The sequence below is a fragment of the Podarcis raffonei genome, chromosome 5 (assembly GCF_027172205.1).
Source record: "Podarcis raffonei isolate rPodRaf1 chromosome 5, rPodRaf1.pri, whole genome shotgun sequence".
Lineage (NCBI taxonomy): Eukaryota > Metazoa > Chordata > Lepidosauria > Squamata > Lacertidae > Podarcis > Podarcis raffonei.
Window position 1 is genome coordinate 91,287,036 of NC_070606.1, and position 122,965 is coordinate 91,410,000.

General features: G+C 43.9%; 2 protein-coding genes across 7 annotated transcripts in view; one reads left to right on the forward strand and one right to left on the reverse strand.

Annotated features, from left to right (window-relative positions):
- Positions 1–864: 864 nt before the first annotated feature.
- USP13 (ubiquitin specific peptidase 13) lies at positions 865–67,487 on the forward strand. Of its 4 annotated transcripts, none has more exons than XM_053390607.1 (21): positions 865–1,128; positions 12,927–13,052; positions 19,163–19,223; positions 35,035–35,156; positions 36,264–36,406; positions 37,558–37,742; positions 43,727–43,821; positions 45,149–45,336; positions 46,728–46,799; positions 47,550–47,643; positions 53,982–54,107; positions 56,186–56,339; positions 57,495–57,669; positions 58,061–58,149; positions 58,385–58,561; positions 59,238–59,264; positions 61,608–61,751; positions 62,641–62,807; positions 64,114–64,276; positions 66,230–66,314; positions 66,933–67,487. In XM_053390607.1, the coding sequence occupies exons 1-21, from the start codon at positions 1,015–1,017 to the stop codon at positions 67,024–67,026; spliced, it is 2,601 nt and encodes an 866-aa protein (XP_053246582.1). In that variant the 5' UTR covers positions 865–1,014; the 3' UTR covers positions 67,027–67,487. The 4 variants fall into 4 exon arrangements, with proteins under 4 accessions (XP_053246582.1, XP_053246583.1, XP_053246585.1 ...); XM_053390610.1 differs by having other exon boundaries at positions 866–1,128; positions 58,385–58,507; XM_053390608.1 differs by lacking the exon at positions 59,238–59,264.
- Positions 67,488–77,510: 10,023 nt separating this feature from the next.
- The window catches only part of PEX5L (peroxisomal biogenesis factor 5 like), a 187,437-nt gene continuing 141,982 nt past the window's right edge, over positions 77,511–122,965 (reverse strand). For 2 of the 3 annotated variants that reach the window (XM_053390619.1, XM_053390618.1), the window contains 11 exons: positions 120,299–120,508; positions 117,753–117,879; positions 115,659–115,767; positions 101,632–101,727; positions 91,522–91,638; positions 90,580–90,723; positions 88,092–88,162; positions 85,804–86,001; positions 84,389–84,554; positions 83,823–83,980; positions 77,511–82,690 (listed from right to left, as the gene is read on the reverse strand). In XM_053390619.1, the coding sequence (XP_053246594.1) occupies positions 82,486–82,690; positions 83,823–83,980; positions 84,389–84,554; positions 85,804–86,001; positions 88,092–88,162; positions 90,580–90,723; positions 91,522–91,638; positions 101,632–101,727; positions 115,659–115,767; positions 117,753–117,879; positions 120,299–120,508 (1,601 nt within the window). In that variant the 3' untranslated portion in view covers positions 77,511–82,485. The remainder of the gene's footprint in view (positions 82,691–83,822; positions 83,981–84,388; positions 84,555–85,803; positions 86,002–88,091; positions 88,163–90,579; positions 90,724–91,521; positions 91,639–101,631; positions 101,728–115,658; positions 115,768–117,752; positions 117,880–120,298; positions 120,509–122,965) is intronic. The other variant, XM_053390620.1, reaches the window with a different exon arrangement.

Consider the following 122,965-nt stretch of genomic DNA (forward strand, 5'->3'; position numbering starts at 1 on the left):
AATAATATTAGAAACACTGTAAAAAAGGGAACAAGGGAATAGGTTTATTTAAAATAAAAGGCAATGTTAAATTTAGAATTGCGGATAGAAGATTAGAAAACGGAAGATTCACGGATGAGCTGAAGGAAGTAAAAAATATGTAATTGTGACAATATTGAAATGCATGTTTAAATCTTATATTGGAAATTGAATAAAAATAATTTAAAAAACAAAACAAAATAGACAGCAAAGACCACCTAAGTCATAGCAATCTGATCCAATGCCCAAAAGTCACGATGGCTTTAAAACAAACAGCTTGTATCAAATAAAGCCACATTCAACAATCCATAGTCAACAACGAAATAAATTAAACATCAGCAAGCGATAATGAAACAGTTTACATTGATCAGTTACAATAAAATTACTAAACTATAGTCAGTAAAAATGACCGCAAGTCACAGCACATAACATACCACACAACATACAAAGCCATGGAAAAGGATCCAACTGAGAAACAAGGACGCACAACTTGCAAAACTATTATTTAAAAAAAATATATCCCTGAACTCCTCTCTTCCCAGCTGCTTCCGCTGTTCCCAAAGTCTGGGAAGGGCTCCTTGGGCAGGTGGAAACAGCCATTGCCTGATGGGCAGCAGAAAGTCTCCTTAACACCGCCCCCCCATGCCCTGGGTTGAGGTTGAAGAAGGAGGAGGAAAAGGGCGCCTCGGGGCATGTGCAGAGCTCCGGGCAGCGGGATTCCCTGGGCGTGGCCGCAGCTGGTTCCGCCGAGAGAGATCCCCCCGGGGCGGGGCGGCCCTCTTCCCCCCGCCGCTGCCATTGGGTTAAAAATAGCGGCTCGGCGCGGCTCTCCTCCCCTCCGGGAGGGCGGGCGGGCAGGCCGGCCTGGGCTGCGCTCCTTCTCCGCCTCCTCCTCCTGCTCCTCCGCGGGGCTCGGCCGGCTGCGCTCCTCTCTGCTGACCCAGCGGCGGGAGCCTGGAGCCGGGCGCGCTCTCGGGGAGCGGCCGGCAGGCGCAGATGGCGGCGGGGGACGTGGGCGAGCTGCTGGTGCCCTACATGCCCACGATCCGGGTGCCCAAGGCCGGCGACCGCGTCTACAAGACCGAGTGCTCCTTCTCCTACGACTCGCCCGTAAGTGAGGCTCCTCGCCCGGCGAGAAGGGCGTCCCTCCTGCTCTTCCTCCTCGCTTGCGCCCCCCAAGTCCCCACACTATTATTATTACTATTATTATTATTTATTATCTTCCCCACCCAAAGCTCTCCACCAGTCCGCCCTCCCCACTTCTCGCAGGCTCCTCCGCCGCTCTCTTCTTCCTTCCCCCCTCCCCACTTTTCATAGGGTCCTCGGACCCACAGAGTACTGGCATCCCTCCTCGGCCCCCCCCCAGCGCTGTTTAACCCTCAATCCCGTTCTTAGGGTACCCCCTTGGCTCCCGGTAGCCCCAGAGAAGATGCCCCCATTGCCTCTCCTACGTCCCTATATTCTACTTAGTAGGGCCCCCTCCCGTCACCCCATATCCCGTCTGTTTCCACTTAGGGTGCTTCTCCCCTTACCCCATATCCCTCTCTTCTACTTAGTAGTGTGCCCCCCATATCCCTCTCTTGTTCTACTTAGTAGGGTGCATAGGAGCCAACTCCTAAGGGCTGAGGTCCCTTTGCCTCCCCCAATAAAATATTTGAAGGTACCCCACCCCAGCTGATGGGCATTGCCATTCAAATGGTGTGGGGGGTGATTGATTATGTGGGGCAGGTCTTGCCTGCCCCCCCAATATTTTATTCAAGTTGGCACCCCCGGTTCTGCTTAGTAGGGTGCCTGCCCCCCCCCCAATATCCCTCTGGTCTTCCCCCATTCCTCACATCCTTCTGTTAGCAGGTCAGGTCTTCTATTTTGTAGGGTTCCTCTCCCCATCAGGGCCTGTATTCCCAAGGAGCTCTGTGTTGCCTTCTGCCCCACCCCATAGGGCCATAGGTTTTCCCCCTTGACAATTAGTTCCCCATGTTTGGGTCTGTCGTTGCTGTAGACCCTCAAGCTCTTTTTCTTTGGTTCCTTTGTATCTTCTCATGATGCTCCTAGGCCTGTTGCCCCAATGCCTAATGCTCCACTGTTACTATCTTGGTCTTTCCCATGTGGGTCCAGAGGCGGATTTAGCAGTGGCTATGCGGGTGGCGCTGTGGGTTAAACCACAGAGCCTAGGACTTGCCGATCAGAAGGTCGGTGGTTCGAATCCCCGCGACAGGGTGAGCTCCCGTTGCTCGGTCCCTTCTCCTGCCAACCTAGCAGTTCAAAAGCACGTCAGAGTGCAAGTAGATAAATAGGTATCGCTCTAGCGAGAAGGTAAATGGCGTTTCTGTGCGCTGCTCTGGTTCGCCAGAAGCGGCTTAGTCATGCTGGCCACATGACCCGGAAGCTGCACGCCGGCTCTCTTGGCCAATAAAGCGAGATGAGCGCCGCAACCCCAGAGTCGTCCACGACTGGACCTAATGGTCAGGGGTCCCTTTACCTTTACCTTTACTTCAGCCTGGCACCCCCTCAGTATCTGGGTCAATGGGTTACTCCCTTCATGCCTTTGTACTCTTCCTCAACCTCTCATGGTCCCCATTGCCCCTTAACAAACCACCCTTTTTTCATAGCTCCCACCTTGAAACTTGAGAGTTTGCAAACTGTGTCTCTCAGCATCTACCTGGATTCATGGAGTGTCCTCTGTTATATTCAGGTTGCCGGTCTCTCACTTCCGAATTCCACCTGTTTCCCCAGCTGCACCTCCAAGTTCCAGTGCCTAGGCTAGTTGAATAGTGTCCCCCCCATACATTCCATAATTGGTACCAGTTGCAATGTCTCCCCCACCTATGGCAACTTAAATAATTCCTGCCTGTGGCTACTTAACCCAGAATGCACCACTCTTTTGCTGCCAGTCTGTGCCCTCCTCCTTGACTACATAATATCCTCCCCAATCCCCAATCCACTGTGCTCCATACCTGCAAGCCTACCCCTTTAATTCACCCTTAGGGAGCTCTCTCTTAATATTCTCCCCCAAACTGGAAAAATATTTTAGGTTTGAGAACAAAATAGAACCTCCATCTTCAGTGGCAGCCAGATACTGAAAACCAGATGCTGGGGTTCAACTCTGTGTTAATATTGTTGTTACATTCATTGCCTGCTTTTCACCTGTAGGTCCCAGGGAAGGTTGTAACTTAGAATTAAAAATAGTTAAAACAGATCACAGGAATAGGGTGGATTGCCTCTTGTCTACTTCACACACTTGTAATGGCTCATTGTAACACTTGCTTTGTGTGCAGAAGGTCCCTGGCACCTCCGGAGCTGGATAGGAAAGAACCATGTCTGAACGCTTGCTGCCAGTCAGTGCAGACAGCAAAGGTTTAGATGGAAGGCAGCTTCTGTGCAGGAAATAGCCTAAAAATCCACAATTGGGTTGTTTCATGTGATGACTGAACATGTGTATGTTTTGCTGTGTTATGTTTTAGGATGCACACATGCACGATTGCTTTCTGTGTTGGATATGTTGCAATGTTTGAAAGAGTTCCAGGTAGCCCTTCTCCTTGGAAGACAGAAATTCGCTCCTGTTTCCCAGTGATAAATCTGCTTTCATGCTGCCTGGAGTGCAGTGTTTGTATGTCTACATTTAGGAGCTGCTGGATTTAGCAACATAGAAGTGTTTGTATTTTGGGAGTGGGGGTGGGGTGGGGGTGGGATGCAGCAACTGTGCAACTGCCAACTGGGATTTCCTGAAGCCCCCCCCCCCCCCATTTCAGTGCATTGCAAAGTACAAGTGGCTTGGGATAGTGAGGGCTGCAGGTGTAAATTCTCCTTTTAAAATTAGCTTGAACCAGACTTGCTTTTCCAGTGCAGCTGAAACTAAAGACAACGAAGTGGACATTGAGTAGGTTTACTTCTCCAGGAAAAAGTTTTCCAAAGTTCTTGGGTCTCCAAGTTTGGCGTTCTTATTTTACTTTGCGATCCTGATTTACAGCTAGTCTGTCACAGCTGAACAGAGGGCACGTTGCTGGCTGGTTTCATATGAACCTCGTGTTCTTCCTCCCTCAGGGATTTTGAAATAATTGATTAGACACAGATACTTTTTCATCCTCTGGGGTCTCTTGCTAGCCTTCTGGCCGGCCTTCTGTAACTTGGCAGAGCCTTCTGTACAGTGCTTACTTGCACACTTTTATGGAGAGTGGCACAATTCACAGGCCCAAGATAATTCTAATTAATAAACACACAGATAGGCACACAGTGCTTATGTTCCTTTTAATTAATCTGTGATTATGTTTAATCACTCCCCTGGTTCCTAATTTGCTTATGAGTGTGTGTGTGTGCGTGCCTGTCTTAGTGTGGCAAACAGCAGTTTGCAGGGGTGATATAGCTCTGGGAAAGTCTTGAACCAGCTGCACCCCTGCTTCAGCCCAGTTTGGAACGACGTATTGTTAGCTGCTTTTAAATGAAAATTAAAATGCCTAGAAATTCGGCAACAGATTATGTATTAGAAGCTACATAAATACTTTGGAGTTGGGTGAAATACCTTCTTTACTATTTGTTATTGTTCTGGATTGCATGTGCAGAATTCTGGTTAAAGGGTGTCCGCACTGAGTGATCACAAGTTCAGGGTTCTAATTTACCTGTCCGCAGATATTTGCCCAGCCCTTTCTGTGGGGGTTTGATTGTCCTTATTCAGCACATCCTTACAGGTCTTGAGCTTACTGTGTCCCACGGCCTGTCTGCATTGCAGCAGCAGACAACAGTAGGCCCAGCATAATCTGAAAGTGTTCTGTTGGCATCTAAGTTGGGCAACACCTGTCACAAGATTTCAGTGGCTCCGACAAGCACTGAACGGCGTATATGCAAAGTCTCTTAAGGTAAAATGGCTATTGCCTCAACCACAGCTTACAAGCACTTTTCATATGGAAAAAGTTTGTGGTCCAGTCCTCCAGGACTGCACCACTTCAGACTACAGGAGGAGAAAAGCAGCTCATTTTTAATGCCTCTCCATGTAATGTAATGTCAGCTATGATTGTTGTAGTTTTTCTTGTCTGATACATCTGAATACGCTCTAATACAGACGGTTTAAAAATAGACAGTTACTTTCTTATCTTGCAATGCATGCTTATTCCTGCCCTACTCTTCCTAAACTGCGTTGGTGGCAGGGCTGTCTTAAGCATATGCGGCGCCGGGGTGCAAAGATCTGCCCGGCGCCCCGCCCAGGTTGCCCAGTCCCAGGCGCGCAGGAGGGCAGAGTCGGCTGCCCACCTCAGTGCCTCACTGGCTCGGTTGCCACTGAACTTGCAGCGTAGAGCCGCCCGCAGCGGAAGAGCCTGCCACGGTGCTCTGACCGACGGTTGGGCTCTTCCCCGGACTCAACTCTCGGGCCCTGGACTCTTGGCCTGGCGCCCCTGAGAGCTTGGTGCCCAGGTGCCCCACCCCCCTAGCGCCTATGGGTAAGACGGCCCTGGTTGGTGGTTTGTGAATATTGGAGGGAAGGGGACAGTGAAATGAAAACGGAGGAACTGTGGTCTCCCAAGCATTGGGGATAGAAGGCAGGTTTTGTCCATTCTTCCTTTGCAGCTTGGTGTGTTACTTCCTCCTCATTAGAAGCGATTTTTCACAATTCACTTAATGGGAATAGGGAAAAGGGTTCATTCAGGGACATCACTAGTGTGGATTTAGGCCCATTCCTTGCAATTTGTGGCACCAGCTATTAAGAATTGAGGCTGGTTCAATATATATGACCCCAGGATCTTGATGATCAGTCAAACTAGAGTGCAGCAAAGTTGGGAACTGGACAGGCTCCTTAGCCAATTCCCCCCCGCCCCAATGCCCTATCTGTGCTTGTGGGCTCCAGCAGGCATGCTGCTGCTGGTGATCTGAGCATTTTAACTTCCTACAATGCCCCTGGCTGAGTGTTGGCCCCAAGGCAGCCTCACTAAACATATTTGCTGGTTTGCTGGCTTCTCAGCAACTGCCCGAGGGCACCTCATGCTGACTTAGGCTCCGATTGGGCAAGGAAATTATACACACTCTCACACACCTGAATGAACACATGTGGATACCCATAATTCCATGTGAATTTTGAATGTTCCCCAAAATAGACACATTATTTCCCTACTTCACTGGTTCAAAATTGTCACTTCGCTGGTATCTCTCTGAGTTCATTTTGGACTGTCTGTGCTCACTTGTGCATGTTGTCAATCTCCAGATTTCGTACATTATAATTTAATGGTTTGCACACAGTGGGTTTGTTTGTTTTTCTTGGATTAAAAAATAAGGTGCCAGTACGAGACTCATCCGACTTTTTTAGGTGTTTGATCGCCCTCTTTTTTCTATTTTGTTTTGTGACATTTTGATCAAGAATCTATATGGGATTCAAAAGTGACTCAGCTGCCTGGTGCTTATCATCTCTCAGTGGAAGGCAGGTTCTTTTTATAACCCACACACTTCAGATCTCAAGTGTCGCCCAGCAGCTCTCTGAGCAGAGACTCACACTGATTAGGAAAGGCCAAAGAAAATTCCAAAACAATGTCAAGATTTGCATACTTAAGGTAGACCAGCTGGAGGAAATGCTCAGGCTACCACTTTGCTAAGGCAACTTCCTCTGGCCCGTTTCCATTCTCTTAAATGGGACAAAAATGTGTCGTAGTCCAGTCCATTTTGACAGGCTATGGATTGGGGCTATATTTATACATAAGGAAAATGTATGCCCTTACGATGGATGGCAGGTGTGGATGGAGAGGCAGCGGCGCTGTGATTTTAGTATTCGCTGTGCATGACATGCACTACACAGTGACTGTCAGATCCCTTGGGGCAGAGGCTGGCACTGTGCGTTGGTGTTCTGTGTAGGTTTTGCTTTAACGGCACGCTAGTCCCATTAGGTGGACAGGAAACAGCTTAAATTTTTTAACACCAGCAAGTGAATAGCCAGTAGTAAAGTTATGCGCTTGGGGACATCCTTTGAGATAAAACCTTGCCTGATTCCAAGGTGACCTTAAGAAAGCTGGAGGGGCCAGACAGATGGAGATGTCAGTCGCTAACCAGGCATCCAGAGATCTCCACATGGTCGCACTTGAACCCGCGCCGGTCGCAAAAGGCACCTGGGTAATTTCTAACACTGCATGTAAGCCCATATTTTAGGTATGCTATATTGTATTAATCCTATTTATAATAATTATTTGTGGGGATCAATATCTGCAGGGCTGAAATACTTTGTGATTGCAATCTTGTAATGGGAAGACCAGGCGACGTACGGAAGCCAGAGTTCCAAGTGTGGCCGGACCTTCTACCAGCCTTCTTGAGGGCTGTTACTTTTAGATGTGATGCCATTTTGAGCTTTTGGAGGAACAGATTGCTTAGGACTCGGGGAATGGGCTTTAGCTCAGCGGTAGAGCACCTGCTTTTCATGCAAAAGCTCCCAGTTTCAACCCCCAGCATCATAATAATAGTAACAACAACAATTTTATTTATACCCCGCCCATCTGGTTGGGTTTCCCCAGCCACTTTGGGCGGCTCCCAGCAGAATAGTAAAAACACAATAAAACATCAAACATTAAAAACTTCCCTAAACAGGGCTGCCTTCAGATGTCTTCTAAAGGTTGTATAGTTATCTCCTTGACATCTGATGGGGGTGGGATAGGGCGGGCACCACCACCAAGAAGGCCCTCTGCCTGGTTCCCTGTAGCTTCACTTCTCACAATGAGGGAACCATCTGAAGGGGGTTGGAGACACTCCTTCAGGTATACTGGGCCAAGGCCGTTTAGGGCTTTGAAGGTCAGCAGTTTGATTTGTGCTCGGAAACGTACTGGAAGCATCTCCAGGTTAGGGCTGGGAACCAGTACAGTGGTACTTTGGAAGTTGAACGGAATCCGTTCTGGAAGTCCATTCGACTTCCAAAACGTTCAGAAACCAAAGCACGGCTTCCAATTGCCTGCAGGAAGCTCCTGCAGCCAATTGGAAGTTGCAGAAGCCACATCAGACATTCGGGTTCCCAAAAACATTCGCAAGCCGGAACACTCACTTCCAGGTTTGCGGCGTCCAGGAACAAAAATGTTCAACTCGCAAGGCGTTCGGGATCCAAGGTGCGACTGTATAGAGAATATGGTTTGACTTGGTATAATGTGGCTTCCTATGTTAATTTCACATGGATCTAAGTCACATGTCCTTCCTTTTCCAATGTTGCACATGCAGTCCATTTTATGCACTTTGACTCTTTTGTCCTCAAACTTTTTTTTCGGAATCCTGGAAAGGCTCATTTGCCTGACAAATCTATAGAACTTGGACTTGATGCAGTTTGGCTCTCTGTACCTTCTACAGATTTTGCTCATACGTTTTTTGCAAATTCAAGGAAGTGTCTTTTTTATAGCCCTGTCAGAAAATTATAGCCCTGAAGCAAATTCCAGTTGCTTCAGCTGTCTGATCTTCTTTAATTTTGCAACCATATTTTAATAGCAGCAATTGCACTGTAGTTTCTGACTGATTTCTCTGGCCATGGTGTTTCCTCAAAGATTAGATGTTCTATCTTAGAGCCGTACCAATGATTACCTAGGCATCAAACCGATGAACCTTAAAATGTTGGCTCCTGTTGGGTTTTGGCTGGCTTGAATGAGCGGTGTGTTGCTTTCATGCAAGATTCACTAAGATGCTTGCATGACTTGGCTACCCCAGCAAGCCTTTGATACATAGCTGTCAACTTACAGATTTGAAAATAAGGGACCAGCAGCCTTGAAAATAAGGGACCAGCAGCCAAAATAAGGGACCTGCAGCCTCACCTGTTCCAGGCACTCCAGTCTTCCTGTCCTCCTGCAGTCTGATCAAACTCATGCAGGTAGCTTCGAGAACACTGTCCAACCAACTTTGTAACTAGAGGTTCAACTGAATAGAATCTGAATCACATGCACCACAAGGCCTATGCAGCCTCAACTTAAGATGGCTCCCCGGCATGGCTTTGCACTGCAAAGTTTGCAGCAGCACGTGCAACAAAATGGCGTACAGCATTCAAAAAACCTCTCAGCTTGCATTAACTAGCCACACACAAGGCATGCAAGCTCCACCCCCCAGTCATTCTTAGACTTCTTATTGGGTGAGCAACACAGCCAAACAACACAGTTGGAGCCTCCCTCCTCCCTGGCCGGCAGGGAGGGAGGGAGAGGAGCTGCTTCCTTTGAAATTTAAGGGACATCATTTAAGGGACATTTAAGGGACATCCATCAATAAGGGACAGCAGCGGGACATGGCGCTGGAATAAGGGACTGTCCCTTCAAATAAGGGACACTTGACAGCTATGCTTTGATAGTAGGATTGGACCCATCCATGCGACCCATTGGTTTTTGATGGAAGAAAATTGACTATTATGTAATGCCATAGAGGCACTTAATGTGCATGAATGTGTCAAACAGTCTGACAAATAGTCCTCAGGGGGGAAAACCACCCATATAAAACCTTTTACTAGCCTGGCCTTCATATTGTTATACCCATCCCATTTCCCTGAATGGTAAGGAGACCTGGTACCTGGCTTTGGTTTCCCTTGGAAGGTGAGATCCCTATATAGCTATAAATTTTCCACAGTATTTGAGTTTATTTTCAAAAATAAAAGTTGAGCAAAAACGGGAGAGCACAGCGCAACATTCTTACTTGCAGCAAATCCACTGTCCTACATAATATTGCATCTCTGTTCCTTTATATGTATATTTTTTATTAATTTCAGCATACCAATTATTATACATTCCACAGAACTTCACATCTTATACAATCTTTTTGGATTTCCATCAGCACCTCTGATGATCCACCATTTTTATCAGTTCTTCTGCATTTCTTAAATTCCTATTGCCTTTAATTATCTTAACTCACAATCCACCTCTTTAACCATTTTTTGCAATAATTCAAATAATTTACCTTCTTGCAATTTCTTGCAAACCTACAAACGTAATTTGGTCATCACAATTACTTTTCAAATAGTCCGTAAATTTACACCAGTCTTCTGTGAATCTGTGGTCCCGCAGGTTTCAAATTCTTCCGGTTAGTTTATCCAATTCTGCATAGTCCATCAATTTCATCCTCCATTCTTCTTTTGTCGGTAATTCTTCTTGCTTCCATTTTTGTGCCAAGAATATTCTTGCTGCCGTCATTGCATATAAAAACAACTTACAATACTTTCTGTTTATATCATCTCCTACAATGCCAAGTAAAAATGCTTCTGGTTTCTTAATAAATGTATATTTCAACATTTTTTTCATCGCATTATATATCATCTCCCAAAAGTTTCACCTTTTTACATTCCCACCAAATATGATAAAAATGTTTCCTCTTTTTCTTTGCATTTCCAACATTTATTGAGATGTTCTTCAATGGGTCTTTAGTTGGAAACACAAAGCTGTGTACATGGTTCAATTACGGGAAGGCAAATCAAAGCCACCACCCTGGTGAGAATAACACAAGCAGGCAAAAGGAGACCTGTTCTACACGCTTCACCAGTCCGAAAAGCTGCATGATACAAAACAGCCCTCCAATTACAATGTGTGGTAAACCATAAAAATTAGAAAATATCAGTCTCATACTATACCTTACCCAATCATACAAAATGGTTTGCTCAGGATAAAGAAGGTATTCACAGGCACAGCTGGTGTTCAGATTCATAACAAGCAGTTAAATACAGTACAGGTGTATAGAATTAATTATCACATGATTACATGGTTAAAGCTGCAGCATCACTTTTCTGTTACAACCAAACAACAGTATACAGTACATATTAACTCATACATAGCATCCCAGATCAAATTCAGTATTCAAACCCTTTGAATATAAGGTTCCCGTTCAGTCAATTTATTAGCTTGAAAAGAAATTCTTCTCTTGAATCCGATTTTTAAAAAATTTAAAATTTTAAAAATGTTGCATCTCTTTCCTCCTCATTAAGAGATAGAGGCTATCCACAGACTATAATTCAAACAGCCCTAAAATAATTTCCAGACAGGGTTTGTTGGTATCGAAACCCAAGAATGAACAGAACAGGATTTTCAGTTCTATAGAGTATAATTAGAGTATAATCCTCCTCTATTGAAAGAGTTATTAAACAACATTGGCATATCATCTCCCACATTCCAGGTTGTGAAAATTTACCAATTTTAGGCAAAAGGCAGACTAGATAATTTAGGGACATTCTTACCTGATATTTTTTGGAATATCATAGTGAGGATCCTCATATGGACTACTGCAGTGTGCTCTGTGTGGAGCTACCTTTGAAGGTGACCCGTATTGTCCACTCGTATTGTCCTTTTGTAAGGTTCCATGTGCTGAGTATATAATTTAATAGGATATCTTGCTCTGTAAATGTAAGGTTGTTCCGTAAAGTTCTGTTGATAGTTTCAGTTAAAGTAAAGGTAAAGGGACCCCTGACCATTAGGTCCAGTCGTGACCGATTCTGGTGTTGCGGCGATCATCTCGCTTTATTGGCCGAGGGAGCCGGCTTTTGTCCGCGTACAGCTTCCGGGTCATGTGGCCAGCATGACTAAGCCGCTTCTGGCAAACCAGAGCAGAGCATAGAAATACCGTTTACCTTCCTGCCGGAGTGGTACCTACTTATCTACTTGCACCTGACGTGCTTTCGAACTGCTAGGTTGGCAGGAGCTGGGACTGAGCAATGGGAGCTCACCCTGTCACGGGGATTCGAACCGCTGACCTTCTGATCGGCAAGTCCTAGGCTCTGTTGTTTAACCCACAGCGCCACCCGCTTTCAGTTACGTTCTGCCAAAAATCTTTCAATATAGGACAATGAAAAAACCCCATACGTTTTAGAGAAGCATTATCCCTATTGCATCTCCAACAGTTAGATACCTCATTCTTAACACTAGAACTCGAGGACCTCCAATGAAGCTGAATATTGGGAGAATTAGAACAGGCAAAGGAATGTACTTTTTCATGCGACACATGGTTAATCTATGGAACTCAATCCCACAAGATGCAATGATGGCCACCAACTTAGATGACTTTAAAAGAGCACAGGGCAAATTCACGGAGGATGAGGCTACCAATGACCATGAGCCATGACAACTGTGTTCTTCCTCCAACGCCGCTTGCTGGAAACTGCATAATAATAATAATAATTTATTTTTTATACCTTGCCCATCTGGCTGAGTCTCCCCAGCCGCTCTGGGCGGCTCCCAATCAAGTGTTAAAAACAGTACAGCATTAAATATTAAAAACTTCCCTGAACAGGGCTGCCTTCAGATGTCTTTTAAAGATAGGATAGCTGCTTATTTCCTGCACATCTGAAGGGAGGGCGTTCCACAGGGTGGGCGCCACTGCTGAGAAGGCCCTCTGCCTGGTTCCCTGTAACCTCACTTCTCGCAATGAGAGAACCGCCAGAAGGCCCTCGGCGCTGGATCTCAGTGTCCGGGCTGAACGATGGGGGTGGAGACGCTCCTTCAGGTGTACAGAACCGAGGCCATTTAGGGCTTTAAAGGTCAGCACCAACACTTTGAATTGTGCTCGGAAACGTACTGGGAGCCAATGCAGATCTCTCAGGACCGGTGTTATGTGGTCCCGGCTGCCACTCCCAGTCACCAGTCTAGCTGCCGCATTCTGGATTAATTGCATTTCTGGGTCACCTTCAAAGGTAGCCCCACGTAGAGCACATTGCAGTCGTCCAAGCAGGAGATAACTAGAGCATGCACCACTCTGGTGAGACAGTCCGCGGGCAGGTAGGGTCTCAGCCTGCATACCAGGTGGAGCTGGTACAGAAGGGGAGAGTGCTGTTATGCTCTGGTCGTACATGCATGTTTCCTATAGGCCTCTGGTGGGCCACTGTGAAAACACTTCTTTGGACTAGGCAGGCCTTTGGTCTAATCCAGCAGGGGCTCCTGCCTTCATGCTGAAGGATTCGATCAGATTTCTTTCACAACGTAACCGCTCTTGCTCTCTCTTCTCCTCTTCAGGATTCTGAAGGAGGCCTCTACGTGTGCATGAACACCTTCCTGGGATTCGGAAGAGAACATGTGGAAAGGCACTACCGGAAGACGGGTCAGTGTGTGTACATGCATTTGAAGCGGCACATGAAAGAGGTAGGTGCTGTTGGGGCCACGCATCTGAAGGCTCCGTCGAAAGCCATTTCCTTCTGTTTGAGAATTAAAACAGCCAGCCTGAAAATAATAATTGAAGATTGGTATTAGGATTTGTGCTTTGTAGTTCAGGCAGGCATATTTGGGAACTCCCAGCAGTAGACAGTACCTTGTGTAAGCAATGTGCGTACGCAATTGCTTTGCTGGGAAGCTTTTGGCAGCTTTTGCATAATGGCCCAATGGGCGCTGGTTGTTGAGAACCCTCCTGGGTCAGAAAAGAAGTCTATCTTAGTGCTACATTCTGTTTTTCCCAACCAGATCTTTGCAGGAAGTCCCACAAGCAGAACACGAGGGCTATAGTCTCCACCCTCTCAGTGGCAGTGCCTGTTTTATGTATAAACTAAACAAGCTATAGCTTAGGGCCCCACTCTCTTGGCCCCCCCCCAAAAAAATTTAAAGGACAAAAAACTTGATGTACATTTCCAAAATATAAGATAAGTTCAACAATTACTTTGATAACATACGTATTTTGTTATGTGCAAATGGTTTTAGATACCTATTAGGTCCATAAATTACCATATACAGTGGAACCTCGGGTTGCAAACATGATCCGTGCGGGAGGCATGTTCACAACCCACAGCGCCGCGTCTGCGCATGCTTGGGTCGCGATTCGGCGCTTCTCCGCATGCACAAAGCACGATTTAGTGCTTCTGCGCAGGTGCGAGCGCCGAAACCCAGAAGTAACCCATTCTGGTACTTCTGGGTTCAGCGTGGTGCGTAACCCAAAAACACGTAACCTGAAGCGTCTGTAACCCGAGGTACCACTGTAGCAAGTATTCAACACAAAAAGCAGTGACAATTTGTTGTTGACAAAGGACAGCTGGATATATAAAGGGCCCCATTACCTTCAGTAGCTTAGGGCCTCATCAAACCTAAATCCGGCCCTGGTGGTGATGCTGGTATCTAAAACTGGTTGCTGGGAGTCGTATTCTAATAACATATGGAGGGCTACAGGTTCCCCATCCCCGCTTTAAGTTGTGAGGTTGAATGCCCCTGATAATGTAAAGGACTACGTGGGGTGGTTATGGGGAAGGCTATGCTAAGTTCACTGTGGCATATTTATCATTAGTAGTTCAGCTGATGTGGCAAATCGCCCTTGCAAAGCGCCGTTGAGAACCTTTTCGGGTTGCCATGAAGTGTTCTACTTGTCCTCTCATCTGCTCCCCGTGGCTGAGTTGTAATTGCCCCTGCACATCCTTACCCCTTACAACTGCTGCCTACCAATCATAAAAATTGCTTCTGTTGTTACAGCAACACTGTTTTGAGTCCACTTCCATGTTTTTTTTTAAAAAAAATGGACTGGTGACTTTTAGTTGAAAAGACCAAGTACAGTGGTACCTTGGGTTAAGTACTTAATTCGTTCTGGAGGTCCGTACTTTACCTGAAACTGTTCTTAACCTGAAGCACCACTTTAGCTAATGGGGCCTCCTGCTGCCGCCGCGCCGCTGGAGCCCGATTTCTGTTCTTATCCTGAAGCAAAGTTCTTAACCTGAAGCACTATTTCTAGGTTAGCGGAGTGTGTAACCTGAAGCGTATGTAACCCGAGGTACCACTGTATCACTTTAACAGCAGGAGGAAGAGAATACAGTGGTACCTCTGGATGTGAACGGGATCCATTCCGGAGCCCTGTTTGCATCCTGAGCAGAGCGTAACCTGTGTCTGCGCGTCTGTGTGCGCGCGGGTCACGATTCGCCGCTTCCCCGCATGCGCGTGACATCATTTTGAGCGTCTGCGCATGCGCGAGTGGCGAAACCCGGAAGTAACGGAGCACGTTACTTCCGGGTTGCCGCGGAGCGCAACCTGAAAATACTTAAACTGAAGGTACTTCAACCCGAGGTATGACTGTATATCTAAATGCAGCTGCCATAGCACTGTGCTTGGTCTCCTCTGGAGAAACAGTTTGCTGCCCTGCTTCTTCCAGAAACAGTGCACTCTGAGGGTAGCAGCTATAGCACTGTATTTTTATTTTTATTTTTAACATGGAGCAGTGCTGTGGGTGCTGCCGACCCTAATTTTTAAAAGGCTTGTTCTGGTATGCATGGGGAGGCGGGGAAGTAGTTTGGAAGGAAAATCGCAGTAACGCTGGTGCAGAGGGTTGGGCAACAACCGGTCTCGTGGATAAATATTTACGGTGCTGCTTTAGTGTTTGGCACTGACCTCCCAGGGAAATCTTTCCAGCAGGTTGAAGGTATGCACTGAAGACATGTACCAGTAAGTTTGGCTTCAAAGACTGTTTACATGTCAACAAGACATGTAACCTCTTCAGCCCTCCCTGGTAATGGAGGCTAACATAGCCGCTGTCCCAGCAATGATAGGTCAAAGTTGGTTACCCTGTTCTGATTGCCCGTGTATTCTTCTGCTGCCCAGTTGACCATGTAAACACAGCTGTTTGCACTCTGTACCAGGGAGGTTCCACCTCTGCACCTCCCCACTAACCCCTCACAATAAATACGACAATATATGGATTTATTGGAGGTATCCAAGTTGTGTTTATAAATGCCCCCCTCTTCAAATATGCTTACTCTTGGTTTCACGAGGCATGGTTGCAGTCTGCCCAAACAGGCCTTGAAATGAAGATACAGTGGTGCCTCGCAAGACGAAATTAATCTGTTCCGCGAGTCTCTTCATCTTGCGGTTTTTTCGTCTTGCGAAGCACGGCTATTAGCGGCTATTAGCGGCTTAGCGGTTATTAACGGCTTAGCGGCTTAGCGGCTATTAACGGCTTAGCGGCTTTAAGAAAAAGGAAACAAACTCGCAAGAACTCGCAAGACGTTTCGTCTTGCGAAGCAAGCCCATAGGGAAATTCGTCTTGCGGAACGACTCAAAAAACGGAAAACCCTTTCGTCTTGTGCGTTTTTCGTCTTGCGAGGCATTTGTCTTGCGAGGTACCACTGTATCTGTGTGGAATAACAGGTGTATTTTTTAAATTTGCAGACTGTTTTGTGATTAGACCTTCACCCGCTTGAATTGACTTTAAAAATACCTGAATCGGCTGTCAACTTTGCTCTGTAGGATGGCTCCGTTGGTAGAGGAAGAGACTCTTAATCTCAGGGTTGTGGGTTTGAGTTCCACGTTGGCAATTTAGGCATCAAAAGTGGGTTGGACTAGATGACCCTTGTGGTCCCATTCCAACTCTACAATTCTTTCTTAGGGGAATGAGGCTATCCATCTCTCTGCCTCGCTAAACTGATGCTGGGATTTCAGTTTTCCTTACGATGAGTTTTTTTAAATTGAGATGTTGCATATACGCCTGGCCTTCCAGATATTGATCTCTGCGGCCTTTTGCCCTGCGCTCTTTGACTTGTTCTCTGGACCCAGCATATCGCCTTTTGTATGAAGAACACCTGCTTATGTGTTCGGTTATCCTTTGGTGATGACACCTACTGAACCTGCATCAGTCTTTGAGAGCTGTCTCACACTTTACAGATAATGATGCATTCCTAGCTCTGTTCTGCAATCTTCGAAGAGGAACCACCTTTAAGCGAAGGGGCAGAAAACAATTGCCTGGGAGTGGAGACTGATAGAGACTTTTGAGCAAGTTTCCAACTTGTTTGTTTACATGCATCCTAGACTATGTATCCATAGTCACTTCGACTATGGGAGAGGGAAAAACGTGGTTGGTGCAGGAGCCCCTGCTCACCTATTCAGGGTGAAAGTGTGTGGACTTGAAGTGAGAAGGGCTGTCTGTGGCTTGGGGATCGGTGTTAGAGCACCCACTTTGCACCCAAAAAGCCTCAGTTTAATCACATGAGATGGAGACGCACCTAACTGTGTTCATCTTAAGTCCACATGCATTTAACCAAACATATGAATTTCTGCTTGCTTGCGACGTGTCCAGCAGCTCTCATTTGTTTTACATGTTCAAGAGGAAAACTGAAAGTTGAAGGAGAGTCAGCGATAGATGAGGGCCCTACCCATTTTATCCTGGGATAAATAGCAAGGATGTTATCTCTAGGAATAAGGTAAAGGGTAAAGGGACCCCTGACCATTAGGTCCAGTCACGGACAACTCTGGGGTTGCTTTACTGGCCGAGGGAGCCAGCGTACAGCTTCTGGGTCATGTGGCCAGCATGACTAAGCCGCTTCTTGCGAACCAGAGCAGCGCACAAAAATGCCATTTACCTTCCCACCAGAGCGGTACCTATTTATCTACCTGCACTTTGATGTGCTTTCGAACTGTTAGGTTGAGAGGAGCAGGGACCAAGTAACGGGAGCTCACCCCGTCCCGGGGATTCGAACCGCCAACCTTCTGATTGGCAAGTCCTAGGCTCTGTGGTTTAACCCACAGCGTCACCCGCGTCTCTATCTCTAGGAATAGTGTTCCATTAAAAACACACACAAAAACCTAATGATCTGGAAATTACACACTGAAGGTGTGCGTAAGAATTCACTGCTTCAAGTAGCTGTCTCAGGATAGCAACAGAAGTTCAGTGCAGAGCCTCCATTTTTCTGGATATGTTTTTGCACTTTGACAGAATTTTCTCTCCTCTCTTTCGTTCTCCCCCCCCCCTTTTTTTAACAATGAGTAGTGTGATAGCTGACAGACGTAGCAATGGAGCGGTTGGAGAAGCAGCACATATGATTTGGTTGTTATAAGAACTGGGAACATCTTCATTGCTAAGCATGATAGACTTTGGGTTTTGGGGTCGAGGGTTATTTAATTTGCTTCCTATTTATTTTTGGGATGGCCCTCTTTCGAAAACCTGCCAGTTGCCATAAAGTCCATCGAAAAATTGGTTTAGACTCCAATACTTTTGAGCTTTTGGAAGGATTTAATTGAAAATGCTTGCATTTTGGGTAACAGAGAATGAGATGCAATACTCGACCCAATAGATCGAGGGTTTGGCACCCAAGTCTTATGCATCTAGGGATGTGACGTTGGCCATACCAATACTACAAATATATATCTGTTTCCTACGAGTGTGTCTGTCTTGGCTTCCCCCAAATCATCCCATTGCCTTCAGTTCAGTGAGAGTGTTCTGTGTTCTGTGTTACGGACCCAGACCCTCCCTATTTTCCAGGGACAGTCCTGGATTTGCAGAAGCCCTCCTGGTTTCTGATTTGACCCTGGAATGACCCGCTTTTCCTTAGGATACCCCTGTTTTAATTGGAGAAATGTCGGAGGGTATGGCGTTATGTGACCTCCATGTCAATGAGATAAGTAACTATGCAACCTTTTTAGAAGACATTTGAAGACAGCCTTGTATAGGGAGGTTTCTTAATGTTTAATGTTTCATTGTATTTTTATATATGTTGGAAGCCGCTCAGAGTGGCTGGGGCAACTCAGTCCGGTGGGCAGGGTATTATTCTTATTCTTATTATTATTATTATTATTATTGAATAGGATGTGCCTATTGGAGGGCATGCAGACCCTTAGTTCCCCTAGAACAGCAGTTCTCAACCTGTGGGTCCCCAGATGTTGTTGGACTACAACTCCCATCAGCCCTGAGCTCTGGCCTTGCTAGCTAGGGGTGATGGGAGTTGTAGTTCAACAACATCTGGGGACCCACAGGTTGAGAAAGGCTGCCCTAGAAGTACAATTACCATGATTTCATGGTGAAAGGGAATTGCTGTTAACTCAGGTTAATGTGCTGTGTGGCTTCCTCAGAATGAATCTTGGAGGCAGAGCTTTGATCAACAACTCAAGGTGCTAATTGTCGACTAGGGTACTTGAAGGCAAAGGAGAAAAGAGCTCAGGTACCCTTTAAACAGGTGCATAGGAGGAAGAGTGTTAGCAGGTGTTCCTTGACAGGCAAGGATAAGAGGAATTGCAGCTGCTGAAATCTCCTCTTCTTAACTATCTGTTAAAGCCTGATAGAAAATAAATACCCTTGGCTGCACTGTCAGCTATGATTGATGATGATTAACACTTTACATTTCCCTTTACAACAACTTTGCAAAGTGGGAAAGGATTCACTGCCATGCAGATTTTGCACTAGACTGATTTGATTCCAGTTTCCTATTTTATTTTTCTTGTAGTGACATGAGTTAGACTTTTAACCTTTCTTCTTCTTTTTCTCTCCATCTCCTTTCTCTCTCTCTCTCTCTTTCCAGAAAGTAACAGGGGCATCTGGTGGAGCTTTACCAAAAAGGAGAAACACCAAGCTATTTTTAGGTATTGTAAAGAGCCATTTTCAAACCTTGTTCTGACTAACTAACACAGGTGCATGTTTGAGGTGGGTTTTTTTGTTTTTGTTTTGAGTTCCAGTGGCTTTGGGTATTGAAGTTTCTTTTTCACGGATCAAACATACATTATTCTGATGATAAGGGGGCATTTTTAAAATCACTTTTTAAAAAAAAGTTCTCGTTATAAACTTGCGACCCATGGAGGCTGCTTTGAAAAAAACCAATCTTTTCATTGCTGTTTCTTCTGCTTTCTTTCTGCACCCATCTGTGTCCTAATAACCCGTTGCATGTGTTAATAAATTAAACCTTGAAAAGAAATTGAACGGTGGAGACAGTGTTAGGCCCCAAGGTCAGGGAAGAAGTTTGAAATTGAATTCCTGACTCCAGAGTTGCCCTTGCTTGTTTGGCCACAAGGCTTTTGTTCTCTCATATGACGGACCGAGATAGCGAGTTCATTTGTTTCCAGTAAAAAGGCTTGCTTTTTTTGGTTAGAAATCTATTGCCGCTTGCTTGGGGTGGAAGTCTGAATCTGATTTGTGTGTGCATTCGTTTGGCTAAAATCAATGGGACTTAGGCACGTGTAAGTGTGCACATTTGTATATATGTGAATGTGTCCGCATATCAGTTCATGTGATATATATGTGAGACTTGCGACTCTTTTTTTCTGTCTGAACTCCTCAGCCTTTTAAGAAGTACACATCTGAAGGGATGAGGGGGACCGGTGAAGAAACAAGTTAGTTGGGGGTCCCTCTCACATTGAGACTGTGTTTAGGCAAAGGTACTTTAGAAGCCAAAAGACTGGGAGCCAGCTGTAGACTTTAATTTGAAATTGAGTCATTTTTGTTTGGTTTACAGGTCTTAGGTGCTTTAAAATACAACTTGACCGGTTCAGTAAACACGCATAGTGCAGGGAGGAAGGTAGGGGGTCTGTTAATGAAAAAGACGAGCCCTATCCTTTGACGCCACCTCAATTTTAGCCAAATTGTCTCTCCTCCAGGCGCATAGGTTTGTAAAACCTAGCAATGATTCAGGGAAAGGTGGCACCAGCTACGTACCGTATTTTTCGCTCTATAAGATGCACCAGACCACAAGACGCACCTAGTTTTTGGAGGAGGAAAACAAGAAAAAAAATATTCTGAATCTCAGAAGCCAGAACAGCAAGAGGGATCGCTATGCAGTGAAAGCAGCAATCCCTCTTGCTATTCTGGCTTCTGGGATAGCTGCGCAGCCTGCATTCGCTCCATAAGACGCACACACATTTCCCCTTACTTTTTAGAAGGGAAAAAGTGAGTCTTATAGAGCAAAAAATACGGTAGTTTTAAGCATGGGTTACAAAAATCAAATAGTTCAGTGTTCATGGTTTTGCTGCTGCTGCTGCTTCTATGTGGCTAATGTTATCCCCTTTCCTGAACCAGTAAGTCATATTTGCATTTTGGTGTTGTGAAACTGATCCCAAGTGGTTGATCCAAAACAAGCTCTGTGATGTGTATTGTGATAAATATTAAGGGGAGCGTTTGTGTGCGTTTTGTGTGCGTTTTGAGTAAGACCTTGCTCTCTGTTTTCATTTATTTACTGCTTTTTCAGTCTTACAAGAAAAAGCCTCAAGGCGGCTTTCAAATGAACTAGAATGAAACAGCCAGATTTTATTTTATTTAATCATGATTTACAAAAACGAAAATAATGAATAAATATAACTGGGTTCAAATAAGCCCCCTCCCCCCTTCCAATGCCCCTTGGTCCCAGAATGAAGCCTCCCCTGTTATTAGGATTCAGGTTTTGGTTGAGAAGGGGGCTGTGGTTGCCTAGCAACTGCTGCTCAGCTCACTGCTTCCCTAGAGCTGTCAAAATGGCTGACTGAGGCTGAATGCGGCCTGGCGGTCAGCGGCATGGTCAAGGACAGGCTAGCAGCTTCTGGGAATGCCTGGCAAGCTGTCAGTTTGGCACAGCCTTTAGGGTTACCATTAGGGACAAATTCCTTATTAGTCCTATGGGTAAACTGGCTTTAACTCAACGAATTTGTCCTTCTCCCAACTGTTGTTCATGAAGCTCTCTCCTCATTCTCTTATTCGCATTTTCTTTAAATAGATGGTTCCAAATGGCTTGACTTCTTTTGTTGTTGTTGATGACGGCGACTCTGTTTTAGTGTAGAGAAGGTGACTCATTAGGACCACAATGTACTACTGGCGCTGCTTTATTGTTTCTGACCAGTTGGACGTCTTCTCCTTTCCAGTTTTTTTTTGTGTGTGTGTGCAAGTTCCACAGAGAAAAATAACAGAGGCACAAGTAGCTGTTCGGATTTCTGTGTTGTCCGTATTGGAGGGGTTAACCCCCCACCCAAAAAAACCCTTTTCCCCTGGCTTAATCTGAACAATAGCTTAGTACCTCATCTGAGAAACTTAGATATATGGAATGTGACTCTTATCACAACTGCACAGTAGCCTGAACCATCCTCTGTCCTGCCTTTTTGATGCTACCTCCTTTCATATTTCCCCCCCCAGCATTCAGAGTAGTTTTATTTTTTTTTTTGGAAAATCAGGATTGAGGATCAGGGAAAAGAAACCCTGCAAGCCAAATTAATGCAGCTGAAACTTTATAAAATGATTTCTCTGCTCCCACACCACCACCATTTATTATTGGGGAAAATCTATTCTTTTCCAGTTCATCAACTAGCCCAATTGTGAGTACAGATGAGATTCCCGCTGCACCAACAGGAGCATCACAATTCTGCAACCCACATTTTTACGTCTAAGTGATGTCTAATTGACAGAAATGGGATAGCCTCTGTTATATAGGGGTTTTTTGTGGTGTGTGTGAACATTCAACCTGCTACCCAACTCATTTAGCGCTTAAGCCCATAAATAGAGATGCTACTCTCTGAAACAGGGAAGAGTGCTGAATATTGGTGATTTAAAGTACCCCTGAGTAAATAGCATGGCATGGGGTGGAGGGGGAGAGGATGCTTTACTTGTGTCAAAAATGCAGTGGTTTTTAGGGGTGCTTGAAATCCACCCCCAACTTGGAAAAAGCAGTAGATTAATCTAAGAAGGGCAGGCAGACTGGTAGTCTACCATTGCAGTTGGTAAAGATGACACCTAGGAAAGTGGTCTTGCCTTGTTTATCATTTTATGTATCCCTGATGACGTATCAAAATGATGTGTGAACAGAGCCCCAGGTTGACTGCAGGTTATTGCAAGGAGGTTTCTGGTTAAGTGAATGTATAAGATGTTGAAGGTTGTTGTTGTTGTTGTTTAGTCGTGTCCGACTCTTCGTGACCCCATGGACCAGAGCACACCAGGCACTCCTGTCTTCCACTGCCTCCCGCAGTTTGGTCAAACTCATGTTGGTAGCTTTGAGAACACTGTCCAACCATCTTGTCCTCTGTCGTCCCCTTCTCCTTGTGCCCTCCATCTTTCCCAACATCAGGGTCTTTTCCAGGGAGTCTTCTCTTCTCATGAGGTGGCCAAAGTATTGGAGCCTCAGCTTCACGATCTGTCCTTCCAGTGAGCACTCAGGGCTGATTTCCTTCAGAATGGAGAGGTTTGATCATCTTGCAGTCCATGGAACTCTCAAGAGTCTCCTCCAGCACCATAATTCAAAAGCATCAATTCTTCGGCGATCAGCCTTCTTTACGGTCCAGCTCTCACTTCCATACATCACTAATGTTGAAGGTACTGATGAGCAATTGAGTTATCCAGTCTGACAGGGGCTGTGTAATAAAATTTGATTGAATAAAAATATGTAACGGTTTAAGTGACCTGCTTTTTATTAAATGGGGGAGCTGTGGCAGAGAGGCAGTAGCAATTTTGAACTTCTGAATCCCCACCTAGTGAGCTGTATCATTATCTTGAAGATTTTTCCTACAGCTGGTTAATGGTTTGCTCACATGCGCAAGCGACAACACTTTATATCCCTATTTCAAATGTGAGTCTAACCTGGAATTGAAAAAGTGTTGTCTTATATATGTGCATCTTCAATTTGCCTGAACCATTTCCAACATGAACAAATAAGCCAGTTGGGGGCTAGTTATTTCACTTGGCTGGGATAGATGCTTATGACCAGTGGTTCCCCCCCCTAAGAAAATGTTTAGGGGTATGCATACCCCTGGGTCCCCCCAGAAAGAAAGCATTGCTTATGACTGTTTTGCAGGCTTGGAAGAGTTCCCAACGTTCACTGCAAAAATAGCAATGAGGAAGAGAAAATAAAACTAATCACAACGTGTGAGTAAAACAGAAAAGAATTGACTAGCACAGAAAGCAGTATGCGATTAGATTCAGCCTTACTTAATCCCGCATCAAAAGGTTCCCGCAGATGCAGCCTGCCAATCCGGTTTGAACATTTGTTGCATTCTCACTTGTAATGCTCTTTGAGGTAGAAACCTATTAAGGACGTTAAATTCCCTCCAATCCCTTCTGTATTAGAAGCATCCTTAATTGATCGCCTTATGCAAATTTGCAAGCAAGCAATCGCAAAGACAGAGCGGAAAAGAAGGTGAGGGTTCTTTTTCAAATATTCCATATGCGGTGGCTCCCATTTCTTGCCTACAGCCTGTATTTGTGGAGAGGGCTTCAGTCATGGTACACCACCACATACGGTGTTCCTCAGGCATTTGCAGTGCTGGTCTAAAAATTGAAACCTCTGCATCATGGTGCGTGATCCTAGCTGTCTATCCAGGGGCTGGGAGCTAATATGTGCAGGCATTTTCTATGGCTGACATTGTAGTGTGAGTTAATCTCAGCCAAGCCTTAACTTGGCCATAGATTCATTGCAAAGCCTCATTTCCCTATCTGTGAAATGGAAAGAGTGATGCCGTGTCTCACTTTTAGGGTTGCTTTCAGCGTGAATGAAGTAAAACCTATCTGAATTGCTGCGCTGTTGGAAAGATGCAATAGTCAGTTGTTGGTTGGGACACTTTATTTGGCTTGGGATTCCCGCCTCCACCCTCCCTGTTTCTATTTCATTTCGAGTCTTTAAAGGTGCATGCTGTTGCACGCATGCCACAATGCTGTGAGTGTCTCGCCATAAAATTAGGCTTCAGGGCCCTGGCTAAAGTGACCCATTCCAAAGTTAACAGCATAGCAGATTCTGGTAAGATGCATAATAAACCCTAAATTGCCCTGCAAGCTTGTTTTTCCAAGCAGGCAGATAATGGTTCCCAGAGTGCATACCGTATTTTTCGCTCTATAACACGCACCAGACCATAACACGCACGTAGTTTTTAGAGGAGGAAAACAAGAAAAAAAATATTCTAAACGAAATAGTGGATATATGATTTTTGTGGTTCATGCTGTGGCCACACACATGTCATCTGACAGTGAGTTTGGAGTAGCCCAATGCAAAAATCCTGAGGATCCATGTGGATCCATGCTTTGTAACCATGGAGGAGGGAAGGAAGGGGAACCATGGATCCTCTGCTCACGACTGTAGCAGATCCCCCCCGCCACCCGCAGGCATTCGCTCCATAACACGCACAGACATTTCCCCTTACTTTCTAGGAGGAAAAAAGTGAGTGTTATGGTGCAAAAAATACGGTATATTATTCATGGTCAGTTTTTATAAGCTTGATTTGCTGCAAATAGAACTTTCTTCCCCTGAATTCTGACCAAGCAGGCAGATTCCATTTTCTCAAACACCCGTTTTGCTGATTAGCAGTGGTGTTAACAATAATTCACAGTGGTACTCATCGTGATGCCTCCACCCGCCCCGATGCTGTTGAACTTCCACCACCCCAGTCAGTATGTCAAGTGATTGGGGCAATATGAGTTTGACATATATTTAATGTTTCGTTTTATCAGTATCCTTTAATGAATGTTGCATTTTCCTTGTAAACTGCTTAGAGGCTCTACTACAATCAAGCAGTACTGTATATAAGTTTTGCTAAATAAAATAAATCAAGACGTTGCTTTGTGTAAACCACTTTGAGGCTTTTGGGAATTAAGTGGTATATGAATTTTGCTAAATTAAAAAAAAAATCCAAGAACATCTGGATGACACCATGTTGGCTACCCAATAATAATTCTTTCAATAATCCTGTATGGCAGACCAGAATTGTCTTTGATTTGGCATCCACCTTCATGGTGATCTCTTATCAGTTTTCTCTGTCAGATGAAGACCCTCCTTTATCAAATGACCCTTCCCACATGTTCCTATATAGAGGCATACAGTTGGTATACCAAGGCTGTTGGATGTTTGTATGTTTCTAAATGGACTATTTGTTGCTGCTGCTTTTAGTTAAATTGTGGATATTTAGGTTGAACTTTTGAGAGGCAGTCAGATATAGTGGTCAGAGTGTTGGACTGGGAAGGTCTGGGTTCAAGTCCCCAGTGAGTCCCAAGGCTCAGTATGTGGCAGTGGGCCAGTGACTATCTCTGGGGGCTAACCTACTTTACAGCATTATTATGGGGACATGAACGTTGGGCGGGAAGAGAACCATTGAGTTCATTGGAGGAGAAGCAAGACAAACCATATTTACTTGAATGTAATTTGCAACTTATTTGGCCAAATTCCGTCGCGAACATTAGCATAGGCATTAGATTGGATGGCACCAGCAAATACTTTTTTGGTTTCAAGGTTTTGAAAATGGAGGTGCGCATTAGGTTTGATGGCACATTAGATTCATGTAAATATGGTATATGTAAAAGGTAAAGGGACCCCTGACCATTAGGTCCAGTCGTGACCAACTCTGGGGTTGCGGCGCTCATCTCGCTTTATTGGCCGAGGGAGCCAGCGTACAGCTTCCGGGTCATGTGGCCAGCATGACTAAGCCGCTTCTGGCGAACCAGAACATCGCACGGAAACACCGTTTAGCTTCCCGCCGGAGTGGTACCTATTTATCTACTTGCACTTTGACGTGCTTTCGAACTTTTAGGTTGGCAGGAGCAGGGACCGAGCAACGGGAGCTCATCCCGTCGCGGGGATTCGAACCACCGACCTTCCGATTGGCAAGCCCTAGGCTCTGTGGTTTAACCCACAGCGCCACCCGCATCCCCACCGTGTTGATGGTGCATTAGATTTGTGTAAATATGGTATATGTAATAATGAGCAAATGAACACGGAATGGGGTTCTCCCTGCCTCCTAGCTTTCTCATTCAGTCAAGGGTGCAGCAGCTCATACTCTCTGGGATGGGATGAAATACAGGGGTAAAAGGGAAGTCCGCAGTTGTGCGCGATCCTCTTCTTATCTCCCTTCCTTGAGTGCAGTGGGCATCCTCTTTGGGAGCCCAGCTCGGGTTCCGATTTATACTGCTATTAATAGCACATTCAGTTGGTAACATCTAAATCTGATCTGGGCATGTCTAGTCAAGCAGCCCCCATTTTCTTTCCCCTTCCAGCGTGTTAGCTTACGGCTCCCTTGTCTGCCTGCAGCTGGGCTTCAGCTGCTGCTTTCAGTCAGCCGGTGGCCAAGCGTTTGTCATCGTCCGTCACTAGAGTGACGTGTTCGTTGAACTTGGCCAGATGGCATCTGAAGGAAATTTACCCTACTGACTGCTTGCCCAAAAATAACAGCTTCTCGACCTGTCTTCTCTCCCTCTGTGCTCACCCGCCTTCCGCGCAGGCTTACACCATCGCTTATTTTGTTTTGCCTGCTCTCGCCTATTCTTTTTAAAGTGCGGTTTTGGTGACCTTTGGTTGTGACTCTTCTGATGACGGCACTGTTTTAAAGCTGAGGTTCTGATTCACTGAGCTTCCAGCCCCGTAGAAGGGAATTGCAGCGTACTCTCTGCTTTAGCTTTTTCAAACATTTTAATAAGTTTATCTGGCAGCAGCTGGAGTCTTCACTAAAGGGGAATAACGGAGACCCTCTCAGTGCTACCCAAACACCTTGAAGTGCTCATCAGTTCTGGAAGAGAGTTCTTTATCAAGATGGCTTCTGTGTCATAGAAGGACAGCAACATCCAGTGAATTGTTCAGTTTTCTGTTCCAGCATTTTGAAAGAAAGATACCCATTTCATAGAATTGTAGAGTTGGAAGAGACCATGTGGGTTATCTAGTCCAACCCCTTGCAATGCAGAAATCTTTTGCCCAACATGGGGCTCGAACCCATGACCTTGAGATTAAGAGTCTCATGTTCTACCAACTCCACACACATTTTAAGGGATGGTGAACTTAAATTTATTTCAGGTCTCTTCTATCTATCCCTTCATAAACTAGAAAATATTGCAGGGCTCAGCAGGGAATTTCCAGAGAGCAGAATCCTGTAAACATTAATTAGATTAAGGTTAATTATATTACGCCCTTACAGTGGTACTTCGGGTTAAGTACTTAATTCGTTCTGGAGGTCCATTCTTAACCTGAAACTGTCTTTAATCCAGGACTCAGACTTATCACAAGTTAAAAATTACAGGCCTATTTCTCTACTTAACGTAGATTATAAAATATTCGCAGGGATTTTAGCGAATAGATTGAAAAAAATACTGCAAGAAATTATCCATAAAGATCAAGCGGGTTTTCTTCCAGGCAGGCAGTTGAAAGATAATATAAGGAATGTAATAAATATTTTGGAATATCTGTCTGCCAGGAATGAAAAACAAGCTATGTTAATGTTCGTTGACGCAGAAAAGGCCTTCGATAATATCGCTTGGGACTTTATGTTGAAAAACTTAGAGTTTATGGATGCGGGAATTGAGTTCTGTAATGGGATAAAGGCAATTTATACAGAGCAGAAAGCAAAGTTAATCATAAATAATGTAACCACAGAAGATATAAAAATAACAAAAGGTACTAGACAGGGATGTCCACTCTCTCCACTACTATTTATAATGGTCCTGGAGGTTTTCCTGAGTTCAATAAGACAAAATAAATTAATAAAAGGGATAACAGTTGGTCAGAATGAATACAAAGTCAAGGCCTTTGCAGATGATCTGGTCATTACAACTGAAGAACCATTAGAAAGCGTGAAAGAGGTTTTGAATGAGATTGAGAAGTTTGGCAATTTGGCAGGGTTTAGACTAAATAAGAAGAAAACAAAAATAATTACAAAAAATATGGATCAAAGTATGATAGAAATAATGCAACAAAGTACAGAGATAGAGGTGACAAAAAAGGTTAAATATTTAGGAATTTGGCTAACCCCTAAAAATATTGATTTGTATCAGAACAACTATATACCTGTCTGGAATGGAATAAGGAAAGATCTTGACGTGTGGAGGAGAATGAAATTATCTTTTTGGGGAAGAATTTCCACGATAAAGATGAGTGTTCTCCCGAAGATGTTGTTTTTGTTCCAAACTATCCCCATATTAAAGGGGGTAACAATCTTTAGTGAGTGGCAAAGAGTGCTTTCAAGATATATCTGGCAGGGCAAGAAGCCGAGAATTAAATATAAGTTGTTAACGGATGCAAAGGAGAGAGGCGGCTTTGCCCTGCCGGATCTGAAATTGTATTACGAAGCAGCAGGTCTTTGCTGGTTGAGAGAATGGATAAAATTAGAGAACAGTCAGCTATTAGATTTAGAAGGTTTTGACAACAGATTCGGGTGGCACGCGTACTTATGGTGTGAAAAGAGGAAAATTCATAAAGGTTTTGGGAATCATATATTTAGGGGTTCATTATTGGAAATATGGGACAGGTACAAAAATCTGTTAGAGCCAAAAGTTCCACATTGGTTGTCACCACTAGAGGTAATGACTGTAAAGAAAATAAATATGAGAGGTAATTGGATTACATATGGTGAATTGATAATTAAGGAAGGAGGAAAATGGAAATTAAGGCCATATGAACAAGTTAAAGAACATGTTTATGATTGGTTGCACTATTTTCAAGTTAATGAGATGTTTAAAAAAGATGTCAAAGAAAGGGGCTATGCAGAAAAAGATTCAAGGTTTCAAATAGAGGTGATAAATAATGAGTGCAAAATTTTATCGAAAATGTATAAAACTTTGTTAGAATGGAATTTGAAAGATGAAGAAGTCAAATCAGTGATGATACAATGGGCCAGGGATTTTGGGTACAATATACAGTTTGAAGATTGGGAAAAACTGTGGAATCAGAGCTTAAAATTTACCGCATGTACAGTACTAAAAGAAAATGTAATGAAAATGTTTTACAGATGGTACATCACTCCGGTAAAACTTGCAAAAATGTATAAGACGTGCAATAAGTGTTGGAAGTGCAAAGAAAAAGAAGGCACGTTCTATCACATGTGGTGGGAATGTAGGAAAGTGAAGGGTTTTTGGGAGATGATTTACAACGAAATGAAAAAGATGTTAAAATATACATTTGTTAAAAAACCAGAGACCTTCCTTTTAGGAATTACAGGAAATGAAATAAGAAGGAAAGACTGTAAACTTTTTCAATATGCGGTTACAGCAGCAAGAACCCTACTGGCCCAGAAATGGAAACAAGAAGAAATTCCGACGTTAGAAGAATGGAGACTGAAGTTGACAGACTATTCAGAATTGGACAGATTAACTGGAAAAATTAGATACTTTAAAGACCAAAAATTTATCGAGGACTGGGGGAAATTTGTTGAATATCTGAAAAGAATATGTGATGTGCAAACAACGCTGGCGGGGTTTCAAGAAGCACTGTAAAAGTTGAGATATATTGTTAAAAAGCAATAGAGGTGGGAGGGAAGATTAATGGCAATATAAATAGAGAAATGCGTATCTGAGATGTAAATACGGATGATTATCAGAGAAGTTGAAGGAAGTCAAAAAAGGAATCAAATATATGGAAATTTGTACAATTTGTATTATTGTTTTGTAAAATGAATAAAAATATATTAAAAAAAAAAACTGTCTTTAATCTGAAGCACCACTTTAGCTAATGGGGCCTCCTGCTGCCGCTGCACCACTGGAGCACGATTTCTGTTCTCATCCTGAAGCAAAGTTCTTAACCCGAGGTACTATTTCTGGGTTAGCGGAGTCTGTAACCTGAAGCGTATGTAACCTGAAGCATATGTAACCCGAGGTACCACTGTACTTGAGCAAGGAAAACTTGAGTACCTGATTTTCACACTTTAAGTGCAGAAACAGGGGCAGGAAATCTCAGGCCATGACTCTCAAATGTGGCCGCACTGTCTGGCCCTTGGACTCTCTGCAAGTCCATCAAAACTAGCCTACTCCACAAAGGTAATGTTTACATTTGTTGCTCCACCTCTGACTCTGCCCACCACTGGCATGTGGCCCTCAGCAGATTGCCTAGCAGGAAATGTGGCCCTCAGGCTGAAGAAGGTTCCACACCTCTGTGCTAAAAGGTTGCTTTGAGAAGCTCTACCTTATACTAAAGGAAAAAGAGATGGATCACGCAGCCATCTCTGATGTGTAAAAGGGACCCTTGTATCATCCTCTGCACAAATATCAGATATCTTGCAAAATATATGAAAATCAAAGAGGCCCATCATAACATTCATGCTGAATGTGCAGAGTGTCTTTTTCCTCACTACACACAGTTTGGGAAAGATCTTGGAGATCAGGTTCTGGCTAGGGCGTTTTTGAATTACCAGCATCCTTGTTTGCAGGAGTGAGCATGGTGGTGTTAGGTTGTTGTTGTTGTTGTTTAGTCGTTTAGTCGTGTCTGACTCTTCGTGACCCCCTGGACCAGAGCACGCCAGGCACTCCTGCCTTCCACTGCCTCCCGCAGTTTGGTCAAACTCATGCTGGTAGCTTCGAGAACACTATCCAACCATCTCGTCCTCTCTCGTCCCGTTCTCCTTGTGCCCTCCATCTTTCCCAACATCAGGGTCTTTTCCAGGGAGTCTTCTCTTCTCATGAGGTGGCCAAAGTATTGGAGCCTCAGCTTCACGATCTGTCCTACCAATACTAAAATATAGGTTTCAGATTACTAGTCACCTGCGTGGCTGCGCACCAGGAATTTTTCTAGTACTGAAATATTGTAGAATTTTAAAAGCACTTTTGTCAATTCCAAATACGTGGCCTGCTTCCTGAAACTTGATACAGCTTTTCCTCAATGAACGTCTTATTTCCCTAGCACCTTTAGCACGATGAAACTATATTGTAGAAGTTTCATGTTGCCTTCTAAAAGAACCCTGTGAAAGAGATCATTAAGCTCATTGCTCAAACTCATCCGGTCCAGGAAATAGTTGCTTGCATTGAAGAAATACTTGAACCCAGGAGTTCTATATGCAGCACTTGTTTCCATTGGACTTTTTGACTCATAAATTGTCAGAAGGGACAACGCTGTAGCATTTATAAAATAACTGAAATGCTGCTTGAGACTTGAAGACCAAGATCCTAATTTCCCATAATTGCTGGGTAATTCAAGGGATTAGTTAGTTGACTGAAATAATAGAACCTTTCAACTCCAGGTCACTGCTTCACTTCCTGATGGGGGTCATTCTTGCCAGCAAAGTAATTAACATCCAGTTATTGGAAAGTATTCTGACTTTAAGTAGGTGAAATTCCCATGCTTCCATTTGGAATGGACCCACATTTTATAATGGGTGCATTATGCCAATGATGAATTGTCCTCAGTAGTTAATGAAGTGAAGAAATAAAAATATTGGCCATTGTGATTGAAAAGAGCTTGCCGCAGAGAGCAAGCTCATCCTTTCCCTTCTTTTAGGTCAAACAATGTGTGGAAGGCAAGGAAAAGGGTCTGCAGTCTCAAAGTTTTTTGTTCGTCTGCATAAATTGGCCGCTTACAGCTCATTCCACACTTTAAATCTGAGATTGTTCATGAAGGGGTGTGCATGTAATTCAGGTGTCTGAATTTTTGGCAGCTTATTTGGAATTGTGTGTGAATTAGAGGGTCAGACTAGATGACTCAGTTTGCGTTGTAAAGGACGCCCCCCCCCGATATTATACAACATAATACTATTATTTCCTCCATGGCAGAATTGTTTTCTGTTTAGTCTCACCAGGGCTTAGCCCCAGAAACTCTCTTCGCAATGGCAGGAGTGAGACTGAGAGTACCTCTGAGCAAGTACAGATTTCGTTATTTCTTTGTCTTTTGTCTCACCCACAGCCCCAAATCACAGCCTGAATCAACACCTAGGATTAGGATGCAGGCTGTGCCTTTCAGTCTAGACACCGAAGCTCAATATCTCCCTCTAAAAGAATGAAAGTTTACTACCCGCCTTTTCTCCACCGCTTCTTCCCCAATCTTATACTGTATACAACATTAAAGTCTCACATCAAATATAACTGATCTGTAAAAACGACTTCATGATCTGAAAACTGAGACAATGTATGAAACCCAAGTAAATCATTAATAAAAACTTTTTTTTAAAAAAGTATCCCTTACTTGTGTATACTTTCTGCTTTGCATGTAAGTGTTGAATTGTGGGAGATATTTGTTCTATTAGGTATAGTGTTTCATCATTACCTTTTGGCTAAAATAAATATGATTAGTTTTAGCAATTGGGAGAAGATTCTGTAATTGCATTCCCCAATAATTGATTGAGCATCCTTTCATACAAGTGAGCTAGTGACTTCCTCTCTGATTTTCCACTTGTGTATGGGAATGGGCTGTTGGTGAACTAAACAATCTAAATCTATGGTCTTTTAAGCCGTGGGTTTTTAAAATTGGTTTTTGATTGTTACTGTGTTATGTACTTTGTGTTTTTACATTGTGAACCGCTCCGTGAGCCTCAGATGAAGGACTGTATTGAAATCCAGTCAATGAGTGTGAACTGGGAGAGAGCCAAAGTTATTACTCTGGTTGCATCTGGTTGGAGTTGTTGCAGCCTTTGTGATCTTGGAAGAAGCCTAAGACTGATTCCTGGTACAGCCATGGCACGACCCCTGTCTGTATTGGTGACCCTGGGGGGGGGGGAGAGTTCCTAGTTGATGTGCATCAACAGAGCTCCCCCTACTGGTGGTTAACCCTTCTGAGACTTCCTGTAGGTGGTCAGGGGTCAAATATAGTCGGTTTGGTTCCAGTGCCTAACCCAATACCACTCACATTCTGTAAACAATAAAGTTGTGGCCTTTTTTAGCCCATTAACCTAAAATACTTGAGTCAAGTGTCTTTATTCCAACTAAGGGGGAGGGTTCAGGGCCTTGCCACGCAGCGGATGTTTCCAAAGGTGCCTATACAGTGGTACCTCGTGTTACGTACTTAATCCATTCCGGAGGCCCATTTGTAACCCGAAACCGCTCGTAACAAGAGGCGCACTTGCACTAATGGCGCCTCCTGCTGCTGCCGTGCCGCCGGAGCGCGACTTCTACTTGCATCCCGGGACAAAGGTTGCAAGAAGGAGCGGAGCGCATAACCCGCAGCATTCATAAGGGGGATGGTACGTAACACGTGGTACCACTGTATGTAGGAGAGCCTGGGGGGCGGGTATAGGAAAGGGGTGGCTGGCAGAGTGGGCAAAGGAGAAAACTGACCTTGAGCGTCTGCGTGGTTCATATTGAACTGGTATTGGGGAAACCTAATCTGAATGTACTGTTTTTGCAGCACATTTACTAGCAGAGTGAATGGAGCGATGGATGACTGTAGTCTGGGGATTGACAAGATATATTGGAGTGTTTGGTGTGTATTGGCAGGAAGAGCGACATTGGATGAGCTTGTGAGTATTGTCTGATTTGTGCTTTTGCCGTAGGGAAATTAGTAGTATTTAAGAGGGATTCTGGATATGATGTGATTGTGTGGGTGTGGCTGAGCGCTGCATGTTGTGAGTCAGGCCTTGGCAAGAGGGGAGGGATCCCTGGTTCTTAAGATATTTTGCAATGTGGTGCCATGTTTTTTTTCTTTTTGTGGATTCTAAATTTTGTTTGGTATTGTAGTTCATCAGTCTCAGTATTTATAGATAGGGATACAGTGGTACCTCAGGTTAAGTACTTAATTCGTTCCAGAGGTCTGTTCTTAACCTGAAACTGTTCTTAACCTGAAGCACCACTTTAGCTAATGGGATCTCCTGCTGCTGCCGCACTGCCGGAGCCCTATTTCTGTTCTTAACCTGAAGCACTATTTCTGGGTTAGCGGAGTGTGTAACCTGAAGCATATGTAACCTGAAGCGTATGTAACCCAAGGTACCACTGTATTGTATTGTTGTAACCAGCTTACTTGTTAACATTTGTTTATATAAAATATATAAACATTTGTTTATATATTTGTTTATATATACATCAGTGTACAGGGGGCTGTACACAGTCAGAATAAGAATTCTACCCTAAAGGGCATACAGTCGAAAACAGCCAATATAAACAATACAGTAAAAAATCAATAGTTTAAAATGTCCAGTTCACAAACCATTGCACCAGCTATACTAAAACAGCCACCCACAACTGGAACCAGAAGTCTTCACTGTTTAAGGCCAACAGGGATTGCTTGGCTGATGGATGAAACTTGGTTTGCATCTCTGGGCAATGGCTCCCATAAGTACATACCTGAGGAGTGGGAGAAATGAACATAAGCTCAGAAAATATGCTGAAGTCTTCCAGGTGTTTCTCTCTCAGTCCAGTCCTCTCCTCCAGCAAGCCAAGAGGCTGCCTTGGTATTAAGTGTTGTAGATATACATCCCCATATATATTCATGAAATGAATAAATAAAATTTCACAGTTTGGGTACATGTGGGTGGTAGAGAACCACATACATAGCCTTGACCTCCTAGGAAGAAAGGTTGGAATGTACTGAATAAACAAACTGTCATTAAAAAAAACCTGGCATTTTCCTCAAGAGGCTTAATTAAAGAGAGGGTGAAAATATTGCCTGAGAGTACATGGTTTATTGAATTAACATTTGAACTTTTGTTGTACTGCTAATTGATTTAAAAGTGTTAACTTGAGTAACTAGGTGCCTGGGAATTTCCCAGGCAAAGCCTGGTGTAGGTCTGGTATCTTTACCTGTTATCATTTTAATGCTCTGAGTTTTCTCTCTCTTTCTCTCCCTCTCAGACCTAGAATCCAATGGTGATTTAAACAACGATGATTATGAATTTGAGGATGAAGCTAAACTTGTCATATTTCCAGACCACTTTGAAATTCCTTTACCCAACATAGAAGAGTTGCCAGCTTTGGTAAGTGTGGGTAACAGACAAAGAATGGGATTTAAACTGATTTAATCTTTCACTCTTAAAGGATCGTGGGTGCCAAGCCTGGGAAAGACCTATTTGTGGGACCTTGGAGAACTGCTAGACTAGGCCACGCTGAGCTTAAGTAGGTTTTTAAGGCAGATCCTTATATTTTGGTAGAGCAGTGGAATACAATGGCCGAGAGTGTATGTGTTGCATGGCTGAGTCCTTTACTAAGATCTTGACTCAGCCTTGAATTCACTTGATGGCCTTGGGCAATATGTTGTCTTTTAGTCTTAACTCCACTCCTCTGCAATATAGGGATACTTTTGACCTGCCTTGCAGGGCTCTTGTGAGGACTATGGAAACAGTTTGATCATTCTAAAGTGCTATATGAAAGCTAATTGCTTATCATTACTGGTGTACTTGGTTGCAAACACTGGTTATCTCCCACTTGGACTACTGCAATGCGCTCTACGTGGGGCTACCTTTGAAGGTGACCCGGAAACTACAACTAATCCAGAACGCGTCAGCCAGACTGGTGACTGGGAGCGGCCGCCGAGACCATATAACACCGGTCTTGAAAGACCTACATTGGCTCCCAGTATGTTTCCGAGCACAATTCAAAGTGTTGGTGCTGACCTTGAAAGCCCTAAATGGCCTCGGTCCAGTATATCTGAAGGAGCATCTCCACCCCCATCGCTCTACCCGGACACTGAGGTCCAGCACCGAGGGCCTTCTGGCGGTTCCCTCCCTGCGAGAAGCCAAGTTACAGGGAACCAGGCAGAGGGCCTTCTCGGTAGTGGCACCCGCCCTGTGGAACGCCCTCCCACCAGATGTCAAAGAGAACAACAACTACCAGACTTTTAGAAGACATCTGAAGGCAGCCATGTTTGATGTATTACAGTATTTTAATATTTTTTTGGAAGCCGCCCAGAGTTGCTGGGGAAGCCCAGCCAGATGGGTGGGGTATAAATTATTATTATTATTATTATTATTATTATTATTATTATTATTATTATTATTATTATTACATAGGGATAGTTTTGTCTTTTGGTTTTGGTTTTTTACATTGCCTTTTATGTTCACTTTGACTTTGCCCCCTACCTCTAGGTTACGATAGCTTGCGACGCAGTCCTCAGTTCGAAATCTCCTTATAGGAAGCAAGACCCAGATTCGTGGGAAGAGGAGCTGCAAGTGTCCAAACATGCCAACACTCTTGTACAGATGGACAATGGAGTCAGGATTCCTCCCAGGTGAGACTGTTGCACTTTGTTACCTGAGAACTGCCCTGTGGAACAGATCCCAGAACCCACCTAATCCAGCTTCTGCATCCCATGTTAACCAATTGGATGCCTTTGGGGATGGGTGGTTAGGATAGGTGCCTGATTAAAGAACAAGACCAGAAAACCACACTTGCCAAGAATAATGTGATACAGAGAGAAATAGCTAAGGAGCTCTCGGGTAAGATCTTCCATAAGGGTCCCACCCCCACCCCATAGCACATAGATATGTAGCACAACACTTTTATAGAAACCATCTTATCTGTCACTCCTCTCATTTTCTGTCTGCAGCAGCCATTAAGTTCCCTGTTGGCAGCTATTTACGTTTTCTTCATACCCATTAACACTGCATTAATCCATTATCTGCCTCACGCAAAGGACATTAAAGTTAATTAAATGATTCTAAAGTGCTCTGCAGTACGTTATATGGTTTTATAACATTTAATATACAATGTTTTAAACCGTTGGCAGGTCTTTCTGCTTTATTTGACACGTTTGTATTGAGTGTTCTGTATTGAATACTCAGTATAGGAGGACAATTTGCTCACATTAATCCCTTTTTACCCAGTCCTCCCTGTTCCTTCCTTTCCATCTTTTTGTTCCCCCACTACCGAAATGTTGGTTGTAAGTTTTCCAAGAGCTTAATGTCTCTTGCGTTTCTTTTCTTATGTTGGTCTGTATACATACAGTATATATATATACATATTGATAGCACCATGGACCAGATTCAACTAACAGATCCTCCTAGTAGACTTCTCCTTGCACAACAGAGCTCCCCTGCATGTCCCCCAATTGGCTCTGGGCAGCTCAGGAGTGAACATAAGAAGGAGACGCTTGTTTCCTCAGGCAAGCAGAAACGCTTATGTTAAGAAAACATTTGTAACAGAGCAATACTGAATTTCTTCCTACATACAGTTATCGTTAATGAAGAACAGCAGTTTTTGAGGATTGGTGATGTGGGGCTACTCAGATGGCAGCAGATTGTTGTTGTCCCATTGGCAGTTGACAAGGAGAACCCTATGGTTAATCCAGTGTGGGAATCTTGGCCACTTGCTGGTTTTGGAGGTAGACCCAGGTTTCCCCAGTACTGCCAATCTAACCCCTGAATGTTTCTTGCTTTCCAGTGGCTGGAAATGCTCAAAATGTGACCTGCGGGAGAATCTTTGGCTGAATCTCACAGATGGGTCAGTACTGTGCGGAAAGTGGTTCTTTTACGGCAGTGGAGGAAATGGACATGCGCTGGAACATTATAAGGAGATGGGTTATCCCTTAGCAGTGAAGCTTGGAACAATTACTCCTGATGGTGCAGGTTAGTCAGTAGGAAAATAAGTACCTTTTATCAGGTAGCCCACATCATCACTGTCTCTTGGTTTTATCACAGACATGTAGTATAGAAGAGGGCAAGAAAATGAGGAAGTAAGCAGGGGTTTTACAGAAACTGAATTCGGGACAAGGTTCAACATTCTGCACTCTCACTGAACTGGGATATGCACAAGTGTCCTGGATGATATCTTTTCTACATCTGACTGTTCTCAACAAAGGCAGGCCATGTTGTGCAACTCAAAGGATTCTCATTCCTGCCCATGCACACAGTTTTGCTGCAAAGCTAGCCAAAGCGGGGAAACGCATCCTTTCAGCATTGCCACAGCAAAACAGATTTGGTGCTTGGCTTGAGTGTGCCACATCCGAGGAGGAGGCTGCACGTTTAGAACAAAGGGATTTGCAGACCCCCTTCAGCATAGCCATGTTTTTGCTCCCAGGGGCTCTGTGGCTCAGCTGGCGGCTCTCTACAGCTCTCCTTCCACCCCCAAACTCTTACCGTAGAATTAATGCAGCGTCAGGAAGCACATAAATCATTGGAACTTCTGGCTGTGACTGAAAAGGGCAGAGTGGCCTCTTGTCATTGTTAATGGTTGTGCACTGAGGGCATAGGGACAAAATTTATTAGGGGAAGGGATGCTAATGAGGCTTATGTGCCCATCATGATGCACGATTGACATACTGCTCTGGAGGGCTTCCATCTGGCCAGGGGTGGGGTGGGGATCAAAGGCTCTGGTCTTGAGTCACCTGCATAATATTTTGGCCAAAGCAGGCTATTAAGAGGACCGACATATTGCAGTGGGAATTTGCGTAACAGTACAGATTTCAGTTGGTTAATAATAGAACAGAGCCATAGCAGAGAATTAAACATGCACGTAGTCTTTTAAGTATCCTAGGTTACCTTTAAAATCTTTATCATTCATCCTTGCAAACAATTCTTTTAGCAGGGAGGGGAGGAGGGACAATAGTTCTCTGTGTACTCTTCGCTCCCTTCGTCCCCCCCCGAAAAACACAATAGGCCAGACAACGTGTTTTATTCCTGCTTACAGTAAACAAGAGCAGTTTACTAATCCTTAATATTTTCTTTTTGTCTAATTTGTGATCAGTTAGATACCAGAGGGTCCTAAATACAAAAGGAAATATGAAACAAAATTCAGGTTTTAAAGTGTACTGATCTTTTGATTTCAGCGGAGAACTGTAAGCTTCAGTTGCATCCCATTCTTATAACTGCTAAAAAGAATTAGTGTAGTTTGCATTTCCAGGGTTCCTGGAGTGCAAACTCAAATGAAAAAAGAAGAAATTTTAAAGATATCCAGAGGTGTTGCTTTGTAATCTGTTTCTGCGAAAACAACAAAGAATCTTGTAAGACTTTAAAAGACTGACAAATTATGTTATGTCGTAAGCTTTTGTGGCTTGGAGCCTTCTTCATCAGAAATATGAAATGTAATCCTCAGTTGGCATGGATGTAATGTAAAAGTTGGAGTAAAATGGCAATGAAAGGCAAACAAAGATTTGTATCCAAGTGACCTTAGATGAATATCAGCACTTCAAAAGTTGACCTCAGCTGGCCTCTGGAGTGGCTTATTTGCATGGACTTAAGGTTTCAAATGTTATTGTTTTGTCCCTGTTTTGTTTTATCTCCAGTCAGACATCCATATGGATGTTTTTTCCAGCTGAAGTGAAATGCTTCAAATATTGTTACAGATGTAACCCAAGGTTCATTTAGGTGGCTCTGATGAAGGTGACTCTGATAAAGCACACAAACTTTTTCCAGGTGCCGCACAGCATTGTGACTTAACTGGAAAAGCACGAGAACACTGAGCTCTTGTTTACAGAGGGGAACAATAATATGTACCTGGAAACAGAGACTCCTTTGGCATGCAATGGCAGCAGAAGGGCACCATGCCTATCCATAAATGCCAGCAGGGTCACCCTTGGCAGACACTAGCGGAGAGAATGCTGGACTTTCTCAGCTGGACATCGCAGCGCTTATCGAGAGGAACACTGCTCCTGTTTTTGCCTTGCAGGATTTAGGAGGCCAGAAATTATATGGCTGGATGATGCTCACGGTTTTAGCTCTGATAAAACCTTAGTATGCTGCTTTTGAACCCAAACTAGGATTACAAGGTGATTTAGCAGCAGTAGCAGATCTGAAATTCCAGCTAATTTTAAGTTTCTCCTTTCACTGTTCCTATGGAGAAAGAGGTCATTTGTATTATCGTTTTTCAAATAAAGAGGGTGGAAATTAGGGGTGGCCTATCCCGTTTCAATGCCTGAGGCATAATGGGAAGTTCTTCACCTTTCTGCCCCAGCCAAAGCCTCATTTACCAAGATCACATGCCTATGGCCTCTGGGTTCATTCTGCAGAAATTCTGGTTCTGGCTTCTGGTGAACTCTTGCAACAGCCCCACGAGATCACGAAAATGCCTCATACAACCTTCTCAATATCTTGGGTAAACAAGGCACTCTGTCTCTCTTACCAGTGTCTCGGGAAGGGTGCACGAGGCTCTGCACAACCTCATGGAGCTCTTGCAGGGCTCTTGTGAGATCTTCCTGGAGCCTGGAAGCCACCGCATCCACTTCTCTGGCGATGGTATGTGCCTATGGAGGTGCTCCTTGGATTCTACCACCTGAGGCGGCTATCTCAGACTGCCTCATGACCCTGGTGGAAATCCTTTGAACTACATACCCTCATTAGCAATATCAGCATTAGCAGATGGCAATATATTCCTTAGCAGATGGGAAGCTATGAGATGACTTGCCCCAAAGGCACACGGTATGCTTTGAATGCAGGTCTTTCAGATTCAAGTGCAGCGCTTTAATCTCCCAGTTCGCAGTCCTGTTCATCCTTCTGTTTTGCCGCACGTACACTGAACATTAAATCCGCTACAGTTAAAACCCAGATGAACAGGTTCCATACTGTGCTGTAAGTGAAGAGGAGACATCGACAGGTTGCCAAAGGCCAGAGATGCCTGCCTGATTCAAGGAATAGAGTAGCCCAGCAACCTCCTGCAGGGGATGGTTAAACAAATATAAACAAACAGACATAGGAGTCCTTAATGGGTCTGCCTCATGGAGAAAAACATCTTTGCCAGCCTGTTTAGACGCCACAGCTTGGATCCTAAGTTGCTCCTCCATCCATGCAATTGGGGGTTTGGGAGCAATTGCTCCCAACTCCTACCCCCTGCAGCCCACGACACCATATGCCACACCATTCCCAAGGCTCCTGCAACCCCAGGACCAGATTTTTGTGGGGTGTGTTCGCGTGTGCACATTGAGGGGGCTGCAGAGGAAAAATAGAGGCAGGAGAGGCTTGTTCCATGAACTCTGTTGCATTAAATGGAAGGAAAGTTTGGATCCACACCTGTGATACTATGTGTAGTAAGCCCATGCTTTGAGATTGGGGGAGCACACAAGGAGTTACTTACAGGGACGAGGAGAGCAATTGAGGATTTGTGGGGAGGGCACATCTGGCATGTGCTGATGCCTGTTGCAACTGTCTTGAACTTGCTGGTAAAGCGAGGCTTCCTAGAATCATAGAATTATATAGTTGGAAGAGACCCAAAGGGCCATCTTGTCTCCTGCAACGCACCTTTTTACTAGCTTCTTGGGCCGCTAGTGCCAGCAAGGGAAATGTTGTCTGCTTTCAACTAGCAGGCTATGCAAGAACCTGGGCGGTGGGGAGTGGGTCTGCCTTCTTATTTTGTACATAACAGCCCACACAGCTGCCCTCTCAGTGGCTACTAATTCTGCTGACTACATACTACCTCCAGTATTAGAGGCAGTATGGTGTTGGTGATCATCACTGCATCTTCTGATAGCAGATTTCATAGCTGAAGTGCAGTCCCAGGTTCTTCTGCCCCAGGGCAACTACACCCTTGTGCAAATTAATTGAAACAAACAATGTAGTTTATTGTACAAAACTCACATATACATGTACAAAACTCACACATACATACATTAGTAACGGATATGACCTCTGCTGTTTTTAAGCAGCATTTGAACACTGGTTGACATGGAGTCTACTAGTTTCGAACAGTCACTGTTGATTTTCGGATCCCTGTACCACACTTGAATCAGCGCCTGAATGAGCTTCTCTATAGTCGTACAGTCTACAGCACGGAGGCAACTATTGCATATAGCCCACAAATTCTCAATGGGATTTACATCCGGGGAATTCCCTGGCCAATCAAGTACCTGTATTGGCTGCTCTGTCATGAATTTCTTGTGTGACGGGGCGGGGTGTGAGTGACTAGGTCCTGCTGCAATATCCCAGTGCCATCAGGGTACCTCTTTTCCAGCTCTGGAATAACTCCCTTTTGTAGAACCTCAATATGTTGTGGCCAGAGCATCATTCCTTCTGTTGGCTGCAGGCTTCCAACACCATAATGATCAACTGACTTTTTGTGTTTGTTTTGAGTACAGGATTACGAGTAAGATAGAAAACATGCTTTGTTTCAATTAATTTGCACAAGGGTGTAGCATTTGGAGCAGAGTGTTCTTCCTGGCAGGTGGGGCAGGAAAGTTCTCAGCAGCTGCTCTTTCTCTTGCTGATGAAGGAACCAGGCAGTCCTTCCCTTGCTGTGTTATGTTCCTCTTGAAAGGCAGGGCTTGACCTGTGCTGCACCCTGGCTTTTAGCTAACAGTTTTTTAGGCAGAGGAGCTACTTGCAGCCTGGTGGGGAGGCGGGGGCTCTTCATTTGCAGGTAGGCAGCCACTCTGATCGGGAACAAGAGAGAGCACCTGTGTGCCAATTGCCAGTTGCCTTGATTTGATTTCGTGGAGAAAAGCAATCCCACAATCCCTGTCTCTCTTAATTTCTGGAGGGGAGGATCCCTCTGGGTTTAGTGGAGCAGGGTTCATAACCCTTCCCCCTTCTCCAGGCAAGAGACGACCTCTGAGTGGCCTTTTTGTTCTCTGGCCAGTGGATAGAGCCAAACTGAGCTTATACTAAACCACTGGTTCATGCAGCCCCGCATTTTCTACTCTTGACTGGCAGTAGCTCTCTAATTTCAAGGCAGAGAAAGTCTGCCCTCTGATACCTTAAAGCAGGCATGTCCAAAGTCCGTCTAATCCGGACCCCTATGGCAGTTTCCATATTTTTTCGCTCTATAAGACGCACATTTTCCCCTCCAAAAATTAAGGGGAAATGTGTGTGCTTCTTATGGAGTGAATGCAGGGTCCTTGGCTTCAGCAATAGCAATGCGAAGCCTCCGAAGCGCAGTGGGAGCACTCCCGCTGCGCTCCGGAGGCTTCGGGTTCCTTTCGCTGAAGGGTAGGTGCCCCTTCAGCTAAGGCGCAGTGCCCCTTCAGCTAAGTGGGAGGAGAAATGGAAGGGGCTCCTTCTCTCCTGCTGCTTTGCTGAAGGGGCGCTGCACAGAGAGGGGGATAATTTTTTTTCTTGTTCTCCCCCTCTAAAACAAGGTGCGTCCTATGGTCGGGTATGTCCTACAGCTCTAAAAAAGGTCAACAACTATGGTCGGCCCTCACGTCATCAAATCTGGCCCTCTTTGAAAAAAGTTTGGGCACCCCTGCCTTAAAAGAACTGGAGATTCCAGGGATTGAACCCGAGAACTACTGTGTGGAAAGCATTCATTCTGCTCCTTGGCTGTGACTTTCTTTCTAACACCTGAAAGCTCACTGCTGCAAGGACAGAGCCAGTTGCCTTGTTCTGCGCCTCTCAAATTGCCCTGGGCAATGTGGGATGAAGCCACAGAACAGTGGCGCACCAAGCTGCTGCAGCAATGTCTGAAGGGCACCTTAGAATAGGGATCTCTTGGTTGCCAATGGAACCATTATAATGTGGAGAACTTGGTAGCGAACAGAATGTCCAGAATTTGCTTAATAGTTGAGCTGGCATGTGTGCAGCAAAATTACTATCGCTTGGTGGTAAAGCTTCAAGAATATGCTGTTGTTAAATAACGCTGATGGGTAACACTCAGTGAGCAGTCCTTTTTCTTCTTTTCTCTGCAGATGTCTATTCCTTTGATGAAGAGGAGGCGGTTTTGGACCCACACATAGCCAAACACTTAGCACATTTTGGCATTGATATGCTCCAAATGCATGTAGTAAGCGGCTTTCCTTTTATTCAGAATCTGTATCTTCAGCAGTCATGGAAAATAGCAGGGAAAATCAGTGCCTCAATTGGAAAAGCACAGTTTCCATTATTGCGGGAGATCCTTCTTTCTTTTAAAATATATAATCTGCTTTTCAGTTTATGTTCTCCTGCTAAAAGGCATCTGATAACATAATAAAATGACACCAGGCTCTTTCTTTCTTTCTTTCTTTCTTTCTTTCTTTCTTTCTTTATTAAAGATTTTCTTGTTTTACAGAAGTAAGTGTAATGCCTCGTATTTTTTCCATGTAACATTTTTACAAATTCTGAGTTCGGTAAGGCTCTAAGCATGTAGAGTGGGAAGTGAGAAAGGAGTGGGGAACCTTTCTCAGCCCAGGGACCACATTACCTTCTGGGGAATCTTTTGGGGGCTGCTTGCAAGTGGTTGGAACAATGATTGTAAACTTAGGATCAGATACAGAGGCCTGGAATGCTGCGTTTGGCGTGAGGTTCCCCAACCCTGATGTACAATATATGTGTATTTGGAAACCAAGGCTACGCTTGCCCTCCTGCCCAGGATTGAACCGTACAGTCACATTTTGCAAAGTTTAAAAAGGTAAAGGGACCCCTGACCATTAGGTCCGGTCGTGACCAACTCTGGGGTTGTGGCGCTTATCTCGCTTTATTGGCCGAGGGAGCCAGCGTACAGCTTCCAGGTCATGTGGCCAGCATGACTAAGCTGCTTCTGGCGAACCAGAGCAGTGCACGGAAACACCGTTCACCTTCCCGCCGGAGTGGTACCTATTTATCTACTTGCACTTTGACGTGCTTTCGAACTGCTAGGTTGGCAGGAGCAGGGACCGAGCAATGGGAGCTAACCCCGTCGCGGGGATTTGAACCATCAACCTTCTGATCGGCAAGTCCTAGGCTCTGTGGTTTAACCCACAGCACCACCCGCCTCCCTAAGTTTAGGTCTCTGCAAATCGGACTCTCCATTTTTTTTTTTTTTTTACCACATGTTGCATGTGAAGCTCCACAGAAAAACGAGGGAGCTTTTTATGGCTATAGCAGTGGATCTTTCTGTGTTGCGGCTATAAAAGTGGGAGTAAGTTGTGATTGCAGTTGCTTAGATAATTCAGCAGGTGGAGACATGATTGCATTTGTATCTCAGCAAGCAGAAAGCAAACTATTTTATTGCTTAGTGTTTCATTTGGGAACGTTCTCAGAACAAGGTGTTTTTTTCATTTTTCTATTTAAATACACCTGCTTTATAAGTTCATAACATACGCTTTTGAAAACTGCTGCTGCTTAAAAGCTTTTTTTTTTTTTTTTGCATTCAGACGGAGAATGGCTCAAGAGATAACAACATCAAACCCAGAGTATCTGAATGGGAAGTGATCCAAGAGTCTGGCATGAAGCTAAAGCCAATGTATGGTCCAGGATACACAGGCATGAAAAACCTGGGCAACAGCTGCTATGTCAACACTGTCCTACAAGCCATTTTCAGCATCCCTGAATTTCAGAGAGCGTAAGTCGTTCTAGGGAAGTTTTGCGGCAACCAGATTAGAACCTCTTATGTTCCTCATTGCACTACTAAGGCTCGCTACAGTACACAATGGCAAACTCCAGGTCTGCCCCAATGCTTATCCCCAACAGGGAGCTGTGGTTAATTGGGACTTCCTGGGAAGTATACCTATCCATTGGTGAATGTAGTTGTTGCATTCTCACTTTACATATTTTGTTAGATGTGAAGTGGGTCTAATAGATACATGTCCAACCCATGTTTTATTTTTTCCATCTCTCTTTTTTTGAAAGCACTCCTAAGCTTGCTGGATTTTATAGGGATCCTTCATCCTCTACTCCAAGCCCTGCAGCAACCATCTGTTTATTGAGTGCATATATAAATACTTTCAAGCACAGTGGTGTGAATCCCCTGAGAGTCCCATGGCCAGAGGGGATAGCTCTTCATTAGAATCCCTTCCCCCTGTCAACTCCACACTCTTGCCTGGCAATAGGGTCTGCATAGCCATCCTAGGAACTAATCTACTCCATTCTTCAGCCAGATGGAGATGGGGAGACAGAGGAAGCTCAACTGCTGTTTTGCTCCCAGAAGGAACCGTATTGCTTGTGGAGTTCTAGCAGGTGTCTCAAAATTCAAACCTCCAAAATTTGAGGATAAGCATTCATTTATTTATACACCACTCTTCTACAGTTGTACTTAAGAGTGGCTTTGCAGCAATAAGGATAAAAACAGAGCACCAAAACTATAAATATACAAATTGGACAGATTGTTAGACCATATGAGTGGTATTCAATTCTTCCCCTTTTCTGATGAAACGGGAGGGAAGGAACGTCCCTCTGCAGCCCCCTCTGCCCCCAAAATCTGTTCCTGAAGGACCCCCAGTCCTCCAGAGCAGATTTTGAGGAAGTGCATGGGAAGGAGGAACAGGTGAACATTTCCTTCTTCTCGCATTCTGCTGCTGGATGCCTTCTGTCAGCAGTGTGGAAGCATTGGATACCACCCAATGCAACCAGTTCAAAGAAAAAAACCAACAGTAGTGAGAGACTAAGAATGTTAGCAATTAAAATCCACCAGAAGTAGAATTAAAAGATGCTATATGTCAAAAGCCCATTGAATCAGGTGCCTTCAGTTTCTGACAGAATAGAGATGGAGGTGGTGTCTGACTGATGGATTTTGACTTGGGGACCTCAGCACTGTTATAGAAAAGACCTGGCCTCTCATTCTTGTCACAGTGGGTATATTGAGATGGCAACAAGAGCAAGACCTCTGAAGTAGATTTTAAGGCCTAGGCAAGACTATATGGGAGCAAATGGTCTCCTCAGCAAATTATGTCAATGGAAAACAATCTGCTGTATTTGAATGTTCTCTTCTCCCCCCCTGCAATTCTCTCTGGATAGGTACGTGGGAAACCTTCCAAGAATATTTGACTACTCTCCTCTAGACCCAACACAAGATTTCAACACGCAAATGTAAGTGGCAGGTTTTATATTAAGCAGCAGATTTCTCTGAATGGTTGAATCTCCCACATTGTTTGTTGCTTTAATAACCTTTATGAGGTACCCAGACAAACACCGTTCTGGACATGGGGGGAAATGTACTAATTGCCTTTTGGCATTCTTATTAAATGACAGATTTCCTTTTGAACTTGGTTAGTGGCACGGCTTGCAGCGGCAATTATTCACAGTAGCTTTATCTTATAGGATGTAATTGATTATAAAGCTGACTTTAGCTGTTTCCATTCTGTGGAGAGTGCCAAGCATTTGTTGATTTTGTTTGTTCAGTATTTATATTGCTGCTTTACAATTTTCATTTAATTTATTTTTGGAATCACCTGTGACATTTGAGAAATGATTGTGCTTGATTGACTTTGATCTGATCGCTGTATTTGATTTGACCTGGACTTTCGCCAGAGTAGTCCTGTTGTTTGTAATAAGCATAGCTATGTGGTATGAAGAGTATTTTCTCCCGCATATCTAACACTACAATATTTTGTATGACTTGCTGCTTTTTGAAATGGGGATGCCAAGAGGGAAGAAGCTTAGTTGGATCATAGTAAGGATGTGTGTCCAGGGTGTGTGTTAACAGATGGGCCACATTTAGCCTTACTTTCACCCTCCTGCTGTTTTCTCCCTACTCTGAGCCTGGTGGGAAACATTTTGTGTGCTTTCTCTCTCCTTCCCTACTCCCACCCCACCCCTGCCCCCCTTCCTCTACTACAGGGCTAAATTGGGACATGGCCTCCTTTCAGGCCAATACTCTAAACCACCAACGAAATCTGAGCTCATTGAACAGGTGATGAAAGAAGAACACAAGGTATTTACCTAGCATGCACAGCTTGATAACTAGGTAGAAGATGTCAGGAGTTCAGCCTACACTCAAGTTGGACCCTGGCAGAGACACATGCATGATTGGCATGTTCCCTCCCTCCTGGACGATCGTTCAGGAGCTTCATAAGCTTTCTTCAGCCCAAACATCACAGCGACTGATGCCAACCGACACCAGCACACTTAGGGATCCGTAGAGTATGCGCAGTTGTGTAACAGACCTCAGCAACTCAGCATTTTGGCTAATCTACTTTACATATAAACACACACGGAGCACTGCAACATGGCTCCCTCTCTCTCTAGCATCTGACAGCAAAGAGAAAAAGAACAAAGGACAATAGTCCCACTTCACGGAACACAGCAACACAAACATCCTGTCTTCGTCATTTCCCACTGTGTGGAGTCAAAACATGCACCGTCATGTGAAAGATAAAAATCCCGTGACTGCAATCATGGAGCAGGAATTCTAACAGAAGAGGCATCCAGGCAACAGCGTAGCTAGCTGCTTGGGTGCCCAGGGCAAGCTGCCCACTGGGCGGGCCGAACCGGGGCAGGGCGTGCTGTGTGGAGCCTCACCACCACCTCACCTACAGCTGTAGGGAGGCTGAGCCTGGGGGAGACGGGCAGACGCAAGCCCCATGCTGCTGTTATGGGCAGTGCAGAGCCTGCAGACACCCAAGCCACCCAAGAGTCATGCGTGGCTAGGGCGCCTGCAGGCCCTGCGGTAAGTGCCGCCCCCCACGGTGTGCCACCCCCCACCTAGCTATGCCTCTGTCGACAGATCTGGTCTGTGCCCTGCATCAGCTGAGCATGGCTCCCCAGAACACGTTCTTAGACATAATCTATAATGCATTGGCAGTGCCGTAGCAAATCTGCTGTGGTTCCTTGCCAAGGTGACTCAGTGTGGAATGAAGCCCTGAAGCCTGATAACTGCTGGTGGCAGAAAAACCCCAAAAGCAGCCCAGAGTCCTAGCCAGAGTAAATGCATATAGAAACATGACAAACCTGAATATTTTTAAGAACTGCAGCACAGATTTGACTTTAGCACCTCTGAGCGGTTGAGGACAGCCTTCTATTTATCTTTCCTTTACTGAGGCAGTATTGTTCCATTCTGGAAGCAGTGCTCGGAGCTAGTATGTTTGGCCCACTGGGGGATTAAAAAAAATGATATATTTATGGATGCCTGCCGTATAATCTTTGCTTTTATTAGGACACTGTCTGACATAGTTCAGCTTGTGTCTAGTTAGCGTTTTGTGTCGCTGTCAATCTTTTGTTACCCTAAAACTTGGAAACTCACAATGTCCCCACCCTGCCTCTCCCTCTCTAAGGTGGGGTGTTTGGAAAGGAAAGGTCACCATGTAATGGATACAGGAGATGCAGTAGCTGGAGAGGAATTTTTGTTCCTGGAAGAACTACTCAGAGTAAACGCAGTGGTGTATTTATAGCAGGGTTGCAAGTTCAACCAGAAGAGTAATTATTTGTTTGAAATCATTTTAAAACTGCAACACTTTTTTTTAAAAAAAGCTTAAAACTTTGAACTGAGTGATTACTCAAAGCTAATTTTAGTCAGCTAAGGCAAATTCTAATGGGTTAGGGCCAATAGTTAAAGATATTCACCTTCTGCCTTTGGGAGGCTGTTTTGGTTCTGGTATGTTCCTGCTTAAATAAGGGATTAAATATAAAATGTTAAAGATGGCATAACCCCCATCTTTTTTTAAAGGACTCTTCTCCTGGACCTATTATTATTATTATTATTATTATTATTATTATTATTATTAAAAATACATCTTTCCTTAAATTGGGTTCTTAGTGGTAACCCATCCAAGTTGCTAATTAGGGCTATATTTGTTTAGCAGCAAGATAGTCCCAAAGATGGCATTTCCTTTCTAAATGATAGTGGCAGCTTTTCTTTATTAAAGTCTAAGCTATTGCACCTCTCAGGATCTATAGAAAGGCAGCTGTATGGAAGCTTTGCTAAAACAAAAAATTGTTTAAACGTGGTTGGTTTATTGATTAGCTAACAATTCTTTAATAGCAGTCCTCAGTTTATAGAGTCCCTAAAGAAGATGGGGAGAATTGGAGCTTATTCACATGACTACCTGGGCGCAAATTAGTTCTAGGGAGAGCCTATGCATTTTAGCTCCTGGTCTGTGATGAGGTGGCTGCGTTGCCTCTGCCAACATATGAAATGTTTTGATGTACCGCTGCAGATCTTGCTTCTCGGTTGTTTTTAGTGGTGTTCCAAAATCCGAACCCCATGCATAGTAGAACATGTGCACGACTGGCTCAAGCCAGGATGGGAGCCAGTAGCGGTGAGCTTTCTCAGTGGGTTTTCTTTTACTAGTCTTCATCCACCCCCAATTATTTCCTTCTGGCAAGAGCAGAATTCTTGTTTTCCTCACCCCTGCAGCCAATGGCTGAGGCCAGGGGAATGGGAGAAACCACAGCTGCCCTGTCTTTCAGCACTAGAGAGAAGTTCTGGGCATCCATTCCTCTTTGCTTCCCACTTTTGTATCCTGTCTATCCTCTGGATAGTAACTCTGGAGTAACATACATGGAATTCCGTTTTACCTTCACAACAATTGTGTTGTTGAATTTAGGCCAAGAGCGGGGTTTTGTGGCAGAGTAAAACCACTCTTGCCACTCCTGTGTTGAATCAGCATCATGTTTACAGTAGCCTTTTCCCAAGGGTCATGCTGTTTGGTGGAGTTGTTGCGTCGATGAAGAGGCGCAGATTGCAGCTATAACAAAGGTGGCATTTTTTCATCTCCGCCAAGCTAAGCAATTGGCTCCTTACCTCTCTCGCCCTGACCTAGCCACTGTGATCCACGCGACGGTCACCTCCAGACTGGATTATTGTAACTCGCTCTACGTGGGGCTGCCCTTGAGGCTGACCCAGAAACTCCAGCGGGTGCAGACTGCCGCGGCGAGACTCCTTACAGGGTCCTCGCTGCGAGATCACATTCACCCGGTGCTGTACCAGCTGCACTGGCTCCCAGTGGAGTACAGGATCAGGTTCAAAGTGCTGGTTTTAACCTTTAAAGCCCTATACGGCCTAGGACCCTCGTACCTACGGGACCACGTCTCCTGGTATGTCCCATGGAGGACCTTATGGTCTTCAAACAAAAACATCTTGGAGGTCCCGGGCCACAGGGAGCTTAGGTTGGCCTCAACCAGAGCCAGGGCTTTTTCGGCTGTGGCTCCGATCTGGTGGAACACTCTGTCACAAGAGACTAGGGCGCTGCGGGACTTGACATCTTTCTGCAGGGCCTGCAAGACAGAGCTGTTCCACCAGGCCTTTGGCCAGGGCACAGTCTAACCCCCTCCTTTGGTAATCCTCACAGAACTCTAGCCCAATGGTTGCCATTAATTTGCTTTGAACTGATTTTAGAATGAAATGATTTTAGAATGCTGTATTATTTTACTGTTGTTAGCCGCTCTGAGCCTGGCTTCGGCTGGGGAGGGCGGGATATAAATAAAATATTATTATTATTATTATTATTATTATTATTATTATTATTATTATTAATTATTGATGAGGAAAGTGTTGAGCCTCTGTGTGATCGGTGGAGTAAATGGTGCATTGACTTGGACATGGGCGGAGGACTGGGTGAGAGGCATCAGCAGAGCCTCCTAACCAGTGTGGGCTGGGGTGCCCAAACTCAGTGCAGCCAAAGAATTTTCTGCCTATAAAACCTACAGAAACAAAACAAGATAGATGCAAATCCCATTGCTGGTGTTTTTCAAAGCTTCACCATCCAATTCTCTGTGTTGCAATTGAAGGATGGTTTCCTTGCTCTCCATGTTACTGCCCCCTTCTGCCCCAATCTCTCGAGCTACCGGTACAAAATCACGACTTTCATATTATATGTCTGACTGTCTCAGTGGAACTACCTGTTTGCCTGCCCCCCCCCCGCCCCATGAAAAACGTAAGTTCAAAACCTATTTAGCAAAGGAGCACATTTCAGCTTTAGTTCATATTAATGCACTGCCATCATGAGAGGCAATGCAGTCGAAACAGAAGTGTCATAGCAATGATTAATTTTACATTTTCTTCCTCATACTCTTATTTCTCACAGGCAATGCCAAGTTTAGTGTAAAAATGGTTCATCAGATTTATTCAGATATATCTACCTAGTTTTTCACACTGATACTTTGGCACATTACATGGTGCCTGTTAACACACGTCATAGAGAGCTGCTGTATATTTTAATTTCTTGCATCTTTGGAATCCATCCATCGTTGGACGACGTCATTGGGCGCCTCCTGCCCAAAGCGTTCATGTGAGAGATTGATATGACCCAGCTTATTTTTAGCTAAACGGTTTTGCAACTGTTGATGGGGAAAGCGTTGCCAGAATTTTCTCTCTTGTTTGCTCTCAGAGAGTGTGTGTGTGTGTGTGTGTGTGCGCTCTCTCTCTCTCTCTCTCTCTCTCTCTCTCTCTCTCTCCCTCTCTCCCCCCCGCCACAAACAAACATACATACATACACTTTAAAATCTGCCTGTGCACTGCAGCAGATTAGCTTGGCAAGAGAAGGAAACTCCATGTTGTTGTTTAGTCGTTTAGTCGTGTCCGACTCTTCGTGACCCCATGGACCAGAGCACGCCAGGCACTTCTGTCCTCCACTGCCTCCCGCAGTTTGATCAAACTCATGCTGGTAGCTTCAAGAACACCATCCAACCATCTCATCCTCTGTCGTCCCCTTCCCCTCGTGCCCTCCATCTTTCCCAACATCAGGGTCTTTTCCAGGGAGTCTTCTCTTCTCATGAGGTGGCCAAAGTATTGGAGCCTCAGCTTCACGATCTGTCCTTCCAGTGAGCACTCAGGGCTGATTTCCTTCAGAATGGAGAGGTTTGATCTTCTTGCAGTCCATGGGACTCTCAAGAGTCTCCTCCAGCACCATAATTACCAAACGCTTTACCAAAGTAAATAATAAACAGGAGATTTGGGGGAGGGTGGTATAAGGAGGGGAGTGTTCAAGGGTATTACACCTCTCATAAACCGCAGCCAGCATCTTCCATGTCTTTCAATACCAAGAGCAAGAGCAAACATGGCAGAAGAGCAATAGCCTTCATGCCCTAACCAGATGGACCCTTGATCTGATCTGCCAGAGTTCTTCACGTGTTCTTATCCGTCTCTCATGCAACCAAAACTACAGGCTTCACAAGAGGGGGTGGCTATTAAATCAGTTTCGGCCCATACTGTGAATGCGTCCAACATTGCATTGCCCAGGTTCCCAGTTCGCCTGGCCCAACAGTCCCTGCATCTGCATTCCTCCTGCCCCTTACCCATGTGCTTTCCGGAATACAAGGGCTACAGCTCCCACCATCTCCAATCACTGACCATGCTGGCTTACCTAAAACCCTTGAATCTTGATATGTCCCTCTTTCAACAAGCCTTCTGAAATCTTTATCCTGGCTGTTGCCTTGCTTTATGTTTTGGATTGATTTTTATGTACGTGCCATTCCAATTTTTATATTTATAATCATTTTTTAAACGTGTTTTTAAATGTATTTGCGATATGTGTTTATATTTTCAATGGCTTTGAGATGCCTCATGGGAAGCGATTCAGAAATGAAATGAAATAGATAAATAATGCTGCCCTCCTTGCATTGCGTGAAGGCAGCATTGACCTTTGCCTGGCAGGTTTAGTTTTTTAAATATTATATTATTTTTTCTAAAGCTTTCTGACACAGAACTAAGCAGCGTACTAGGTAGCTGGAGTTTTGTTCTGACTTTCCTTCTGTCTGCAGGGCAGTGGAGGGCATATGCGTATTGCCCAAAATAGCTTTCAGAATTCCCAGTATCTCCCTTCACCTCCTTGAAATCATTCTGTAGATGTGGGGAAATGTAAAGACAATCCCTGTAAGGTGTGTGGGTGCAGGCTGGTCCCTGTCCACTTAGTAGATGGGCAGGAGGAGTGTTACCTAAAACAACCATAACTAAACTAAAAAAAATAATCCTGCTATATTTCAAATTATGTGATGTCATTATGTACATTTGGAGTCACAAATGCATGACATTTCGTCTTTTTCTGGGGTTCTGGGGGTGCCTGAAGACTTGCTGCCACCTCCCACCTCACATAGAACATGCATACATTATCAAGCAGTGTTGTGAATTGCACCAGTTCATCCCCAGACTTCCCATGTGTACCTTTGGGCAAATAATTAAATCTGTCCTCTCCCAATGGGAATAGCTCTTTGGGTAACTGATACTGAGAAAGATGGGAAGGAGGATCGTAACAGTGGTACAGAGCGCCGTTTTTGTCACATGCAACAAAGCATTAATTACAAAGCGTCATGGCATATTTTATTCTGTTTTTTTAGCCTCAGCACAATGGCATCTCTCCTCGCATGTTCAAAGCTTTTGTAAGCAAAGGGCACCCTGAATTCTCCTCCAATCGGCAGCAAGATGCACAGGAGTTTCTCCTGCACCTTATACATCTCATAGAGGTGAGCAAGGGTTAGCCACTACTTGTCTTGTCTTTGCTTGTATCAGACAAAAATGGTATGTTAGTCTTGTACAGTATAGTAAGGTAAAGGGTAAAGGGACCCCTGACCATTAGGTCCAGTCGTGACCGACTCTGAGGTTGCGGCGCTCATCTTATTTTATTGGCCGAGGGAGCCGGCGTACAGCTTCCACGTCATGTGGCCTGCATGACTAAGGTGCTTCTGGTGAACCTGAGCAGCGCATGGAAACGCCGTTAAGCTTCCCACCGGAGCAGTACTTATTAATCTACTTGCACTTTGACGTGCTTTCGAACTGCTAGGTTGGCAGGAGCAGGGACCGAGCAACGGGAGCTCACCCCGTCGCGGGGATTCGAACCACCGACCTTCTGATCGGCAAGTCCTAGGCTCTCTGTGGTTTAACCCACAGCGCCACCCACTTCCTACTGTACAGTATAGTAGTTTTGGTGTAAAATGATTGATTGATTGGTGTGGTGTGGTACCAGAGGTGTACATGGCACCTTTGTAGATTTACGTTAGCAAAATAAGATGCGTCCTTGCCCCAAGGAGCTTACACTGGAAATCTGGCTGCTGCTGCTGCTGCTGTTAGATTTAATACACAGACTTCACCACCAGGTCCCAGGGTGAGCCACAGCAGTAGGGAAGACAATGGAGGAAAGGGAGATGATTCTTTGATTTTTACAAAATAATAATAATAATAATTAATTGCTGGGTTAGCAACTGATTCAGCGAAATCGGGACATTTCCTTTCAGATAAATCAATTGAGTGAATGGACGTGTAGTGCCTTATCATATTTTATCTTGAGGAGTTCCATGAAATAAATTAACAAAAATCAATTCATGAGTCTCTTAAGTATTGACATGGGAGATAAGTACTTATTGAAAGCTTTTTTTCTTGGACACTGACGACAAGGCCGCAGAAACTTTCACAGTTGTGCGCATAGAACATTGTAGTGCAGAAATAAAAGATTATTTCCCACCACCCAGTTGTGTCGGTACTACTTGATTGCAAAGTAGGGGTTGTAGTCAATGCGAGTCCTACTCAGAGTAGGCAAAGGCAAAGGGACCTCTGACCATTAGGTGCAGTCGTGACCGACTCTGGGGTTGTGGCGCTCATCTTGCTTTATTGGCCGAAGGAGCCGGCGTACAGCTTCTGGGTCATGTGGCCAGCATGACTAAGCCGCTTCTGGCAAACCAGAGCAGCGCACGGAAACGCGTTTACCTTCCCGCCAGAACGGTACCTATTCATCTACCTGCACTTTGTGCTTTCGAACTGTTAGGTTGGCAGGAGCAGGGACTGAGCAATGGGAGCTCACCCCGTCTTGGGGATTCGAACCGCCACCTTCTGATCGGCAAGTCCTAAGCTCTGTGGTTTAACTCACAGTGCCACCCGCGTCCCCTACTCAGAGTAGACCTGTTAAAATTAATGATCAGGATTAACTTGTGATGCTGAACTAGTTGGGCCATTGGCCTTGATCCAGCAGGCTCTTCTTATCATTTCTTCCTTTTGGAGTGTGAGAAATTTAAATTTCTGCCTGTCTTGTACTCTGTGTGATGCTTTTGAGACATAAAACATCCCCTAAAATGTAATCGGTATCAGTCATGACAATTGCAAGTTTTCAATATGGCTGTTGAAATTTCATGCTGAAGAGGTAGTATGTCAGTTTGGACTCTTAATGTCTTAGTGCTTCGAGTGTTAAAACTAAACTACTCTTCTTATGTTACTATGAGAGTATGGGAACAGCTTCAGTGTGGCTCCTTCCTAATATCAGCAACACTTCTGAATACCAGTTGCTTGAAACCACAGGAGGGGCGAGTGCTCTTGTGCTCATGTTCTGCTCCCTAGATTCCCACAGACATCTGGTTGGCCACTGTGAGAACAAGATGCTGGACTAGATAGGCCTTTGCCTTGATTCAGCAGGCTCTCCTTAGCTTCTTGTCAGCATCACCCCAGCTGAGAAACTAGGACAGCAAGGAGATGTACTTTGGATCTTCGCATGTGGCCTGGTTATTCTTGCGCTGTCATGATTGTCCAAGAGGTCTGACCTGTTTTCTCCCTTCAGAGGAACCCCATTGGTTCAGAAAACCCGACTGATGTCTTCCGGTTCTTGGTGGAGGAACGTACACAGTGCTGCCAGTCCAGGAAAGTCCGATATACCGAGAGGGTGGACTATCTCATGCAGTTGCCTGTAGCAATGGAAGCTGCAGTGAACAAAGGTTAGGCGGGAATTAGGCTACTTTGCATGTGTTGGTTTTTGCATCCTTCAGAAGAAACTTCTGGGTTCTGCTCAGTTTATTCATGCATCCATGTTATTTCAGCATCACAATAGCTTGCATGTGTGAATGAGCCATTACAGATTTAACCACCCTGTTTCCCCCGAAAATAAGACAGTGTCTTATATCAGTTTTTGCTCCCAAAGATGCGCTAGGCCTTATTTTCGGGGGATGCCTTAAATTATAGTGAGAGGAAAAACTGGAAGTAGGTCTTATTTTCGGGGGATGTCTTACTTTTGGGGAAACAGGGTAGATTTAACTACGCAAACAAAACTTTCCCTTTCTCCTGCCACTACCTCAGATTGTGTGTGTGTGTGTGAGTCTGAGGGGGGGGGGAGAGAAACCAGTTCATGCATCCAGCCTCTAGTCAAGTGATGTACACACATACATGTGTGATACAATCCTTAGTTTTACTGTAATGCAAAATACCTGAAATGCTGTCCTTTAAAATATCCTGAACCTCTGAGACCAGATGGATTAAGTGGAATACTTCATGATGATCAGTGGAAATTTGCACTTTGAGGGAACCTCTTCTGTGTTAGCTGAGATGGAATCCCAGAGTGTTAGAGGATTATTTTCAGGCATGGCACTAGTCAGGCCTGTTGGGCAACACTGCTGACCTGTTCAAAGTGACAGTTGAGTGCACCCAACGTTCCCCTTTGTTCTGTATATTGCATCATGGGGGAATGGTGACACAGGAAACATCCTTGTCTTGAGTCAGACTATTGGTCTATCCAGCTCAGAATTGTCCACGCTGACTGACCTCTGGGAAAAGGTCATAGCCCATCTCTAGCTTCTTCAGGTAAGGCTGGGAAAGACACCTACCTGGAACCAAGAGGGTTACTGCCCATCTGTGTAGACAAAACTGATTTTGTGTGGACTTGGTATGAGGCAGCTTACTATGTCTTCCTAACCAACTTCAACCTGAACTGTAAATCCTAGATATCAAAATAACAAACCATGCTTATAGTTAGTGAGGGGAGAAACTTGAGGGAGACTGCATGTGAGAATGCAGTATTTATTATCTGAGTGACTCACATAAGGCTGTCCATTCTCCACACACAATGGCCCTCTGTTGTTGCTTGTGTTCCTGGTTAGATGAATTGATTGCTTACGAATTGAAGAGGAGAGAAGCTGAAACTGCAAGGAGGCCCCTGCCGGAGCTTGTACGTGCCAAAATCCCTTTTAGTGCCTGTTTGCAGGCCTTTTCAGAACCAGATAATGTAGAAGACTTCTGGAGCAGTGCCCTTCAAGCCAAGTCTGCTGGAGTTAAGTGAGTGCAGTTTGTCCTATACATGGGTATGCATGTTAAGAGAGTGAGATGTCCTTAAGAAGCTTCAATCGCAGCCTCCTGAATGGCTTGGGGAATACAAATACAAACAGGATTAAGTTCAGGAACCTTTGTATCTGTGTTTGTGGGGACTGGCTTTTCCTTGCTTCCCATTGCCTCCAAATCCCCACTCCCAGCTACATAAGATGATTCCTCCTGGATCAGACCAGATTCCAGATTGCTTTTGAACAAATTAAAAAGTCACTGGTCCCAATACAGATCTTTCAGTCTCCTTCTATTCTTCCAGCATGAATCTGTTTTTGAGTGCAGCACTCTTTTGGTTTTGCATTCCCATGTTGCAGCTTCATTCACATGAAATTGCTTTTGTTTCCAGAACCTCTCGCTTTGCTTCATTTCCCGAGTACCTGGTAGTACAGATAAAGAAGTTCACTTTTGGCTTGGATTGGATACCTAAGAAGCTTGGTATGTGCTCTGAATATTCTGTTCTATATTCAGTTGTCCTGGGTTCTCCTGTAAGGTTTCCTGGGATTCCCTGAGAGCACAGAAACCATTGTTATGGAGAATCAGTCCCTACCTTTTTTTTGGTTTAGGACTAAAGCACTGGGTTTGGGGAGCTGAGTATGGGAGCGTGCTTTAATGTTCCTGTAACGTATTTGCTGTGCATCTATAGGCTTTTTTTGCCCTGCTGTGTTTGCAGATGTTTCCATAGACATGCCAGATCTTCTGGACATCAGTCACCTCCGTGCCACAGGCCTCCAACCAGGAGAGGAGGAGCTCCCAGATATCTCTCCGCCCATTATCATTCCTGATGACCCCAAAGGTACTGCCTGCTACCACGAGGATCTCTACTCCCCCACCATTCTCCACCACAACTGTTAGTTGAACTTCTTTTCTGTTCCTTTGTCACTTTTGCTCCCTACCTGTTCACATGGGACTTCTTCTGGGACGACAAACTCCAACATCTCCATGGCACATCCTTTGTACCGCAGCCATTGGGCGCTGGGCTTATGGGTGTGAGAGAAGTAGCCAGTTATAGAATTGAGGCCTGTTTCCTGGTTTAGTAAGTGGGATTCCATTCCTTGACAAAATTTTGCATGTTGTGCAGGCAGGAATTGAGACTGAGCTCTGAAGACCCAACCTGGAAGTAATATGAGGAGCAATCAATGGAGAATGGGGAGCCCAGGATCAAGGAAGCCTACTCAAGCATAGGCATTGGGGTAGTTCTGGTGGGCCACAAAGTACCTAGAAGATTGGGGACCTGATTTAGAGGAGATGCATAGATGTGGTCAGCCTGCAGGTGTGTGCACACACCTATGCAAAGAAGCAGGGGAAGGTGAGCTGAGCATAATTGGTTAGGCCAATGGCACAGATCCCCATGACCAGATCTGAAGCCCTAGTTCTATGGAAACAAGCACATCTAATGTCCCAACAAGGCCTTGACTCTATAGCAGTGATGGGATCTAGTGTTTGCACCCAACGCAGAACTGGCCAGCTTCCTCTCTCTCGCCATCCCAGTGCACACTCCCTCACTTTGCCTTCTTCACTTTCAGATGGCATGACGAACCATTTCATGGAGCGTATGTATTTCATTTCATTATGTTGGCTTTATTATTTTTTTAACGGCTGTTTTAGTGAACTTATTCGCTGCTGTACAGGGGCTCTTTGTCTGTAGAGAGATGCATGGAAGCTCTTCTCTTTGGGCTTTTAATTGTGCCATTGCTTTGAATGTCTTCCAACCTATTCTTAATGTTTGCTTGATTGTTTGGTGGAAGACGTGAAAAGTACCAGGGAAACATCAGAGACTGCTCTCCTGTGTTGGAATCTTCTTCATCTTTACTCCCTCACAATTGGTTCAAGGCTTGGGAATGCTAATTTTCTTTGGCATAATTCTTTGCTCCCACATTGGACGGAGCATCAGATTTATGTATTGCCATTGGAATAGCCTTGTTGGATCGAACCCATGAAACAGTCTTTTGCTTCCAACAGTAGCCAGCCAAATACTTCTGGAAAGCCTACAAATAGGGCATGATGACAACAGCTCTCCCTCGTTGTTTGTTTTGGCTTCCTAGTATTCAGAGGGTACTGGAGATTCCATTTGGCCATTGAGAGACATATTTTCTTTTTCTGCAAACGAACATCTTCTGACCCCAGGGCCCAGTTTGTCAGATGGGAATAAAGAGGGGCAGATTTAGCTTTTCAACAAATCCCCATTGAATTGAATCAAATCACCTTGGAATGTGCCTGAATATGGTGGTGGGAGAATTGCATAATTGATTGTTAAATTTTTTTTGGTTGATTTTTGGTATTTTATATAGGCTGCCCAATAACATTATTCAAGCAGTGATTCAAAACATAAATATTGCAGGTTTTTTTTTAAAGTCCTGAGAATTTTTTAAAAAACTTTACATCGTGTGAAAATAACCACAAGGAACATTCAAGGTGAGCCTCTCTGGGGAGGGGCACACCACAACCAGGACGCCCAATGCCAACATAACCCAGCAAGTAGAAATATAAAACATTAAACCTAACACTGATGGGTTGTGAAAAGCATTGTGGGACTGAGGAAGTGGGCAGGGTCAACGGGGGAGAGGCCCACAGGTGAGATGGGAAGGTTCTCTGGACTAGAGGTCCCCCGCTCTGCATTACATTGAAGACTTCCAGCCTTAGCTGTCTAGTAGACAGAGCATTGCTGTTGCACCTGGAATATTGGGGCTGTTTGCTTGACAGTTAATGGCTCACTTGAAGCTAATAGTATGGTCTTCATTCTGTATTCCCTATGCCAATTTGCTCAAGTGGCTGGCTTTTAGTGCTAAGGGCCAGAGTGTCCTAAGAAATGTCTGCTTCCAGCTGTGCAATAGATTATGGTTCCAAGACTATTGAAAGTTGCCCTCACTTTGCATTCTGCCTTACACACATACACCCCACAATGGAATTGCGGATTCCTGTGGACAATGAACCATAACACTGGCAATCCTGTCTGAGCTTAAATTGACTGAAGCTATTGCCTTCAGCTTACCCTTTTGCCAAACCTTAGTTGCAAATCTGTTGCTGAGGCTCCAGTAATGTATGTGAGTAAACCTTAAAATTTGGAGTAGCTGTGGTACAGAATAACCTGGGAAGCTAGCGTTGCTATCCCTCTGAAATGTTCCTTTGTCTCAGCATAGGGAATAGCAAACGCCTCAACTGATCTTTGTAGGCTCTCATAACCATTTATGTGCTTGCATCTCAGTAGTGCGTGTCCATATTTCTCCGAGTGATTTATGCTGTGTTATTCTTTAGAGCGAAACTGAGCCTGTGTAAATGCAAGATCATTGTAGAAAGTTGCCCAGATGTTCAGTTGTCTGCTGGTCTTAGCAAGTATAAAATTGAATGTGACATCCTATGCACACTAATGTGTGCACGTTCCATGCACACTAATTCTAGGGTTGTGTGTTCTGGACAAGATTTTTTTTTAAAAGCTTGAACGTTACAATTTGAATAAATTAACACAAGAGCAGATCTGCTAAGCATGCAAAGTGTGTGAGAATTAAAAGGCATTTTCAGCATTTGGAAACCTCAAAAACAGGACCGGGCTCAGAAATGGAAAAAAGATGAGTGATTAATATTAGAGGTGAGAGTAAGGATGGTGGCAGCGATGGGAAGGGATATAGAGCTGTAAAGTTAACCGTCTTTCTCTTTTTACTGGATAGTTGGAGTTTCCAACAGATGCTGCCTCAACCTTTTTATTACAATTATGAGGGCCAGAAAGGTTTTGAAAAGGGCAGCAAATGGCAGGTTCCCAATTCTATGAAAACTGCACATTTTGTGCCACAGTTGAAACACAAAGCCCTGTCCATTGATGGTGTAGGATGGTGTTTTGCTTCGCTCTTGTTTTGTTTGACAGCTTCTCACATTGGGAATGTCCTCTCTCTCTCTTTCAGCTCCAGATATTGATGAATCCTCAGTGATGCAGCTAGCTGAGATGGGTTTTCCACTGGAAGCATGCCGTAAAGCTGTCTACTATACAGGCAACATGGGTGCTGAGGTGGCTTTCAACTGGATCATTGCCCACATGGAAGAACCAGGTCTGTAATCTGATTGGGTGCGCATATGTCTGCAATAGACATCGCCATGCCCGCTAAGACAGTTCTGTGCTCTCTATGCTTCCTTTTAATTGGCTAGCACTGCAATTCTTATTGCATGATATACACGATTTAGTACAACGAAAACAAAATGTGTACACTTGTAAATTCTCTAATATATTTGAAATCAAATGAACACACATCTGTCAATCTTTGAAAGTCTGTAGAAGTATAATAAGTCTATAGTTGAAACAAAGTAATAGATGCTATCCTGCGGTAAAACTTTTTTAGGCGTTCATGGTGCCGAAGTAGTAAGTGAATAACAACGGAGGACAGTGATCCCGGATAATCTGACTGTTTCGCTGGAATCTTCAGCACAACTGCGAAAGAATTCAAATATGAAACAATGACCTGTGTATATGAAAACTATATAAACTTCACACAGAATTGCAGTGCTATCTAGTATACTGGTCTTCGTGTTTGTATTCACTGATATTGTTTGTTGTGTTAAGTGTGCAACACAGGGGTTTGTTGTTTTGTATTCCTTTAAATTGGAAGCAATCCACAGACAGCTTCACCAGCTTCCTTCACTGTTCCATCCTAGATTAGCCTATCATTGCAGAATCATGGGTGTGGGGTGGACTTTGCGGGTATCTAGTCATTTGCTTCCTGCCTTGCAAATACATCTGTGTGAACATAAGTGGAGACCTGTTTGATCAGACCCAAACATCAAAGTTTCTGCTTCCTCCCCATGGAGCCCACAAGCAAGGCATAAAAGGAACAACCCTCTCTTGTTGTTGCTGTCCGGTGACTGGAACTCAGCTCCTCCTGGTTTAAGAATAGGCACTCAATTTGTTTGCATAGATTTGAATATTTGCCGCTTATGTTCCAGATTTTGCAGAGCCCTTAGCCATCCCTGGTTACGGAGGAGCCACTTTTCCTGGGGCAGGTGGAGCAGCAGTTGTTGGGCTGGATAACCAGCCCCCAGAAGAAATGGTTGCCATTATTACCTCTATGGGCTTTCAGCGGAATATAGCTTTCCATGCGCTACGGGCAACAGTGAGTCGTCCGGCAAATTATTTGGGGTCTATTTTTAGCACAGATGCAAACGTCCTCCACTTCCTCATCAAATATGACTTTCAAAAGCTGGTATGGTAAATTAATGTCATTATCCAAAGCAGAACAGGCCCTTTTGCTGCCATTAGCAGTGGCAGCAGGACATTTGACAAAGGAAGACCTTGCACTCCTTTTCCTTTGGGGAATTAAGTTTATGCGGCATCCTGTTCATAGGTACTGGTCAGGGGGAAATCTTGGCTGCAAAATCTTCTTTGCCAATAGCTTATTGAGGGTTGGGAAGCAGCTTTAGGAAGACAGGCTTGAGGCTTTTAAAGAGAATGCAGCTCTTTGACCAATACTCAGAACTTCTCTGTTTGAGGTGCCTATTTATTGTTTCAATAGCACAGCCTTCCTCAACTTGGTACCCTGTCATTCTTTGTTGCAACGGATGCTTGCCTGTCTTTCAGAGATGCTCATCTTGTGGCGACTCCTCACTGAGGAGCCCCAGTCTCTGGGTTCCCTGGAACTCATGCTAAAAGTTAGTACACTAGCCAGCAGGTTGATGCAAAAGGCATTCTCACCTGGTGAGGATGGGAAAGAGCTGGAGTGGAAAATTCAGAAATGTGCAGTTTGAGTAACAGTGAACTGAATAAGAGGCTTATAGAATCGTAAGGACAAAGTTCTTTGGGCCTGAGATTGATGGGCATGAGCTGACATAATTAGATGAATGACATGGATAAAGTAGGCTGTAGCTTGCAAAAGCTGATGCTGAATTAAGTTAGCTTGCATTTTTTATTACTGCTGCAGCAGCAGCCTGAAGGCTCCATTCATTTGTTGCCCTTCCTGGCATCATAATATTTGTAACACTTGCTCTTCCCATCGGTTAAGATTGTCCAGCTAGGGGAGGGTATCCTTAGTTTGGTACCAGACCAACACAATCTGTCCAGACTATGTGGGTGGAAGTTAAACATGACATAGGAGCAAATACGGGATTATGGCAACCACATTGCACAGCCTAATACAGCTGCTCTGCTGAACTGAAGGAGACTCTGTTGAGGTTGTCACTGTCCATGGTGCTTAAATCAAACTCTGTGAGCTTCAGACACGTAAAGAAGAAGAAGCCTCTCTGCTGCAGTGGGAATATTTCCATTTGCAGCAGGTTTTGTGCCTCCACCTTTTCTTTGTGTTTCCCATACAAAGGGAACAATGCAGCAACAGGTTTTTTATTTTTGGGAAAAGGCACCCAAACCACAATGGTTGTACAGATGCTGATGGCTGTTGGCTATTTTATCTTCCTATTGGTTGGCAGAATAATAACCTGGAGCATGCATTAGACTGGATCTTCAGTCACCCAGAGCCAGAGGAGGAGAACGAAACGACTTCTGAAACCATGGACCTAGAGAACCATGTGAATGCCAACATCCTTGCAGAATCTGATCCAGAAGGACCCAGGATCAAAGATGGCTCTGGGCGTAAGTTTCCCATAGACACTTTGCTTTGGTTGTTCATATCTCATTCCTCTTTCCCAAATGTATTTGCTGCGGCTATCAATCGTTTCTCCACTATCAATGTAAATGGTGATATACAACCATGTACAAAATGCACAATTATCAGTCAGTCTTAAAATGACAAATACCAAAATCAATTCACTGAAACTGCCAACACATGTTCATGGCTAAAGATCAACAGTAGCAGTATTAAAACCCCAAACCCTCTCAAGATACCCTGAAATGCCTGTCAGAACAGCTAAGTTTTGTCCAACCTCGTAAAGGTCAGCAAGGAAGGATAGGTTCATTTGTCTATTTTATTCGACAAGTGGGGTTATTTTGTGCTGCCTGAGTAAGACCAAAAAAAAATGCAGAAAAGTCATATTTAGTCTTTTTTAAGAATTCTAATTATGGCAAACTAAAAACCCTAAATCAGCAAGTTGGCTTTTGATTTCTACAGACCTCTTCCTGATGCAAAAAGGGAAAGAAAAAGGGAAAGAAACATTTTCATAAGCACACCTGCAAATGTACAATATTCGTTGTAACGATGCCCTCATTAAGGAGCCAGGATTCACTGCAGGCCCCCTGTTGAATGTATGCTTGATGGCAAACCTGGGCTTATTACTGTGTAATGTGCGAAACAACTCTTTGGTGTGCAGCAGTCCTCAGGTTTAGCCCCGGGCAACTCTCATTAAAGTGACTCTGGTGGCAAGGCTGCCTTTGTTTTAAGATCCCATAGCCCTAGTTAGACTAGATAGTGCAAGCTGTGTGGACTATTGATTTGAAGCAGCTTTTGATACAGGTGCCCAGAGGGGGCAGACATTTCTCTGTGCTGCTTGGACACATTTAGACTCACGTTTTCTCCTCTTTTTTATATCTGCCTGTAACAAAAGATAATCTGCTTCGTTTTTTACCTTGATGGTCACAGTGATCCTTGCAGGGGGGAAAATCTAAAACCAGCCACAGGGTGGAGCTGTTAGACAGCAGTTGAAGAGTACTGAGCAGAAAGAAGTACCGTATTTTTCGCTCTATAACACGCACCCGACCATAACACGCACGTAGTTTTTAGAGGAGGAAAGTCCGTAGGCATGCCACCCATAGGCATTTCCTCCATAACACGCACAGACATTTCCCCTTACTTTCTAGGAGGAAAAAAGTGAGTGTTATGGTGCAAAAAATACAGTAGACCACAGTCACCTTAGAAAGCCTGGAAGTAGCAAATAGTTCTTGGCTCTTTTTCTCACAAGGTTTTTGCGTGGCCATGTGAATAATCAGAATATAAAAGTGCATTTTGGGGCATCATTATAATCATTTGGTTGGAGCGCAGTGGTGATAACGCCAATGTTGCAGGTTCTATCAGTTTAAAATATATTCAGAAAAACAAGCAATAAAATATAATATCAAACATTTGAACAATTTCTCATTAATTCAAAATACTATTAATCCCAGCAGACATCTATAATCCAGGGAAGGTTAAGTGTGGCTGAGATTGTGATATGGCTCCTCTTTGCGCACGACAAAGTATCAAAACATATGGTAGATAATCTCATATAACAGTTGCTACGCCAGCTCCATTACATTACAGTTTGTTTCTCTGCACAAGCATGGGGTGTAGAGGGGACAGAGAGACCATGCCCAGTTTTTACTTCCGGGTGTGTGTTTACATTAAGAGAAGAACATGAGAGACTATCTACATGCATGTTCCGTGCTATTTTCTAGATGTCTGTTTCACTTAAAAATGGATTTCTTGGGTGGGGGGGAAACAGACAAGCATAGTATGTCCCCCTGAATCCCCTGAGGGAGGGGAAGGTTCAAAATATGATGAGTGAACGAATGGATAACTAACATGATGCTTGCAAGATGCGACTGCTGGACTTGGCTTATTAAGGACATCTCTTCACATCCCTGCTTCTCATATTTGGTATTTTCCTTGCACAGGATATGAACTTTTTGGGTTCATCAGTCACATGGGAACATCTACAATGAGTGGCCATTATGTTTGTCATCTCAAAAAGGAGGGAAGGTGAGTAGGTGGAACTGTTAGATAATATAAAATTAGTAAAACTACCAGGTTTGAACAAAGCTCAAAGGGAGCTTGGCACTTTGGTCCTAACCACTTTGTCGTGGAAGCAAACTCCACTGAAAGGACTGGAGCTACCTGATCTCTTTCTCCTCCTTTCCACCTGCCTCAATCCAATCATGCTCTTGTCTCCTAAGCTCTACTATTCCCCCTCACATTCTGTCCTTTCTGGCAAGATTCACCTGCCTTTATGTTGGGCCCATGCTTATTGCTTCTGTCCAAATTCTGACATGGACTCCAATCTGAACGTGGCTTTAATCCTGCCCATGAAATACAGCATGTGCCAGCAGATCCCTGGATGCAGTCTGCAACCCCCAGTTTACAGCAGAAAAAGAATCCTAAGATTTTCAGCAAATGATATTAAAAAGACCAAGAGGTATCCAGGTTGGGCAGTAAATTCCTTTGCTCTTTGAGAACTCTCCAGGCTAATAATCCAGACAAAAGGATGCTGGGTAAGGGTAGGATTCTGACCTATGTGGAGCCCCCCAGGATTGGGCATTAAGCCTGATTTCTCAATACACTCATTGCCTTTTTCTTTTTCCTCCCATCTCTTTGTTTCAGGTGGGTGATCTACAATGACCTCAAAGTCTGTGCCTCTGAGCGACCACCCAGGGAGTTGGGGTATATTTACTTTTACCGCAGGATACCAAGTTAGGCCTTAGTAAACGCCCCTTGGCCTTAAGAAGCCATAAGCCTTTTTATTCTGCCAAAAAGTCGTTTCAAACAAGCAAAGCCTTTGGACTGCCAAAAGGAGCAAAAAGGAAAACATTTGGGTACTATTTATAGCTTAAAATCAGGATCAGTCATTTGATGCCTTCTTAACACTGTAGTGGAGGAATTTCTGTTGGGTCACAGCGCGTTCTAGGATTTTGAAAAAAAAAATGTATACACTTTGTGGCGACCTCAAGGCTGTTCTGATCACTAGCCGAGATTGCAGCAAGCAACTGGAGAACACGAGACTGCTCTCAAACTCTGAAACACCCACCTTCTTGCCTCGCAAGTCAGTTTCGACCCTCAACAACTGTTATGGAATCAGTGATGGTAGCCAAGCCACTGCCTTTGACTGGAGAGTTTACCACCACCCTGAAGGGAATGTTTAGTGGAAGATCTGTTTTTCCTCCTCGGTTATTCATGCTTTTGCATATACTGTAAAGGGAATCCACTCCATGGGTCCCCATGACAAGTATTCCCATTGTTCTTCTTAATGTTTACAGGGGCTCACCTTGTGACTAGCTCTTGCCCCACCTTCTTCCCCTGCCCCGGCAACCAAAGGAACTAGAGTTGCTAGGGCGACAGGATGGGGGAGAGTCACATGGTGAGGACATGCAAATGTTTGTGGATCGGTTGGGAATCCTTTACCACAGAAGAAGACCTCATCAGGGTCGTAAAATGTACTGGACCCGAAGTCATTCTGCTTTGATTTCCCTTCCACTTTTATGCTGCTCTAGTATTCCCCACAAAATATTTTAAAGATAGGGACCCTTTATGGAGAAGCTAAAATATATAACTTTCCCTGGCAATGACGCTCCCTAGAGGAACCGTGTCTAGCAAATATGCAGACAGCCCTTTTCCTCTGGCATAGCTTGTTTAATTATTTAAAATTTCTTCCCATGAAATAGCCTGCTGATGGATTGATTTTTTTCCCCATTTAAAAACCATCATATTGACTTGTCAGCAGTTTGCAATGGAGCCAAGTATCCCTTTCTAAAAAACCTCCCCACTGCCTCCAATGTCTTCTTTTCAGTTTCACACTATTTTCACTGTGCTATTTTATGGCTTTACAAGTGTAAAAGGGGTGTGTGTGTATTTTTGTTTGTTTGTTTGTTTCAATTCATTGTGTGAACTCATGGGCCTGGTAAGTTCTTTTTTATTACTTTTTTGCCTTTGTTGAACTACTGGGTTGTTAGGGAATTTGCAATGGCAAATAAAGTGGTGCCTACTGATTTAGGTCAAGCAAATGCAGCTGTCACCATAGAAAACAGCAGACAAACCTGTATCAAGTATAAATCTTCAGTAAATGACATACTACTTGCGCAGAAGTTCAGGAGACATTACAGTGTGTGTGTGTGTGTGTGTGTGTGTGTGTGTTTGTGTGTGCATGTGTATACATGCACATACACAGAGTTTCTTTATGGAAAGATCGGTGTTGCTGCTATTTATGCTTGGAGCCAGCATCATTTGAGGCACTAGTGATGCAGCTTAAGACCTTGTAGCTCAGCTTAGATTCTACAAATCAACAGCCACAAAAGGCAGAAAGAGGCTTTCGAGCCCAGCAACACTGCGAGTGGTGAATCCAAAGCCTATATCTTGGGGTCTATTCTACCACCACCACTTTACAGCACTGCTACAGGCATGTTAGAATGCTGATCTGTCTCGCAACCTAGTCCCAGGCTACCTTCAATTACAGCTTCTCAAGTCACTATGAATGTACCACAAAATTTGCTGGCTGATCTGCTGTTATTTGCTGTTACCTTAGAATGTGTCACTGGGGGAATATTTGTCTAATTCTGATGATTTCTGCAGAGTCTGGATTTGTCACGATGTGCTTATTTAAACAAGGTCTCCTGTGCCTGCGAAAATTCAGCAAAGTGGTCTTTCCTCCACCTTGTGGACGTATAAGGGCTAGTTCAAAGCAGGCGAGATCTGCTATGCCAGCATCCTGTATCTAAGTGTAAATAATGGGAACTCTCAGTGTGTTCCTTCTTGAATCTGGGAGCCAATCAGATTTCCCAGAAGCAAACTTGTTAACCTATCTGCCTGTATAGAGACTCTGCTCTAAAATAGCTCTCTCTCTCTCTCTGTGAATATTTATATATGAGAGTGAGAGATGAATGCATGCAAAGCACAGTATCCAAACCCAAAGAACAACAGCCGAGAACATGGGTAGTCAAACTAAGGCCCAGGGGCCGGATGCGGCCCAATCGCCTTCTCAATGCGGCCCGCAGACGGTCTGGGAATCAGTGTGTTTTTACATGAGTAGAATGTGTCCTTTTATTTAAAATTCATCTCTGGGTTATTTGTAGGGCATAGGAATTCATTCATTTCCCCCCCTTCAAAATATAGTCCACCCCCCCCCCACAATGTCTGAGGGACAGTGGACCGGCTCCCTGCTGAAAAAGTTTGCTGACCCCTGGCCAAGAAGCTCAGGCATTGGTGCTTAAGGTATTATCTGGCTCTTTACTATCAAACATTTGCTCCCTGCTTCTCCTTTTGGAATGTTCTTTAGCACAAAGCTCCACACACATTTGTGTGCATATGCACGAGACAATTTAAAAAAGCAGGGTAGAAAAACTTGACAGAACATCATTCAATGGTAGTTGAGATATGGGGGTGGGGTTTGAGGGGGGAGCTGCATTTTCCTCCAACTTCTCAACTTCTCCCTCACACAGGCTATGTTTGGGGTCAGTAAATAGGCTTGTATATCTTGGTGGAATTTGAATCTTGGATGCAGATAAACTCTGGATGCAACCTACCAGGTCTTCCTCATGAGCCCTGTTGAAATGAAATGGGATCAAAAGCACAGATGATTATTATTAAATTTGTGTACCACCCTTCATTCGAAGATCACAGGGCGGTTCACAGCTTAAATTCATTTAACAGAGCTTGCAGAGAGAGGATTTTGGTGGATGGTTCCATCATTTTACATCCGGGCCTGTGCACATAAAGGTTGTGGGCCAACCCAATTTAGCTTCTTGCTGTGTAATTACTAAAGTGGGGAGTGCCGACAATGAAATAGCTACATGCATGACTCTGGAGGATGAAGGCAAGACTTTGGTTGTAAAAGCACCTCCTCCTCAGTCCATTGGCATTTGAGCTAGGATGAAAGGGCAGTTCGTTCAGCATGGCAAGTACATGGTTATTAGTGATGGACAGCTGAGGGCACTTCCCTTAAATCTGGGATTAAAGCCTAAAGACTCCCAGCTAAATATAAACAATGGGGCTTTTTTTCACCCTCTGGGAAATTTAGAGAATTTGGCTGTGGGATCTGTTTTGGGTCAACACCAACGCTATACTCTTTTGTACCACTTTAACATTCATGACACCCCACCCAAAAAAAGCTGGAAGCTGTTGTGTGTTGGCAACTGTGTCTCTGCAAAAGGACTCAAAACAACTCTCAGCACCCTTAACAAACGACAGAAGAAGTCATGAAGAAGCTGTGACTGTTGTTGTTGTTTAGTCATTTGGTCGTGTCCAACTCTTCGTGACCCCCTGGACCAGAGCATGCCAGGCACTTCTGTCTTCCACTGCCTCCCGCAGTTTGGTCAAACTCATGCTGGTAGCTTCGAGAACACTATCCAACCATCTTGTCCTCTGTTGTCCCCTTCTCCTTGTGCCCTCCATCTTTCCCAACATCAGGGTCTTTTCCAGGGAGTCTTCTCTTCTCATGAGGTGGCCAAAGTACTGGAGCCTCAGCTTCAGGATCTGTCCTTCCAGTGAGCACTCAGGGCTGATTCCCTTCAGAATGGAGAGGTTTGATCTTCTTGCAGTCCATGGGACTCTCAAGAGTCTCCTCCAGCACCATAATTCAAAAGCATCAATTCTTTGGCGATCAGCCTTCTTTATGGTCCAGCTCTCACTTCCATACATCACTACTGGGAAAACCATAGCTTGCTGTGACTGTTAAAGTGGTATAAATGGGGGGCATTAAATATATGGTTTGGATGTCACCTTAGTTGTCTTCTCTGCTAAATGGGGTCTCTAGCAGCTCTTCCTCCTGTGTGCAGTTGGCAAGCACAGCATTTTTTTCACTACTCCATCGCATCATTGATTTTATCCCTTCCCCAAAAAGGTGCAATCTGCTGGGATGTTTCCCTGCAAGAGCAGCATTGAAATGAATGCGAGCAGCAGAAGAATACCCTTTGTGTATGAAAAAGCCCCACTGGATCCTGTACAGAGCCATACAATAGGAATAAGGACCTCTTTGCTTCCACTTTCTATTAAGTTTGATAAAAAGACTGCTTCACATTTCAAATTCTTCTGCAAAGTTAGTTGTTGTCTTTTAAGAGAAAGAGGATAATTTACTAGGATTAGAATTCGGTTGACTTTTGTTGTAGATTTGTAAACCGAGGAAGAAACCCCAAAGTATTATTTTCCATTTTTTTCACCATGGTCAACCTGACGGCTGATGTCCACATTTTGAACACCAATTTGGCAACACTCAGGTGACAAAGAATCAAAACTTAATCTTTATTGGACACGGGAGCTGGTCTCTTCCCTCCAATTTGTTCCTTGTCAATGTTAATCATATGCAATCTAGGAGAGTTGCTCTTCCTTGCCAACAAACAGTATGGTGCTAATAAATGAGACCTGTGTACCAAATGTTACACTGGAATAAGCCATTGTTAATGGGGTTAAATGTCTCCTTGATTAGCATCATCCTGTTTGTTGGCAAATAAGAGCCAGTTTGTTGAAATGATCCAGCAAGTGCACACATGTATGAAAATTACATCCCCATGAGTTATCTTTTCTGGAGGGCAATCCTGCGAGTGGAACCTTTCATTCCTGTTGCACATCAGGGACTCTCCTTTAAAAAATATTCCATGGATAACTTGCTTCATGGTAACTTTCCCGCATTTAATGCACTGACAAGATTAGTGTTCATGCCCCGAGTGCCTAATGTCAGCTGCGTTAAAATCCCATGCTGGTAAACGCTGCTCAGATTGTGTCCGTCCCACAAATTACAGTGCTGGCTTAGCGTGACGTGTGAACCACTACTTGTAGTTTTTTCTCTTTCCAGTCATGGGAGGAAACCAAGGTTTGTTCTTGCCACCCTGTTGAGGTTTATATGGAGGAAATCAAGCCATCAACACTGGGCTGGTTTGCAAATAATGCTAAGCCAACACTAGTCTGTTTGCAAAGGGAGACGCAGGGCAGGCAGTATTTGAGCAGCGTGTACCAGCATGCTGTTGGTTCACAGTAAACCATGGTTTGTTTGCAACTATGGCTTACTATTATGTGTATGGGGCCCAAGTGACCCCATGGGAAAAGTTGCATCTGGTGCAGGATGAGTGCTATTGCAGGTACCACTTCATGGCAGCAGCACCTGTGAGTGCGGTGTTTGGCCCACAAGTGCCGCGGCACATTCTTCAATCATTGCAGTTGTAACTATGGATATGGCGTATTTAAAAGTATCTGAATCTGCCATTGTGTTGCAGATCGGTAAGGCAAACTGTATCTTAAAATGTATCTCCAGTTTATATCCTTTGTTTTCCATCCTTGTGGCAGTTTTGCTAGGTCCCACCCTCCTGATTTCTGAGGCATTGAACGACTATGCAAATTTATGGTGGAAATGGCTGTGCCTTTTAATTTTAATCTCTTACACACTCCTTCCCTTTTCTGCTTCTCATATTGGATCAGATTACTGTACGAATCCTGCCTCACCATTTGAGGTTAACTACTGTATCCTGGAAATGTTTGCAATTTGGATGAGTTTTGCACTGTTCCGAATAGTCGGCGTGAAATGCTAATCATCGTTTGAAGAGAATCTGTCTGCCACAAGAAGGGATGTGAATGAGATGGTTGCAACTGTTTTAAATTAAAAAAACAAAAAAACAATTTTGCATGTGTTGGTTTATGTTGTCTCTTCCACACAGAAACACACTTTTTTTGTGCTCACTATTTCCAGATGATTTGACAGGGTTGCTTGCGTCTTCCATCAAATCCTGGATGCATTTGGGGAATGGATGAACAAAAGCGCAGCTCAACTCTGGTTCTTAACTATTAACACAACAAAACAACTTTATGTATGGAGGAGGAAATAGCTTTCACCCTGGCAGAAATAAATCCTTCTAAATCTCCAGGCAACAAATAACTTGAAGCCACAGACAAAGTTTATTTTAGAACATATTTAAAAATTGCACGATTTTATAAATACAGGAAAATAAATACAATTTAATAAGTGGAAAAAGAATCAAAGGAAGGCATGCTTCCATTACCGTACAAAAATACATTTACTGTGGTGCTCTGCAAATTTTTTATCTTACCAGCCTTATAAATAAAACACACTAAATATCCATACAGTTCCAAGTTAAAAGCATAGGTTACATTAAAGAGCAGAGCACAGAAACGTCACTTTGAAGCTTCTTTAAACTATAGAACTGTTGTTTCTTTAACTATTATATGCGGCTAGTAATGCACTAAGTATTTAGAGGCAGAAATGTTTTGTTATTTGCAGGCTAACCTTAAACCACATAGATGTTTTCCTCAGACTGGATTTCTCTTGGAAGTGAATGTAAACATTCAACCATTTATTTAGTTTCCAGTGGCATCTTTCATATTTTAAGGCTCCGCATCCTGCAAAGACGTTCTCATGTTTGCCTTTATCTCCAGGAATTTTGAACCTAATAGAGTTTGCGAAAGTCAGTATCATATTCTGACCGTACTTCAAACTTATTATAATTTGGAACATAGATGTTTTCAGCAAAAGCTCTTGACCTGCCATCATTGTATGGAGAATCCACAAGTAGAAGGCCCCAGGTCCTTTCTCTATAGTCTGTTTTCATGCCCCCACTTCTAAAGTATTTATAAACCCCCATAAATCTGGGGTTTCTTCAAGCCTTTTGCTACCACCTCCTTCATGATACCATTTTGGTCACATAAGGATCCAGACTTAGAAAATGGGTTTGCTTTTAGGATATAGGTTTGCATGAGAAATAAGATCCTTTGGTAAATGACCCCTCAAAAAAATTAATTAAAATATTTTTTTTTGGTAAATCTTTGCAGGATTGATGCCTCCACAAAATAAATTACCCGCCAAGATGCAAATGAGCTGCAGACTCGTAAGCTATTATTGACTGTACTTGAGCTTTAAAATTAAAAAAAAGACCCAGACTTATTTCAGGATACTGAAAATTCGAAACGTATCGTGTAGCAGAGGCAGCACAATATTCTGTTCAAAACTATATATGCTCTTAGTTGCATCTATTTAACCTTACACCTGATATATAAAAAATATATATTTATAAACATTTCCCCTAAATTTACAGTTGATAAATAGTACAGATATTTTTTTAAAAGCTGCGAACGTAAAATGCAATCTTCAGCCCACTCATGATGCACAGAGAGGAAATTATGCAAACGGAGGGAGAGGAAGCATAGTAAGGCCAAGGTCTTCAAATACAACCGAGCCATGGATTTGTGTCAGCAGAGCTAGGAGCTGGCCTTTAGTACGTGTTTTTCTCCTATGGCAGAGAAAGACTGGAAGGAGAGTATGAATAGGAAGAGCACTGTGACCTCAATTCTCACCTCTGCAGCGTGCGCACACAAATTCTAGTTTCAATGTCTTTGGCAGTCATTCACCCACCTCTATAACAGATATACATATACTGTGCAGACATATCTTTTCTTCTAAGCCTTAATGGCAGCCCAGGGATGTGGTTCTGGGTGGGTGGGGGTGGGGAGCAGGGACAGGAAGGGTGCAGTTAACCCTTCCTTCCCCAGCTGCTGCCCCCGGGAATCCCATCCCTGTGTTGCAAACATGTCTACACCACCATCTCGAGCTGTGTTAACTGTCATGGTTCCCTCTCACATACACCCCTCAAAAATAGCCAGTGAGAATAAAGGCTTTATTACTATTTTAAAAATTGCAAACCCTAGACTTCCCGATCAGAAGGTCGGTAATTCAAATCCCTGCGATGGGGTGAGCTCCCGTTGTTCGGTCTCTGCTCCTGCCAACCTAGCAGTTTGAAAGCACGTCAAAGTGCAAGTAGATAAATAGGTACTGCTCCGGTGGTAAACAGCGGTAAACAGCATTTCTGTGTGCTGCTCTGGTTCACCAGAAGCGGCTTAGTCATGCTGGCCACATGACCCGGAAGCTGTACGCCGGCTCCCTCGGTCAATAAAGAGAGATGAGCGCCGCAATCCCAGAGTCGGCCACGACTGGACCTAATGGTCAGGGGTCCCTTTACCTTACAGCCCACTGAAGAAAACTATGACAGTTTATGGTGGGCAAGCCAACCTTGCTCTCCTGTTCTTGTTGACTTGCTGACTTGATGGATGTGGGAATCCTGATGCTCTGCTGCATTCTGGGAGATCCTCTGACCTAGAGGCCCTGCTCCTTCCTCTGCCTCTACTCAGAGGTAGTCTTAAAGCACATAAGTGGGTTTGTGTTCCCTCAGTCCCACTACGTGGTATGACTCACATGGTAACTCTATGCAGTCTGTGCAATAGAATAGTATGGTATGTTTTTCTACATTTGGAAGTGCAGCTGCCGTTCTACTGACATGTTAGGCAAGAACAGTGACCATGTTTTGAGCCGAGGGGAAAAAGCTGTAGAAGGAGGCAAGCAAAGAGTGCAAGACCTTTGCAGAGAATTAGGCCAAGGGTTTGTGTTTTTCTGTCCTAGCCTGTCGCTAGTAGTTTGGTATCCCCACCTCAGCTACTGCTTTCTGCCCTAGCATGGGAAGAATATATATCTCCAGGTAACTGTGCCCCAATATCCCCATCGTAACAACCCCATATCTTTTGCAGGCTCCTTGATTCCTGTGGTGGTTAATGGAATGCCCTCCTTTGCTAGCAGTGACTGCATCCCACTTTTGACTCCTTTCATCCTGGCTCAGTGCTCCTTCTGGACTCGGCGCTTTAAAGCCTGTCATCTTAGTCTCTCCTCCAATTTGTGAGCCATGCAGAATAGCAGCAAATCTGTAAGCAATGGACCACAGCTGGTTCCGAGGCATGATGGTGCCTATGGTGGAGGAGTCCTAAATGGGACTCATTCCCCTCCCCCCAGTCTGGTAGCAAAACTTGCAATACCTGGCCATCGCCACCCTGGCAGGCCCCTCCATTTGGCCTGTGGGGCTGTTTTTGCCAAGCTGTGCCCATCTGCCCTGTACCTGATGCTGTATCTGACTTCAGGCATGGGGCAGGTAAGGATGTGGCAAAGCAGGGTCTGCCGGCGCCTTTGTAAGTGCTGACAATCGGCAGATTGCCAGCCCTTGCAGTGTCCCTTTGCAGGCAGGGTTTGGATTCAAACCCCACCTGCAAAAGGAGAGGGGAGATGTCCATTTGCAGGCTAGTGTGAATCCTCAGAGGAGCGCAGAAGTAAGGAGCTGGCTCACCAATGGCTACCCTGGCTAATGACAGGGTCAAGGAGTGTTTCTTGCCATCCATGCGCCTCTTATAATTCCAAAGTAACATAACACTGTCCCCTCATTTTAAGACTATATAGCTAACCTGATGTATCTTTCAAACCCAGTTACCTAAGGGAAGGGAACCGCAGCTTGGTGTGTTGATTTTGCTATCTTAATGATGTAGTCATGCACAGCATAAACTTACGTTTAAAAGATTTGTTGCTTTTTGACATGCGTAGTGCGCATTTTAGGTTGGTGTTAAATACAGCTCGCATGCACTACTTTGCTACCTGAGACTATGTAATTCCTTAAAATATATATATATATTTACAAACTTGCACTGCTATTAGAAAACCCCCTTAAATATATATATATATCAAGAGAGGGATATATATATATATATATATATATATATATATACTAACTCAAAGAACAATATTTATATGTAGATATAGTTTCTCAACTAGCCATAAAAACAATGTCTTGAATGAGAAAGAAGAAAACAAAAGTTTAGGGAAGTGGTTTTTTAACATTGTGATCTATCGATCGATCTATCTATCATCTATCTATCTATCTATCTATCTATCTATCTATCTATCTATCTCAAACTGCAGGAAGAGAAGGCTTTGTTGAAACAGGGAGGCTCCTTTTTAAAACTGCTCTGCTAGAATAAATTTGAAGCTGCAGATACTATGGGTGGTATTCAGCTATGTTTTACTCAAGAGTAAACCCAATGAAATTAATGACCATGACTAAAGCTGTAGTCACACCACACAATTAAAGCTGTATGATACCTTTCTGAACAGTCATGGCTTCCCCAAAGAATTCTGGGAGCTGTAGTTTGTTAAGAGAGCTGGAAGTTGCTAGGAGACTCTCATAGAGCTACAGCCTACAGAGTGATTTAACAATCAATCACTCTTCATAGGGGATTCTGGGAATTGTAGTTCTGGAAGGGGAATAGGGGTATCCAACAACTCTCAGCAACCTTAACCAAATACAGCTCCCAGAATTCGTTGGGAGAAGCCATGACTGTTTAAAGTGGCATTGTAGTGCTTTAAAGGCATGGTGTGACCTTAGCTGAATACCACCCTCTGATTTGCAAGAGTTGATCTACATGTGGCACTTGACACAGGGCTGCTGCCAAAAATGGTATCCCTGTGTTCAATTCTCTCTCCCCCCCTTTCCATGTTGATTTTCTCTTCCTGCTTCCATAAAGTTTAGTCAGATGTGCCCATGCTCTCGCTCCGCCTTGTCGCTCCACATCACTGGCAGGAAAACGACATAATACATTTGACTAAAAGAAAGGAGAAGATGTGTTGACACAGGGATGTCACTTTGGGCAGCAATCCTGCATTGTCCACTGCAAGTAGCTCTACCATGGAGACACAGCTTATAATGTCAAGTGTCAATGAGTTCCAAAGCTTGCACTAAAAGTGAACCTGAAAGATGGAGGCAGGGGACAATGTGTGCACTTTTTCTCCTTTAAGCAGCTGCTTATTTCCTAGGATGCAGCACACCGGGGTGTGTGTGTGTGAGGAGGAAACCCGTCTTCATCCTGTCCTCCGCAAGAGCAGGAACAGAGCAGCAAAATGACACTGGCCACATCCACACTATGGATTTAAAGCGCTATGATGCTGCTTTACACAGTCATGGCTTTCCCCCAAAGAATCCTGGGAGCTTCAGTTTGCAAAGGGTGCTGAGAGGTGCTAGGAGACCTCTGTTCACCTCACAGCACTACAATTCTCAGATTGGTTTAGCAGTTAATCACAGGGAACTCTGAGAGAACTGTAACTCTGTGCAAGGAATAGGGGGTCTCCTAAAAAAAAAACTCTCAGCCCCCTTAAGAAACCACAGTGCCCAGAATCCTTTGGGAGAAGCTGTGATTTGTGGTATCCTAGTGCTTTAAAGGTATGGTGTTAATGGGACCACAGTGAAGTACACAGGAGAGGACAGAAATCAGCGGGGCAGCAGAAGCAGTTGCTTTAAGGCTACTACTGGAAGGAGCAAAGTCTTGGTTTCCTTCAACAGACAGTAGATCCCTTCTATGGACGAAATACACATGATGCTAAATTACACTCTTTTGTAGCATGCATCCTTTAGAAACCACTGGTCAGTAACTGCCCTGTGCTTTAATCAGCATGTTGGTGTGTAGATGCAAAAGTTAGGCTTGCACCATAATCCTGTAAGAAAAAGAATAAGAATAAATAATCCACTTTCCCACCCTAGGCTGCTATTCATTCAGAAGCCCCCATCAGCAATGATATGAGCTGCCCACCCTGTTGGCTTGGGGGTTGAGGGGAGCTATTTTCTTCAGAACCACAAGGAGGCAGGGAAGGTTAACCGTCTCTCGGTACTGTTGAAAACCACCACCACCACCAGTTCTGGTTGACTATACAGTTTGTTTGTTTTTAAAAAGTAGATGCCACTTGTGTGTCGTCTGACCCAAACTGTTGTCCATTTCAAAGGTGCTGGAGGAAATTCCTACCAGATTGTGCTCCTTGGCTCCCAGCTCTACTCAGATCTGCCCTGTCCAACAGGCTACACAGCAACAAACTATTCTGAATGGTTTCCAGTGTTGCTAATGAACTGTTGCATCTGGACATTGTGAGCAATGAGACAGCAAAGGTGTTTGTTCGTAAGCCATAAAAATAAATGGCCGTTTTCACCAGATACGCACTAGTAGCATCGCTGCATGCAGAGAAAGAATGGCAAGATGGATTGGGGCATTTACATCCAAGGTTTTATTGCTATCTGTGTAAAGATCTTTGCTTATTACTACTGAATGGTTTATTTTTTTTCTTGGAATGCACTCTGCTTCTGGGACCTTGTGTGTAGGCCTACCGATTAGCGATGACAGCTGAGCAGAACCTCCATGTCCTTAGGCAATATATCTTTCAGCCGGGGACAAGCGCCAGGGAAAGGCTGTCAGTTATCATATCCCCGTTTAGGAATTTGCCTGGAGCATATAGCTATCAGCTGTTGGAGACAGCAGTGCTGGCTTCAGCGATGACAAAGAATTAATTTATATACCACTTAATGCTGAAAACAGACTTCTAAAGCAGTGGCTTTTAGACGTTAGGCTCGCAGGACCCACTTAATTGCTTATTTACTAGAATCCTGAGACTGACCAACCAGGGCCAGGGACAAATGATGTACACTCTAAATTAAAATAATTCTGAACCCAGAAATTTGTTTTAGATACCATAACTTAACTGAGTTCACAGTTCTTTCACATTAAAATCCAATCCTAGGTAACCTGCCTTGCTCCTTCTTGCCTCATCCAACTATGATACAGTGGATGAGGGTGTGTGCGCCATTTTGTTTTGCCATTGTTAAACGACTGGGAGTTGGGAACCCTTGCCAATCTACTTGCCAGACTTCTCCCAGCAGATCCTCAACTATTCTGCCCACTGCCGGCCTAGATAAACCTTTGGTCTGAGCTAGCAAGGCAATTCTTAAGGTGCCTTGAATTTAGAGTAGGGGTGGGGGACTGCTGGCCCACCAGATGTTGCTGAACTACAACTCCCATCAGCCCCGGCAAGCATGGGCCCATGGCCAGCAGGGATTATGGGAGATGCTGTTCAGCCACATCTGACATTTATGGGCATGGTTCTGGGTGATCATTTAAAAGAACATCATTACATTTAGGAAACATTCTCCACTTGGGCTGTGCCAGCACATCCATGTTTTCAATGAGGTTTGAGAACACACTGCCTGCTAACCCATGTCACCAGCACTGATAAACAAGCCAAAGTGATCAGGCTTCAAGAAGTCCAAGCGATACCCTGTGTATAACATTCTAAGTATGAAACGCTGTATACCCTCCCTTTCCCCGTTTTTATACCATAGTTTGTGATATTATTTTTTTAAAAAAGAAAATTACAAATATTCACCATTTTAGAAAATGGAATTATTGATACATCCTGATAATCCATCTTGGATGGAAGGTTCTTCATGTGCCTTATGTCTGGCACTTAACGTTCCATTCAAATGTCTAATGTCATCTAAAAATCTAGCATTTTGTCTACTTCTGAAATCAACTGGAATTAAAGGGCACTTTTTTCCCCATGGGACCCAATGGATCAGGACATTTCTTCCGTGTAAGCCCCACTGAAATCAAGAGCTTCCTCCTCTGCTCAAGAATGACTCCCATTCATTTAAATGGGGCTCGCTCACTTCCTGGTGACCTTGAGTGGATTTTTTAATTCCTTCAAGCACCGAGTTTGAAGATTTTAGAGCTGATCGTGTACCATCAAGGAGAGTGGAGAATTTTGCCATCCCTTCTCAAAATAGTTCAGCATCAGCTGAAGCACTTTTGCTAGACCAGGGGCTGCAAGCCCATCTGTTCATTTTCTTCCAAAAGGGCGAGGGAACAGATGTCTGTCCTTCGACTGCTGACATTTGCCTCCCATTAACACCCGTGCTATATCCTCTCCCATTTCTTGACTGTAATTTATGGCTCCTATTTGCATTTTTTAAACAGCCTGGAAGGAAGCTGCGCCTTGTGTCAAGTTCCTTATTGGTCCTTTGCCAGCATGGCTGAATCTGCATATTTCTCTCCAAATGTGTAAAAAGTATTTTATATTTTTTCTCCCCCCCCCTTTACAAATAAAACCAGAAAAGCTAGATTAAAGTGCAAATGAACCCATTGATCGTGGTCCTGTTGCGAGCTCTGCTCAAAACAACACTTGGTGGCCACAATGGACATCTGACCAGAGCACTGGGCAGCCTGCTGCTGAACACTCTGCCATCACCCGCTAACAGTGTCTGCTTGCTTGATGGAGGGGAAGGAAACCTGCGTGGCAGCTACCTAGCAACTGCACAAAACACTCCCTGACTGCTTGGGAAGTGATTTCAGGTACATTCCTGCACTGCTAGGTACCAACTCACGATTTCGACCGCAACATCCCTGCAGAATCACTGAAAACAGACATTGGTAGGCTACATTCTTAGCAACAGGTTTACCTCTCTAAGGAAAAGGGGCATGGGGTTTTGAGAGACAATTTGTGGATTCAGAAAGGGGTTCAAGGTGCACCCAGGTACCCATCCAGGGTGCCCAAACAGTTGGGGCCAGCCCTACCCATGCATACCCCCCCAAAAAAACCTCTAGTGCAAATTGCAACTTAGCAGCTGTATTTAATGCTGCGCCAGAACCGTTCCACTGGTGTAACGGAACTTCCGTTTGCTCTCCTCTCCCCATGCACCCTCAACATCTGCTCCAGAGGGTTTCCCAAACCATCTAGAACTGGTTTTGAGGGCACCCAGGAGGCTGGAGAGAACAGGAGAGGGAGAGGAAGTTCTGCTGCACACACAGAAACCCCCTGCATCAGCGGTGCTGCAGCATTAGAAATGGCCCTCTGTTTGCACAACCCATCCCCTACAGCATATGATTCAACCTTCAAATTCTCCAAGCGTAGACTTCTCGGATCTTATGAGATCTTTGTTTTGGAGGGCTTCACGGGATCCAGACTCCAGAATCAAAATCCAATTAACGTTTCAGCCGTAGATGGTTGCTAACGGTGGGGAAAACGCAGCTACTCCAACGTTTACATATGGATGGCCGCAGGTGTGGGAAAGGAACTGTGGAAGATGGAAGTGAGAAACCATCCATCCTCCCCTCTTCTGCTGTATTTGAGGGGCAGAGGAGCTCCTTAGGAAACGCTACCCAACACCTTTTCTGTGCTCTTATGCACATGGTAGCATGATATTCAAAACCCATTTTCTTTGTACAAGTACATGTCGTAAGGAATATCCAGGTGAAGTTGTTTTGTCCAGTTCCCCTATGCACCATAGTAGCTGTTGTTCCCATGTTGACTTGCGCGAGGTGATATTTACAAGGTTTTGTGCTTTTAATTTTCTGGAGATCTGGTGGAATCCCATAGAACCCTTTCTGCTGCAAAGTGTCCACGTCGTCTTTCTCAGTCCAAGCAGGGAATTCAAAGATATTTCTATTTCTGTATAGAACTAGATGGGTTGGGCTTTCTTTTTTCTTTTGAGGGCTTGGTTAAGTGTCTCTCTGTGTGAGTCTTTCTCTCTCCCTGTGTGCATCAGGGTTCGATGTTGAAAGCTTTTAGTAGGACGTCCAGATCGCCCACATTAGCGGCCTGGAAAAGTTCTGGCTGGTCCATCATAGACAAAGCAATCCGGAGAGCTGCCCAGATATTACCTGAAATTGCAGGGTGAGGAACCTGCTGCTGATTCCGGCTCTTTCGTTGCAAATTGAGAGCTGTGAGGAAATTGCTGACTGCCTCTCTGTTGGGTAGAAGAGAAGATGTGTAAAAACTGGGGCCAACACTTCTGCAGAACAAGAATCCGACGCAGCAATTTGTCATGAATCATATTCAGCAATCTCATTTTTCTACATTTCTTTCCAGAATCACCTCAGGTAATGCAATCCCTTTAAAACAAAATTGCTCTGGCTCATCAGCCCCACCCAATGTGGCTAATGGAAGTTGCAGTCTAATATCTGGAAGAGGTCAATCACTTGCAAATATCCAGAGCCCTGCCACTGCCAATAAATCTAAGAAATTGCCATCCCATGCATTTTGAGTTTAAGACACCTTTCTTCCACCAAGGGAGACCTAGTACACTCTGGCCTACCAGCTTTGCAGGTCAATGGCATGTTATGAAAATGAGAAGCCCCTTGAAACTGCTTGGGGTAAAGGCCACTTTTTCTGAGGGTGATGCATGACCTCCCGTTTCTCGTGGCCTTCATGGGTTGTGTCTGGAAGCAGTGATCCCTGTGTTTCTAATTGGCACACAGGAAAGATCTGCTGTCTTTGGTGTCCTTCTTTACATGAGCCACAATTTGCACTGGAGATCTGATGGAGAAGCTCTACTCAAATATAGGGGACCATAGCCAGGTGGGGAAGAGAAACAATCTCCCAAACCTCTGGAACCAGGCTCATTTGAACTCATTTTTACAAGTATTCAGAAAAGGGCTAAGAACACACCCCCATTCCTTCTTTAGACACCAGTCTTTGAGCCATAAGCTAGCAAAACGGTCATCAGCATGGCAGGTGGGCTGTAGGACCAGGATGTGGAACCTGCAGACCTCCAGAAGTTGCTTGAAGACAGCTCCCATCACTCCTGACTATGCTGACTGAGGCTGATGGGAGAGGCGTCCATTCAACAACATCTGGAGGGTCCCCACCCCTGGTGTAGGTGGAAATAAAGCAACTTGTGTCCCCAAGTGGCAAATGTTAACAGTATATGGTCTCGGGTGGTCCCTTCTCTGCTTCTGGTCAGCTAGCAACTCAGGCCATTGGAAATCAACCCTTCTCCAGTTTGCATGGCCCCACTCTAGACTCCATTTCATGGTCACACTATAGAATTATGGGAAGAACCGGCTGTTCCATGTAAAGGGTGGCTGAACTGTTCTCACCTGTATGCTCCAAGGTTGATGCAGCTTATTCCTAAATTGTACCTGGACCTGATGAAGCCAGGCTGGATTTCCAGTGCTCTCGTGTAAGCTTCTACGGCTTCCTCACTCCGATCTCCATTTGCTAAGGTTGCACCGAGGCGGTTCCACAATGAATAATCCTGGCAAACACAACGGCAGCTTTCTAGTATTGGTGCAATCCTTGCACATATAGCTTTCTCTCTCTTTTTGCCAGCAGCCTCAAATTAATGACTGGTGGAATGGAGGGTGAAGGGGGTTGAATTGGAATTAATTGACTTTTCCATTAACTGGCATAGAACATGAGAACATGTCTCGTAGCTGTGGATAACTCCCTATAAAACAACTTTGATTCATTTGCAGGCCAGTCAGAAATGGGGCAGGAATAGAACTTCTTGAAAATGGGACTCTCTCCTTGCAATTAATGTTTCTATTTCAGGCACCAGAGTATTAACGGCAGGAGTGACAGCTCATTAATGCAGGCCCGACTTTAAGAATAGACAGAAGAGGAGAGTGTCAAAAGCCTGTTAATGCAGAAGTGTAAAACTTACCTCAGGCCGAACTGTGAGGGCAGCGCTGAATGCATCTATTGCTCTGTTGAATTCTCCGTTCAGGTGGAAGAGCACGCCGAGTCCTGTTTGTAAGTCCGGGTCTATCATCTCCCCATTCTGATGGGCTCCCTCCAGGTATAGCTCCTTCACCTCTTCCAGCAGTGAACTGGAATAAGAGAGCAGCACAAGACAAAGGCAAGTGTAACATTTTAAGAGCAGTGAAGGATTCGTGAAACGGCCATCATATGGTCCATTCTTTTTGCCTTGGGTGTGTGTGAACCCCGCTGAAACCAGTTCTACAAATTCTCATATGTCAGACTGAACAGGCAGAGCGTTCCACCAGGCCAGAGCCAGTGTTGAAAAGGCCCTGGCTCTGGTTGAAGCTAATCTAACTTCCTTAGGGCCCGGGACCACTAGGGTGTTGCTATTTATGGACCTTGAGGCTCTCCGTGGGGCATACCGGGAGAGGCGGTCCCATAGATACGAGGGTCGTAGGCCATGAAGGGCTTTAAAGGTCAAAAGCAGCACCTTAAATCTAACCCTGTACTCCACCGGGAGCCAGTGCAGCTTGAAAAGCACTGGGTGAATATGCTCCCATGGCAGGGACCCCGTGAAGAGCCTCACTGCTGCATTCTGCACCCGCTGGAGTTTCTGGGACAGCTTCAAGGGCAGCCCCGCGTAGAGCGAATTACAGTAATCATTAGTATTATTAGTATGCCTCCCATCATCTGCAGATCTCAGGGCAGTTCACAACATTAAAAAACCCACAAAATGCATAGTAAAAATAAGAATAACAACAAAGCCCAAATCCCCCCTCCCACAACATGTTCAAAAGGGATGTCAATCAGCCCAAGGCCGGTTGAAAAGGAACGTTTTTGCACGGTGCCTAAAGGTGTATAATGAAGGCACCAGCCAAACCTCCCTGGGGAGATCATTCCACAAAAAGGGAGCCACCGCAGAAAAGGCCCGTTCTTGTGTTGCCACCCTCCAGACCTCTTGTGGAGGAGGCACATGAAGAAGGGCTTCAGAGGATGATCTTGGGGTCCGGGTAGGTTCATAGGGGGAGAGGCAATCCTTGGGGTATTGCAATCCTGAGCCATTTAAGTTGTAGTCCAATAACATATGGGAACCCAAAGTTGAGAAAGTCTGGTCTAGGATGATGGGAGTTTTAGTTCAGTAATACTACTACTACTACTACTACTACTACTTTTATTTATACCCCAACCATCTGGCTGGGTTTCCCCAGCCACTCTGGGTGGCTTCCAACAAAATATTAAAATACAATAATCCATCAAATATTAAAAGCTTCCCTAAACAGGGCTGTAACATCTGCAGGACTTTCTTAAATTACTGTGACTGCTTTTAAGAACTCCCAAATCTATTTCGTAACACCCATTTATCAGACCTTCTGTTACCTTTCTTCTGCTGCCTTGGACATTCTCCTGGTAAGTGCCGGGGATCCTTTTTTACTCCTGACGATGTGCTTGTATTTAGGATTCTGCTTGATCCAGTTTCTTAGCGCTTCATAAGCCTCCTGCTGGTGGCTGGTGTTTGTAAAGCTCACAGCCAAGGCCATCAAGGCTTTCAAGTTGTTTGGCTGGAGCTCTAGGCACCTGAAGAGAATAGCAGAAACCCGTATTAGTTAGATCCCTCTCGATGCGTTGGCATAAGGCCTGCTCATTTGAATGCAACACTTAAGCTGAGCCAACAAAGGACTTCGCTAACAAAATATTTAGACATTTATTATTTTTTGGTTTGTTTATAATTAACAATGCAGGTTTACTTGGCAGCAGAGTCCCAGTCTGCAGACTTTGGCTGCAATCCTAACCCCACTTAGCTGGGAGTAAGGTGCATGGACTTCAGCAGGACTGAGTAGACATAATTAGGATTGCCCTGTCAAGTATACATAGGATTTCAGACTTGGCTTAACCATCCTTGGTTCCTAAAAACCACCTCTAGTGGCAGGCAGTGAAGTTCACATAACAACTGCTGACCTCAGTATCACCACTGGAATCAGAAGATGCATCCTAGCAATTCATTGGGGTCCAAATTGGGCATCTTAAGGTCAAATGATATGACTATCCAGCCTGGGATGGATGGTGGGATGGCTTTGTTTGTAGATTTATAAACCACTTCACAACCAAAAGTGGTATACAGTAAAATAAGATAGAACCAGGGCTGCCCCCTCCCCGGCCAGAATTTGCTGGAACTCAGTTCTGGAACCTCGCAGGTAGGCGACAAAAGAAGTCAACAAAAATAAGAAAAAAAGACGAAATTGTGTTTTGACTGTATATGTTAAAAATTGTTGAAACTTAATAATATATATATATGAACAAGGGTAAATTCCGGCACCTCTTTTTGTAGCAAAAAAGCACTGGATAGAATACAAAACATTACAAACTCAGCAGGGTTGTATCCAGTGCTGCACAAGCCTACAAGCCCCCTTCGTAAATGGAAGGTTTTTTGGGTGGTGTTGGGGTGCAGGATTCATGCGCATGGTTGCTTCCCACCCCTCCAGTTTATTTATTGTATGCCGGGAGGGAACCTGTGAAAGGGCTACAGTAATGGAAGCATTGTTAGATAAACGGATTAGCTTATTAACACAGCTAATATCATTAGGTTTGGAGAGTATATACTCAGTGTGAGGAGAAAATGAATATGACGCAGCTAACTTTCTGAGCACAAGCAGAGAATAATAACTAGCATTAGAAAATGTGGCACGACCGTTATCTGCCTAGCACTGGAACAGAGGCAGCAGCAGAAACGATCACCATATACTTAACATGCGGTTGTCGGATTGAGTTTAGCTCAATTAAGGAGCACTTCTAATGAAGAGATAAACTTTTAGGAAGTGCGCAAGTGCCAGGAATACCAAGCAGGCCTCCTGTTTGCAGAGTTCCTTGGTTGTGTTTGCCCGACGACATTGCCTTTTCCCACGTTCCTATTTGCTTGATTCAATAACATACCGGATTAAGTTTTGCAGATCCCTTTAAGGATACATAAGCCTCTGCGCTGTGTGAGCTTAAATATTAATAATAATTGTTTCTGCACCAAGGTGGCTCAAATTCGGCACACCACGGTTTCACACCAATGCAAATTAAAGCAAACTTACATTTACTTTGCATAATTTGTTTTGATGGGGAGGGGCAAGGACCAGGCATTGTGGCCAGTCTTTAATAAAGAATAATAATAATTTATTATTTATACCCCGCCCATCTGGCTGGGTTTAAAGTCTGTCTTCCTTGCCTTAAGGATTAGAAACTTGACTTCTTCATTATTATTATTTTTTAAAATTATAGCCGAGATTCTCTATGCAGCAATTAACACCATTTACCTTCGGGACGCGGGTGGCGCTGTGGGTTAAAGCCTCAGCGACTAGGACTTGCCGATCGAAAGGTCGGCGGTTCGAATCCCCGCGGCGGGGTGCGCTCCCGTTGCTCGGTCCCAGCGCCTGCCAACCTAGCAGTTTGAAAGCACCCCCGGGTGCAAGTAGATAAATAGGGACCGCTTACTAGCGGGAAGGTAAACGGCGTTCCGTGTGCTGCGCTGGCTCGCCAGATGCAGCTTGTCACGCTGGCCATGTGACCCGGAAGTGTCTGCGGACAGCGCTGGCCCCCCGGCCTATAGAGTGAGATGGGCGCACAACCCTAGAGTCTGGCAAGACTGGCCTGTACGGGCAGGGGTACCTTTACCTTTACCTTACCTTTGGAGTGCAACAATTGCTCCCTGCTCATTTTCATTCTCAGCTTGTGTTGTCCCAAGGTACTGCCAGGCCTGCAACATAAAAATGGTAAGATTACTGAACAGCTGTGTTTTGAAAGGACTGCAATACCTCAAGGACTTACTCTCCCCATATGAGCTGACCTGACCCTGCAATTATGATCTGAGGTCCTTCTTTATGTGCTTCCTTCCAGAGGGTGACAACATGAGAACGGACCTTTTCTACAGTGGCTCCTCATTTGTGGAATGTTCTCTCCAGGGAGGCTCACCTGGCACCTTCATTGCATATCTTTAGGGACCAGGTGAAACTGTTTCTCTTTAACCAGGCCTCTGGCTGATTAAGATTCTATGCCCCTTTAACTGGGTTTGTGGGAGGAGGGTTATTGGTGTGTGTTTGTTTTCTTATGTATTTTGTGTTCTCATTTCGTATTTTTATGTTGTGAACCACGCTGTGATCTTAGGATGAAGGGTGGTATACAAATTTAATAAAGAATGAATAATAATAAGAATAATAATAAAAAGTTGCTTTGCAAGTCATTTTACAAAAGTACAGTCCAGAAAAACCAAAGAAATACAAGCAAGAGTTGAAAATATCATTTGGGGGATTTTCATTGTGCCTTACAGACATCCATACAGCTAGTGGCCAGGAAACAAATCAAAAATACCTAAGTGTGACATAGGAATTAACAACAACAACAACACAGTGGTTTAATTTCATTGTACACAGGTTGTACAATGACAATAAAGGTATTATTACTGGTACCTTGGTTCCCAAATGGCTTAGTTGTTGAACAAATCGGCTCCCGATCGCCGCAAACCTGGAAGTGTTTTTGTTTGCGAACATTTTTCAGAAGCCGAACGTCCAACGCAGCTTCCGCTTGAGTGCAGGAAGTTCCTGCAGCCAATCGGAAGCTGCGTCTTGGTTTTTGAATTGTTTCGGGGGTTAAACGGACTCCTGGAATGGATTAAGTTTGAGAACTAAGGTACCACTGTAACAACAACAACAACAACAAGACACCAACAACAAGACACCACTTATTACCCAACTAGGCTTTTAAACTGTTTACAAAGTATAAAATTAGTTACAGAAACATTAAAGTATAAACACTCGTAAGTGAAACTTTTAGGAAAGCAGTCCCCTTAAAACAGCAGAAAATTAAAACAGGAGACTTCAGCTGAGAGCTCAAAGGTGCGTCTTCAAAAGCTGGCAGAATGCCAATGCATATTATTTAACTTTACTAAATTTGTATACTGCCCTTCATCCAAATATCACAGCTTAGGCAGTTCACAACACAAAATACACAAGAAACAAAAACAAAACCATAGACAAGAGAAGTTAGGCTATCCCTGTCCAGATAGGGGCACAGCTGGGCCACCAGCCAAAACCGATAGAAGGCACTCTGTGCCACTGAGGCCACCTGAGCCGCAAGTGACAGCAAAGGATCCAGGAGTACCCCTAAGCTGTGTACCCTCTCCTTCAGAGGGAGTGCAACGCCAACAAAAGCAGGCAACCTCCCATCCAGTCTTATCTGGATTGAGCTTTAGTTTGTTGGCTCTCATCCAGTCTTCACATGACTCCTGGTCAAATTACGCCAATTACAACATCTGATGCAACCGAATATATATTGCAGATTAGATTAGATAGTTTATTACGGCCATAGGCCCATGTTCAATACATCATACAGCAAAACAGATAAAACAGGTATAATAAGATAAAATTAATTAATTAAAATACGTTTAAATCAAGTACATCTCAAACCGTAAGTTCTTTAGCTTGTCTCCTGACCCAGAAACTCCCCGGCAAGAGTTTTGTTGCTGCTGCTATTATCCGTTCCTGAGCCAGTTTCACTGAGCCAGTCGAGATAACAAGGAAGTAAAACCATTTAATGATAAAATAGGGCAGTAAAACAATAAGTTAAAACAATAAAAGGAAAATAAAACTATAAAATGGTGAGAGCAGCTGCCTCGCCCTGCCTCACAGGTCGGTGGCCATTTTGAATCTCAATATATATTGCAGGCTTTGTACTGGATGTGAAATGTGGGTTATCCTTCATTTGTACACTTTCCCCTTTTAACAGAATGGTGTATCCCCATCCAGCTTGAAAGTACTGGAGACATCATGTCGATCATGATATTAAGCATGACCGCTGAAGGCTTTATTTCCATTACAGTGGTACCTCGGGTTACATATGCTTCAGGTTACATACACTTCAGGTTACAGACTCCGCTAACCCAGAAATAGTGCTTCAGGTTAAGAACTTTGCTTCAGGATAAGAACAGAAATCGTGCTCCGGTGGTGCAGCGGCAGCGGGAGGCCCCATTAGCTAAAGTGGTGCTTCAGGTTAAGAACATTTTCAGGTTAAGAACGGACCTCCGGAACGAATTAAGTACTTAACCCGAGGTACCACTGTATTAGCAAATAAGTTCAAGCCAACGCATTCCAGTTTCAGAATATTAACCAGAGCGGATACCTCGGAGTCGTGAGGATCTTGGAGAATAGCAGCTTCCAGGTATAAGATGGCCAGGGGCAAGTCCCCCTCCCTCAGCTTCTTGAGGCCTTCCTCAAAAGCGCCAGGCCAGTCTTTGAAGGGGTTCTCTGTATGAAAATAATAGCCCTAGGAGAGAGAATGAGTGTGGTGACATTGAGGCAAAGTACCTCAAAAGGTGAAAACAGCCTAGAATTAAATTGCTCATTTCCTGCACCACTTGAAAACAGCTGAAGGTCTTGGTGGACAACTTTATGCCTATTAAAGCAATGGTAATAAATGCCTGTGCGAAATGGGGTTCGATTTTTAATTGCAATTTAATTCCTGCTTTCATTTCTAATACAAATAAGAATCAATACAAATATTTAATGCGGTGATAGGTCATCTCCCATGTTCAACCACAAACCCACAGACCACTTGAATGAACTTCCGTCCTGTCTTTTTTTTGCAGTACATGAGCATAAAAAGTTGATTAAATAATATAATAAAGCCTTTGCCAACTTGGCGAAGCCCTCCAGATGTTTGGAAACACAACTCCCATCAGCCCAAGCCACAGCAGTTATTTCCAGCAGCAGAACTGGATGGACTCACTCGTCCTCTTTTCAATCCTTTTCATGCTCACATTACATACTCTTTGAATAAGGCCCTGCAACTCCTCTCCTCGTTGTCTTGTGAGTTCCCTCACTAAATGCCACAGAGGAGAGAGGCAGCAGGCACCTTGGGACCACTGCCATGTGGCGGGCGGTAACCTGCATCCCTGGTTTGGTGCTTAAAAGCTGCCATTGGAACAAATTAAAAAGGCATTTGCCAAATTATTTCACCCTCCTCTAGCTACTGGCAAGGACTTTGGCCTAGTCAAGCTTCCATGGTTGCCCCTGGCAACCCAGCGGCCCTACAAGCCTTCTCTCTCCACAACATCAGCGTTACCTTCTCATTAATGGAGACGGCTGCTTGGCCTTGTGCTTCTTGGCTGTCGGAGATCCAGTTTCTGCGAGCCATTTCTTCCCACTCTGCTTGCATCTTATCCCAAAACTCTGTGTCTGACTAGGGAGAGGATAAATCAAAAGGAAAACAAGGAAAGCAGGATTTAAAAGAGGAAGAAAAAAGTGTGTGCATGAGAGAAAAACATCTTTCAGCTTCACAGCATCTTCTGTTTTTATTTTTTCTGTTTCCAAAAGTGCAAACTCTGAATACCTAATGCCTCCAGCTGATCTTGGTGGATATTCATCCCAGGCCACCTGTTTAAAACGGCAAATAAAAATGCAAAGTAATGCTGATGACTACCTGTTGATGAGAGGGCAGAAGTCTTTCAGGTGAGCAGTCAAGGGAGGAAGAATTGAACATTACCAAGCCTGAACATTTGCATACACAGTACAGTCATCAACGGATGATTTCCCAATGCATTTTTAAAAATTATATCTACAGTGCTCATGACAGCACATCTGACTCTCCCCTCCACCCTCACGTTTTCATCGCTGCAGCCTTGCAAAATAAAACAACAAAACAAGGTCTTGCAGCACCGTAAAAAGGGTACATATTTATTATGATGACACAAGTTTCTGTAGACTACGGTCGATTTTGTTACATGCATAAGTCAATGAAAGTTTATACCATAACAAATTTGTTAGTGTAGGCACCACAAGCTACCGGTATTTTTTTTTATTCTTCTTCAGCAGCAGAGTAACAGAACAACCACTCTGGAAACCTTTATGAATGAAGTAGGTTGGGCAGGGAGAACATGACTGACCTACTGTCACCCAAACAGCTTCATGGTTCAGGGGGGATTTGAACCCAGTACCAACCCAAGGCTCTAGCCACTATGCAATGCTGGCTTTCACCTTTTTTCACTCCATGCAACTTAATGAAATGCCACACTGCAAGCTCTGGGATGCATGAATCTGTCAACTTCAGTGCCTCACTTTCCCAGTCTTAAATTCAATTACCCACATTTCCAAATCCGTCTGCACTGTCCTCATGAAAATTCATCAAAGCAAATTTCTCATAAGGTGGACATTTGGCCAAATATACACAAATTTAGCAAATGTTGCTAAATAATATTCCTTAATATAATGTAGGGTTTCCATATGTCTGGACATACTATAGTCGGAAGCAGTGCCTGGGCAGAAAGCGGCAAAATGTCTAGGAAAATCCGGACGTATGGCAACCCTTGTTGGCAGTGGCATTTTTGCTGATTTTTCTTTAAAATAGCTCAAAAACGTCACTTTTGCCAAACAACCTCAACAACCCCCCCCCGAAAGCTCTATATAATGCATTTTTTGTATGTTCTCTTTGCTAATATTTGCATGCTTATGCACACTTCACTCTGGTATCTTCTTCTTTGGCAATCATTCGTAGCTGAGTAAGATTGTCTTCCATAAACACGCTTTTAACAATGAGTCCTTAAGTGACTGTGGAGGCCAATTCTGAATCCACACGTCCTCCCACAGTGGGGACATTGGTTTCCGGGCGGGAGTTGATCACGGTGTGAATTTGCCAAGGGTGCCTTCCTCTTAGCTCATTTCTCCCTTGCGTCCTGAGTTCTAGCGTCTTCAAAGCCTATGACACCTTTGGTAAAGGCTGTTCTCTCTCACCCTAGTATACCCATTCTGGGACACATTACTTGGCTGGAGAACTGCACTGCAAAGGTTGGAGAAATGGGAAGTTTGCAGGATGGCTGCGTATCATTTCGGGAAGTCCGAATTTGACCGTTAAATGTGAACTGAATTGAATTTCTCCTCTCCCCCTTCTCCTTGATTGCTAACATTTTTGGTGAGTCAGGGTATGCCTGAGTTTCGGGAGTTGGGAAGGGAATGAGAGGGAATAGAACCCCCAGGATTCCTAAGAAGTGGGGAGGGGGAGGAATTGTTGTTGTTGTTTAGTTGTTTAGTCGTGTCCGACTTCGTGACCCCATGGACCAGAGCACGCCAGGCACTCCTGTCTTCCACTGCCTCCCGCAGTTTGGTCAAACTCATGCTGGTAGCTTCGAGTGGTTTACACAAAGCAACGTCTTGATTTATTTTATTTAACAAAACTTATATACAGTACTGCTTGATTGTAGTAGAACCTCTAAGCAGTTTACAAGGAAAATGCAACATTCATTAAAGGATTCTGATAAAACTAAACATTAAATATATGTCAAACTCACATTGCCCCAATCACTTGACATACTGACTGGGGTGGTGGAAGTTCAACAGCATCGGGGCGGGTGGAGGCATCACGATGGGTTTGTTGTTGTTGTTTAGTCGTTTAGTCGTGTCCGACTCTTTGTGACCCCATGGACCAGAGCACGCCAGGCACCTCTGTCCTCCACTACCTCCCGCAGTTTGGTCAAACTCATGCTGGTAACCTCGAAAACACTGTCCAATCATCTTGCCCTCTGTCGTCCCTTCTCCTTGTGCCCTCCATCTTTCCCAACATCAGGGTCTTTTCCAGGGAGTCTTCTCTTCTCATGAGGTGGCCAAAGTCTTGGAGCCTCAGCTTCAGGATCTGTCCTTCCAGTGAGCACTCAGGGCTGATTTCCTTAAGAATGGATAGGTTTGATCTTCTTGCAGTCCATGGGACTCTCAAGAGTCTCCTCCAGCACCATAATTCAAAAGCATCAATTCTTCGGCGATCAGCCTTCTTTATGGTCCAGCTCTCACTTCCATACATCACTACTGGGAAAACCATAGCTTTTACTATACAGACCTTTGTTGGCAAGGTGATGTCTCTGTTTCTACTAAAATTCAGCTAAGTTGCTAGTCTTAAGTGACTTGGACTTTGCAACACCTAAGAAATATCTAGAATCTAGAGGTAATTTAGCTCCGAACGCTACCAAACCGTAAAGGCAGGGCAGGCTCTGTCCGCCTGCTAGTGAACATGATTTGGTTTGAATTCACAGTCTGACAGTCCTCCCAGGGGCTTATCAAAGAGCAGTTCAAATAAAACTGGACTATGCTCTCTGCACTTCCTCCTTAATAAAGTCCAAGCAATATAGTTTTATGTGGGCACTTTGGGGAACAACGTGAGGTTATTGTGTCTGTTGTCTGCTTAGCTCTGCTTCTCCTGGATGCAAAATGAAAAAGGCAAATCATAAACAGGATTGTCTTAAATCACCAGCCAGAGCCCCAGGAATAATCCATCAGCATTGTGGGTACTTAGAATTATAACTGCTTGCTAATTAAAGTTTGGCAATCTCAACAACCAGCATCCACAACACAAACACTTTGCTGGTTCAGCTAACATCCAGATTCCCTTAAAGATTCATCATGTTACATTTTGGGTCTGGGAGGGATGTTTTCACTTTGCTTTTGCTCTGGTTATTAGTGCAGCTGAGGGCACATTAATTCCATGTACATTAATTCAATGGCTTATTTTAAAATGTAATCTGAGGTGCTTCCTTCCCTCCCCAGCCTTGATCTTGATGGGATTTGGTCCCCCTGCTGCAATTAGTGGTGGAAAAAAGCTGCCCGGAATTTTTGGAGGAAAAGGGTTGTTTCAAATGTGCTTTAAAAGGCATAGTGTGTATGCAGCTTTAGAGAGTTTAAAAATGCACACAACATAATATGATAAGATGCAAGGAGATGTTATATTGTGTATCCCAGCCTTGTCCATCCTCATGTTTTCCAGCAGTTTTGGACTAAAACTAAAGTGGGCTGGGGCAAATGGAAATTATAGTCCAAAACATCTGAATAGCACCAGGTTGCTGAAGGCTGGCATACTTTGTAAACATAAAATAATACGTTAACATAGACAAGGATCTCTAGTTTTTCTTGACTGTCAGGACAGAGCCTTTAGAGTTATAAACTCTGGTTTCTTTTCACATGGCATGTGAAACTCTCAGTTCTACCTAGCTCTGCAAGAGCCCTCTCAAAGTCCAGACTTGGCAAGGCGAATTCATTCAGATCTGCATATCCCCGTCGCGCCTATGCTAATTCACTGGGCACTTTGATTTAATTTCAGGGATATTCCATCCAAGCTGCACCACTAGAGCTGGATTCTGCTTCTCTTCTTTGATCCAGGAATAAACAGCCAACTGAAACAACTCCTCAGCAGAAGGGCAACTGGTCCGAGGTCTCTATAATTAATGTTTCTTCTCACACACTGAAGTTGGGTTTCTTTAGCCAAAAGACCTTTATCTTGCAGGCAGCATCTGTTCCCCGTGATGCTGGATTTGCTGTAGCTTAGCCTGCATTTTGCTGACAACAAAAATTAACTGTTACAGAGAATTCCATGAAATGAGAGTGCAGGGAAAGCTGCCCCCTTCTGAAAGCATCCTCCTCTGCATGCAAATTTACAAATAAATCTGGGGCAGGAGGAGGGCTGCAGACCATTCTCCATTCATGAAAACATATAGCAGTTGGTTAAAAAGAGAAAAGAACCTCGAAGATCCTACGTGATCTGTAGAACCTATGTACCCGAAGAAAGATGGAGAGCTGTTTTTCAATTCATCTGTGCTCCTTGAATTGTGCATGGAATAGAACTGCTGAAATTAGAAAGAGCATGTTCAAATAAATCCATTATCCTCTTGACCTTGTGATGTATGTAGCCTTTGAAGGTGGTGAGTTGCCTGGATCACGTCCAATTAATCTCGAGCTTTGCTAATATATTGACTACTAGCTGCTTTGCATTTAGCATTGCATGGGAATTTTAAGGAACAAAAAACACCCCCAGCACAGTCTTGAAATCTGTGGTTAAAATCAATGCCGTTTGGATAAGTTCAACCCACCACCTTAATTCAAAATGGCGTCCAACTGTATCCAAACATGGATGCAAATCTACTCCTTGATCTCAGGAACAATCATGCAAAATTTGGTTAAAATCAGTTGCCTCTGGTATAACCCAAGATGTATGTCACACTTGGACACAGATTAACCTGTTTAAGTCTACACAACACTGCATGCACTCAATCTTAAAACACTTATAAACTGCAGACAGAGCTTTTCCACCACACCCAGCAATATATTTTCTCTTCCTCACCCCCTGCTTTTTTTGCTCAACAGTCAGACTGGATAAAGGTTCTGGTACACTTGAAAGCTTGCTCACTACTTTGTGACATTTTCCTCGGTTTTAATAAATGGATTATGATACTGCTGCTTTTGGATTTTTCTTTTCTTTTCAAATGGATCAGGGCAGCTACCCACAATTTTTATCTGGATTATGTCTGTTTCACAGAATCAGCATTCAAAGAAGCAAATAATTTCTGGTTCAGCTGCTACATTCTACATACAAGGTTCTGGTTCACACATAACACTAAGTCACAGTATAATAAACTATGTGTTAACCACAAGTTGTCCAACAGATCATCAAAGTAAACATGGCTTGCTTCTCAAGGTTGGTTTGTGTTTCAACTGCTCTTGCTTCATATATTTGTAGTGTGGCAAGTGACTGGGATAGGACGGACAAAAAAACCATGGTTAAGGATGGGTGCTGGACTCATGTGTAAAGCCAAGCCATAGCTAAAGCAAACCAAAGTTCACAAGTCAACAAACCATAGCTGCAGACTGTGGTTCATTAGCAGTAAAAAAAATCACATAGCTAAGCTGCTGAGTAGGGATCACACATAACACCAAGCCAAGGTTTAATCAGCCATGGTTTATTGTCATATGCAAACCAGGCCAGTGTTTGTGTGTGTTGGAGGTAGGGTGGTAAGACAAAGGTTACATGCCTCCCCATCTTAATTCGAGTGAAGGTGCTGAGACATGCCCTCCAACATGCCGCAGAGGAAAATCGGGGAGACGTTCCCACGCGATTCATGTGACTCACACGAAACATGGTCCCCCAAAACACGTGTCTTTGGGGGGCTACGTTCTCAACAGAGTCAGGTGACTCATGTTGAGTACACTTCCCCCATAAAATGAGTTTCTTCTGAGGCCACCCTCTTGCAAGAGCCAAAATGAGACATTCTGCGATTCAATCAGAAGAACAAGTGGCTTCTGTAAATTCTGGGGTGTCCTGCTCAAATCAGGACAGTTGACGAGTGTGTTGAGATGGCATGAGGATATAATCTAAGTAGGCCTAATCATCAGAAAACAATCAAATCATAGCCTTATTGCCCTTTCAGTCATACTGCAGTGGCAATTCAATACAGCTGATCTTCTTTTCATTTTACACCCCAAATTTAAGTAAGCTGTATTTTAATTACATTCCAATCTAATAGCTGCTTCGCTCCCACTCCCCACCCACCCCTGGCCATAATATGAATATGTTTTAATTATCTCTCTAGGTGAAATGTTTTAGAGAAAGGATGCTATTAAAAAGAGTCTCTTTACTTTGTGCAGAATGTTTCATAATTGAAAAGCATAGCTGCCAGCATTTTAGGCATATTTGAAGCCTGAGTTTTATTCAAAAGAGAAATAAAGTCTCCTCCCCACTCCCTGCTAAATAGCCAGAAAACCCACAAAAATCACATGATCTGTACTAGAAAACAAATTGTGGGTTTAAGGAATAATAAGAAAAAATACTTAGCATTTATATAGCACATTTCAAATGTTCAAAGCACTTTGCAGGAATGGCTTCAATAACACCTTATTATTTTATTTATGATTCATAAAGCGCCATTACTCTGCATTAGTCTACTAGGAGCTGGCAGTGTAAATAATGCTTAACGTGGCCCTGAAACACAGGCAATGTATAAATGTCACTAGTAATAGGGCTGATCTGGATTGGGTTTGGATCTGCCCACCAAAATTGGAGGTGTGTGTATCAGTTCCACCCTCCTAAATGTCAACTTCCCAGGGGAAAAAGAACTCTGCAGCCTCCAAAGTGAAGCTCAGCAGATCCACAAAGCCTCAAGGTCCTATTGTGTTCCCAAAGACATTGTTGGGAACATCATGAGGTCTAGATGCTTTCACCTCTTCTGAGTCTTCTTGCCAGAGGTCAGACTCTTCCTGCCAGCTGTGCCACTCGGATGATTCAGTGAGGACTAGCACAAGGCAGTGCACAAGGTCCAGCATGCAATTCAATATTGGGAATATCAAAGAGCCATTGTACACAGAAAGCTAGCATGTCAGGGAGAAGGCTATGCAGACCGCCTTTCCTGAAAAGCTACTTTTCCAAAGGCATTGCGGGCACTTCAATCATGTGACACCCAGTGACAGGCAGCAGAGCCAAACCAGAATTCCCTCAGAATTCCACTCAGCAAATTTGAGGGTTTCCTAAAAACACACACCCAACAACAGAAACTGGTGTAACAACTGATTTCTGAGTAAATGAATTTCAAGAAAAGCTGTGCTTCTACTACTGTGTTTAAGCCTGTGACATCTTTGTGTTTAAGTAATAATAATAATAATAATAATAATAATAATAATAATAATAATAATATATTATTTATACCCCGCCCATCTGGCTGGGTTTCCCCAACCACTCTGGGCGGCTTCCAACAGAATATTAAAATACAATAGTCTATTAAACATTAAAAGTTTCCCTAAACAGAGCTGCCTTCAGATGTCTTCTAAAAGTCTGGTAGTTGTCTTTCTCTTTGACATCTGGTGGGAGGGCGTTCCACAGGGCGGGCGCCACTACCGAGAAGGCCCTCTGCCTGGTTCCCTGTAACTTGGCTTCTCGCAGTGAGGGAACTGCCAGAAACCCCTCGGAGCTGGATCTCAGTGTCCAGGCAGAACGATGGAGTTGGAGACGCTCCTTCAGGTATACTGGACCAAGGCCATTTAGGGCTTTAAAGGTCAGCACCAACACTTTGAATTGTGCTTGGAAACATACTGGGCGTTAACTTATAAGTTAACTTCTACCTGAAAGAATGCATCTCTTGACCAAACTCTCTATCTTTTTTGTAAATAAAACTGTTCTTCTTTGATCAACTCCTTCCCGAGACACTCTGAACTGAAGTTTCCCTCACATAAGACAAGGCAAGATAGCCTGTGGTAAATTGTAGAAATCCATTTAATTGTTGTACTGTGCAGTGGGTCTGCTATATTTAATTGGGGGCAGTTAGCGGGGTCAGTCTGCTACACATCCCATGCCTGTTTGCATTCTGAAGTGGTACAGTCCTTGAAGCGCTGTCACAAACAGTTGTCCTGAATGGGGAAACAGCTGCCCAAGGCCTGTGCGAATTGCTGAGAGTTTTAGTCTTAGTCAATGCTCTGACTTAACTGCCTAGGTTTTGCCTTATGCTTTTCTGAAAATGTCTCCCTAGGCACAGTCCAGATCTCTTAGTGGCCAGGCCCAGCCTTTTTGCATTGAACAGAACAGGGACATTGTCCGGATCCCACTTAGGTCCCTGAAAATAGTACAGTAAAAATTCATCCCAAGCCACATATAAGCTGCTAAATCATTTCACGTTGTGCTAAAAGCCCAGCTTTGGAGTATCAGGGATGCTGTCAGTCAAGGGGAATGTGAATAGAATGGCAAAGATCTTGGAGGAAAGGCTGAAGGCAGATTGGCAGAAGAAGATTGGGAAAACAGAGCCACAACACCATCGCTCAGTCTTTTGGAATCAAGCTGGAGATAAACAAGCAAATGCAATTGCATAAAAATGAGAGAACAGCAGTTCTTCCTCACCTAGATTTGCCGCCGTTGGTTGGGATAAATGGTTTTACTGCATGCTGCTAATACAAGAGACTTCTGGCTGAGCTCCTGAGACCACACACAGAATAAACTTATCTTTCAAGGCTCCTTCCCAAATTCAATTTCAAGGGAGGATTTGGAGCAGATCTGTAGTCTGACATTGGTTGTCAGGACCGATATTTTTTGTGCTGGGGTGTGTGTGCCTGGGGTAGGGCACCCTTTGTAAATGTGAAACAAAAGAATGTGAGATCCAAATATCCCAGCACAGCAAGGGAAACCTGTGTGTATAACCAGGGTCCGAATTGCACAGCTGATTTGAGTGTCTCTCTATTTGCATCAACCTCGTGATCCTCACCAGGGACTCACACTGAACTGGCTGGGTGCATGTTTCAATGGGTGTGTGTGTGTGTGTGTGTGTGTGTGTGTGTGTGTGTAAGGTTCGTTCCCCCTCTTCTCTCTTGCTTGTGCAACTCTCGTTGCCCATTCTCTCTGGGCACTTCCAGACGGTTGATATTTTCGAGTGGGATTTAATCGCATACTGACAAAGAGAGGTTACACAATTATAGTTGATTTGGTTCTCTTGCACAACCAACTCTTCCCACCTCCCCAGCTTACAAAAAAGCAGACTTTGTAATAAGGAAAGTGAAGGGGGAATATATTGGAAATGGGGTGACAATTGCTCCATGTGAGGTTTGAGGTTTTGTACAATCCAGCAGTATATAAACTTTATGAAATGAACAAATACACTTTAAAGATCAAATATCTTCTCGCAAACAAATCAGAATGAACGCTCACTAAACAGCTAACATTGCCTAAAAGGTATAATAATAATAATAATAATAATAATAATAATAATAATAATAATATATTATTTATACCCCGCCCATCTGGCTGAGTTTCCCCAGCCACTCTGGGTGGCTCCCAATCAAGTATTAAAAACAATACAGCGTTAAATATTAAAAACTTCCCTGAACAGGGCTGCCTTCAGATGTCTTTTAAAAATAGGATAGCTACTTATTTCCTTCACTTCCTTCACAATATGTGGAGGAAGCAAGTTGGTTGTGCAAAAGCTCCACCCAAACTTTAATTGTGCAACCCGAACTTTGTAAAATGTGATGGGATCCCAAAGAAAAATTGCAATGGTCTGAAACCACCCTTCTACTGATTGGGGGGGGGTCTGGTAACCTGCTGTGAGAAATACCTGAGATTAGGTCTTTTGCTCACCTAGTTACACATATGTTTTTTGAATATTTACCCCAGACTCAGATGAATGGCTAGCAAGAACACTCCTGTGCTTTAAACTGTTTATGCTAGAAGCTCCCCTTTGGTGGCACTCCTAAGCGCATCTACTTGAAACCATGTCACAGAGAAACATGCTGAGGATCACGCCATTATTTTTCCAATGGAAACACAATCACTTTAGCTCCATTTAGCTCAAATTGCCTAATGCCAGGTTGTGCTTTTGTTGCATTAAACAAAAGGCTGCTTTGCTAGATCGACTTCAGGTGGGACATTTTCCAAGACGTCAAACAATACCTCAACAGCTGCTTTCGCTCTTTCAAATTCCTCCTCCATAGAATGATTTCGTGAGAGGAGGGCACCTCCCCAACGTTGCTCTTTGGTTGATCGTGCCTAAAAGAAAAAGTAAAATAAAACGCAGTCAGCACAGAACATTATTTGCTGAGAGTCAACGTCGTGCATTAAGAGCCAGCACAGCCAGACGTATATCCATAATGTATATTTAATGCAAATGGCTTCTCCCACAAAAAAACCCTCTGCGAACTGGAGTTTACCCCTGACATCTGGATTGTTCCTCAGTCCTGCCTCCTGCTTTGTCCTCTAGTGTATTATTTATTTAAGCAACTTTTTAAATAAAACTGATCTCTATGCAGTACACATAAAACTGTAGTTCTGACTGTTAGAATTCCTGCGCCATGATTGCAGTCATGGGATTTTTGTCTTTCACACGACAGTATATGTTTTGACTCCACAGAGTGGAAAGTGACGGAGATAGGATGTTTGTGTTACTGTGTTCCATGAAGTGGGACTATTGTGCTTTGTCTTTTCCTCTTTGCTGTCTGATGCTAGAGAGAGAGGGAGCCATGTTGCAGTGCTCCGTGTGTGTTTATATGTAAATAAAGTAGATTAGCCAAAATGCTGAGTTGCTGAGGTCTGTCACGCGCAAGTTGCGCAAACTCTGCGGATCTCTAAGTGTGCCAGTGTCGGTTGGCATCGGTTGATGTGATGTTCGGGATGAAGAAAGCTTATGAAGCTTCCGAACGAAAGACCAGGAGGGAGAGTACATGCCAGTCGGGCATGTGTCTCTGCCAGGGTCCTACTCGAGTGTAGGCTGAACTCCTGACACTGACATGTCCAAAGGCTTCTGGTCCCTGGCTCACCTCAGCTGCCCATGGCCCAACCCTGAAATTGTGAGAGAAGATTTTGAGTAGGCAACTAGCCCAGAAGGAAAACCTTCAGCCCCAGGTGGCTACTCTTTTGCTCCTGATCATAGGCTCATGTCATGGACTGGCTGGAGAGGAGCAGTGGGAGGTACCAGCTGGAGAACCCCCAGGGGAGGAAGGCTCAGAGCCAGGGGGTTGGTGGTGGGATGGCGATATGTGGTCAGAGGGAGAAGAGGGAGCAGACTGCGAGAAGGAGATGTCGGAAGCTGAAGAGGCAGCAGGGTTTAGTGAACAAGCTGAAGCTGGGACAGAGAGCACTCCAGAACCTAGAGGCAGAAGAGGAGGGGAGTCAGGAGACTAAGACAAACTGCTGAAGAATCCAGGGAGTCCCCCCCTCCTGCTGTGACCAGCTCCCCTTCCCCCTGGTCTCCCAGGACACACAGAGAAATGAAAGGAGCATGCCTGCTAATCTGCTTGTGAAAATTATCAGAGATCGCAAAGAAAGGAATATACAATAACAACAAGAAGAGAAAGAAAGTAATAAAGGACTATCTGGATTGAACTGGATAGAACTGTCTAATTAAAGCAGTAATATAAGTGATGTCTGGACTCGTTCGGAGTTTTGGACTCGTGCGGAGCTTGATGTATGGGTACCCCCAACAAAATTTAAAATTTGGCTGTATAATTTGGAACTAATGTGATTTGGATAATGTGATGTGATTGGCCTGTTAATTAAAATTAATTTTTTTAAAAAAAGAGAAATGAAAGGAGCAGAGGAGAGATTGGTTGCACACACAGTCTCCAATTGCTCGGAAAAACCCCTGGAAAGGAGGGGACTTAGGCAGCTGTGGGAAGAACCTTCAGTCCTCACAACTGCCACACTGGGAAGAGCTGCTGGGATCACTAAGCCTGCACTGTTTTGGTTTCTTTGAATAAAGAGTTAACTTCGCTGACACCGGCGATTTTCAATTGCTGACCTTCACTTGACGCCATTTCCTTGACGCCAGCGCTTAATGGCGGATTTCTCCCGGAGCTCCGGGAGAGATCTGCTTCGTGGGTTCGGGTCCTGCAGCCACGGCGGAGCGGGGACCCTCAAAAATCACAGGCGCGTAGCCTGTGAACTGGAGACTCGGCGGGCACCTTTGCGCCCCCCCGACGTTGTGAAATAGCCTTTCTAAAGGCTACGAAACAGCGGAGGGTGTGTGGAGCGGTGCTGAGAGTCGCTTCTACCCAGCCTGCGAAGTGAAGCCGCGTCGCCATTAGCGGAGAGCGCTGACTTCTTCCGGTGAATTTGGATTAAAAGACCAATTTTCCGTGAGTAGGATTGAACTCTAAAATATAATTGGACGTTAAAATTAAAGAATTTGGGCACCGAGACGGACAAGCACTAAAAAGGAAGTCTGCTTTCCGTTCTGTAGCAAGATCAAAGCGAAAGGCATTCAAGCTGTAACTTTCTGACAGGAGAGTTTTGCGAACTAAGAAATCCACCACCAAGTAAAGAACTCCCTCCCCCGAAGGCAGGGGGGGGGGGAAGAAGACGTTAAAGTGCTTTTCTGCCTGTTCAAAAGAAATTGAACTGTTTATTGCTGCTCCTTCACCTGGGGGTCGGACTGCCGGAGAAAAGGAACCGGCTAAGGACTGTTGTTACAAGAAGGTTAAAAAGTAACGGTAATATTGACTCTAGCTACTCTCAACTTGAAATACGTTACTTTGTTGCACAGTAAAGTTATTTGCAGGACACTATTGATTTGGATCTTTTAAAAAGAAAAAAGAATAATTGTAAGAGACTAGGAGGGCTTTTGTTTGTTTTTTGGAAGGAGTGGGACTAATTTGAAGGCAAGGATTTGACTTTACGCCCTCTAGAGGATTTGTGAATAGTTTCAGCAACAAGTGGAGTTTAAAACTTGAGATTTTCTTTTTCTGACAGCTTAAGAGTGTGGGAATGACCTTGAGTGAAAGACTTTGTTATGGCAGATGGTAAAGAGAAAGAGGACTCACAAGAAACAACCTTGAGATCTGGTAGACAATACAAAGTTGATCTTTCTATGCAAAGAAGGGCTTCTGTATCAGGAGCCTCTGGAACTGCAGCTGTCTCAAAGGCAAAAGTGAAAATAATGTCTTCAGAAGAAGCATTTGCTAAGGCATTGGGGAAAATAAATGACTCTTTGGAGGAATTAAAAAAGCAAGGCGCTGAAACAAATAAGAAAATTGAAGAAATCTCTGGGAAAATCGATTTAAATACAAAAAGTATAACTGACCTTGGGAACAAAGTGAACTCTAATGCAGAAGCAATTGGGAAACTGCTTGAAGATTCATCTACAACACGAAAGATAGCTGAGGAAGCTAAAGAAATTGCAACTGCTGCCGAGGAAAAATTTCCACCGGTGTACAGGAAACTAGATGAGTACGAGCTGGCACTTTCTATGCAAGATATGCAACGCAAGGAGAGGAACCTAAGGATTAGACTTGTGCCGGAAAAGGAAGGAGACAACTTGGTGGACTACTTGACAAAAGAATTTTCTGACTTTTGGAAGCAGGAGCTGGATAAAGAAAAATTTAAGATTGAGAGCGCATTCAGACTGGGAACAAGGCAGAGGAAGAACAGACCCAGAGACTGCTTAATAACTTTAAGATCAAAGGAGGAGAGAGACAAAATACTGAACCTGCATTATCAAACAACCCTTCAAATTGAAGATTTTCATATTGAGATTTTTAAAGACATTCCCAAAAGTATTTTGGATGCAAGAGGTCCATACAAGGACTTGGTGACACTGCTGAAAAGGAACTACATACCATTCAGGTGGGAGTTTCCCCAAGGCTTGTCTTTTAAATACAAGGGGAAGAAAAGAAGAATAAAGACAGTGAGTGATAAAGACAAGTTCTTAGGAGAACACGAAGAAGACCTACAGAAAGAGACGTTTCCAGGACAAGGACACCCTTCAAGCAAGGGACCACTAGATACGGACACGGAACCACCGACAAAAGACGAACAACAACTGGGAGCTGTAGGAGGAAGTAAATAACCCCATCATGGCTCTGCAACTTCTAACCTGGAACTGTAACGGTTTAAACATTCCCAGAAAAAGAAAAAATATATTTCATGCTTTAAAGAAAGACCAATTGGACTTGATTTGCTTACAAGAGACTCATGTGACAAGAGCACATAGAAAATTATTAATAAATAAAAGATTGGGACAAGAATTTATATCTTCAGACAGAGTTAAAAAGAGAGGAGTGGTGATCTATGCAAAGGAAAATTTGCAACCGAAACAAATTTTTAAAGATGATCAAGGAAGATATTTGGCAATTGAAATTCAATTTCAAGGAGAAAAGTTTTTGATAGTGGGAATCTATGCACCAAATGAAGGGAAAGCTGAATTCTTTAAGAAGTTGCATGAGATTTTGATGGATTATATGGATTACAATTTAATTATGATGGGTGACATGAATGGAGTAGTTTCAACAAATATGGATAAAGCACAAAGACAGGTAGTCACAAAAGACGGAAGACTACCAAAAACTTTTTTTGAAATGACTGACAACATGGACTTGATTGACATCTGGAGAACAAAACACCCATTAGAAAGAGAGGGAACCTTCTTTTCTGAAGCCAAAATGACATGGACACGGATTGACCAAATTTGGGTGACTAGCAGTATGGCGTCGAACATAAAGAAAGTGGAAATCTGCCCAAAAACCTTCTCCGACCATAACGCAGTAAAGATGGTGATGAAGCAAACAACAACTGGCTCCTTCAGATGGAGAATGAATGACACCTTATTTAGAGACGAGGAGATTTGTAAGAAGGCCCAAAAAACTCTGAAAGATTATTTTGAAATCAACTTAAGGACTAAAGTAGAAAAAAGAATAGTATGGGACGCAAGTAAAGCCGTGATGAGAGGGTTTTTGATACAACAAAATACATTAAAGAAAAGAAAGCAAAATGAGAGGAAAGAGAAAATCTTGGAAAAAATAAAAGAAGGGGAAAGGAAACTAAGATTGAAGCCAAAATCGCAAGAGATTTTAAGAGAAATTAAATTGTATCAAACACAATATATGGAACTGATGAATCAAGAAATAGAATGGAAAATTAAACAAATGAGACAGAAGACTTTTGAATCTGCAGATAAATGTGGCAAGTTATTGGCTTGGCAAATAAAGAAGAGACAAAAACTCAACACGGTAACAAATATAGAAGTGGAGGGAAAGAACATATGTAACCCAGTGGAAATTAGGAACTGTTTTCAGAGCTACTTTAGACAACTGTATACACAAGGGCCGCAGAAAGAAATGGACATACAACAATTCCTCGAGAAAAATGGGCTGAAAAAGATTTCGCAGGAAAGTAAGACAATTTTGAACCAGGAGATATCAGCACAGGAAATAGAAGATGCCATTCAAAGCATGACGTTGGGCAAATCACCTGGACTGGATGGACTGACTTCCAAATATTACAAAGTTTTGAAGGAAGGGTTGATACAACCTTTGAAGGAAGTCTGCAACGAGATCATGGAGGGGAGGAAGGCACCCGATACGTGGAGGGAGGCCTACATCACACTTATACCAAAGACAGAGACTGAAAAGACCCAACTTAAGAACTACCGACCCATCTCGTTACTAAATGTGGATTACAAAATCTTTGCTGATATTTTAGCAAAGAGATTGAAAAGAGTTCTGATGGAGGAGATTCATGGGGACCAAGTGGGCTTTCTCCCGAAAAGGCATTTGTCGGACAACGTAAGGAATATAATTGACATTTTGGAGAAGTTGGAAGTGAATATAAACACTAAGGCTGTTTTGATATTTGTGGACGCCGAGAAAGCCTTTGACAACATATCTTGGAGTTTTATGTTGAAGAACCTCCGGGGGATGGGGGTAGGCCAAGGGTTTGAAAATGGTATAGGTGCAATATACTCTGAACAGAAAGCAAAATTAATTGTAAATAATGTGGTTACAGAAGAGTTCAAGATTGAAAAAGGGACACGTCAGGGGTGCCCTATCTCCCCACTACTTTTTATATCGGTCCTGGAGGTTTTGCTTAATATGATTAGGAGGGACCAGCTGGTTAAAGGGATCCAGGTCGGAGCTAAACAATACAAACTGAGAGCATTTGCAGATGACCTAGTACTTACATTACAAGAGCCAGAAGCTAGCACGAAAAGAGTTTTGGAAATAATTCAAGAGTTTGGTCAAATGGCAGGATTTAAATTGAATAAGTTAAAGACTAAGGTATTGGAGAAAAATTTAACACAGGTTGAAAAAGAAAGGTTTCAGAATGAGACGGGGTTGACTGTGGTTAAAAAAGTGAAATATTTGGGTATAAATATGACAGCTAAGAATGTGAACCTATTTAAAGATAATTATGAAAAAACTTGGACAGAAGTGAAAAAAGATTTGGAAATTTGGTCAAACTTGAAGCTTTCCTTGTTAGGTCGAATTGCAGTTATAAAAATGAATGTATTGCCAAGAATGTTGTTTTTGTTCCAAGCATTACAAATAATGGATAAAATGGACTGTTTCAAGAAGTGGCAAAAAGATATATCTAAATTTGTCTGGCAGGGCAAGAAGCCCAGAATTAAATTTAAGATATTAACGGATTCAAAGGAAAGAGGGGGGTTTGCCCTGCCAGACTTTAAACTGTACTATGAAGCGGCAGCTTTCTGCTGGCTAAAAGATTGGCTACTTCTTGAAAATACAGACATTTTGGATTTGGAAGGTTTTAACAATATTTTTGGGTGGCATGCATATTTGTGGTATGACAAGGTTAAAGCACATAAAAGTTTTTAAAACCATATTGTCAGAAAAGCACTATTAAATGTCTGGGTCAGATATAAAGATTTGCTGGAAAACAAAACCCCAAGGTGGCTGTCGCCAATGGAAGCTAAGGCAGTTAAAAAGTTAAATATGGAGTCGAAGTGGCCAAGATATTGGGAAATTCTGGAAAAGGAAGGGGACAAACTGAGATTGCAGAGTTTTGAGAAATTAAAAGGGAAGGTGAGAGATTGGTTGCACTATCACCAAATAAATGAAGTGTTTAAATTGGACAGTAAAATTGGTTTCCAGGTGGAAAAATCAAAATTGGAGACTGAATTGTTAGAATCCAGTACTAAGAATTTGTCAAAAATGTACAATTTGCTGCTGAAGTGGAATACACAAGATGAAACGGTTAAATCAACTATGATTAAATGGGCTCAGGACATTGGTCATAATATTTTGTTTGCTGATTGGGAAAAGTTGTGGACTACCGGGATGAAATTCACGGCATGTAATGCCTTAAGAGAAAATATTATGAAAATGATTTATAGGTGGTACATAACCCCAGTCAAGCTTGCAAAGATTTACCATTTGCCTGATAATAAATGTTGGAAATGTAAAGAAAAGGAAGGTACATTTTTTCACCTTTGGTGGACGTGCCCGAAGATTAAGGCATTCTGGGAAATGATCTATAATGAACTTAAAAAGGTATTTAAATATACCTTCCCTAAGAAACCAGAGGCCTTTCTCTTGGGCATTGTCGGCCAAGGGGTGTTAAAGACGGATATAACTTTCTTTATGTATGCTACAACAGCAGCTAGAATACTCATCGCAAAGTACTGGAAGACACAGGATCTACCCACACTGGAAGAATGGCAGATGAAGGTGATGGACTATATGGGCTTGGCAGAAATGACGAGCAGAATCCGAAACCAGGGAAGAGAAGCAGCGGAAGAAGAATGGAAAAAGTTCAAGGACTATCTAAAGAAATATTACAAAATTAATGAAAGTTAGAATGATGTTGGACTGGAAAGTAAATGGTTACTATTAGTAATGGTTAAGACAAGGAGAATAAGGAAGATTAACTTAAAATTAAAGTAAAATAAGGGAAGATTTGCTGAATAATTGATTAGAATCTGGAATACAGAAAAGGGAGGCATGAGGAAGTCGGGGAAGAAAGGTATATGAAATTAAGATATGAAATGATACTTGTTTTTTGTTTTGTTTTTGTTTTTGTTTGTTTATGTATTTGCTGTTTTTATGTTATGTTTGTGTGATTATAAAAACTGTTTAATAAAAAATATTTTTTTTTAAAAAAAAAAGTCAACAAACCCTCAGCTGAGGGGAACATGCATGATGTCATTCAGCCCTCAATATTCAACAGAAGCCCATGGATATTTAAAGGCTGTCTACTGCAGATGCTATCCTGTCTGCTGCAGTTGTCACCCCATTACAAAATCTAGAAGAGTTTCAGCAGCCTGGTGCTCTCCAGATATTTTGTGCTACAACTGTCATCAGCCCCAGCTAGTGTGGCCGTGCACTTGTTCACTTCTTACCAGTCAGATAATCCTTTCAAAAAATGACAAAACCAACCGAGGTAGACGTTTGGAAGTGCTTGGAATACATTATACATGACAAAGCCATTTTTCACCTTCTCACCCCTTGCTTTTTCCTGTAAGACCTATTGCAGTCGTTAAGAGTCGTCAACAGGCTCATCACAGCTATCTGCCAACCACCCATTCCCACCACCCTTCTGAGTAATACCCCTCCCCACCTTCTCACTATATAGAAGGATCTGGCAACTTCTGTTTCAGTGTATCTGAAGAAGTGTTTTTTTGTTTGGAATACATTTGTTCACTTAAATGAAGTTTCCTAAGCTGTTTCAAGAATCTCTGAATTACACCTGAAAGTAGTTCTCAAAATTGCCAGGTGAACTAAAGGTGCATTAGGTTCACTCTGGGGTAGAACTTTGAACAATTTCAAGTTTATCTGCTCCACCCTGTAGGAGGCCTGGTCTCTTAGCTTTCAGTAAATAAAGAAAAGTAAGACAACTGGACTCCTATAAGTTATAAAACAAAACGTAGTGGAGTGTTCCAAGGTTATTAGGCAGATCCGGAGGTGCTGCTGTTGCTAAGGGTACTTAACCACTTAGTCATTATTGCTAAGCAACCAGAAGGAAGGGATAGGAGGAATTTCCTGTATCTTCCCTGCAATTGAAAAGTATACAAATAGGAACTAATTGAATGGTGCCTTGTGCCTTTAACAGTTGTGTGCCTGGCACAAATTAAGCAATGTTTTCTAGTATGGAAATACTAGAATCATAGCTTCACTAGCTGAAATTATGTCCAGCAGAGATCATATTCCTTGTGTGTGGTCCCTGATTTAGCTGTTGATCCTATACTTCAGCCCAGCAGCTGGTAACGCTCAGAATACCGAAGTAAAACTTTTCTGCTGATTAATTATTTTATGAATTAAAAAGTTCACTTAGGTGAACTTGAACTAGTACATTTTTGAAACTTGAACTAGTTCATTTTTGGAACTTGAACTAGTTCATTTTTGGTACAGGATGAACTTGAACTAGTTCATCTTAACGTTCCAAACACCTGAGCTTGCTTGATGGAGCAAAGTTTTTTGCGTTTGCTTTCCATTTTGCCTGAACAGGAGTGATTTGTCATTTCTCTGCTATTCTTGGCTGCTTCCTTTGTTCAGCTTCCTTCCCAGTATTCTCCCCATGGGGAAAGTACAATGGAAGTTTATAAGCACCCTTTCATGAAAAAAAACTTCTGAATTCATGATCACAGTGAAAAGAAATATCCTCTTTCACTGGGAGGAAAAATAGTGCAATGACCTAAAAAGCCTCGATTCTGCTAAGCTCCTGACCCCACACTTGTCTGAGGTTAAACTCATTAGCCAGATGCCTGCCCAACAGCAGATCACAACAGCTTCCACTTACATAATTATGCATTATTATTATCCTTGGGGGTTATTCAATTGCAATGAGCTGTTTTCATGCTGGCTATAATTTCTGTTGCATTAAAATGAGTCCAGACTGATTTTGGAGGTAGGTGGGGGGTAGGAGGTGTCCATCAACCTTGCACTGAACAGTACTGAAAGAGGAAGTGGTCAGAGGATGTTAAGGTTACCAACGTACATGCAATGCAATCCCTACTAGGATCACTTTAAAGTCCAGTACTATATGTGTCTACCCAGATGTAAGCCCATTGAGCTCAGGGGGACTTACTCCCAGGTAAGCATGTCTGAAATTATAGTCTCAGAGTAAAATGGCTTTGCAGCATGAACGTATAAGCAAAGCATACAGTGTGTTGAGCAGGTTATCTAAGATCCATAATCTAAAAGCTGAGGACATCTGGTGTTTGCATGGTTTTGGTTCTCCCGCGGAACATAGAATTGGCAGAGAATTAAGCTCAGGCATGACACTGACACCTTTCCTTTACAAAATGATGGCATGAGCTCTCTTTATGCATGCCCATCACATTTGGCTAGTCTGCTCCTCGCCACCGCACAGGTTAAATATGGGTAACCTTCACACAGGGCATTGGAGAGGAACGAGACAGTTGGTGCAGTGTAACGACTAAAGGACTGAGCTACAAATTAGGAAGTCTCTGGTTCATATCTTGTCTCTGCCCTGACCTCATTAGGTGGCCATAGGCAAGCCAATCTCTTTCAGCTTCAGTCACCCCCCCCTCCACCGCACAACATGGGAGATAATATATAGAACTGTTAAGTATTATTGAGAGGAGCATAGATGATGGCCATGTGTTCTGTGTCAGACTTAGGGCTTTTATGGAAAGAGAAGGATGGGAAAGAGCTTCACTGAGCTCTATGGGACTTCTCACAGGTAGGATGATGGATCATGTCTTTGTAAATGATGCTACAACTACAAATCAGTAGTTGAGTACATGGTGGGGCAGAGCTGTGAAGCTACCTTCTTGACACCAGAACTGTTGCTTACCTGGATGGGCCAGTGGCAGGGCAGAGGGGCCAATAAGTCAAGGTTGTGTGAGTGCATCAGTGGGAACAATCTGGTGCTCCCGTTGGAGCACTTATGGGGCCCAGACCTTACTACTATCTGTCCCTTTCTGGTGATGTTGGTGTCAGGAGAGCAGGTATGTAGCTCTACCACAACACTACATGCCACCACAATTATTTCCATGCACTTTCCAAGTTGCTTAAAAGACAGAACGGGAGGATGACATGCTTGGATTTCCTTGTTCCAGTAATCTAAGCAAGATGTGGAATCTCTGAGCATTGTGAAGCATGAATGGCAAACAGGATCTCCAAGGAACCACACGTGCGGAACTGTGGAATTTTTGACAAGATGAACTCTAGCACTTAGCTCAGCTGCCCCCAACCACCCATGCTGGCTGGAGCTGATGGGAATTGTAGTCCAAAGTAGATGGGGGGGCACCATGCTGAGGAAGTCTGGATTAGGTAGATGACAGACGCATGAGCTTGGAGACCTTTGTTAAATATGAAGGGCATTATTTGCTTTGTGCATGCAGACGAACAATCTGAGAAACAGAGACCCTGCGGCCATCATTTAAAGTGTTTCTAAGCAGCCAAGATGTCAGAGAATCTTTTCAGTTACGCAACGGAAGCTGCAAAGTTCGAATCTGTCACAGCAACACCATATTGTGGGTGCCAGATATAGCAGGCCCTGTCTCACTCCAAAGGAAAAGGCTGCAATTCCGTTCACGGTTGGGCAGTTTAAATCCCACAGAGATAAATAGCATTTAACCAGCATGGACAGCATTACAGTCTGGCAGCCTGACCCTTTGCATGCGGACTCAGCAGTAAATCCCAGAGAGTTCAATGGGGCTTACTTCCGAGTTACAACCTTACTGAGTCACAACTAGGCCTGGCATCTGATAAGCAATACTTGGATTAAAATTCTTTTGATAATATTCTATCAGTTGTTAATATTAATTTAAACGTTTGTGGCATTTTAAACTGTTAAGATTAATAAAAATGCTCAAGATTCAATATGAGGTCCATTTGAAGATTTGAAAAAGGAAGCACGGTAGGTGTTAAAAGATGGTCAGATTGCCCAACAAACTAGATGTGTAGCATGTAGTCTGCTTTTGTCTTTACACTGGGATTTTGGTGCCTGGGGAGGTGAGGTTTAGTTCCCCACTCCCTAAGGGGGAATTGTTCCCCCCACTCCATGGCTAAGGGGAGGGGTAGGCAAATCTGTCAGTTTCTATCAGTTCCTAATTTTTTCCATTCTTACATTTGCCACATTTCTGCAGCCATTCTGTGCTAGTGACAAGAGAAGCCTACATTCCCCTTAAATAAACAGGACAAAACAACAACAACAACCCGTTCTGTGAACTTAGAGAAAGCTTCCCTCAGGGTGTCTGAGCAGATTTTCTACCTGCAGATCTGAATACAATGGTGCCTCACAAGACGAAATTAATCCGTTCCACGAGTCTCTTCGTCTTGCGGTTTTTTCGTCTTGCGAAGCACGGCTATTAGCGGCTTAGCGGCTTAGCAGCTTTAAGAAAAAGGAAACAAACTCGCAAGAACTCGCAAGACGTTTCGTCTTGCGAAGCAAGCCCATAGGGAAATTCGTCTTGCGGAACGACTCAAAAAACGGAAAACCCTTTCGTCTAGCGAGTTTTTCGTCTTGCGAGGCATTCGTCTTGCGGGGCACCACTGTACAGTGGCACCTCAGGTTAAGTACTTAATTCGTTCTGGATTTCCGTTCTTAACCTGAAACTGTTCTTAACCTGAAGCACCACTTTAGCTAATGGGGCCTCCTGCTGCTGCTGTGCTGCCAGAGCAAGATTTCTGTTCTTATCCTGAAGCAAAGTTCTTAACCTGAAGCATTATTTCTGGGTTAGCAGGGTCTGTAACCTGAAGCGTATGTAACCCGAGGTATCACTGTATGTGAATTTTTCAAAAGAGCAAATGGAATGCCTGTCTGTGAGTCATGTACGGATACAAAAAGGAGGAAAGGCCTGGAATTATCCAGGAACTATCCCAGGAATTATTCACCCAGATCTATCCCAGAATGCTTCTGTTGTGCAACCTCACTAGGTTGTTGTAAGGGAAAAAAAAGGGAGGGTGAAGAACTGCGTATACCACTGTGAGCTCTTTGGAGCAGAGATGGGATATGAATGCGCAATAAATAATATTATTTTTTTTAAAAAAAGAGAAAGTAGAAGTCCACTCCTCTGTGTGATGGCACAGCTGATCACCCATGGTCCTCTGTGCTGCCCTTGGCCATGCTGTGCTGTGACCATCAGGTGCTTGGACCTGTATGATAAGCAGCCTGAATTTTAGTTCTATTAAAAGCAATAAAATCCCACCACATTCCTTAAAATGAATTTAAGTACCGGACGTTAAAAAGCTTACCACTTAGGAAATGGGCCAATGTTTTGGTTACGCGGTCTTTTTTTATTTCTTCTGCTTTTTAGTGCTCTTTTTTTTTTTACTGCACTATCAATCTTCCAGCATATCTGCAAGAGCTGAGCTGCAGTCGCTCTGATTTATGCCCATAAGAGTATTTATGGCATGGAAGTGTTGTGTCAAAAAATCTCATGTTTTTCCGACAGCCAACTGGTGGTGATCTCCCCCCCCCCCCATCTTGCAGTTGACTTTCCAGAGCCTTATATGAAGCAGCACACAAATGATAGAAGCAACAACAAACTGGCAAATCCTGGTCATCTGTAGGATTCATGCCACGGAGAGATGGTCCTAATTCTCCTCCTTCTAACATAAAAGGTAAAGGACCCCTGACAGTTAAGTCCAGTCGCAAACGACTCTGGGGTTGCGGCACTCATCTCGCTTTACTGGCCAAGGGATCCAACGTTTGTCCACAGACAGTTTTTCCGGGTCATGCGGTTCGAAACCCCGCAATGGGGTGAGCTCCCGTTGTTCGGTCCCAGCTCCTGCCAACCTAGCAGTTCAAAAGCACGTCAAAGTGCAAGTAGATAAATAGGTACCGCTCCGGCGGGAAGGTAAATGGTGTTTCTGTGTGCTGCTCTGGTTTGCCAGAAGCGGCTTTGTCATGCTGGCCACATGACCCGGAAGCTGTACGCCGGCTCCCTCGGCCAATAAAGCGAGATGAGCGCCGCAACCCCAGAGTCAGTCACGACTGGACCTAATGGTCAGGGGTCCCTTTACCTTTTACTAATGGTCAACTAACCTTTTACTAATGGTCAACTAACTAAGCATGGATGTTATTATACTCCCTCTGCTTAGAGCAGAGAAAAGGCAGAGGGAGTGATGTGCTGAAATCCATCCCCCCACCAAAGAAATAAATTTAGCTGCTTTTCTCCCGTTGGGGCTGATGGGAGTTGTAGTCCAAAGCAGCTGGAGGACACCAGCTTGGAAAAGCCTTCCTTGAACGCAGAACTTGTCCAAAAGACGCTGACCTCTTACCTTTGGTGCAAGTGCAGGAGCAGGCGCTAATTCTATATCCGAGGCTGAGTCAGATTCCAGTGCGGTCTTGACAGTGGCCAGCTCTGACTGGGACCTGTTCTCTGCAGACCTAAGGGAGGGAAAGGATTTATAGACCCCACCACTGCAACACTGGCAGAGCAGATGCACTCGGGACAAAAGCACACAGAGTCTTGCCTACATCATAGGATGCATGCTTCGTGATCCTAGGTATGTGCAAAACAGTGAACAGAGGAACAGAGGAAGAAAGGGCAGTGATATGATATGACAGAGGAAGAAAGGGCAGTGATATGATTTTGGCACAACTCATTATAATTCCCAGGCTTGTGGTGAGAGAAAAATGGTTCTGTCCATGTTGTAGAGAGGAGCAACAGTAGTGTTTCTGTGAAAGTGAGCAAAGTCAGTAGCAAAGGTGGGTTTTTTGTTTTGTTTTAAGAAAAGCTTTTTGAGGTTGCTTCCGCATCATATGCTTAAAGCAATCTTTCATCAATTTAAGGGAGATGGCTTTCCCCCAAAACCCTAGAAACTATAGTTTGTTAAGGCTGCTGAGAGTTGCTGTTGTTGTTTAGTCATTTAGTCGTGTCCGACTCTTCGTGACCCCATGGACCAGAGCACGCCAGGCACTCCTGTCTTCCACTGCCTCCCGCAGTTTGGTCAAACTCATGCTGGTAGCTTCGAGAACACTGTCCAATCATCTTGTCCTCTGTCGTCCCCTTCTCTTTCCCTACGTCAGGGTCTTTTCCAGGGAGTCTTCTCTTCTCATGAGGTGGCCAATGTATTGGAGCCTCAGCTTCAGGATCTCTCCTTCCAGTGAGTACTCAGGGCTGATTTCCTTAAGAATGGATGCGTTTGATCTTCTTGCAGTCCATGGGACTCTCAAGAGTCTCCTCCAGCACCATAATTCAAAAGCATCAATTCTTCAGCGATCAGCCTTCTTTATGGTCCAGCTCTCACTTCTGAGAGTTGCTAGGAGACCCTTAACAAACTACGGTTCCCAGGATACTGGGGCAGAGGGAAACCATGACTCTTAAAGTGGTATAAGAGTGCATTAAATATACAGTGTGGGTGTGAACTTAAATGCAATTCAATTAGGAATAATGCCCAAAACATTGAAAGATATCGTAAAGTTGTTCCTTTTGCTGCTGTGAGGCTTGCCCCAGTGATCTCTTTACAAGCACCTTTTCATTTCCTAGGAAAGAGTGCTTGCAAAATCTGGAAGCAGCAGATGAACATCTTCGCCCTCCTGCCTCTGGGAATAGTAATGCCAAGAAAGCCATGGGTGCATGATGAATTGGCCATCCCTGCCATTAATACATGGCAGTTTACTATCCTTTAATGGTAGCTCTGCTAGCTAATATGGTAGCAGGACTGAATTCTAATTGTTGGCACTGTAAACAAGCCAAGGGATGGTTTCCCCATATGTACTGGGAATGCCCAGAGGTAAAGGAATTCTGGAATAAAATCCTAAAGGTTATTAATGAAATTTTTAAAGTGAAGCTTTCAATAGACTTTAATTTCATGACAATGGGTATACTTGGAAACACGGCTATAGAGAAAGGTGACCAGTGTACCTTCAAAGCTATGATATTAGCGGGAAAGACAATGATACCTTTAGGTTGGAAAGACAGAGAAAAAAGGACAGTAGAGGCATGGAACAGTTATTTGTTTGAACTTATTCAGTCAGACATTGTCGCAGTCATGTCACAGGAAACAACGTGGAAGGTCAAGTCCACCACGATAAGGTACAGATGGAACCCCTATCTTCAATGGATAAAAACTACTGGAACAAAAGACATTTGGTGGAAACTAAAGACACTATGCCCATGGCTGAGGATAATAGTTTGAACCCTTCCAATGGATATGGGGGGGGGGGAGGAAAAAATTGTACGGAAAATTTAAAATTGGAACGAGATAATATAACGTATGTAAAAATCCCGAACTTGAATAAAACATAAAAAATTAAAAATAATAATAAAAAAATAATGGTAGCTCTGAACCTGCTGCCCGAGGCAGGATGCTTCACCCTGCACAACAGCAGGGCCGGCCCTGTTGCAAAAGCTGGTAAGTATGTTTTACCATAGAAATTCTTTTGATGGAGCTCTAGTAGATGAAGGTTTTCTCTCCGGTGCTGGGAAGCCTTTGCTGGCTCTGTCTCCATGAAACTTCACATCATCCCATTTCTCTAGCTGCGCCTGGATATTGACTGAGAAGGAGAAAAGAAAACAAGATCTCTCGCAAGGCCTCAGGAATACATTGCTTTCATTCCAGAGCCAAACAAGTTCAGGGAGGAAACAGTCACTCTGTGGAGCTAAAAAATAAATCTCATCCACTCCAAGCTATATGCTGCTCTTATTGTTATCAGTGTAGTTACAGCTAAGGACAAGACGAGCTTGAGAGCCCACAATACATTTGCACAAATGGTCACATTTCACACAGACATGACACTTCGGGAAATCACTGCGACTTTGCTAAAGGTCATTTCATTCAAAATAGCTTTTGCACCTGCCACTTTCCTAAGTGATGGGAAAGATTTACAGGGACAGTTTCCTTGTGAGGAGAGAGGACTGGAGACATGTGTGTGTTTTGTTGCATCTGTCTCTTTTACAAAAATTGGGTTTAACTCAAAAGCCTCTCCTACTTTCAGCACCCTTTCTTGCATGCTGAGAAGCTGGTGAGCATTTTGATGATGATAATGATGTATGTGAATATGAACAAATATGCAACAACAATCACACTCCCAGAAATACCTATGTTCTAGTGGTTGTCAATTTTTTAAACCAGCAGAATGCATAATGAAGGGAATTTTGTTTGTTTGTTCTCACTCTTAACTGGCTTTGTGATAACCTAATACAGTCTTACCTTGCATCCTGAACGCCTTGGTACTCAGACGTTTTGGCCGCAAACCCAGAAGTGAGTGTTCTGGTTTGTGAATGTTCTTTGGAACCCGAACATCCGATGGGGCTTCTGTGGCTTCCGATTGGCTGCAGGAACTTCCTTCAGCCAATCAGAAGCCATGCTTTGGTTTCTGAATGTTTTGGAAGTCGAATGGACTTCTGGAACAGATTCCGTTCAACTTCCAAGGTACGAAGCCATTCAGAGTGAGGGCGATACTTCCTGCCCTCATTTTTAAGCCCGGTAACGCAAACTGGGATTCATGGAAGCATGACAAGGAAAATGGTGAGGCAGGGCAGGGGGTAGTTCTAGGATTTCTCCCTAGGATGGCTCCAATTTCAAGCCAGAAATTACAAAGCAAATTGGGACAGAGACATACAATTGCAACCCTAAAGTGATACCAGCTCCAACACCCTCAAATGCCTATCGGAGACTTTTTAGCAACCTTTCCCAGCTTAGCTCCCAAATTCAAGAGTGTTTGCTTGCGGGCCTTGCCTTGAGGGTAGGTGTGACGGCAAGTACCTCCCAAGGTGTTCAGCTTTTAAAGAGCTAGGGAAGCACAGCAGGTATTGGCAGAAAAGCATTCCGAGCAGAAAGGAAAGCTAAAGAAAAAGTGCAACTACATGAAAAAGAGTTCTAGGGCCAAGCTGGCGCTGTGAGCAGCTGTTTCCAAATAAAGGCCTGGAGGAATTGAACTGGATGTCTGCTGTGAGGCTAGCAGAATCACAGAGTTGGAAGGGATCCCAAGGGTTATCTAGTCCAATCCTCTGCAGTGCAGGAATCAATGCAGAAAGTACTGCTCTTTCAACTAAGTAGGGATCATTGTATCATTACACCTGCACCATGCATTTAAGGAATTATCATACCACTTTAACAATCATGGTCCCCAGCCCCCAATTCCTGGGAAGTGTCATTTGTAAAGGGTGCTGAGAGTTGTTAGGAGACAAAGGTACAATGCAGCCTAGGACTCACGTATCTACGGGACCACCTCTCCTGGTATGCCCCGCGGAGGATCTTAAGGTCCACAAATAACAACACTTTGGAGGTCCCAAGTCGCAAGGTGGTTAGTTTGGTCTCAACTAGGGCCTTTTCAGTACTGGCCCCGACTTAGTGGAACGCTCTGTCACAAGAGACCCAGAGTTTTCTGAGAAGAGGGATTCATCATGGAATTGTAGGGGAATAGGGGTCACGTAACAACTCTCAGCACTACAAACTACAGCTCCTATGATTGTTTGGGGAAAGCCATACTTGATTAGAGTGGTATAATACTGCTTTAATATATGGTGTGGATGAGGCCATAGAGCAGGAGGGCACACTGCAGACCGTACAGTCTAAGGTCCCCAGCTCAATGCAGGGAATCCAGAGCATGAGTGTCCCCAATAGATGGCTATCCACTCTCTGCTTCAAGACTTCTAGTCTACCATCCCCTAGCTCTGATTTCTTGTATCAGGCTTAGAAATTGCAGAGGCTTCCTACCACTCACTAACCAGAGGGCTCAACATCACGTACCACTACTGCATGCCCTCCAGCTACTCAGTTGTAGTTCAGCAACATCTGGATGGCCAAAGGTACCCCACATCTGCATGCAATGGGTAGCTCGCCAGGCTGTGTTCCAGCCTGGCTTCCTGAAGCCCAAGCCCTGCAGTCAAGCAAGGCCTCAAAGAGTGAGGGAAAAGCAAAGCATGTGAAAAATGGGGAAGCTGTAGCTGGTGATCGAAGATGCTAAGTACCTAAATCCAATGACGACTTCTCGGGAGCTCTGGCAGGCTGGATTTTCTGCTCAGCATCCACACTGATAAGGTCTGGATTGTCTGGCTTTTTCCTGTGAGTTGAAGCCTTCAAGCTTTCCCCTCTTGAGGAATTCTCCAGCTTTTTCACTTTGTTTTGGGTTTGGGAGACTGGTTCGCTCAGGTCCAAGAGATCCAGCCCTGTAGACAAAACTATCGCAGGCCCAACATAATGAAACCGTTTTAAGCACTCGCTTTTATTGGATGTCACATTTCCAGCATCTTAAGAAGAAATGTGTTAAGGGTAAATCAAATTCTCAGACCTTAGAGCAAGTCAAGCTATATGTGACACACAGGTGAGACGGGATTACACATCTCCTGTATTTGGACTGGGTGGTCTGCCCTGTCCAAATTGAAAGGACAATAAGGGTGTGCTTATGTATCATTTAGGGACGCGGGTGGCGCTGTGGGTAAAAGCCTCAGCGCCTAGGGCTTGCCGATCGAAAGGTCGGCAGTTTGAATCCCCGCGGCGGGGTGCGCTCCCGTTGTTCGTTCCCAGCGCCTGCCAACCTAGCAGTTCGAAAGCACCCCCAGGTGCAAGTAGATAAATAGGGGCCGCTTACCAGCAGGAAGGTAAACGGCTTTTCCGTGTGCGGCTCTGGCTCGCCAGATGCAGCTTGTCACGCTGGCCACGTGACCCGGAAGTGTCTGCGGGCAGCGCTGGCCCCCGGCCTCTTAAGTGAGATGGGCGCACAACCCTAGAGTCTGGCAAGACTGGCCTGTACGGGCAGGGGTACCTTTACCTTTTATCATATCACCCCTTAACCTCCTCTTCTCCAGGCTAAACATGCCCAGCTCCCTTAGCCGTTCCTCATAAGGCATCATTTCCAGACCTTTGACCATTTTGGTTGCCCTCCTCTGGACACGTTCCAGTTTGTCAGTGTCCTTCTGGAACTGTGGTGCCCAGAACTGGACAATCCATGCTACTGGCCAGAAGGAAGGGACAAGGCAAGTGGAGGCTGCTGCCCTTTCTGCTGCCTCCTGTCTTTTCCTGAATCCCTGGAGACAGAAGGGGAGCCAAGAAGCAATGGCAAAAAGGAAGAGGAAGGGCTGGACTGGGGAACTCCAGGGGGTCAGCAATGAGATCCCTGTTGAGGGGTCAGCAGGTGTCTGATGTTACCAACCACTGACATCAGCCTTGATTATCAATCCATTTCCCTTGCAGTTAGTTTGTGTTTCCATATCAAGGATTAGCAGCGGAGTGGTTTGGCGTTCAAAATGAATTGGAAAATATCGTTGTAAAAACGCTGCATTGTTAATGAGACTCGAGGGCTCATTAAGAAACAGTTATTAGATTCCATATGACAATAGGAATGATTGTGAGCATTGTGTTTAATTAAATCTTGCATTTTCTGCATATTGTTTTAGGGGAGTGCATTAATTAGGGATGCAGATATACATAATCAGCCGGCCCAATGTCAGAATTGGTGTATTTAGCCATTTGAGTTGATGCATGTTTTAACCTTCGATTTCCCTGTCTCCTCCATTGGGATTGTTTGTGTTTCTTTTATACATTGGGGGTTTGGGGTTAAAAAAAATGTAAAAACAACTCAGAAATCTTTGGGCATAATCACTCTTAAGACACAATAACTCCAGTGGAAGAGTATGAGGCAGTGTTGTCCAAACTTTTTTCAAAGAGGGCCAGATTTGATGAAGTGAAGGGCCGTGAGGGCAGACCAAAGGGCCAACCAAAGTTGTTGACCTTTTTTTAGGATTAAGGAATTAAGGAAATAAACTGCCACAGGGGCCAGATTAAACCAACCGGCGGACCAGACTCCTTGGCAGGTTTTGAATAAACATACACAAATTTAGTGACTCATAACATGGTAGATAGATAATATAAGGATTGATATATTTTTATAATATGCAGAGAATAACATGTGCTGAGAAATCAGACAGAGGAGCTGAGGGAAGTCTCTGGGGGGGAGGGTTTGATGGGGAATGGGAAAAAAGGAGAAAAATAATGTATATGATATGTTTTGATACATTGTTATGTTGAAATAGTTAATAATAATAATAATAATAATAATAATAAACCAACCGGTGGGCCGGAATAGGCCTCCGAAACAGACTTTGGACATGCCTGATATAAGACATGTGGTTAACTTTGCTATTCAAATCAGTGAAACCTATGAAGGCTTAACTTTGGCTGGCCTTTCCCATAGGGTTGCACCACAGCACCATAGTAGTAGAGCATCCGATTTGCATGTAGAAGAGCAGAGGTTCAGTTCCTGGCATCTTCAGGCAGGGCTGAGTGACTCCACTGGCACTGCCTGAGATCTGAAGAGGCGCTGCTAATAGACAATACTGAGCTAGATGAAGCAAAGGTCTGACCCTGGCAGCTTCCTGTATTCCTATGTAACCTCTGTGGCCTCAGTTTTAAGGAGATACCAAATTCTGTTTGTCATCCGAAGGCATGCTCAACACCAGAGTATTTTCGTTTTGTTTGCTGTGCAGATTGTGCACTTTCACAAACAGCTTCATGCGATGCCTATTTTGTGAACACCAGTACCCAGGTCCAGTAAGGAGGATCTGTCCACATGTAACCAATGTGGATGAAGATATTCATGAGCATTCTCATCACCTCTGTTTGCCCCACTGCTTTCCTCT

What these genes read in the sequence shown, in the direction of transcription:
- USP13 (XM_053390607.1), top strand. Translation starts at nt 1,015, where the DNA reads ATGGCGGCGGGGGACGTGGGCGAGCTGCTGGTGCCCTACATGCCCACG. An exon ending in CCTTCTCCTACGACTCGCCC is followed by an intron (nt 1,129 to 12,926) that starts GTAAGTGAGGCT and finishes TCTCCTCTTCAG; the next exon opens with GATTCTGAAGGAGGCCTCTA. An exon ending in GGAAGCTGCAGTGAACAAAG is followed by an intron (nt 56,340 to 57,494) that starts GTTAGGCGGGAA and finishes GTTCCTGGTTAG; the next exon opens with ATGAATTGATTGCTTACGAA.